At 41.9% G+C, this 144,179-nt stretch overlaps 1 protein-coding gene and 1 non-coding gene across 2 annotated transcripts; both read right to left on the bottom strand.

Annotated features, from left to right (window-relative positions):
• Positions 1–32,784: 32,784 nt before the first annotated feature.
• LOC126336614 (uncharacterized) lies at positions 32,785–117,344 on the bottom strand. The gene is made up of 3 exons (XM_050000486.1): positions 117,131–117,344; positions 34,268–34,444; positions 32,785–33,368 (listed from the first exon to the last, which is right to left on the bottom strand). Exons 1-3 carry the CDS (start codon positions 117,206–117,208, stop codon positions 32,967–32,969), a joined length of 657 nt encoding a protein of 218 aa, XP_049856443.1. The 5' UTR covers positions 117,209–117,344; the 3' UTR covers positions 32,785–32,966.
• Positions 101,024–101,096, bottom strand: Trnar-acg (transfer RNA arginine (anticodon ACG)). The gene has a single exon. It is a non-coding gene; the product is annotated as a tRNA-Arg (tRNA).
• Positions 117,345–144,179: the final 26,835 nt, after the last annotated feature.

Below are 144,179 nucleotides of genomic sequence, written 5' to 3'. Positions count from 1 at the left end.
CCCTTATATCTTGTAGTGAGACTGAGCTTGAAAAGGAAATAATTCGATCTCAAAACGACGTTTCTTTCAAGTCAGAATACAATAAAATAACTTTCGGAAATTAGTGAATATAAAAACCTACCCTAACATTGTAAAAGTAGTAATGTACGTTCTGTCGCTTTATGGATCAACTTATCTACGTGAGGCTTCTTTTCCACCAATGAACATTGTGTAATCTGAGTGTAGAAATAAACTGACCGATCAACATCTTTCATAGTGTGTAAGGTTGGCTGTGACAAATTATTCACCAGATTATAATAAGCTTGACAATGATATACAAAGCCAAGTATCTCACTAATTTTTTTGAACATTTATGGTAATGTATATTTTAATTTTTTTTCATATGTATAACATCTTGAAAATTGAGTAGGAGGCTTACAACTTTTGATTGAGAGAAAATAACCTTTCATTATTTTTGTATAATTGAAATGGTTAATTTACGCTACGGTGTTGTTTTGTGTTTAAACCTCTACGAATTTTTAAGTCAGTAGATCTCTAAATAAACGTGGCTGCATGTAGTAGTTGAGCCTAAAAAGGTTGGGTGCCACTGTTTGAAAGTATACCGACCTGCTACCACTGAAATGCGTCTCTGAATTTCTTCGATGTCGACTGACGAACCTACTCGAAAACGACTCCAACCGTTGAAACATTACTCTAGAATTGGTCGCACTATCGTCCTGTATGTGGTTTCCTTTACAGATGCACCGCACTTTCTCAGAATCCATTCGCCCTGTTCATTACAAACCTAAGTGTTTGTCCCATTTCAGAAGCGCTTCTTACTGTTATTCCGAAACATTTAAACGACGTCACATGCTCCAGTGTCCACCACTAGTCTTGTGGTCCTATACTATCTCATTCTTTCTTTTTGTTATTGGCATTACCTTGCATACAACACATTTACGGAAAGCTGCAATATTGATGACACCAAGCAGATGCCTTGTCACAGTCTTTCAGCGTTAACTTAAGGTCAGGTTCTCACTCACATGACCAAAAAATAGGCAAAGTTTGGATTTTTTGAGACAATGAAAACACATACAAAGGATCTGTTTGTGGAGTAATTCTTTGAACTCCATTTTAAATTTTAAATACAAAAAAGAAACAAAATGGCGCTCGTACGTATGAATTGACCAAAGGCCTGCGAGTTTGAAGTACACAGACTTCGTGCTGTGTACCCCTGAGGAGTTATATGAAATAAAAAAATGGATAACATCAGTCAATATCGCATTATATTTATGGGAGCTTATACCTAACCACAATGAAATAACCTTACATTTAAAGATATCCTGCTAACTCGAACTTTGAGTTCAACTTTTGGTTTTTTCGCTCTTTACGTTTTTATAAAGACTAGTTAAAATCAATAAATTTCTTATATTATACGTATAAGCTCCCAAGAAAAGTGTTTACTTTTCGGGGGTCCAATGCAGAAGTTAATGGGTTGAAAGGTTGAAACGTTTTTATTTTACACTGCACGCATTTCAGAAAAATCGTTTCTCGAGAAAAACCTGTTTGAAGCTTAGGGAAACTTTTATTTGTATTATTATCCAAATTTGCATAAAAACTGCATGTTGTTTTTGGTTTTAGGAACTTGCTTATACTGTATAATAAATAGTAGTAAATACTAATAGTGATGCTGTAACTGTTGGTAATATTTACTGACAAAATGCAACCTAACGCTGGATTGCGTACTTCCGACTATCGTGTGTGGCCGATTTTTAGTACAGCTTAAAAAGAAAGATTATTAATTGATCACCGATGCGTCGGTTCTCGATTGTGTTCAGGAGGCGTACTGATTGATTACGCGAAGGGCTTTTTCTAATTGACCTTTTGACCCGGATTGCCTTCACGCAATCAGAATTTTCGATGAAAATACCTAAGGGACCTATTTGAATATAAAAATGGAAATGAAAGCAAATTAGTGGAATTTAGTAAGAGAAAGATTAACAGATTCGAAGTTGAACACATTAGTGGTCTCCTAAATACAATCGAGACACCGCGATAAAGAGGGAACCTGTAACAAAGCTCATATACAATTTGAACATCATTTTTGGTTAGTGAAAGAAAAGAATAACAAGAAAATTACTGCATAGTAAAATATTAATATATTTTGAACAACTTGGGTTTAAACTTCTAGACATTGACAAATGCCAACAAATGCATGACTTACATCTGATATTTCTTTTGTACATGGCGTAGTCCAATAATCGCTGGTTTGTCAGTCCGTTCCTTCTTAAAAATTAAATGTCCTTGCGTGTGCGTAAGTACATTGTATCGTCACCCGAGTTACCAAAATGTTTGTTCGTCGTTTCACATAGTTTTTACACAAAATAAAAACACAAATTGTAGCAATGCTATGTATTACGTCTTAACATGTCGGCGACCAAAAGTACAAGGGATAATGAAGTCTCTAGAATATTTCTGAACAAAAGATAGATTGTTCTTTCTTCTGTTTCGCAGCTTATTGCTATCAAGAGCCGCGGCAATGATTTTAAATATCTGCGCCCAGCGGTACATAGTGTTTATTTAGAGTATTTAAACGCTGGACGCGCATCATGGTATAGGAGCACATTAAAGAAAAAATATTTCATCTCTTTACTCTCGCGCTGTGATGCTTAGCATCTTTACGAACTACAGCTCGTTGGCTGTCCTTTTCTTTTATGACAAATATCTAAAAAAAAAATTGGTTCAAATGGCTCTGAGCACTACGGGACTTAACTTCTTTGGTCATCAGTCCCCTTGAACTTAGAACTACTTATGCCTAACTAATCTAAGGAAATCACAGACATCCATGCCCGAGGCAGGATTCGAACCTGTGACCGTAGCGGTCGCGCGCTTCCAGACTGTAGCACCTAGAACCGCTTGGCCACTCCGGCAGAACAAATATGTCATATGCAAAGTACCTGAAATCCAATAATATTACATGTTACATATTTTTGATGTTGCTGAACACAAATCTGAAGTTGGAGTTTCAAAATACAAAATGGCTAATCCCATATGGCAGACCAAAAATTATATTTTGACCAATTTTGACAAAATTTCACCAAAAAGTGTGTTTTCGTTACTTACGTTTAGTTTGAAGTTCAACTCGAATTGTTCCCGGAGAGCAATTCCCTCGTTCTTCTTGGCGAGGAAAGCCGATCTGGCTGAGCTGGATATGCTGCGTTCGGCAGCCTGCACACGTTGTTCGCCAGCTTTTTCGACGCATATGTTTGCATCCATACTGCAATACAAATCATTTTGTGACCGTGCGCCGATACGCCTAGTTTTGTACCTGAGCCGGGCGGCTGCGGCTGAGAGCATCCCACGGCTGTCTGGGCGCAGCCCCGAATCCTCCCAAGGTCAGAAAAATGGTACCAAATCCTCCCAAGCCCGCAAAGGTCTGAAAAACGATGGGACCGAATCCTCCCGTTTGAAGCAGGTAGCAGTTACAAACGTTATGAATACTCCAAGCAGGCAAAGGAAAACATATGAAGTTACAGTAGAAGACGTAAATTTTTCTCTCTTGTATTGTATGTATAAAAGTTTTATCTTATTTAGATATTATAGCCTTGATTAATTAATTTATTAAAATAGCAAATCACGATTTAGCAACACATATTCTTTCTCAGTGTTCATGTTATGAATTATGGGTCTTAACATCTGAGGTCATCAGTCCCCTAGACTTAGAACTACTTAAACCTAACTAACCTAAGGACATCACACACATCCATGTCCGAGGCAGGATCCGAACCTGCGACCGTAGCAGCAGCGCGGTTGCGGACTGAAGCGCCTAGGACCTTTGGGCCACAATGGCCGGCGGGTACATTTCCAGCAAATCTGTACATACAACAAATTGATAAGTGTCCGATGTCTGAATATAGGAGATGGTTAAGAACACTTAATTTGAATGGTCTATAGAAGCGCAATAGACGGCAAAAAATATTTTTATAATTTCTTCTGCTGTTCCATAAATTTCAAGTGTGGGCAATTTCTTTCCCTCTTCTTCGTTTTCGACGAATTTATTGCAATTTTAGAATCGAGCTGAATTTGTTTCAGCACTTCAAGAAATCGGTAAATGTCAGGATTGGAGGAGTAAAACTGACTGTTATATTTGCTGTGGAAACTTTTCGCAAACATTAGTTGTTCGCTGTCAGTTACAACTTAGTTCTGCCCACATTGATAGATGAACGAGTGCATTCTCTTCTATGTAAGTTTCTACCAAATAGTCACAAAAGGCCTCCAATTTTTCTGCCATGAAACCGTCAACAAAACAGTCACCAACCATATCAGGAGCCCGCATGGGCAAACCAAATATGTATGACAGAAACCTTACAATTTAATTTCTTGCGTAGTAGTCACGTGTGAGCCCCAATGTTCGTATTTTTCGCCATCAACTCTGTGTTAAATGAAATTTGCATCCTTGAATGCGAATATCGTCGCCGCGAACTGGGAAGCGGCCGCAGACAGCTGTTGTCATTAGCGCACACAATGCTCTGTCGCATTATGTCAGTTTTGGAGGATTCGGTCCTGTTACCTACCTGGTTCCTGGGGGATTCGGGGGTGCGCCCGGCGGCCGTGACACTGCATTGAACAATGAGCTGTTGAAATTTTGTAGCGCACGGATTAACAGACCTTTTCGTCCCAACATTCTAGACACATTTACCTTTCAAAAATGCAATAGAAATCAAAGCTACCCATTCTTCTTCTACTGTATTTCTTTCCCCCATTCTTGTCAATTGTTTCCTTATACTCTCCCTGAAACTCTGTACAACCTCTGGTTTAGTCGGTTTATCCAGGTCCCATCTCCTTAAATTCCCACCTTTTTGCAGTTTTTTCAGTTTTAATCAACAGTTTATAACCAATAGATTGTGGTCAGAGTCCACATCTGCCCTGGAAATGTCTTACAATTTAAATCTGGTTCCTAAATCTCTATCTTACCATTATATAATTATCTGAAACCTGTCAGTATCTCCAGGTTTCTTCCATGTACACAACCGTTTTTATGATTCTTGAACCAAGTATTAGCTATGATTAATTGTGGTCTGTGCAAAATTCTACTAGACGGCTTCCTCTTTCATTTCTTACCCCCAAACCATATTCACCTACTACGTTTCCTTCTCTTCCTTTTCCTACTATCGAATTCCAGTCACCCACGACTATTAAATTTTCGTCTCCCTTCACTATCTGAATAATTTCTTTTATTTGATCATACATTTCATCAATTTCTTCGACATCTGCAGAGCTAGTTGGCATATAAACTTGTAGTACTGTGGTAGGCGTGTGCTTCGTACCTATCTTGGCCACAATAAGGCGTTCACTATGCTGTTTGTAGTAGCTTACCTGCACTCCTATTTTTTATTGATTATTAAACCTACTCCTGCATTACCCCTATTTGATTTTGTATTTACAACCCTGTACTCATCTGACCAGAAGTCTTGTTCCTCCTGTCACCGAACTTCGCTAATTCCCACTATATCTAACTTAATCCTATCCATTTCCCTTTTTAAATTTTCTAACCTACCTGCCCGATTAAGGGACCTGACATTCCACGCTCCGATCCGTAGAACGCTAGTTTTATTTCTCCTGATAACGACGTCCTCTTGAGTAGTCCCCGCCCGGAGATCCGGGAATATTTTACCCTAGAGGATGCCATCATCATTTAACCACACAGTAAAATGCATGCCCTCGGGAAAAATTACGGCCGTAGTTCCTCCTTGCTTTCAGCCGTTCGCAGTACCAGCACAGCAAGGCCGTTTTGGTTATTGTTACAAGGCCAGATCAGTCAATCGTCCAGACTGTTGCCCCTGCAACTACTGAAAAGGCTGCTGCCCCTCTTCAGGAACGACACGTTTGTCTGGTCTCTCAACAGATACCTCTCCGTTGTGGATGCACCTGCGGTTCTGCTATCTGTCACTGAGGCACGCACGTTAAACCCGGACACCCTGTACAGTGCTTCTACGTCCACGACGAAATTAGTTAGTTGTCTATTCATTCATGGATAGTTTACGAAATGACATGAAACATGTCATCTTAATTTCAATGAAACATTAACTAATTCATGCACGAGGTAATATTATCTAACGTAAGTGAATGTTAACATACTGTGTTGAGTTTGATACGCTGTGTGCGGTGCTTTTTTCATACGTATTTGCAAAATTATCGCTGGTCACTGCCCACACTACACACAGGCACGAACACAGACAAATACACACACACACTTTCGACTGCATGAGGACCTTGGCGACATTTCAGCCATTCTATTGAATTCTGTCCCTTTGGACCATCTGAAAAGGCTGCCTCAGCGACTCATCAAAGATGTTGAGCTCATGTTGGAATTATCCATCACAGATCCTGTGCATAGAATTTTACAGTAAGTAAAACAATGACAATTTTTACAATTAAATAATATTAATTTCTTCTACCATTTCTATGTGTTGAATTCTGCCTGATTGTCAAACATAGAGTGTCTAGGAAACCTGCTTCTCTGATCGCTAGACAACATTTCAAGCAAACTATATAAATGAGCTTTATTGTGAAAAGTACATGACAGTACTTAAGTTAGTGTTAAACAGATGTGTCGCAAGCAAAGCTCGACAAGCAAAATAAACTATGTTCTTCAGTATGCACAATTCTTAAGTCGCTGGTATTGAAGTAAGAAATGCCAGCCGGTGTGGCCGGGCGGCTCTAGGCGATTCAGTATGGAACCGCGCGACCGCTACGGTAGCAGGTTCTAATCCTGCCTCGGGCATGGGTGTGTGTGATGTCCTTAGGTTAGTTAGGTTTAAGTAGTTCTAAGTTCTAGCTGACTGATCACCTCAGATGTTAAGTCCCATAGTGCTCAGAGCCATTTGAACCATAATTCATGCACGAGCTAATATCATCTAAACTAAGTGAAATTTAACTTGCTGTGTTGTTGAGTTTGATACATTGTGTTCACTCGTCACTGCCCACACTACACACAGGCACGAACGCAGACACACACACACACACACACACACACACACACACACACACACACACACACACACACACTTTCGGCTGCCATCAGGACCTTGGCGGCACTTCAGCCATTCTATTGAATTCTATCCCCTTGACCTATCTGAAAAGGCTGTGTCAGCGCCTCATCACAGATGTTGAGCGCATGTTAGAATTATATCACAGATCCTGGACGTAGAATTTTACAGTAAGTAAAACAATGACAATTGTTTACAATTAAATAATATTAATTTCCTCTACCATTTCATACTCTGTGTTGAATTCTGCCTAGCTGTAAACCTGCTTCTCGGATCGCTAGACAACATTTCAAGCAAATTGTATTAATGAGTTTTATTACGAAAAGTTCATGCCAGTACTTAAGTCGGTGTTAAACAGATGTGTCGCAAGTAAAGGGCGACAGACAAAATAAACTGTTTTGTTTAGTATGTACAATTCTTAACTCGCTGCCTGATCTTGATGCTGATGTAGAAATGGGCTGCGACCAGTCGGTGCGGCTAGTATGTTCTCTTCGCATAGAGGCCGCTGCTTTCGCGTTGTGGTCCTGGAGACGGTTCTATCAGCGAGCTATTGGCTGACGTCTTCTTCACAGCCCTCTCTGCTCTCTCGTTTCCAACTGGCGTACCGGCGCTTGACTTTAAGCCGTAACACTGAGTTCTCTAAATAACAGTTCGCTTAGTCACATTGAAAGGGTACAGTACCGCCCGACATTGAAAATAGGTACAACATTCTTCGTTATTCTTGTCTTAACAACATATTTTTTTGTAATAATAACTCTGAAGCCGGATACCAGTGCAGGACAGAATGACAATTTATTTATTTAATACATCACATGTGCACTCCCACAAAATAAATCCCTACATCCAATTTGGTGAGATCTGCGAAATGAATGAATGTATGGTCGTCTGCTAACCACAGATAGTGAATGTGCAAATATATGATCATCTTTGAGACGGTCCTTTGGTCACCTTTGGTGAAATCAAAGAGATGAACTTTATCTGAGCACTGAGCGCCTGAAATGTGGCTAACCAATACGGTAGCAAGGTGACCCCCACTTCGGCAGAGGTGCGAGATGACCTGAAGAACGGCCATGTTTTCAGCATTCTGAGGCTGGATCTTGTGTTGGTAAGACCTGTCTTAGGTGTGCTCCGTAAAGACAAAAGAGTGGATAGAATGGTATGCATGAGGAATAGGTGGTTAGTGTTTAACGTCCCATCGACAACGAGGTCATTAGAGACGGAGCGCAAGCTCGGGTTAGGGAAGGATTGGAAAGGAAATCAGCCGTGCCCTTTCAAAGGAACCACCCCCGCATTTGCCTGAAACGATTTAGGGAAATCACGGAAAACCTAAATCAGGATGGCCGGAGATGAGATTGAACCGTCGTCCTCCCGAATGCGAGTCCAGTGTGCTAACCACTGCGCCACCTCGCTCGGTCTCATGAGGAATACTTAAGAGTAGTTTGGAATAATAATTTCTCTATTTCATGAACTTTTGTGGGGAGAATTAAACGTCAGGCAGGTAATATTAAGGGGATCCTAGTAATCTTCGGAAGTGACCAAGGGTCACAATAAAACCACGTGTAGCAATAAGCTGAAATACTTCCGAGTGCTAAAGTTAAGCTGAACTACTGGCGTGTGTACTATAAGTTGGAAATATTTAAGAAATGGCGTGTGCAGGACTTGAAATTAGAGACGAGTACTTCCACGTGGTGAGTACTGTGTGAGTCTCAATCTGTGTATAAGACAAAGGATAAGGAGAAGTACTCGTCCATGGTACCAGTTGAGGACTCGCGTGTGTGATGATCATGTTCTTAATATTACTTTGCGTGTTATGTTTGCGTGTGACGCTTGATTCAAACTATAATACTCAGAGTGAAGAAAGGTGAGTCATCCGTCTATCCAGCAACGTCACTTGGCTTGCTTTGCACAGGAAGACGTGCATACATCCTCCAGAGTCCATAGTAGGAAAGAAAAGTTACGAAGTGGGACAGTGTCATGTGAAACTGGGATGAATACTAATTGAAGTGGGAAAGCTGAAAGTGATGTGATTATAACGTTGTGACTATTCTTTGTATTGTATATTGCCAGTGTGATGTATTTCATGAAATTTAAGTATGTGTGGTTGGCATGGGAGAGTAAGAAGATAGTTCCAGAGGCAGTGGGTTATGCATGTTCCTTTTTGTACCACTCGGTCTGGAGGAAATTTTCGTGATGATGGGTGTGAGAGTCGAAGTATGAGATATAGTAAAAGATCCCCAATCCTATCCAGAAAGTGTACTGTAGTGTTAGTTAATTACGAGACCATAAGATAGAGAATCACCAATGTAAAGCCATGCCCACTGGGCGGAGTTTCTCATGTGCATTTGTAGAAAATGTACTGGTGTGTTTAGGTTATAGAATTTATCGGAATAAAAAAGATAGTGAAATGAAAAAGATTGGTGGCTTTTTCCTTCGAATAGTATGTTGTCATGATATCCAGAATTTATAATGTGAGCGCCATTCATGTTCAGTGCGATTACCACGTGTTGATCAACGACGTTAAATAAGAAAGAAAATGTGGTATTGCCAGTGCGTAGTGAACAGTCAGAGTTGTGTAAATTATTAATAGTCAGAAATGCGTTTCCGTTTCCGTTGCGTAACAACGTTCAAACAGGATAACAACTTGTAACTTAATTGTGAGTACTAGAGTGCATGTTACTCGATAAATAAGAATGAGTCCACTCGCTTGGCAGACCACTCATCTTGCAGGCCTGACTGCTTGATGCCACAGTATGAACAAGGCATGTGGGTGCCTCTCAACGTGAATTATTTAAGAGGTGTCCTTTAACTGACGTTTCAAATATTTGGATTTTATTCCCTGGTAGAAAATCCCACTTCGTGTTTTCTGTTTCTTTACTCATAATACAGGGTGTGTTACCATTTTGTTTTTGAATATAAACTTTATTGTCAATACAATCTGAAAGGAACATATACTACAATGAAGAGCCGTCCATGGAGATTTGTTCTAACTAAGCACATGCTCAATATGTCCACCATTTCGTTTCCTAACTTCCTTCAAACGAACACTGTAGTTATTGATTACCCTAAGGCACATGTCTTCCGTAATTTCACTGCAAGTTTGAAGAATAAGTCTTCCGAGCTCCATTAAATCACGTGGACGTTTCGGGAAAATTTTTTCCTTTAGGTACCCCCATAGAAAAAAGTCACATGGATTAAGGTCTGGACTATTGGGGGGGGGGGGCAATTTTATCCGTCATTGAAGCGACCTGGAAACCTGAGTGAAATGATCCGCATGTCGAAATGCTCGTGTAAAAACTCCAATACAGTGTTTGCAGTATGTGCCCTTGCTCCATCTTGCATGAACCAATGAGTCTTGAAGGGCAAGGCAGTAGCAAGAAGCTGTAGAATGAAGCTATTGCGAAGCATGCTCAAATAACGCTCGCTGTTCACAGTTTCTTGAAAGAAAAAGGATCCAGTAAGTCAGTGACTGGAAATTGCTGATCACGCTGTAATCCTCGGAGCATAATATTGTCGTTCATGAAGCACTTGTGAGTTTTCAGTGGCCCAAAAGCGTACATTTTGTTTGTTAACCACACCGTCTAAATGAAAATGCGCCTCGTCTGAAAACCAAAAGTTGTTGAGTTTCTTCCCTATCCTCCGCCCACTGAGCAAACAGTCTCTGCTGCTTGTGTTTTTCAGTGAGCTTCTGTGTACAGGTCATCTTGTATGGGTTCATATGGAGGTCACTTTTAAGAATGCGTTGAACGGAACATTTGGTTATTCTCAGTTGCACTGCTGTCTTTCTACACGATTTCCCGGGACTTATCTGTACAGCAACTCGTACCACTTCAATATTCTCTGGTGAACATACAGGCTTAGGCTGAGGTCGCTTCGCTTCCAATACTGTTCCTTCCTTTACAAATTTATCGTACAACCTATGGATGGTCTTCTTGCAAGGGACCCATCGTGTGTTAAACTGTTGTCGAAAACGCCTCTGAGTCACAACAAGGCTTTTCGTTTCGTGAAAAAGTAAGACAATTGCCGATCGTTGCTGTGTCGTCAGTCTTCCATTGTCAGCCATTGCAGCTTACTAGTCTCCTAGCGGCAGTATCGTGAATTACACGTCATTTCGTAACTTATTTGTTTCTCCAAGCTCTGCTGGTACTGCTATAGAGATCCCAGCTGAATATCTGATGTGCGTCGTAAATTGTGAAAGAAACAATTGGTAACACATTTCGTGCGCCACCCTGTATGTGTATGTCTAGTCACGCTTCTGTTCCTCGATCATGAATGCTGCTTTGTGTGAAATAACTGCTGATATTCTTCTTGATGTATATAACAGATTGATAAGATGTAGGTTGGTTGGTTGTTTTGGGGAAGGAGACCAGACAGCGAGGTCATCGGTCTCGTCGGTTTAGGGAAGGACAGGGAAGGAAGTCGGCCGTGCCCGTTGAAAGGAACCATCCCGGCATTTGCCTGGAGCGATTTAGGGAAATCACGGAAAACCTAAATCAGTATGGCCGGACGCGGGATTGAACCGTCGTCCTCCCGAACGCGAGTCCAGTGTCTAACCACTGCGCCACCTCGCTCGGTGATAAGATGTACTCAATGATGCAATTAGAATCCACAGGTGTTTAAACACATCATTACAGGAGTATGGGTTTGTATTTTTAGCTATTGTTCTAATGGCACTTTTCTGTAGTTTGAAGATTGTTTCCACGTTTTGTGTATCGGACCGCAAAAGAACTATTCCACAGCTCAAAACAGGATGCATACAGAAAGAGCATGTAACTATAAGGCAATGTTTGTTACACACCGATGACAGGCCTCCAAGTGTGTAGCATACTGATGATATTTTCTTTAGTAGTGTAGTGTGTTCGTCCAACTTCAGGTGACAGTCAATATTGATTCTTAAAATTTTTGTTTAGTATACAGTGTATGAAATTCTTATCCACATTTAATTTTACAGAGTTATTTTCTCTCTTTAAGTAGGAATTCGCGCTGTTTCTATTCTTTACGTTCAATGTAAGTTTATTGCAGGCTGAGAAATTATAAAGATCATTTAGGGTTTCATTTGCTTTCTCCGCAAATACTTCTGGTGTGTTATCTGTGATTACGATGTTGGTCAGATGTTGATCAGAAAAAGAGTTTTCGCTATGTCTAACATTGAAAAGTGGTTGACGTATATCAAAAGCAATATTGATCCTATATTCTGCACACTAATTGTAAACAGTCTTTATCCGAAGTCGAACGAAGAGATTTGCGGCCCCGCCGCTGGCTGAAGCCTTTAGGAAAATGGTAAAAAAGAAAAAAACTCATATTTCAATTTCCTTTACGCCATTATTTCAGTCCATTAAAAATATTGGTGCTGTTACAGAGGGTTCAACACAGCATTTCTGTAGCAGTAAGCTACTATGATAGTCATTCAACTGAAAACTTTCAAAGCGCAATAAGATCGCTAAAAGTTGTACTATCAATCTGGCAGTAGGCAGAAGTTTTCGTGTGTTTCGATAAATGACCAACAGTACCTTTTCTGGTATTGCACCACAGAAAAGGAAGCTGTCAGTGACCACCCCATTGCCGACTTGCACCGCATAGGAGCAGCGATCTGTCATCTGTGATAAGTTATTTTGAGTGTAGCTGTTAAACCTGTAGGAATGCATCGCAGGATGAAAGCACAGTACGGTGATTCGTGTGTGTCGTTGCAGCGAGTGGACAGAGACTGGCGGAGCAGGTTGAAGGCAGGCATAGTCTCTGTCGAAGACGCTCCGAGCCCGGGCCAGGCAAACAGCGTAGTGATGAAAACAAACATGGTCGCTGAAGAAGAGCAGCTTGTGAAGGAAAGCAGGCATATTGCTGCAAAGAAAATAGCGACTGTTCTGCATGTTGCTGTAGGTTCAGCACGCAGTGTAGTCCGTGATGTGCTCCGATTCAGTGAAGTGTCCACAAGGTGATTACTACGCCAGTTGACAGCTGGATTGGGAGATCACCACGCCGGTGCCTGTGAGGAACATCTGCGCCGTTTCCAGGTCGGAGGTAATGGGAGTCTGGAGGGAACTGTTACAAGAGGTGAAACCCGGGTGCACTATCACCCACCGGAAACTAGAAGATTGAGCAAGTAATAGTGCCGTTCTGTGATTGATTTCCAAAATTGTAGGTGCCGGAACGCACCTCTTAAACCATAAAACATCCCCTCCCCCACCCCCTCCCCATTAACCATAAAAATTACAAGTTTCAATTTTTGAAAACTTGTGCTAAAACTTACAATCAGAAATCATTTTTACAAGGTTTTGTTCTGAAACAAAGATTTTTAAAACATAATTTTATAATCAAAAGAATATAAAATTTCAAGATGTAATAGTAACAACAGGTGTTGCCGCCTGTCGCCGTAGCAGTATCACTTTGCACCCCAGTTCTGCTCGATATACAGGGTGGTCCATTGATCGTGACCGGCCCAAGTATCTCACGATATAAGCGTCAAACGAAAAACTGCAAAGAACGAAACTTGTCTAGCTTGAAGGGGGAAACCAGATAGTGCTATGGCTGGCCGGCTAGATGGCGCTGCCATAGGTCATACGGATATCAACTGCATTATTTTAAATAGGAACCCCCATTTTTTATTACATATTCATGTAGTACGTAAAGAAATAGGAATGTTTTAGTTGGACCACTTTTTTCGGTTTGTGATAGATAGCGCTGTAATAGTCATAAACATATGACTCATAATTTTAGACGAGCAGTTGGTAACAGGTAGGTTTTTTAAATTAAAATACAGAACGTAGGTACGTTTGAACATTTTATTTCGGTTGTTCCCATGTGATACATGTACCTTTCTGAACTTATCATTTCTGAGAACGCCTGCTGTTACTGCGTGATTACCTGCAAATACCACATTAATGCAATAAATGCTCAAAATGATGTCCGTCAAGCTCAGTGTATTTGGCAATACGTATAACGACATTCCTCTCAACAGCGAGTAGTTCACCTTCCGTAATGTTCGCACATGCATTGACAATGCGCTGACGCATGTTGTCAGGCGTTGTCGGTGGATAATGATAGCAAATATCCTTCAACTTTCCCCACAGAAAAAATCCGGGGACGTCAGATACGGTGAACATGCGTGCCATAGTATGGTGATTCGACGACCAATCCACCTGTCACGAAATATGCTATTCAATACCGCTTCAACCGCACGCAAGCTATGTGCCACACATCCATCATGTTGGAAGTACATCGCCATTCTGTCATGCAGCGAAACACCTTGTAGTAACGTCGGTAGGACATTACGTAGGAAATCACCATACACTGCACCATTTAGATTGCCCTCGATAAAATGGGGGCCAATTATCCTTCCTCCCATAATGATGCAGCATAGATTAACCCGTCAAGGTCACTGATGTTCCACTTGTCGCAGCCATCATGGATTTTCCGTTGTCCAATAGTGCATATTGTGCCGGTTTACGTTACCGCTGTTGGTGAATGAAGCTTCGTCGATAATTAGAAAGCATGCAAAAAATCTGTCACCGTCCTGTAATTTCTCTTATACCCAGTGGCAGAACTGTACACGACGTTCAAAGTCGTCGCCATGCAATTCCTGGTGCATAGAAATATGGTACGGGTGCAATGCATGTTGATGTAGCATTCTCAACACCGACGTTTTTGAGATTCCCCTATTCTCGCGCAATTTGTCTGCTACTGATGTGCGGATTAGCCGCGACAGCAGCTAAAACTCCTACTTGGGCATCATCATTTGTTGCAGATCGTGGTTGACGTTTCACATGTGACTGAACACTTCCTGTTTCCTTAAATAACGTAACTCTCCGGCGAACGTTCCGGACACTTGAATGATGTCGTCCAAGATACATAACACACGCCCGTTGGGCATTTTTATCACAATAGCGATACAGCAACACGATATCGACCTTTTCCGCAATTGGTTAACGGTCCATTTTAACACAGGTAATGTATCACGAAGCAAATACCGTCCGCACTGGCGGAATGTTACGTGATACCACGTACTTATACGTTTGTGACTATTACATCTATCACAAAGCGAAAAAAGTGGTCCAACTAAAACATTCATATTTCTTTACGTACTACACGAATATGTAATAAAAAATGGGGGTTCCTATTTTAAAAAATGCAGTTGATATCCGTTTGACGTATGGCAGCGCAATCTAGCGGGCCAACCATAGAGCCATCTGGTTTCCCCCTTCAAGCTAGACGAGTTTCGTTCTTTGTACTTTTTCGTTTGATGCTTTTTTCGTGAGATATTTAGCCCGGTCACTATCAATGGACCACCCAGTACATCGGCACAGTTCGGTAGTCGTCCTGTGGGGCCCACGAGAAATACAGGCCCCTGTAACGTTCCCTGGCAGCACACACAATATTAATAAAATGAAATGACATTTAATTGTACTATGTACGCCGCTATGAAGCAATTCGAATGTACTGTAATTGTTTAACAAAAAATGTTATTTAATTTTGTGTAAAGGACGTTGGTTATTATTGTAATATTTTCTGTAATAATATTCTCGATGTATTTACGATTGTAATATTTCTATACTCATAATGTAATTACGAAATATGCTAATATCTGCGATGAAAAAATGTAAAATATAGGCACAGAGGAAATAATGTAAGATTACAAAGAGACATTCACAATCAGCAATAATATAAAAAGGACTACATAATGTGCATTCTTTGTCGTCTTCCTCTAGAGCTGAGAGAGAGAGAGAGAGGAACCTGTGACGTAGCATTATATGAATGAGTAGACTTCGTTTGTCTGTATCTAACTTAAGCCGCCATTAGAGAATAAATCATCAAGGGGTGTAATTTCAATTATTGTTATGGTCTAAATACATTACAATTTAACAAAATTGTGTATTACTAATGTAAATTAGCTTGCCCATGTCATCTATAATATTTCTTTAAAGAATTTTCAGCATTTTTAGCGATTATCGTTGGTGTCGCTGAACAGTGCCGGGACCGAACGATTTGCAGCGGCGTCACATTTAAAAAATTGTTCCGCTATAAAATTAACCAAACCCGTAAATCTGGAGCAGGTAAAATTAGCAGTGAATTACGATCCTGAGGCTGACTGAATTTATTACTGGTTTTACATTTGTGCATTCATAGGCGGATAATTAACGTTGAAGTTGTTTATCTGTTGGTTCTTTCCGTTTCTAAAGCAAATAACGTAAACGTATAGTGAAGTGTGTTTTGTCAATGATAATTAAACGTTTAGGTCGGCTTGGCAATATTTAACCATTTTATGCTAACAGAGACAGTCTTGTGTTCCATAGCTAACGCCGGGAAAGAATTCAGTAAATATTGAAAAACCTACTGCATCTAGAAAATGTGTGCCAAGACCGAAATAAACAAAAAATTAATTTAAATAAGTTTCAAATAAATGTTATTAATCAGTTAGTTTGAATTTATCAGCATGAGAGGGTTGCTAAGGTTCACGTAAGTTTAAATGTGCTTAATTCTGTCTAAATGTATTTTTATTACCAAACGTAAATAAGGGGTTCTACAACAAAATTCGTACTGAAAGAGTAAATAACATAAATATTTAAAGCCATTTCTTCCCCCCCCCCCATTTTTTCATCCATTCATTCATTGTTACATAATAAATATTCTTAATTTTTTTTTCATCAAACCCCGTAACTAACGTGTGACGTCACACTACTCGTCTCCGAGACCCACGAGAAAGGCAGGCCGCAGGCTTACTTCACAGCGCGTGAAACTGCAGCCGTCTCCGACGGTGTGCGAGTAACTATTTCAGACAAGTTTAATAACTCTTGACTTCACGTTTCAATTCATGCAAGCTCTAGCTAGCACAAGACAGAGTTAAGAACTTTAGTGGGTACCTTTGCAATTACTTACTGATATCCCACAGGCCCTGCACGAAGCCAGGCTTCCGCGCAGTGCAGCGGACATGCCGACTGTGTGACGTCACAAGCTCGTTACGGGACAATTATTTCTCGTGGGCCCCGAGGAGGCTTGGCCGCCACACTTAGTGGACGCTCGGCTCCGTGCAGACACAAGTGAAATCAATATGTTAATTGATAAGGTACCCGCTGTGTCGTCCGAACAAGACACAACCAGGGCAAAACCACCACGGGAACAAAGATGTGAGCTGGTGCCGGTGCCAAAGAGACTCGCCACTTGTGCGAGTCCAACAGCGCACGGCCGGCGCTGAGGATGAAGATATCGACTTCGCCTAATCCAGTGGCCAACCGGGTACAATCCGCCAATGGACAATAACGCACATAAGCATACTCGGGAGACTTGGTTATAGATCATTATCCAGCCTGACTTAACAGGGAAGGTCGTTTAGTGAAGTCTTCGAAGTGAACAGACAGTTGTTACAAATTCCATTTGTTATGTACTGTAAAGTTTACCTAAGATTATTTGCACTTAGCCATTGAGGGCATTTTTTGTGTTATATTACAAGCAGTGTTGCAAACCAATGTTCGGCAGGTGACAAAGGTAAGTAAATCTTTTTAACTCATTTGTGTAACTTCGTTAATAATTTGTTGGAACTGTTGTAGAACCTTCGTTCTCCTAACCTGTTACCTGACCCTGGGGCATATCTGTCTAATATTGGCAGGGAGAAATTATCTTACCGGTGTACTGCACCAGAAGCCGTTTCACGAACTCACAACCCCCCCTACCGTAACAACAGTGGCAACTCGGCCTCCACAGAAGTAGCGACGAAGCCTATACAACACTGGCAACGAAGATTTACAAGAGCACCCACCAAAAGTCTTAACTTTGTCGTGTGCTCCCACGAATTCGCATACATTTAAAAGCGCGGCCAAGAATTATTAATCTTGTCCGAAATAGTTACTCGCGCCCACCGGATACGGCTGCTGGCACTCGTCAGATCTCAAATGCCACGTGCTGTGACATACTCAGCACGGCCTGGATCTCGTCTTCCCGACTATGACGTCATGTTTTCAACTGCTGCCAGCCGCAACGTTCAAACAGCTGCATTGCAACTGGTTGACGTATGTGTATTCAGTATTAATTAATAAGGCATTTAGCGAAGAATAACGATGAATATAATCCAGGTCCGTCGGGGGTCACGTACGATTCCGACTTCCCGAAAGATTAGCGGGAACAAAACACCATATCACATGAGACAGAATTAAGTGTTTAGTAAAGGTTTCGTAACAGTTTATAGTGCCAAGAATGTAAATCAGTATATCTGGGAATGACACGTAGGAACTTCAAAACTAGATACAAAGAACATACAAGATGTTGGAAGTACATACATTAAAAAAGTTTTGCATCACCCCGGTTTCCAGAACTACAGAAGATAGACCTTTACTGTGGATATTGTACAGACACAGACCCTTTTGCTCTTCAGAGATGTCACTAAACCTTCCCAAAGATGTAAACAACCATGCATGAGCAGCGCCTATTAGACGGGGGGGGGGGGGATGGGGGGGGGGGGAGGGTTCCGACAGCCGTCATTCCACCAGGAAGGAGGTACATGGCTCGTGTTGACTGTAGTTAAACCATGCCTAGATGGTCAATACCGCGGTTCGATCGTGTCCGCATTGTTACTTTGTGCCTAGAAGGGCTCTCAACAAGGGAAGTGTCCAGGCGCCTTGGAGTGAACCAAAGCGATGTTGTATGGACATGGAGGAGATACAAACAGGAACTGTTGATGACATGACCCGCTCAGGCCGCCCAAGGGAAACTACTGCAGTAGATGAGCACTACCTACGGATTATTGCTAGGAGGAACCCTGACAGCAACGCCACTATGTTGAATAATGCTTTTCGTGCAGGCACAGGAAGTCGCGTTACGGATCAAACTGTGCGCAATAGGCTGCATGGTGCGCAACTTCACTCCCGACGTCCACGGCGATATCCATCTTTGCACTGCAACTACGACACCATGCAGCGCGACCCAACAACACGCCGAATGGACCGTTCAGGATTGGCATCACATTCTCTTTCACCGATGAGTGTCACATATGCCTTCAACCAGACAATCGTCGGAGATGTGTTTGGAGGCAACCAGGTCACGCTGAACGACTTAGAAACATTGTCCAGCGAGTGCAGCAAGGTGGAGTTTCCCTGCTCTTTTGGGGTGGCGTTATGTGGGACCGACGTACGCCGCTGGCGGTCATGGAAGGCGTAGTAATGGCTTTAGGATACGTGGATGCCATCCTCCGACCGATAGTGCAACCATATCGGCAACATATTGGCGAGGCATTCGTCTTCATGGACGACAATTCGCGCCCCCATCGTGGACATCTTGTGAATGGCTCCTTCAAGATAACGACATCGCTCGACTAGAGTGGCCAGCATGTTCTCCAGACATGAACCCTATCGAACACGCCTGGGATAAATTGAAAAGAGCTGTCTATGGACGACCTGACCCACCAGCCACTCTGAGGGATCTACGCCAAACCGCCGTTGAGGAGTGGGACAATCTAGACCAACAGTGCCTTGATGAACATGTGGATAGTATGCCACGACGAATACAGGCATGCATCACTGCAAGAGGACGTGCTACTGGCTATTAGAGGTATCGGTGTCTACAGCAATCTGGACCATCACCTCTGAAGGTATCGCTGTATGGTGATGCAACATGCAATGTGTGGTTTTCATGAGCAATAAAAACGGTGGAAATGATATTTATGTTGATCTCTATTCCAATTGTCTGTGCAGGTTCCGGAACTCTCGGAACCAAGGTGATGCAAAACTTTTTTTGACGTGTGTACGTTAATGCTATTCTGCCTTCGCCAAACACCTGATAAAAGATTAACACGAACCATCCAATGTGGAACATGACAGACAGTTATTAATACGAAAAGCTCCTGACATTGCAAGAAAACTGTCGCATATAAAGAGCCATTGCGATGAAAATGAAGGTACTCAATGACCAAATCCTTTCAAGCAATAACTCTCTGGTCATCTTAGCCACAAATACAATAACAGAGATCCGGAACATAACCAAAATAAATAATTAATAAATCTTCCTCTTCCCCACTTCTCACTCTCGCTCCTTCGATCCCAAACACACACATACACACACACATACATACACACACACACACACACACACACACACACATGCATATCCAGTTTTAAAACAATAACGGTTTCACAAAGAACGACGCATTTACACACAACAAAATAGACACACACACACACACACACACACACACACACACACACACACACACAAACAAACAAACAAAAATATAAGTCCGCAGCTCGTGGTCGTGCGGTAGCGTTCTCGCTTCCCACGCCGGGGTTCCCGGGTTCGATTCCCGGCGGGGTCAGGGATCTTCTCTGCCTCGTGATGACTGGGTGTTGTGTGATGTCCTTAGGTTAGTTAAGTTTAAGTAGTTCTAAGTTCTAGGGGACTGATGAACATAGGTGTTAAGTCCCATAGTGCTCAGAGTCGGTTTTTTTTTTTTTTTTTTAACACACATCTTGACTACAAAATGTTGGGTGCAAATGATGTATGTGATATGTTGAACCAAATACGGGTGAAGGAACGCCGGAAATCGGCCAACTGGAGCATGGAGACTAATGAACACATCTCCAGAACAACACACATGGGCTAACAGCGCTGGAAATCGTAACACCGAACTATAATTTCACATCACGAAATCTGTGCCACAAAAGTTGATTCTAACCTAAAAAACAAGAGAAAACATGAGAATATGTAACATGGTAATATATTTTAAGTACCAAATAATACACTTATCGTACCGGTATGTATAAAAAGAAATATATATTACAAGCAACTGAAGTTGCTTCACAAATAAAAGTAGCGAAACGCATATGGCAATAAACAAACACCCTTCAGTTACACTGAAGCGCCAAAGAAACTGAAACAGGCAAGCGTATTCAAACACAGAGATATGTAAACAGGCAGAACACGGCGCTGTGGTCAGCAACGCGCGTACAAGACAACAGTCTGCTGCATGCTGCTACAGTGGTAGGTTATCAAGATTTAAGTGAGTTTGACCATGGTGTTATAGTGGGCTCACGAGCAATGCGCCACAGCATCTCCGAGGTAGCGATAAAGTGGGGATTTTCCCGTGCGACTATGACACGAGTGTACCATGAATATCAGGAATATAGCCAAACATCAAATCTCCGACATCGCTGCGGCTGGAAAAAGATCTTGGAACAACGGGGATCAACGACTACTGAAGAGAATCGTTCAACGTGACGGAAGGTTAACACTTCCGCAAATTGCTGCAGATTTCACTGATGGCCCGTTAACACTTCAACGTAATATCATCGATACGGTTTCAAAATGGTTCAAATGGCTCTGAGCACTACGGGACTTAACTTCTGAGGTCAGTCCCCTCGAACTTAGAACTACTTAAACCTAACTAACCTAAGGACATCACACACATCCATGCCCGAGGCAGGATTCGAACCTGAGACCGTAGCGGTCGCGCGTTTCCAGACTGTAGCGCCTAGAACCGCTCGGCCACTGTGGCCGGGTCATCGATACGGGCTTTCGGAGTCGAAGGCACACTCGAGTACCCTTGGTGACTGCACGGCGCAAAGTTTTACACCCCGCCTGGGCTTGTCAACGCCGACATTGGACTTTTGATGACTGGAAACATGCTGGCTGGTAGGACGAGTCTCGTTTCAAATTGTATCGAGCGGATGGACGTATAAGAATATGGAGAGAACCTCATGAATCCATTGACACTGAATGTCAGCAGGGGACTTTTCAAGCTCGTTGCGGGCTTTCAAAATAAAATGAGGTGGCCCTCAACTACGCACCCTCAGACTCAGAGTTGCGATATTAAAAGTTATGGCTGGTTTCGTTGTCTAGGGGCCGGGATATGTAGTTGCCGCAATACAAGCTAAATACTGCTGAGTCTACAGTATACTGTATGAATGGACACAAGAATCGAATGGTCGAAGGTTCCTATCACTCGGCAATTCCTAATTAATCTATAAATTTATAAGTGAAAGACTGCAATTAAATAAAATCTGCAGGTACTATCTTAACGACTTTAAATGATCAGTACGATAGTGGAAGTACTTTTGAGAATGCGGTGTATATCTGCAAAACACTTATTGGTGTCGATGGTCCAGCAACTAAATAAAATACAAGTTGAATAACAGGGAAACAATAGATTCCTACTCCACATAATTAGTTATGAACAACAACATTGATCGCGAGATATTCACTTCTAAACGCACCCTACGTCTTCACTGCAGAAGCCACGGAAATCACACAAGAGCACAGGTCGGTACTCCGAAATATTTCCATCTCTCTCGATCACATGCGAACTGCTCCCAAGTTTTTCCTGTGGCGTGGTGGCGGCGGTATTCCCGATCGATTCTCGATCGTTGTTTCAGCGTGCTATGGCCGGATGAAGAAGATTATCTCCGTTGTTATGATTGTGTCGGAAACGTGGGCAAACCCCAGGGTTCGTCTTTCTAGGCTTTCTGTGGGGTGATGTACCTTACTTAGTGTGTTTTTCTTGGCGTTCTATTGTGCCGTTGCAGAACTGTTCCCTCCTTACTTTTCTGCAGAGTGCCTTTGGATCCTGTGGCCTGTAATTTCGCTTGTCCCAAGATCCGGAGTTTTGGAGGATAATTAATTAAATTATGTTTTGGAATTTATGGAATTCTGTTTGTTTGTCTGGGGTTTTTGCTGGCCTGTGCCTGTAGGATTTCCCGTTTACTCGCCCGGGCGTCGTACGTGAAGTTTTAGGTGAGTGAATTTTGGTAGTTCCCGTCCAGTAGTTCAGTGGGCTCCGTGACGAATTGTTTTTTTTCACACCCTGCCTGTCCTATCTCCCTGGCTTAAGGTTGGCTCCTCTGTGCTCGTGCGCGAGTGTGTATGTGGGCGACGGCGATCGTTTCCTGATTTGTTTACCGTTTCCTGCCGACTTCTCTGCATAGACTGCCGAATCCGTAATTTGCTCAATGCCACGCTGTAGTTGCTTCAAGCTGGTTCGCACACTCCCCATGGTAACATCTGCGCATCTATGAGATTGAATAATGTTTGAACTATTGTAAGCTGGCGGTTGTCGCCGTGTGTGTGTTAAATTTTAACTTGTATTTGAATTTTGGCGTTATTGTAGTTTGTTAGCTGAGTTAATTTTATCTTGCCTACTCCTGCGATGTCAGACATGTTAAAATCTAGCCTTGGGCTCCCTGTGAATTTTAATGTTGATAACTGATACAGCATTTTAGTGTAACGATTTATCTTTTACGTTTTGGGGCAATTTTATCGTGGCAAAGCCTTGGGGTTAAATTGTGCAACTTGTGTCTATGATCGATGGAAATGTTGGGGTGGATTGTACTTTCTCGTTGGGCCTATCACTTATTGTTTTCGTAAAGGCGTTACGGGATATTTGCTGAAAGTCTTTTTTATAAAAAAAAAATTAACTATCATAAATCTGATCTTACCTGTGAAGCCATATTTGTGGAGAGTTGTTAATTAAATTTCATTGTCTATAGTTGACTCCAATACAGCCACCCTGTTAAGAAAAAAAATTTAGTGTCCCCATTTGTTTCCCTACCGCGGCTCATTTCCCACGACTCTGCGTCTGTCGCCCGTATCGTCCCGGCACCTCCCATGCCCCGTGCCGTACCGTCCAGAACTGCCCGGTGTCCCCTCCGGAAACAATGCTCCTCCCCAGTCCCATACAGTCTCTCCACGTGTCCTTTTTGCAACGATCGCTGTGATTGGCTAGAGCGCTCCCGTCTTATCTTCCAGCCAACGCACAGTCACAGATACAATGAAACATATACGAAATATTGGATTTCCATTTAAATAACTTGAAATTAAATAAGTATTCCAACGGCTGCACCATAAACACGCTGCAACACACATTATTAAACACATAAACAAATTAAATAAACATATATCAAAGGAATAGCAACAAAAGGCAGGCCAGTAGCCTAATGTCTCCGTGCTTTGTAAAACACAGTAAATATTTAACAAATTTCTTCATGAATAGTATATTCCGGATATAAACAAAGAGATACATGAATAACTATACCGGGTGATTAAAAAGTCAGAATACATTTGAAAACTGAGTAAATCATGGAATAATATAGATAGAGCAGTACAAATTGACACACATGCTTGGAATGACATGGGCTTTTATTAGAACCAAAAAAATACAAAAGTTCAAAAAATGTCCCACAGATGGCGCTTCATCTGATCAGGATAGCAATAATTAGCATAACAAACTAAGACAAAGCAAAGATGTTCTTTACAGGAAATGCTCAATATGTCCACCATCATTCCTCAACAATAGTTGTAGTCGAGGAATAATGTTGTGAACAGCACTGTAAGGCATGTCCGGAGTTATGGTGAGGCATTGGCGTCGGATGTTGTCTTTCAGCATCCCTAGAGATGTCGGCCGATCACGATACACTTGCGACTTCAGGTAACCCCAAAGCCAATAATCGCACGGACTGAGGTCTGGGGACCTGGGAGGAGAAGCGTGACAAAAGTGTCGGCTGAGCACACGATCATCACCAAACGACGCGCGCAAGAGATCTTTCACGCGTCTAGCAATACTTTGTTTTTTTGTGGTTCTAATAAAACCCCATGACATTCCAAGCATTTGTGTCAATTTTTACCTCTCTATCTACATTATTCCGTGGTTTATTAAGTTTTCAAATTTATACTGACTTTTTGATCACCCTGTACATTAGACCGGCATTACACTATCAGATTTCTCTGTCAAAGCTGATATATCAAATATTTATGTCAAAGAAGTTTGAAAGTGTAATAGGGTACTTTCTCAAATCTCATCTGTTGTCAGATAAATTTGATCAAATCTAGGGCCTCGCTGCAGATTTGATCATAAAAGTAGCTTGTCTTTTGTTCACTGCAATGTGACATGTTACCACGTAGAGCGCTAGAATCGCTGCACCGTTCTGCAATCTGTAGTGTGTTTATAAACATGGCCGGTAAATACAATTGGTGTGTACCGTCAACTCCAAAATTAAGAGAGATGTATGAAGCTGATGAGGCGCTTTACAACGTGAGGCACCTTGATTACAAAAACAGATTAAGAAAATTGGAGAGCTATAAAAACTTCGCGGTGGTCATTAGCCGTGAGATACACAAAATGTAATTGATTTGTCTATAAAATAAAAATAGTTCTTCAGCAGATAAAGTGTATTGAACATTCATTTACCTTCAGACTTTGGTCCTTTATGCTTTATAAATTGCTGCACACATTTCAGGTATTATTTTCTTAATGTGCACTATAGTATTCGAGTGCTGTAGTGTAAGCTAGAGTAACTCTCTCCTGTAGCAAGGAATTGGAGCGTTACAATGAGCCTGTCTTCTGCAGATATAGCAGGTCTTAAGTGAGTATTGTGCTTTGTGATATGAGGATACACTTCACTGAGCACTTATTCAAATGGATGCTCATCCATTCTTAAGTAATTTATGTACGACCTGACGTCCTCCACTACAAGCTCACGTAACTAGTTTTGTTGAATGCTTTTATCGTCTCGTCGTATAACCCACGGCTTTACCCAGGTACGTTTCCTTTTTTTCCCCCCGCTTCTCTTCCACACGTGCATACAGTTCAAATTGTAGTACATGTAACTGCTGCGGTTAATAAAAAGTTGTTGTTGTCAGCCATCTTGAACTTCGACGAAAAATATGATGACGGTGTAATAACCCTTTTTAGCGCCACGTCAAAGATCTGTCAAATATATTTTACGAATATTTGATCATATCTTTGAACAAATCTTTGACAAAGAAATGTGATAGTGTAATACCGGCTTTAACAAAGAATTTGTTGCAAAGATGAATTTAAGAAGTGATTGGGTAGGGTAAATATCAGATAGGGCAAAGATGACAGATGGTTATGGAGGGCAATGGAGCTAAACAATCTGAATTTATAAAAATGTATCAAATACATGACAGAAAACAAGCAAACAGACAAAGTAAACAGTCGTATTTGTTGGAAGTTTGATGAAACTATGGGTAAAATGATTAAGAGATGTACGAGCTAAAGGATGAAAGGTAACTAGATAGTATGCCAGTCACTGACCATATTAGGTATAATAATAGACTGACGTTTAACTGACTGCCTAAGGTATTCTTTGATGCAAACCTTGAATATTCCCTAACCCATGTTTTTCCTAATTATATATTTGTGTTCTCTGTATCTGTGTATGTGGTCGCTATCCTTATGTGTTTATTTATTGTGTGTGATTACTGTCCTTGTGTGTCTCTTTCTATCTTACTCTCTATACTTTCGTGTATTTCGCTAATGAACATGTGTACATATTTATTTGAATAAATTTAGAATTTTCTGTAGGTCATAACTGTTTCTTACTGTACACTGTTTCACATGATTGACTTGTCTGATGTTTCTGTACTTCGTTATTGTAAAGCCATGAAGCCATTTTCTTCTTGCTTTTTTTTATAGACCTAGAAATATGTTGTTACCACTACACTACACGTGCAATCCACATGTACAACTATGTAAAATCTTATTACTCCTGTCTTAATATAGGTAATTGTATAATGCAAATGTAAAAATTTGTAATTCACTGACCATTCACCACAAATGACTGAGATTTACCAGGGCAGAAGTACGTCTGCTGATTATATACCGAAATAGTCTCTGCCAAATATTGGAATACTTCACCGATACATGCTGCAACTGACTTTTATAATGAGCTTTTCGATACTACAAGATGGCTTTGGAGTTATCAATGGACCTACAGTTTGCTTCAGACAGACACTACTGTTTTTTACGTATTTTACTGTTTGTGCATGTGTGGGGTGGTCAGTTGAGAACTGTGCTTAGTCACACTCTGCTTCCACATTACTTCCCACAAGAGCGACATAATTGCAACGAGCTAGAGAAAGTTTGGTCGTTTGTGACAAGAACTCTCTTCTACCTACTTTCATCGCGCAAATTACTACTGCCGTAATGACTGTGCTTCAGAAATATGGGCCTTGTGTGATATATACAGTCTACCTTCTTCCTATGTGCTACAAAAACAGTGTGTATCACCAGTATTACTTAAGTACAACACAAAATGTGACATATAAACTTTCTAAACAGCTCTGCGCAGAACGTTCTCATAGACATCATGAAACAAGATAACCTACCTGTAGTGAATTCTATTGATTACTTCATTCACATGATCTTGAATTCTGTAAATATTTTTTACTTATAGTTCTTTAACTCATATTCACGTAAAGCTATTTTTCTCCTTGTATTTGTAACATATTTTGTATGTTCCAATCCATAATGTTTAGAGTTTTGTCCTGACATGACATGACCTGACCTTTGTACAAAATTCTACTTGGGGAAGGTGGAGGATATGTAAGGTGGGCATGTCATTTTGATTTTTGTAAGTTATCGATTTGCACTTCAGAGAGAGTGAAAGTTATATTACTGTTAAACGATCTTGGGCCTTGTTGTGGCACAGTCTTCGCCTCTGCGCGGTCTGGTACATTCTTAGTCAGGCGTTGACGTCTTCAGGAGTGCTGTGTTGACTTGTGACTGTATCTGTTAGATGAAGAAAGACTTATTATAAATGATACCAGGGTCGAAAATGATATGTACACTGAAATACGAAAACAATATAAAATTTCAATAAGGATTTTTTTTTCTTTTTTTAAAAAAAAGAAGAAGTTTGAGACACTACAGCCCTGCGCAGCTAGTTTGTCAGAATGATTATTGTGAGATAGTTGATTTTCGTCACTTGCTCAGAGCTGACAAAGACCACTCCACTTCCCGGGTTATGTATTACAATATCAACTGATTAAGTTGTTTCATTTTTATAGAAATTCTCTGTTAACGTTACAATCTTTTAATTCATTGCTCACTCTGTTAACCATGGTATTGTTCAGGCCAATGTTACGTATGAAGATCACGCGAAGTTTTACTCTGTTTTCTTGAACGTATACTTCATTTAACATCATTGTCTTGGAATATCAAAATGGTTCAATTGACTCTGAGCACACCTGAGGTCATCAGTCCCCTAGAACTTAGAACTACTTAAACCTAACTAACCTAAGGACATCACAGACATCCATGCCCGAGGCAGGATTCGAATCTGCGACCGTAGCGGCCGCGCGGTTCCTGACTGACGGGCCTAGAACCGCTCGGCCACAGCGGCCGGCTCTTGGAATATCATTTCATAGCAATAGTTACTCTCTCCATTCCACTATCTGAAGAAGGTTTATCATTACCGCATTAACACGTTGCACCATATGGTATGAAACAGTTTGAACACTGTTTGGAAATTTTATTTAAGAACAGAAATCTAGCTTAGCCGCTGCCTGCTTGCTGTTTGCTGTTGTACTTTCGAGAAATCTGCAACAACGTTGTCAAGACGCGTGGGAAGTGGAAATTTTCATTTGGGCCAGATAATTGTTTTACTTCGGTTGTGCATTTAATATAAAGACAAGTTGTATTCAGACTAGTTACAATTCAACTCAAATTAGGTTCTGTTTAATCAAAGGTTAGCATACGAGTTCAAGATGGATATCTATTTGTGGGTACATAGTTTTGATAATAAGTAGACTTTTTATAGAGTGGGAGGTAAATTTGGGATAAATTTCATCCAGAAACACACAGTGGGGAACTTACAAACTAACTAGAGAAGGTCGTGTCCCAGTGTTTCTGTGCTACGACGTCCCTGCGGCATTCGTGTGACAATGCTGGAAGCATTTAAAGTCATCTCTGCACTCCGTCCAGCAAAGCCTCAGAATAAAGTCGCATTCCCGCCTACAGTGTTTGAAATTCAAAGACAGGCGTTCCTAGGTTACTGATATCTGTTACTTCTGCGTTTAGGCCAATGTGGAACAAACGATATCATATTGAGACCTTTCATAGCCTTTGTCAGTTATCACAAAATCAATTGATGCGAATTCGTCTTTAAGATAGGTTGTACAGAGGCTACCGTGCACAGGTAAGCGACAGTTTCAGCATCCAATTTATGCATGCGTGACAACCGACATTTCCTAGCTCCATTCTGGTTAACCTTACATGTTCTCTTCTTCTGCGCTCGAAGTATTAGGCCTATCAGGGCACCCGTCTCTTTCGTGGTCTTTCTAGATTTCTTCGGCCTACCGGACTATAATTTCTGGCTTTGTAAGGTAGTCTACGGCAGTTCATTCTGTCGGGATGTTCCTTCTGCTGTCTTCAATTTTATTTCTTGCCAATGCAAAAATTGACTTTTGTCCTTGGCGGAAATCCGCATTCATTAAATTATAAAATAATTTTTAATTGTGCGTCTTGACTGCTTCAATTTTTCAAAATGACCTGTTTCGATTCCGTATTACCCATCCTCAGACCTGACTGTATCTGTTACAAGAGCAACCTGTCCATCTTATCGGCCAAATTTGCAAGCTACGCCACATGATGTGAAACTAATGGTTCAGACCACACTGAGGATAGTATAGTGTCCAGAATGTCGGGTTCCCTACTCTGCTTTCAATTATCGACACGACAGTAGGCCTTGACACAAGCGTTAAGTGTTAAGAGATCCACCTGACATATGTTCCACAATGAACGATTCCTAACGTGTTGTATTAGATACTGAGACACACAATTTAATAGTTGGAAAATGCCTCCAGCAGCGTCCGTTGTGGAAGAACTCTGAAAAATGCAGCTCTTATAAAAGCATGAAAATTGTCAATTAATGCCTAATAATATTTTCATAAATATCAAGTTGATTTTTCGCTGTCCACTTATGTTAGCAAATAATTAAATCAAGTTTTGTAAATGACTTAACTTTAGGAGAAAAATAAAGCTAATAAAACGTACATGAAATTTTGATTCTATGACGATGATAATGAATATTTAGATAAGGACACCTTTTCATGACGTCCGTTTTGTAAAAGTAGCAGTCTAGCCTCCATGAAGAAATTTAAAGGGCCTTTCTTAAGGCAGTGAGAATTGCAGAAACCTTCATCGTGCAGTAGTTTATGTTTGTAGTACCGAGGGACGATTCACAAGCGACAGACATCTCCTCGGTGGAACTGGTCGTTCGGCAATGTATGTAATAACGTTTCTTCATTGCATTTCTGGTGATGTCAAGTGAATTTAAGGTAAACTCAAGTATAATGTAAATTTTTACTCACGCTTGCCACGTGTGGCGAAAAGCTTAAAGGAAGCATAGGGGCTCAGTAATCTGACTTACACTCGTTTCGTCGTAGTTACAGATACTACTGCAGTAAAAAGGTGACTAGACTCTTTACAAACTGAGACCGAGAGAAAAAGGTAAGGCAATGGTACCGACGCTGACTGCTGAGACCTCAGAACGCCACGTTTTCAACTGTATTTTGTTTACAATGGTTGAAGTACGAGTATAATGTGTGGTGCTGTAATGGATTTTAATGTTCCCAGTACCTATTCTCCGGCAAAATAATTAGCAAATTTGCAGGCAGAAATACAGTAAGACTTGGTAAATTTCCGCATATCCTCGTCAGTTCACTTACTAACGCCGATATAAGAATCCTGTTGTAAGTCAATCTGTAGCGATGATCGTCACCTTAGATTTTCGCAGTAGTTTTGTAGACTATTATGTTTTGCTTGAGGGTGGGGGGTGTTTAATAAATGTAACTAATGTGACTTACGCAATTTTTAAAGACAAAAAAGAGCAAGCCCAAAGTGCTCCGCTATAAACCGTAAAAATTATAGTGTCTAGTGTTTCCGATAAATAGAGAAATAGGTCTTCAATGAGCATTTAAAGTTAATCCGGAAGATAGGACTTATACAGACGGTTTGCGGAAACCGAAAAATTATTCCTAATAACCCATTTTGTACTGAAATATGCCATTAGTAGTGTCTAACGGATAATGTTTTGTTGAATCTACTATTGCTCCATATATGCTATTAGTAGTGTCTAACCGATAATGTTTTGTTTAATCTACTATTGTTCCAAGACAATTCATTGTTCCAGTGCACAACCCGTATGTTGCTACCACTGTAAGGAATAAACCATAAGCACATTTTTACTACCCAGCAGTTGTAATTCAATGTTACTAGTTGCCCAAAAACACTAAAAATATTCATTTGGTACATACCACTCTGTGTCTCATATATATTTAATGCTATGCTATAGCACATGTCTCGTTGGTTACGAATTGTAGTGCCTGACAATTTATCTTGGACACTCCCATTTATTGAAGTCATATGAAATAATTTTCTGGGAAAATTCCACGATTGTATCCAAAGTACTCATTGCACTGAAATATGATCTTAGGATAACATCTGGTGTCAGTCCTCAAACTACAGTACGCTTGTTCGCCCACTGCTTGAATACTGCTCAGCAGTGTGGGATCCGCACCAGATAAGGTTGATAGAAGAGATAGAGAAGATCCAACGGAGAGCAGCGCGCTTCGTTACAGGATCATTTAGTAATCGCGAAAGCGTTACGGAGATGATAGATAAACTCCAGTGGAAGACTCTGCAGGAGAGACGCTCAGTAGCTCGGTACGGGCTTTTGTTAAAGCTCCGAGAACATACCTTCACCGAAGAGTCAAGCAGTATATTGCTCCCTCCTACGTATATCTCGCGAAGAGACCATGAGGATAAAATCAGAGAGATTAGAGCCCACACAGAAGCATACCGACAATCCTTCTTTCCACGTACAATACGAGACTGGAATAGAAGGGAGAACCGATAGAGGTACTCAGGGTACCCTCCGCCACACACCGTCAGGTGGCTTGCGGAGTATGGATGTAGATGTAGATGTAGAAACTTCATGTTGACACCTGTTTAAAAAATTACTCATGCTGACAACAGCCTCAAAAAACAGTAACTCGTATTAAATATTGTCTATAAATGAAAAAATTATTGCACTAGTCAATACAATTCTCTGTCTTGATCGCTAATTTTCATTTTTTTAAAAATACTCCTTATCGCGTTTCAGCCACAGCTACCATTAGAACCTGTCAGATAAACAGAACAAATCAGAAGTAATATTTCTACTCTAAGTGCAATACTAAATTGTTTGGAAACAAGATGAAGACATACACATTTATAAAACTCGATACACTATATCTCGTCAGTTCGTGTGTATTCTTGTACCATGACTAGTGGTGTTCAGTAAGACAATCTGTCTTAAATAACAATCTGTGGCCAGTAGGAGGCATTAAAAGCAGTATAAATAAGGCCGGTATTACACTATCAAATTTCTTTGTCAAAGATTTGACCAAAGATGTCATCCAATATTCCGTCCAATATATTTGACAAAGATCTTTGACGTAGCGCTAGACGGGGTATTACACTGTCATCAAAGTTTTCGTCAAAGTTCAAGATGGCTGACAAAAACAAATTGTTATTTTTAACCGCAGCAGCGGCTGCTTGTGCCACAATTGCTGCGTGTGCCCATGTGATACAGAAGCGGGGGAAAATAAGGAAACGTACCTGGGTGAAGCCGTGGGTTTCACGACGAGACGAAAAGAGTATTCAGCAAAACTTGTTACGTGAGCTAATAGTGGAAGACGTCAAATCATACATCAATTTCTTGCGAATGGATGAGCATACTTTTCAGTATTTTCTCAGTGAAGTGATTCCTCATATCTCAAAACACAATACTCACCTACGAACTGCTATATTTGCAGAAGACAGGCTCACTGTACCACTTCGATTCCTTGCTACAGGAGAAAGTTACTCTAGCTTACAGTACAGCACTCGAATTCCACAATGCACATTAAGTAAAATAATACCTGAAACGTGTGAAGCAATTTATAAAGCGCTAAAAGAACATTGTCTGAAGGTAAATAAATGTTCAATACGCTTTATGTCCATGAAGATAAATTGTTATTATTTTATTTATTTTATTTTAGTTACATATCAAATTACAATGGATGTGTGATACCACAAAATTAATAGAGATGTATGAAGCGGATGAGACGCTTTACAATGTGAGGCACCCTGATTATAAAAACAGATTACGAAGATTGGAGAGATACAAAAATTATATGCATACATATTTAAAGAATAGAATCATCTTCCTCTATTCCAGCCTGTTGCAAGGCAGCCTGGATATATCCAGAGGTCGACAGTTGTGTACGGGCTGTCGCATGCAGATTATCCCACCTGTCCATTAACGTCCGCTCCAGACCGTGCATAGTGGCAGTGGTGTATTCTCTGCCGCCCACTTTCTCCATTTCACGCAGTTCTGCTGCGATGTGGGCGCCAAGGGTGCTGTAGCGGTCTTCATGGACAGGCATGGTTCTGGCAGCATCAGCCATACCCTTAAGTGTTCTGCTGGCCTCCTCCATGACGTTTGTTGCCACGTCTGGCGTGACTTTCCTTCTTTTAGTGGGAGGCCGCTCTTGACGCTGGGGCTGTGGCTGTGCCTCGCTACATGCGACAGGCTCTTGCATCTCATGCTATAAATAAAAGATAAAAGCCATTAGTTACGTACTTCCTTGCACATACATAAATCTTATTTATTTACAGGTACCCACAAGCAGAGGAGAGTGGGAGCAAATTGCAGAGGATTTCGAGAAGAAGTGGAACTGTTATAGGAGCAATGGACGGAAAGCACATTCGTATCAAATGTCCACAAGCTAGTGGATCTCACTTTTTCAATTATAAATCCTTCAACAGTATCATTTTATTTGCCATGGTAGATGCTTCCTACAAATTTTTGTATGTAGATGTAGGAACTAATGGGCGTGTTGGTGATGCTGGAGTGTTTTCAAAAAGCAAACTACGTGAGTGTCTCATTGACCGATCTATGCTCAACATTCCTGAAAGCAGGAAGCTTGGGAACACAAACATTACAACTCCAATGGTAGTACTGGCAGATTACGCTTTTCCTCTCAGTTATAACATTATGAAGCCATACCCCTTAAAAGGGATCACAAAAGAAGAAAAGGTTTTCAATTACCGACTGTCACGAGGGAGAAGATTAGTGGAGAGCAGTTTTGGCATTCTTGCAAGTCGTTTCAGGATTTTTCTTACTACCATTAATCTGCCTCCTGAAAAAGTTACCACTATAACACTGGCTGCCTGCACATTGCACAACTTGTTAACTGAGAGAAGAAAACACTTGTACACTCGTCAGGAAACAGTGTCTGCCATAGTAGGAGACTGCACTTATCTTGAGACAAAGAACTGAGGACCTACAGCGAATGGAACCAATAGCTTGCCAAGCTGCTTCTGGACGTTCAGTACACGGGAGAGCAGTTAGGGAATACTTTAAGACATTTTACAATGGCGCTGGGAAAGTGCCCTGGCAAGACAATCACATTTAGTAACGTAAAATGTAAACAAATGTACATACCTCACACATTTCCTCAAACGTCGGTGTGGCACGTTTACTCTCAATTTCCGTGCTCTCTAGATTACACACACTCTCGTCTGCCTCGGTTGCTTGGTCGAGAAATTTGAGCATTTGAAACCAGTACACTTGTGGTGCGTACGCCGCCTGTGCACTGGCTCCACTTTTGCTTTTATGCATCTGCAATATTAACAATGAAAATAATTTAAACTACTTGTAGGTTACGTAAAAATTATTGTATGCTTCAAGTCGCTGCAGTGAACAAATTAATGCTAATCATTTGTATTACATGTAAACTTTACTTGCATAAATAAATATAAATGCATATGTCAATACGTACTTTTGCTTTCTCGTACGAGTAGCTAGTGCGGAGGCCATTTATCTTCCTCTTTATGTCCTCGGCCGTACATCCAGGCCTTATGTCACGGCTAATGATCTCTGCTATATTTTTATAGCTCTCCAATCTTCGTACTCTGTTTTTGTAATCAGGGTGCCTCACAATGTAAAACGCCTCATCCGCCTCATACATTTCAATTAATTTTGTGGTAGACGCCACACACCAACTATATTTAGCAGCCATGTTTACAAACACGAAAGATGACAGAACGCTCCAGCGATGCTGGCGCTCCGCGTGGTAACATATCGCATTGCACTGAACAGAAGACAGGCGATTTCTTTGATCAAATATACGGCCTCGCCCTAGATTTGATCAAATATTGAACGACATTTGTCAAAGTTCCTTATTACACTATCAAATATCTTTGACAAAGATACTGGACAAAGAAATTGGACAAAGAAATTTGATAGTGTAATACCGGCCTAATCAATGTTAAATTCCAATTAACGTCTACAAATTAAGTTTGCTTTTAAATTTTATGAAATGATTGTATGCTTCATATGTGAGGTAAATTTGAATTTTTGAAGTGACAAGGCCTATTCATTATTACTTGGATCCCTTGCTTTACTTCATGTCAGATGAGGCCTGGTTTCATTTGTCAGAACTGCAGATACTAGTTGCGGGACAGTCCACATATTCTACACGAAGAATCAGAAAAGACAGGTGTTTGATGTGCGTTGTCCTGCATGGGCATTATTAGCCCCATATTTTTCAATCGATATCTAGAGAAATTTGATTCTTTCTAAGCACAATTAACAGAAGCAGAGAAGCTGTATGCAGTATTCCAACACGATGGCTCAACCGCTCACACATCCATCCGAAGTATAGACCACATTCAACAATGTGTTTCCTGAAGACACATTTTAAGAAGACTGTTTAGATTTTTATGTTGGTAACGTCTGTATGAAAATCACTGACTGTGCTGTGTGCAGTCTGTGGCTGGTTGGCATTGTTGGAATATTCGCTATTGTAGTGTTGGGCAGTTGGCTGTTCACAGCGCGTAGCGCGCGTAGCGTTGCGCAGTTGGAGGTGAGCCCCCAGCAGTGGTGGATGTGGAGAGAGAGATGCAACAATTTTGAGAGCGGACGATCTGGATCTGGACGAGTGTCCATCAGAAAGAGTAAATTTGTAATATATATATATATATATATATATATATATATATATATATATATATATATATATATATCTTTTGAACACTATTAAGATAAATATATTGTTTGTTCTCTATCAAAATCTTTCATTGGCTAACTATGCCTATCAGTAGTTAGTGTCTTCAGTAGTTAGAATCTTTTATTTAGCTGGCAGTATTGGCGGTCGCTGTATTGCAGTAGTTCGAATAAAGAAGATTTTTGTGAGGTAAGTGATTCATGAAAGGTATAGGTTATTGTTCGTCTGGGCCATTCTCTTGTAGGGCTTATTGAGAGTCAGATAGCGTTGCGCTGAAAATATTGCGTGTTAGTTCAGTGTTGGTCAGAATAAGTAAAGTGCGAAATGTCTGAGTACGTTCAGTTCTGCTCGGCTGTTTGAAAATCAGCCACAGTCATTCAAAAATTTTTCTAAGGGGATATTTCAACATTTGTCAGTAGAGGCCTCTGGCCCTCAAGGTCTCCGGGCTCAACATCATGTGATTTGTGTTTAGAGGACACACTAAATGCTGACAATCCTCGCACAACGGAATATTACCAGAGAAATTAAGAACATCTCGTCCGCACAATTACAGCGTGTTAGGAGCATCGTCACACGGAGTCAGCGATCCACGAATGCCCATGGCCAAGACTTCCAGCATCTCTTATGGACAGGTAACTATATGTTTTTTTAACCCTACTATTATCTACTCTGTTTTTAAGTTAGTCCATCGTTACTCGAACTCAGGCGTGAGGCATACTGGTTATGTGTGGGACACCCTTGTTTATGTGTGGGGCACCCTGTATACGGGGAAATAAAAAAGGTTCCGTTCGAAGGCCCTACAGTCCAGAATCGGCTGCCAATCAGGCAAAATCGCCGTGAATACTTAGACAATCATCCCGCTGACGCACCAATTTGAAGACACCCGTTTGGTAAAATACTGTGTCCTGCTGCGTAAAGAAGTCCGTAACAGCCTGCTGCACATCCTCGAAAAGAATCGTCGACCCTTCAACACCTTTTTTTACGGGCCCGAAGGCGTCGTTTGGAGAGGGGGGGGGGGGGGGGGGGGGAGACGAGGGCTACAGGGCGGGTGCTCGGGTGTCTGCCACTCGAGTTGGCGCGACTTCTGCTTTACGACATTTACGATATCGGGACGCGCATTATGATGAAGCAGCAACCTTTGTCGCAGTTTTCCCGTACCTTTCGCCTTAATTGCCTCACACACATTTTTCATTCTTCGATGTGTATCTACCGGTGTTTGTCCGCCGGCATACAAGAAAAGAATAACAGCACGTTGATCGGGTTTGGACGCGTTTGGTAATAACGTCGCCATAGTCTACTTTCCGCATTTACCGCACGCACGTCTGACGGACACGAATTTCACACTAATCCCTTGCCCACACGTCGGTGCCTATATACCCACATCAGAGTCGCGCTACGTTGCGTGCACACTGCAGCAACGCCCTCAAACGGAAATTTTTTGATCGTCCCATATAGATTCTAGCCGTTATTTTGAAATTTAGTGTGAGAATTACAATTTTCATTTATTATTTTTATGAACTAACTGTATGTTAACTGGAACTGAACGTTGATAAGTCCTATTGCTTTTAACGCCTGCTTACAGCCAGAGACTGTCATTTAAGGAGAGCTGCATCACTTTCGGTGGAGGGTGTAAGAAGCCCCTGACAGCTGTTGCCGCCTTTCAACTGCGAAGAGCTGAGAGGGCTGCAGGCCATAACAGTAGCCATCCAGGGACCTGTAACAACACTCAGGCGTTGCCACAGAGACGGTTACAAAATGGCGTTACGTTATTTGCTGCGGCTGCTCCCAGCCCACTGCAACTGCCAGAGATCAACTTAACATCGACTCAGTACAGTCACGGTAAAAGTGCACGCACGAACTGGCGGGATACAGTGTATCGAGTTTTAGAACTTTTGGTATGTCTTCATTCTGTTTCTATAGAATGCAGGACCTAATACTGAAATTATTGTAGAAATATGACTTCTCATTTGTTCTTTTATCTGCCGAATTCTGACGATGGCTTTGACCGAAACGCATTAAGGTGTATTTTAAAAGGTAAAGATAGCCTCTATTACACGGCAACTTACCCTCGCTCTTCCACAGAAAGGAGTAAAGTATAAAGCTATAAAAATATTTAATACTTGCTCTCCTATGTGACTACCAGATGTTGGCAAATAATGAAGGTTTAAAAACAAACTGAAATAATAGCTACTTGACGACTCCTACTCCACTGAAGAAAATTTTAGTAGATAGTACGTACAGGATGTGGTTGCGTTACCTTCGTCAAATTTGGTTTTAGATTAAAGATCAGTTTTGTGAGTGGCCAGCACGTACATGTTTTCATGGACAACATGTAACTTATATGTAATCCAACTGATAGGTTCCACATCATGGGAAGTCGTCACGATTAAGATTCACAGACCATGCAAGAAGCTAAAATAAATTATTAAACTTTACTTGAATATTTCTTGCATGATACAGTACATTAAGAGTTAATCCTAGTGTCCTGTTTTAATAAGAGTGTTACAGTACGTAGCTATAAATATGTGCTTGGTAACGAAAGAGATTCAAACTTTCTGTAAAAAAAAAAAAAAAAAAACATTTCTTCACTTTTTCACCAAGTACAGTAACACTACACCTGAAACTTCACAAAACGGGGAATTGACGTGGGTTGGGGGTACCCGGACACTAAAGACCGAGAAAGGCTTAAAAATAATGCTCTCTCCCCATTCAGTTTTAATCCTCCCCCTTCCCCTGTTAACTCCGTGGGTTTTCGTAACACATACTTCTACAAAGGCGATAAAAATATTACACAGAAGCGTTATATTAATGAGGGCGAAACATGTGTATCCCAATCCAGGACTGTGGTCTCACACATGCAGTCGAATTTCGATATTACCAAATTACGGTTGGTTCAAATGGCTCTGAGCACTATGGGACTTAACATCTGAGGTCGTCAATCCCCTAGAACTTAGAACTGCTCGAGGCAGGAATCGAACCTGCGACCGTAGCAGTCGCGCGGATCCGGACTAAAGCGCCTAGAACCGCTCCGCCACCGCAGCCGGTTACGGTTGGTTCTCACAACCAATGTTATTCAATAAGTATTAAGGACAAGAGTCTATCAGACTTAAGCCATTCCCTAACGTGTTCTGTAGGAGAGTGGACTGGTGCCACATATATCAGCCTTAATAGTGTGAGGAGGATGTACTCTGGACATGTGGTGTTAGGACGAAATTGCTCTATTATCCCACACACGAACAAAACTACCTAACATTAGACCATGACTTCTGTGTGCAGGAGGAATGCTGCGAGGGCCATGGCTATGCTACTGTAAACAGCAATGAGACTGTAACATCTCCTTTGTCTACTGATTGTTGTTGCCTGCTCCTTCGTAAGAAATCGCTGTTTCTTCGTGTGCATTTTCGTGCAACGGGGCGTGGATAGTAACTCAATGTATCAACTAACAAAGATTCATGTCATTTTTTTCCGCAGCTTATTTTCTACGGAAATGGAAGAGTAGTAGTTGAAGAAGAAATAGGAGATATAATACTGCGTGAAGAATTTGACAGTGCACTGAGAGACCTAAGTCGAAATAAGGTCCCGAGAGTAGACAACATTCCATTAGCACTACTGATAGCCTTGGGAGAGCCAGCCCTGACAAAACTCTACTATCAAGTAAGCAAGATGTAAGAGACAGTCGAAATTCCCTCAGACTTCAAGAAGAATATAATAATTACGATCTCAAAGAAAAAAGGTGGTGTTGACAGGTGTGGAAATTACCGAACTATCAGTTTAATAAGTCATGGTTGCAAAACACTGACACGGATTTTTCACAGACGATTGAAAAACTGCTAGAAGCCGACATGGAGAAGATCAGTTTGGATTCCGTAGAAATGTCGGAACACGTTAGGCAATGCTGACCTATGACAAAGGCAAACCTAAGTTTCTAGCATTTGTAGACTCAGAGAAAGGTTTTGACAATATTGAGTGGAATGCTCTCTTTCACATTATGAAGGTAGCATGGGTAAAATACAGGGAGCAAAAGGCGATTAACAATTTGTACAAAAACCAGATGGCAGTTATAAGAGTCGAGGGGCATAAGGGGAAGCAGTGATTGGGAAGGGAGAGCGACCGGGTCGTAGCCTATTCCCGATGTTATTCAATATGTATATTGAGCAAGCAGTAAAGGAAACAAAAGACAAATTCGGAGTAGGTATTAAAATCCATGGAGAAGAAATAAAAACTTTGAGGTTTGCCGATGACAATGTAATTCTGTCAGAGACAGTTAAAGAGCTGGAAGAGCAGTTAAACGAAATGGACAGTATCTTGAAAGGATGATAGAAGTTGAACATCAACAAATGCAAAACGAGGATAATAGAATGTACTCTAATTAAATCGGGTGAAACTAAGGGAAACAGATTAGAAAATGAGACACTTAAAGTAGTAGATGAGTTTTGCTATTTAGGGAGCAAAATAACTGATGATGGTCGGAGAGGATATAAAATGTAGACCGGCAATTGAAAGAAAAGGGTTTCTGAAGAAGATAAGTATGTTAACATAGAGTATAGATTTAAGTGTCATGAAGTCTTTTCTAAAAGTATTTGTGTGGATTGAAGCCATGTATGGATGTGAAACATGGATGATAAATAGTTCAGGCAAGAAGAGAATAGAAGCTGTCGAAATGTGGTGCTACAAAAGAATGTTGAAGGTTAGATGGGTGGATCGCGTAACTAATGAGGAGGTACTGAATGCATTGGGGAGGAAAGGAATTTTGTTTCACAACTTGACTAGAACAAGGGATCGGTTGATAGGACATGTTCTGAGGCATCAAGGGATCACAAAGTTAGTATTGGAGGGCAGCGTGGAGGGTAAAGATCGAAGAGGGAGACCAAGAGATGAATACACTGAGCAGATTCAGAAGGATGTTGGGCGCAGTAGTTACTTGGAGATGAATAAGCTTGCACAGGATAGAGTAGAATGTAGAGCTGCACCAAACTAGTCTCTGGACTGAAGACCACAACAACAACATTTGTCCGTCCTATTCTGGAGTACTGCTGTGCGGTGTGGGATCCGCGTCAGGTACGACTGACAGATAAATCGAAAAAGTTCAAAGAAGGGCGGCTCGTTTTATATTATCGCTAAATACGGGAGATAGTGTCACAAACATGATATGTGAATTGGAGTGGCAATCATTGAAACAAAGGTGTTTTTCGTTGTGACGGGATCATCTCATGAAATTTCAAACACCATTTGTCTCCTCCGATAGCGAAAACGTTCTGTTGGCACCCACCTACATAGGGAGAAATGATAATCATGATAAAATAAGAGAAATCAGGGCTCGCGCAGAAAAATTTAAGTGCTTGTTTTTCCCGCGTGCCGTTAGAGAGTGGAGCGGTAGAGAGACAGCTTGAAGGTGGGTCATTGAAACCTCTGCCAGGCACTTTATTGTAAATAGCAATCACTTAGATGTAGATGTCCTAGTGAGGCATAGCCGCGTCCGTCAAAAGGGCTACTGCTTCTAATAAAAAACAAAACTGACGTGGAAAATGTGGTTTAGGGTACATACAATTCCGACTTAAATATGTATAAAACCCGTCAGTTTCTTAAGAGACCCGAACAGTAGACCCCTGACTTCGTTTTAGTTGGTTTATAAGCAGGTCAAGCAGTGGATATACATCGATGATACTTTCTTAGTGAGGAACAACCTGATCACTTCCTAGGACAACAGAATAATGTGGAAGAACACGTAGTTTTATCATCTTAAATTTTGTCGCCGTAGTGAGTGGGGTAGAAAAGTTGCATGGTGGTTGTATGTCAGACGTTGGACATGCGTTTCCTGTATTAGAGAATTAATAGCGTAGTACTGCGAACGACTAATACACCGGTAACCATATGGCTTTAACAAAAAAGCATTTCTAGGAGCAGAACTGTGTAGCCTTAGGAGTGTGTGTTTATGCTCAACGATCATTTCCCTCACGCCAGTACATTTCCCTCATGCCAGTACTGTCTCCAACACTGGAATAATTCTCCATAATTAATAGCACAGTTGATTTACGTAAAATGTTTCAAACTCTTTCAATCAGGAGCTCATGATTCATAACCTACACTTTTCTTCTAAACCATCTGTTATATCACCACAACACTCTCATGTCTACTACACACCGATAAGTGATGCTAACCTCCTCAAAATGCGTGCATCTGGAGAAATCTTGTGCACTCGGATGGGTGCCATGAGTAAGACTGGTGCGGAACAGTCTTTGCACAATAGCAGTTATGGACGCAACTCGCTCAGCTCCTTCACGAGAGGTGGAATGTAGCAGGTATAATAACCTCTGGTCAGTTGCAGATTAAATCGGCAACCATGTTGCATGGAGGATTGCTCAAGGACAATGCGAGAGGATCTTTCAGTCTCCGACTTTGTCCTATGAATGCGATAATAACATGTGACTCCAGTCCACATAGGGAAAGATGGCCAGCCGTAATGGTAAATCCTGCATTATTATCGAGGTGCTAGAAATATGTAGACACCGAACTGCATCAGTGTAGGCCGCTGTCTGGTATACTTTGTTGTCTTTGGTGTATATGACCGAATGAATGTATTGTACAGTCATCTACTTGCATTCGCAGTCTACTATATGGTAAAAAGTAGTGGAAGGGATGTTTAACTATAATATAGAAATTGGGAAGCTTTCTGCTGTGTCATTGGCTGAGGTTGAAATTGTGAAACAACTATCATAATTGCTAAAATTGATCATGCTATCAATTGCGGGTGCTTATTACAGTATATCCTCCCATATCGACCGTATCTTTTCCATCGTTATGCTGTTGATTACCACTTAATGATTGACTGACACAACTTCTTGGAGACTGAGGGAGCCTTGGCGGAACACTGGATATCAACTACTTGTCACTGTGGAACTTGGGATTAAATGTGGAGGTCAGCACCTTCAGACAGTTGCTTGGGAACGTTCTTCAATGCTGCAGACACGTCCATTTCCAAGTGCTCCAATGCCGTCCACATTTTTTTTTCCCCACCAAGAAGATAACAATGCCTCTTTTTATTTTTACTGCCCCGTATGTGTTGTGAACAGCACCTTACGGAACAGTGATCATTTACAAGACTGTAAAATGAGGAAACAATGGTCCCTGTCTCTTCGAAATAGAACTCTGAGACATCTGTGAGCTCGTCACTGTGGATGATGGGACTAGGTCATCACCTTTGGACAGTTGTTTCGAAACGCTCCACAATACCGCAAACTCTTCCAGTTTGCATATGTTGCGATATCTTCCACATTGTTGTCTATAAGAAACATCATCTCTGTGTTTTATTTCTACCATCCTGCGTATTGTGGGAGCGACATAGGTTACACCATGCAATGTCCGACCTTTTGTGAGAGACAATGTGTCAAAACACGAAACCGACACGGACCTCGAAGTCGTGGTAGAAAAACAAAATGTTTGGTGTGTAGACAGCTGTAGTCACCCACACTGCTTGGATGTGTTACAGCTGAAAACAATGTGTCAAACTGCTTATGAAGAACACCACACGAACCCTCTCTTGTGATTGATAGTCTGTGGGATATGGTCTTCCGCCAGTACGGGCAACAAAACTTTAAACAAGTCTGTGCAAGTGACTTTGATTTGAAATGAGTGTATGCCCTCATGCATGACAATTTGTAATTCGAACACGTGGAATGATCTCAAAGTTCACTGATGTTGCTGGGGCGGATAGCGGTGACTGCACACAGAAGCATTAGCAGGGGACGTTTGAAAATGTGATCTGGAGAGTTTTATAGAATTTTGTTATTGTTCCAGAGGGGCGGTCCAGTCTTTCTGAGAACAACGTCTGAGTTGCAGTGTGATTGATGGGCAATGCAGTGGGAGGCATGTGTCGAGAACTTTGACGTCAAAGAGTGATAGATAGTCCTCAGCTGTATGCTTACAGGTAACACACTTATTATACTCCTCTCTATCAAACAGCATCTCGCAGTTGAACACAATTCCCCCCAAAAATAAAGATAGTGCCTTTCACTCAAACCTTTTTCCCGCCGGCTTACAGGTGAAGGGATCATCTTATGTAGAGTTTGAGTACGTCTCCCATTAGTTTCGAGTGGTATTCCGAACAACACCAGCTGTATGACATCGTCAATTTTTGAGCAGTGTTGCAGTTTTAGGTGCTATTTGTGTAGCACTATGCTTTATAGCCGATCTTAATGATTAATTACGTAATTATGACCGATCTTTACTTCAGTTTCCAAACCAAATTAATAAAGTACACTAACCTAACCTCTTTCTCCTGTATCTGGACAGTTTCCATGTATTGAGGTGTGCGCTTGAACTTTTCAACAAGAAAGACCAGGAGTTGGGTACAAGAAAGAGCATTGCCACTTTGAATTTCCCGCCAGTTCCTGTGGGGGAGGAGGGGGTGACATGTTAGTACAGTCTTTGGACAAAGAAATTCCCGCCATTATCGAAAGTCCCACCATTTTTTTAATTTCCCGCCAAATTCGAAATTCCCATCAATAGGGTAACTGGGGGAGGGGGGGGGGGGGGGAAGGGGGGGATGGTGCGGTGACCATGTGCCAGCTGAGGATGTCATTCAGGGGTGGGGGTGGAGGGGTTAATTAATTGATCAATTGAATTAAATCGCATATCAATCTGATATCCAAAATGTCCTCATGCTCCCATCACCCTACTACCATTAGAGTGCCAAGAGAAGACCAAAGCACAATTAACTGACTATATTACTATGTACTTCTCAGCAGGATGTGAAGCGCTCAGCCTACAAACGTATGCCACCATGTTCGTCTTATATGTATGTCTCTGAACACTGGTGTAGGTTATGTCTGGATGCAATGTATGGCTGTAATACAAAAATCTGGTTATTGAATATTGTCATCATGTTCTGTATAGGTGGTACTTGTAGGTCTGTACAAATATTCAATTCTTTATCCACAGCTCTTGAAATAATTCTCACAGGACGTACGCAAGAACGCTTTATTGCTAATTTATATACATATTTATTAATATGAACTGAACTGGGAATATCCCAAATGTGCAGCAACGACGTTTTATTTTTTTTTTATTTTTTTTATTTTTTTTTTATTTATTTTTTTTATTTTTTTTTTGTTACCAGTAGATTTTTATAGCATACTGCCTCTGTTTATCCTGTGTTACATTTTCGTCTGGTTCACTCGTTTCAGTATAATGATTATTTAAAATGTGTTTTGTGTCGCAATCTGCCCTTTGTTAAACCTTTGTAATTTCGTACCAGGGCATACTCTGCATTGTCAAAACAAACCGCATAATCATTTTTCCAGTATTGAGATGGTGTATGGGCACGCACCGAAGGCCAATAAATTAAAAAAGAAGAGCTCGTTTCCTCATCTTTGCTTGATATTTTGATATTGGTGAACGAAAGAATCCGCAAGTATGTAACAAGGCATTACGAGTTTAGATACTTTTGCTACGTGCTTCTCACGCAAGGTAAATTTTTCAGCATAGATCGCGAATGAATGCGCAAAAAGAGGTGCGAGTCGTAAACTTCCAATCTTGTGCCAAGATTTGAAGAATTGATGATGGAGACTGAAGCTCATCATTATCATTTATTTAGTTGCAAGAATAACATACCATAACATTAAAAGTCGATGAAAATGTGTTATGTCAATAGTTGATAAAGAAATAATTACTCTTCCTCACATTTTTCGAATCAAGTTTATCAAACCCACACGCAAAAGAGTTGTACGAAAGGAGCCGAGGGTGTTGAAAGCCGGCCGCGGTGGTCTTGCGGTTAAGGCGCTCAGTCCGGAACCGAGTGACTGCTACGGTCGCAGGTTCGAATCCTGCCTCGGGCATGGATGTGTGTGATGTCCTTAGGCTAGTTAGGTTTAAGTAGTTCTAAGTTCTAGGGGACTGATGACCACAGATGTTAAGTCCCATAGTGCTCAGAGCCATTTGAACCATTTTGTTGAAGTTCAGACCAAGGGGGCTGTGAGCCCCAAAAGTTTGAAAACTACTGGTCTAGGGGATTGTTCCCAGAATGATTATTTCACTCTGTAGCGGAATGTGCGTTTTTTGAAAACTTTCCGATTCTTCACACAAACTTTCAGTCATTTGCCTGATTCAACAGCCAGCCTAGGCATAGTCTTTAGGCGATTTCGTACACTCTCCTGGCAATGCTATTATAGCACAATGTCACACTAAAAACAAGTACGATTCGAAGAGAATCGGTGTAGTCGACCTTTTCTAGTATATTACGGTAAATGACGACGCAGGAACAGCACTACCATCCACTCACAAAGAGTGATAACTACTTAATCCATTCAAGGCAAGTCTCCATCTTGTGCGTACCACGAAAATTAAAATAGCGCAAAAGATAGAGACATAGAAAGAGGAAATAAAGAAAAAAAGGTTTTCACACCACAAAACCCTTAAGCACGTAATGGAAGGCAAATATAGCACTTCTACGGCTGTAGCCAGTACCGACAATTATCAGCACACGTTGAATCTAGCACGATGTAGAATCGATTTTTTTTATGAATGCTGAATGTTGATAAAAAAATTCTGAGTGGCCGAAATGGTTTGGAAAGCAAAACAAATTACCGATGTCTATGACCCAGAGTCGGTGTGTTTCTCCACCCCTTAGGCTGTTCTGTGGAAATACCTTCCGTGACGCGGTCATTAGGAGACACTTGCGACACTTCCCTCACAACGACTTCAGATGAAAGCCAGCCCTCTTCACTTCGATGGCGGCCGACCTTCGCTAGTTGTTATTTATAGAGCATGTAATGGAAAGCCAACGACTCTGTTTCACTGCGTGAGGTTAATCGTACAGATGCCATAGTGCTTCATTTCGCAAAAAAAAGGTGGACAAAAATTTTAAAAATTAGTGAGATTGAAATTAAAACGTATTCAAGGGTTTTGAGAATCGCTGTTTGCTAATTCTAGATTACTTTCTCAAAATTCAAAATGGCAGATCACAAAAGTCGGACATTTTTACGAAAAACATTCATTCATACGAAAAAATAGATTCCCAAACGTTTAGAAGGTTGCTAAATCCCAGTATATGTATCGTTCGCCTTTATATTAAATACGGCTCATGAAAAATGGCGGAATTTCCCATTTAAAAAGACAGAGAGATAGAAAGACGGAAACAAAGGAAAAATTGTTCCTCTCCACAAAACCCTTAAGGACTTAATTCAAGTCAAACACAGGCCGTACTCAGTACCGATAATTATCAGCACACGTCGAATCTAGCACGATGTTTCATTCGAGAAACATAGTTTTGAAAATTGTTTTACTCGCCACCAACTTCGATGTAGCAGGCAGTTGTTTGTTGCGAAACATGAGCTGTTTATTGATGAGTGACTTACAGACGTTGTTCATCCGAGACCTCTACCTGCCACAAAACGCGCAGTTTAAGACCCTTTACTGTCTTAATAATTGTATATCCAAAGGCCTGACACATGTTTGGCGTTATTTTTCTTTAGGTGGTACCGGTATGTGGACAGTTTAGCAGTGAAAAGCGACCCAAGAAATGGTGCTGGGCGTTCTGTTAGTATTAGGTTGGTGCATAGGCTGTAGCATTTTTCCATAGATGTAATAAACACATCAGATACATATAAGACAGATTTTAGTCATCAAAAATATAATATCGTTCAGTATTTACCACAGTCTGCCAACAATGGGCAACTATTCGATTACGCGACTGCAGAAATCACGTTGTTTCGAGGCGCAGAACTCGTCGAGCCACGTTAGGATCGCATTTTCATCTGGAAAGGAAGTCCTTTGAAGGTTGTTGTTGCCGGCCGATGTGGCCGAGCGGGTCTAGGCGCTTCAATCTGGAACCGCGCGACCGCTACGGTCGCAGGTTCGAATCCTGTCTCGGGCATGGATGTGTGTGATGTCCTTAGGTTAGTTAGGTTTAAGTAGTTCTAAGTTCTAGGCGACTGATGACCTCTGATGTTAAGTCTCATAGTTCTCAGAGCCATTTGAACCATTTTTGGGTCGTTGTTCTTGGGTTGCATCTACAAAACTTCTTAGTTGTTGGTGGTGAACGTCAGCAGTGATGGTTACACATGGAGGAAGCAATTCGTACTAAACCACACCGTCGCTGTTCCACCAGACGCATAAATTTATCTTTTTCCAATGTTGAGATGGTGTATGGGCACGCAGCTCTTTGTATGGAGAGTTGCTGCTTTGTTCGGGCTCAACCATTCCTTTCCTTTCCTTTCCTTTCCTTATGTTTGGGTTCAATCACTTCTTTTTTTTCCTTATGTTAGCATGAAGACGCCATTTCTCATCACCAGTAACGATACAGGAGAGGAACGTTCTGTGTTGTTCACACTCAAACTGACGAAGAGCATGTAGAGATTCACGTATGGCCCACCCGCTGATCCGCGATACCCATACACCCAATCTCTGAGCCTTGGCCATTACATGCGAATATCGCACGATGATGGAATAATCATCACTCATCACACTTACAATGTTCTCGAGTACACCAACGTGGATCTATGTGGACTAATGTGATTAAACGGTCTTCCTGAGCATGCGGAATCATTAATGTCAAAACGATCCTCCTTAAAACGAGAAAACCCCCTTCTTGCCGTGCTATGTCCAATCACATTATCACCATACACGGCGCAAATATTCCTGGCTGCCTTCGCTGCTGTCACCCCTCTATTGAACTCAAACGGAAGAGTATGTCGAAAACATTCCGTTTTCTGCACTTGATCTTCCATGTTCTGGCGTCCACAACTATACTCACTATCACCAAATAACAAAACGTAAGTTCAAAGCCCCGCGGAGTGGCCGTGCGGTTTGAGGCGCCATGTCACGGATTGCGCGGCCGCTCCCGCTGGAGGTTCGAGTCCTCCCTCGGACATGGGTGTGTGTGTGTTGTTCTTAGTGTAAGTTAAAGTAGTGTGTAACTCTAGGGTCCAATGACCTCAACAGTTTGGTCCCTTAGACATTTAAAAAAAAGAAAAAAACGAATAAACTTAAGTTCAAATAGCGACAGTGAACTACTAGTAAAAGATGCAATCGATAAACAAACCCACAGCATCCGCAATACCAACATGTAAAACATACACACCACGAACTTCTGCACTAGCCTAATAGATGATGTCAAACCAGAGGACGAATCATAAGAGGATGGCGTCCATGAGGCTGGTCGACAACCACCATAACATTATACTTATAGTTGGTTGGTTGTTTGGTTTCTTTGTTTGGGAAGGGGGGGGGGGGGGGGCTACGGGCTAAACAGCGAAGTCACCAGTGCCCAACGTGATTGTTTCCAATACTTTCTATTCTGTTTCGTAAAGCATACCATTTTCCTGCGAACGCTGTTCTTTTGTTTTTAAATAAACATTTTGTTTCATTATTAGCAGCTAGCTAATTTAATCCCTGTAAGCATTATGGAATACAAGGTCCGCCTGTTACGTAATAGCAGATAGAAGGGCAGCCTGTCCAATTGATCAATACGTCTAAGCATTACCAAAAAGCTCATTTTGCACCATACCAGCGTACACATCATTTGAAAATAGGTCGGCATACCAATTAAACTGGAAACACAACTTTATAAAATGAAATAGATTACAACTCAACGAACGTTTATTTGAAAATAAAATAACACCCTACGTAGGAACATGGTTACTTTTAATCGCCTGCAAGAGGGTCAATAATATTGTGCAATATTTCCAGATGCGCAGATGTAGCACTGCTAAGTATTTGTTCGAAATTAGTTGTCTGTTTTTTTCCACAACTCTGTTGCACGTTACCAATACGAATTTTAGACAAGAAAAGGCGTTCACACTTTCAAAGAAAAACGTATGCGACCTTATTTACGGTTTGTTTTCCAAAACTATGGTCAAAAACGAAAGGACATCAGCGTAAATTTATTTCGCCCTTCCACCAGTGGCAGAACCTGATTTCGAATTTCATGTCTTGGAAAATATGACTATCATTTCTGAGAGATTTTCACATTTCTTTTGTAGATCATTTCCCGAAATTCAAAGTAGAAAGAATACTTCCAGAATAAAAGAAAATTTAGCGACTCCTAAACCACATTTCAATTTTGAAATTAGTATTTATATCTATACACATATCTTGGATCAGGATGTACCATGGCAGATTTATACTACAGCTTTAAACTTGGAATTATAATAATATCTAAAATAATAAATGACACATGCATCAATATTTCGGACCACATGAGAGACATCAAAGGCCCACACCGACTTCGGAAAAACGGCAAGAAATTGCAAACGGATTTTTTGCGCCAGCTGACTTTTCAATTTGTGTTGGAGGAACAGAAAGGAAACCCGTGAAAGTGATTCAGCCTGAAGACAGCGGCTCAATGTTTTACAATTACAAAGGCTGCTTTCCTATTGCTCTCCTCGCCGTCTGTGATTCTAATTATTGTTTTTCGGTCGCCGACATTTGCGGATATGGAAAAAGTCCTGATCTGTCTCGTAACACCGAAAATGCAGATAAAATACCTTCTGCACCATCCAAAATTTTTCGGCGTTTAATATCCGTTGATAACTTGCACTGTAATTCTAATTCTGAATCTGTAGGCTTTTATACAGAAACTATATATAATATGTGAAGGATGTAGTGTGTATTTATTACTGAACGATATAACACATTGTATTTATCTACATCTACATCTACATGATTACTCTGCAGTTCACATTTAAGTGCTTGGCAGAGGGTTCATCGAACCACAATCATACTATCTCTCAACCATTCCACTCCCGAAAGTGCGCGGGAAAAACGAACACCTAAACCTTTCTGTTCGAGCTCTGATTTCTCTTATTTTATTTTGATGATCATTCCTACCTATATATGTTGGGCTCAACAAAATATTTTCGCATTCGGAAGAGAAAGTTGGTGACTGAAATTTCGTAATAGATCTCGCCGCGACGAAAAACGTCTTTGCTTTAATGACTTCCATCCCAACTCGTGTATCATATCTGCGACACTCTCTCCCCTATTACGTGACAATACAAAACGAGCTGCCCTTTTTTGCACCCTTTCGATATCCTCCGTCAATCCCACCTGGTAAGGATCCCTCGCCGCGCAGCAATATTCTAACAGAGGACGAACGAGTGTAGTGTAAGCTGCCTCTTAGTGCACTTGCATCTTCTAAGTATCCTGCCAATGAAATGCAACCTTTGGCTCGCCTTCCCCACAATATTATCTATGTGGTCTTTCCAACTGGAGTTATTTGTAATTTTATCACCCAGGTACAGCCTTGAGAATTGTACTATTTATCGAGTAATCGAATTCCAACGGATTTCTTTTGGAACTCATGTGGATTACCGCACACTTTTCGTCATTTTGCGTCAACTGCCACACGATACAGCAATCTTTTCTAAATCGCTTTGCAACTGATACTGGTCTTCGGATGACCTTACTAGACGGTAAATTACAGCATCATCTGCGAAAAACCTAAGAGAACTGCTCAGATTGTCACCCAGGTCATTTGTATAGATCAGTAACAGCAGAGATCCCACGACGCTTCCCTGGGGAACACCTGATATCACTTCAATTTTTCTCGATGATCTGCCGTCTATTACTACGAACTGCGACCTTCCTGACAGGAAATATAACGTAAATATTGTAAATGGCTGAGTAAAAGCCAAGGAAATGTTAATTTTAATGTATCGATAGCAACGTCGAAATAGCAGTAGCTCTGCCGTTGTTTATCTTTCTTATGGAGAATCTCTGTCACGCTGCGAGCAGAGACGAAGCAAAGCAGCTTGAATCACGAAAGGGTGCGGAAGTGCTTGTTGGTCGCTCCCGAACACTCTGGGTACAGCTATAATCTCACCACTGTAGGCGCGCCTAATTCTTTAACTCGCGGGTGTTGAGAGCACGATAGCTGTGGACAGGTGGAGGAAGCTGCAATTCTATTGTCTGTCCCATAATTATCCGTGGCTCTGGTGACGGCTCACGGTTCTCAACCAGCGACAATAGAAGCAGCCCAGCATTGTCGTCGGCTACATTCTTCGTCGTCCGCACAGCTACATCATAAGACTGTTAAGTAACATAGTAGAGGCATTAGCCAGTGGCGTTTCTTTCACGAAGTGTGACTAATCTGAATAAAAACCTGCAATAATTAAAACTTGTAGGTTACCTGTGGTCCCTTTCCTTTCCACGCAATCGCCAAGTGTCGTAAAAATATGAAAATTGATTAACTACTGACAGTTTTTTCTTTGCTAACAACCAGTTTTCAGTCTGAATTTCTGCCTCAGTAACTGTTCATTCTTGTACTTCATAACAGAGCATTAACTTATTTGCAATTTTGAATATTATCTTCGTACACTTAAAGTAACGTAAAATTTCACTGCCAAAAATAATAACTAAAGATACAGCGCAAATTAAGAGTGCGCAATTTTATTTAATCTGTACTTAGCTTAGCGAGTGACTTCTGGCTTCGTATGTATTTTATTGTTGTTATATTGAAAGTAAAGCCAGTTGCTCATTTGTTTAAAGTAAATTCAGTTCAAGCTTTCAATAATCAAAAGTAAGTTTCTTTCCTTTTTCTAAATTTTGCTTCACATTACGCTGAGGCTACTAAAAGTCATTCTTTACGTAACAAAGTTCAAGTTACATTTTTTTTAACCAGTAACTTCATTTAACTTTTCTTTCAAAATTCTGTATTTCAGAATAAGTAACTTCAAACTCAGTGATTTCTGATTCATTTATCTTCTCGTAAACTGTTATGTTGTGGAAAAGCGTGACAGCCTTCTGTTGCCACATCAGTGATAATTTGTTTAAATTTCTTCGCCGTTAGCTTTCTTAAGATTCTGGATATCCATTGCCCTGGTGGGCTGGCGACTGTTTCATTATTCCCTTTTTTGCTAATCAGTAATTTTTTGTATTAAAACTTACTTGCCCTCCCCCCCCCCCCCCCCCTCCGTGTCGTTCGTGAGCGATTGCATTATATTCCACCCATTTCAAAATTATCGTCAGTATTTTGATTAGTTTTTGAATAGATTCTTCCTTCGGAACGATCTGTTGTACACTACTAACTGGTATTACTTCCCATCGACAACGATAGCCTTCCTCACTGCAAATTTCATTAGGCATGGATGATCATGGGCAATTATATCGCAATCCAATACGCCGATTAGAAAGGGGGAGGTTATAGTACGTGTTCAAAAATTCTGTTTTTGGTGGAAAACTTAATAGACCGAATCTGCCAATTTCCGCGCACTTCCTGGAACTGCTGAACCAAAAATGCCGTTTGTATTTGTTGTAGATGAGGAAGTCACTCTGTCACGTTATGTAATGCGTCCGTTTGCAGGTAGAGATTTGCCACTGGAAAAGAGAATGTTCAATTTTCCTTTGAGTAGAGCCAGACGATTTATAGATCGTACTTTCAGAATACTGTCAAACAAATCGCGGATTTTCCAGCGACTTCTGAACGTTTCACTTGATGTTGCAGAAAACACTGAAAGCCTTTGTCGTACTTCACGACATTTTAGAGTTCGCTATGGTCATCAGTTGAAAGATACACTACAGACGGAAGGTCTCTATGATTTCGACAGCGAAATGATTACGAACTGCAGATAAAGCACTGCATCTAGTATGAGGAACAAGTTTGTTGAATATTTCAGCATTGACGCTGGGAAACGTACCTGGCAGCACTCAAGTGAATAACGTTTGAGGAGTACCTTACGTAGAACTGAACTATTTCATCGAGCAGTGCAGCCTAGAAATTAGTAATAGTAAGTACATGAATAAAGTGTGGATAGTTCATGTTTAACATTCTCTGTTTCAGCAGCCTTGAATTTACGGAAATAAAGATAACAATTTAAACTACTGATAATTGTTATTTTGAATTAAGTAGAATAAACGTAAGCCTCATATCGTTGAAAGGATACTTGTATTCAATATATAAGTAAACATTTAAAGCGGCACTTACACTTAGCACTATTTTAGGTATTGTTAAGTAAGAAACGCTCATATAAAACTGTTCTAACAAGGACCGACGGAAGTAAGCATGAAACTAATATAAAAAATTGCGTGTTCCATTGCTGAACAGAATATTTTATGCATTGTAAATAGAAACACACTAAGTGTAAATAAAAACACGCAAAGTGTTTCTTTTTATTTATAAAAGCATTAATTAGTCCGCACGGAAGAAATGAAATTATACCATATAAGAAATATATCAAATGAGTTCTGATCAAAAAATGTTCTAAGCTATGCAAATGAAATTCTTACCCATCATTTTCTGCTCTTCCTGGGGCAGCATGCGTACTTCCTTCCATTCCTCAGCTTCCTTGTTTTTGTTAGAAAAATCTAATTTGGAGGGATCCTTACTTGCCACTTTGCCTGAATTTCATACATAAATTGTTCAACATCAACCACAAAGCCAATTTCTCCTTTTTTCGGCGCTTCAACAATCTGCCAGCTGTAAAACACACACGAACAATGGACGCCGAGAGCCGGCTGCTCTGCTCAACGCTCTCGTCTGCATGTACCTATTTGACCGTGTAATGCGAGCAGGACGCGATTCGCTTTACAGACGGCTGTCAACTGCAGGGAGCCGTGGCATCCGCTTACGCGCGCTCGCCTAAACGCTCATTTGACTCCGTGTAATGTAAACCGCATTCAGCTCACAGCAGCCGGCTCGCAGTCTCCCATGTAAAAGGACTCTAGGGGCCTCAGCTATCGATGTTTTGTGCATATTACCATTGCTGAAACTGGTGTAGGCATGCGTGCTCAAATACACAGATATGTAAACAGGCAGAATATGGCGCTGCGATAGGCAACGTCTATATAACACATCAACTGTCTGGCGCACTTGCTAGATCGCTTACTGCCGCTACAATGGCAGGTTATCAAGATTTAAGTTAAGTTTGAATGTAATGTTATAGTCGGCGCACGAGCTCCCGTACGACCATTTCACGAGTGTGCCGTGAATGTCAGGAATCCGGTAAAACATCAAATTTCCGGCATCACTGCGCCCAGAAAGAGACCCTGCAAGAACGGGTCCAATGACAACTGAACAGAATCTTTCAACGTGACAGAAGTACAACCCTTCCGCAAATTGCTCTACATTTCAATGCTGGGCCATCGACAAGCGTCAGCGTGTGAACCGTTCAACGAAACATCATCGATGTGGGCATTAGGAGCCGAAGGCACGCTCGTGTCGTCCGCAGCTCGTGGTCGTGAGGTAGCGTTCTCGCTTCCCGCGCCCGGGTTCGATTCTGGGCGGGGTCAGGAATTTTCTCTGCCTCGTGATGACTGGGTGTTGTGTGATGTCCTTAGGTTAGTTAGGTTTAAGTAGTTCTAAGTTCTAGGGGACTGATGGCCATAGATGTTAAGTCCCATAGTGCTCAGAGCCATTTGAACTACACTCGTGTAACCTTGATTACTGCACGACACAAAACTTTACACCTCGCCTGGGCCCCACAACACTGACATTGGACTGTTGCGGACTGGAAACATGCTGCCTGGTCGGGCGAGTCTCGTTTCAAATTGTATCCAGCGGATCGATGTGTACGGGTATAGGGACAACCTCATGAATCCATAGACCTGCTTGTCAGCAGGGACTGTTCAAGCTGATGGAAGCTTTGTAATGGTGTGGGTCATGTGCAGTTGGAGCGATTTGGCGCCCCTGATCCCTCTAGAGACGACTGTAACGTAAGCATCGTGTCTGTTCACCTGCATCCATTCATGCCCATTGTGCATTTCTATGGACTTGGGCAACTCCAGCAGGACAATGCGACACTCCAAACGTCCAGAATTGCTACAGAGTGGCTCCAGCAACACTCCTCTGAGTTTAAACAAGTCCGCTGGCCACGAAACTACCCAGATATGAACATTAATGAGGATATGTGGGACGTCTTGAAATGTCCTGTTCAGAAGAGATCGCCATCCCCTCGTACTTTTACGGATTTATGGACAGCCCTGCACGATTCATGGTGGCACTTCCCTCCAGCACTACTTCAGACATTAATCAAGTCGATGCCACGTCGTGTTACAGCACTTACGTGTGCTCGCAGGGGCACTACATGATGTTAGGCACGTTTAGCAGTTTCTCTGGCTCTTCAGTGTAAAATGGGTATATCATCTTCATACTTTCGTTTAAGTATGCTTCAAAAGTTATCGTCTCCACTCTTTTTTGCTCGGAGAATGAGAGACCGCTCTTTAATGAGTTACCATACGAATTCTTATGCGATGACTTTCATGATTTTAAGTAACACGTTCCTTGTTGCTCTGTGCTCACAATTATTTTTCTATTCTTACACACGTTGCCACTTGCATCGTCTCCCTTGAGAAACAAACCTTTTCCTTTTACAAATTTATCTAGTTCTCTTTTTCCTGCTTATCAATTTCAACAAGAATGTTGCTCCGAAGCTGTTCAGTTAGGAAACCGCTGCGAAACTTCTTTCGCAAAACCATATGGGGATTTACAAATTTCTGAGTACCTCACCATACGTTCGTTCGGATGTTTAAATCATAAAAAATTGTTGTTTTGTTGTTGTAGTCTTCAGTCCAGAGACTGGTTTGAGACCGCTCTCCATGCTACTCTGTCCTGTGCGAGCTTCTTCATTTCCAAGTAAGTACCGCAATCTACAACCTTCTGCAACCTACATCAATTGCACTTCGAAAAACTGCCACCATTTTTTTCTTTTTCTCTTCTATGGAAGACGAGATGTATGAGTGATGATGTTCTATTCCCAAGTGATGATACTAATCTTTTTTTTTTTTTTTTTACTGCAAGCTAACGAGAAACCTAACGTGAAAATAAAAAATAATACAGGGTGTTTCAAAGCGAACCTTACAATTTCAAAAATCCATATAAATTTATTGAAAGAAGATATAGAGCCAGGTTTAGTGTCATTTTGTAGGGAAACACACCAAGTTTAATTAGCTTAAAATAAAGATGTTGTATGTGGCTTCCGTTGGTTATCCTGCACGCATCCCATTGGAAGTCAATTTCTTCCCAAACTCGCTGTAGCATTGCAGGTGTAACTTGGTCAATGGTGGCATAAATTCTTGCTCTAAGTTCAGGTTTCACTTTATCAATGGGGTGCACCATTTTCTTTCAGGTCCTCTAGTGATGTATTGCAGAGTGTGATGCAGATATTTCAACGAGTAACAGGACTGCAGACACATTGCTACACATTGCACCGCTAGGAAAGTGGTCTGTTGTAAACGTGGAGATCACTGCAACCAAGCAAACCTATTCTTATTTTGTGTTTCTTTACTTTTGTCCATGCTTTTTTATGTTGACAGACTTTATTTAGTAAAGAACACGTAGGTGATTCACTGGTAGCCATGCAATAGTGTAATGTAATAAAATAAAAATAGTTGTGACTTTTTCTTTACTGTCAGTGTAATGTAATAGAATGAATATGAGCCGTGACTTACATAAAAGAGGAAACACACATTAATGCAATGGCTCAGCATAAAAGAGAAATAACTAATGTAGGAAATTATTAACAGTGTAACATGTTGTTTAATTTAGCTCGACGCTTATAAGCACTCAGTAAACTAGCTTAGTTCTCAGGGGTTACGGAATTGTAAATGCTTATTAGTTTAACTGTTAAAACACAACAGATATTCCTCAATATATGCCTATTCGACCTTCAAGTTAAATCCGTGTCCTTATAACACCAGAGAATATTTCGCCAGTCCGTTCACTGTACAACAATAAATTCCTTAACTCAAAATCGTGGTTTCGTCTTTACCAATATAAGATAACAAGCGTAGCTTTTGCAAATAAAATCTTATACCACAGCTAGAATCCTGTGACCAGGTCTTCCTGCCTGGGATGTTATCTCGCAACTTTGAGAAAAGCTGAAAGTGAATCTTATTAAATTATTTGCATCGACCGCCAGGCTTGTGGAATTTGAAAGAAAGGTTTAGTTTTCTAACCGACGGCACGTCTCTACGAGGAGCTAAAAGAAAGTTCTTAATTTTTTTAAGGTGGCGCCTAACAAAGAAGAATTTCTATTAAGGCCCATGTCTACTCTAGACAAGCAAGGTTTAGGATTACAAACGATTTCAACACGGACAGAATTTTTAAGTCACAAACAACTCTATTTTCAGTTTTGTTAATAACTTACATTGGCGAATACAGCAATATGAACCTTCGTTAAACGCTCCTTACGGTTAGTGTCCAGATTATAAGCCAAGAAGAAGAATAGTAATGACGAAAGAGGTCAGAGGTCAAACACAGAATCTCAGTTCCATGGAATAGGCATACATTGTAGCATAATATATTGTGCCTTGGTAAAACTCGCAAGTTACTCATACAATATTTATCGTAAAAAGATGTAATCTATACATTTCACATTCATGTTCACCCAGGAGAAACAGTACAATAGTCTATTTTCCTATGTTAAAAATATGATTCGAATGGTTGTTATCCGAAGTGATTATAAGATTCATGACGCATTTATGTTCAATATTCTCACAACATATCTCTTATTTTTATGTAATTAAAGATTAAAAATCATTAAATATCAAAATTTGGTCATATGATCGAAAACGACCTGTTCCTGGTTGATGCTCTGGTGACGTCACAAACTAAAAGTAAGACGAAGCAGTACATGTGATAGAGGAGTGTTAACCATAATTACGAGGTTTTGCTTACTTTTTCTGCAAATAATTTAGCTATATAGCGATGGATAGCGCATTTACTACTTTTAAGCAATAATAGCAAGGAATTTTGTGAACGCTGATAAGAGGAAACCTTACGCAAATTAATGCGTTTATGCTCTGCTCATTTAGAGCGGCGGTATGTGCAAGGACGGACATCCTTTCCCCTGCTGCCTGCAGCATCATTAAACCCGCCAAAACTACGAAATCGTGGAACTTTTGCAAATGTGCCTGTATCTTATATCTTGACTGTCGTTTATCGGTTATGAAATACGACCCAAACCACAGTAAAATTGTTCTTGGCAAATCTTAGTCCTAATTTCCGCTATACAAGATACTCAGCAGAGAGATGGTCAGAGCCCCGGACTCTGTGCCGCAACAGATAGCGCATGTAACTACAGATACGAGGAAGGCAGGTTCGAATCTTTTAAAAAGTTTTACATGAACTGAGAATACAGCGTTAGCATGAACTCATTGTAGCAGTTGTTTCGATAGTGGGATGTTTGTGTATAACTTCATATTAAACTTAGTCTGAGAAATGGGCAACTGAGGATAAATGAATCTACTTTGTATACAAACAATTGCCTTTCTTGGAAAGCATTCCTAGTATTGTAGATATCACCAAACTTCCGCAATACAACAAGGTGTAGGAAGATGAGGTTTTGTTTGCGAAGAGATATAAAGCGTGTGTAGTAACATGCAAGTAATACAAATGTAATGGCTGTGCTGTTTGTGAGTGTAAACTAACGTCAGTGCCAGAGGCAGACTTAACTTCATCGTATGTAAGATGATGAAACTTCAGAAGCTTAAACAGATGGGCAGTACGAAGATAAAAGAGCATTGCTTCTAATCAAGTAAAAAGTGTATGAGCGCATTAAATAGAAAATTTATGCGACATTGTGTGTGTGAAAGCTACTACAAATGTAAGCGCATGTAAAAGCCAAGAAAAACAGTAACACACTGTTTCTAACCGGTGCGGTGAAGTTTTGTAATAGTAATTCGGTTTTCAGTACCGTCGATCTGTTTTACAAATAAGTTAAAATATTGTTATAGATTAGATTCGAACGAGGGACCTATGGGAGCATCTTTAAATATTCGACAGTCCACCGCTCTACCAACCGATCTACCAATGATGTGCAAAGAAGTGGGTTTAACGATAATTTTTACTAAGAGTAATTTCATCAAGTGACACCATCCTTCTTTGTAACAATGGGAAATCCTATCTCGGAGGTAAATTAATACTGACTTAGAGTGCAAGACATTTTTAATTAAGTAAAGGAACTTGGGTATTTTTCCGGTGGAGTGTAACCAATTTTTACGCACCTTATCATTCTCTGAAACACTCAAAAACAATTTTCAAGAACTTTCATGGCTGCACAGTATTTGTGCAGTGTGCTGCTACATACCATTTGTTATCCATTTTCCAAAACGTAAATTCCAAAACAATACTTCAATGCGAATTAGCTGTATGACAGCAGAGGCAGCCAGCTAGCCACTGACATGACAGGCATCACATGACTCGAATGGAGCGTTCTTGCGGGCTTTCAAATTATTTGAATTTCATTTCTGTTTTTATAAAAGAATCTTGAAATTCAAGAAGCAAAAAAGCATGTTATGACATAATTAACCATTTAAGACTACTTCCAGAAAACAGTCAAATACCCAATTCTACAGTATATACTTATTTGCTTGTAGCCTGATATGGCAGATCTTAGTAGTGTACTTTGCAGTTACCCAGCGGAGACCGCGAGACCGGTAAATAATGTAATCGATATTACCTCAATATAAGCCGGCCGGAGTGACCGAGCGGTTCTAGGCGCTCCAGTCTGGAACCGCGAGACCGTTACGGTCGCAGGTTCGAATCCTGCCTCGGGCATGGGCGTTTGTGATGGCCTTGGGTTAGTTAGGTTTAAGTAGTCGATGTTCTAGGGGAGTGATAATCATAGCAATTAAGTCCCATAGTGCTCAGAGCCATTTGAACCATTTACCCTAATATAAACACAGAATTGTCTACCGCAGTACAAAAAAAAAAAGAAAATACTGCCTATCAGAAACAAGACTCGAAGGCTGAGCCCTACGCGCTGAAGTTACGCGTAGGCCCGGCGACACACTAGCGTGAATACTCTACTTGTATTGAGATGATCAGGTGCTACAGACAGAGATGCACGTGCGGCGAGGTACGTCTCTGGTGACATCACATGTTCAAGATTTGTCATCCACTTTTGGGATATTTCATAACATTTGCGATCCCAAGGGCCTTACATTAAATTACTTGTCTCAGCGTCATCTATGTCGCTTCCATGGTTTTTAAACGGTAATAAGAACCATCTTTTACGTGTATAAAGCGCTGGATCCTAATCTCTATTGTATCAGTTGTAATTTTCGTTATCCTTCCGTGCACGCTATGAGATGAATAACAAAGGGAAAAACGAACTGCTTTGATCATTTGCAAGTACCTAGGTATGAAAACTAATGCGCTTGTGACCTTTAATTTTTTTTTATTATTTGCGAATTGACCACTTATGATAACGCTACAATTTCATTTCTTCTTTGTCTGAAGTTTCCTCTTTCTCCAGTAGTCCTTCATATGGACGCTGTGCTGTTGCTTCTGTTCATCCGTTCAGGCTCTTCCAGTCTTCTTAGTTTTTTTCGACCCGAAATCCTTCCTAATTTTGAATCATGGTCCGGCATGTATCCCTATTTAACATCTGAACTTGCGACTGTTACGGTCGCAGGTTCGAATCCTGCCTCGGGCATGGATGTGTGTGATGTCCGTAGGTTAGTTAGGTTTAAGTAGTTCTAAGTTCTAGGGAACTGATGACCACAGCAGTTGAGTCCCATAGTGCTCAGAGCCATTTGAACCATCTGAACTACCTGAATGTTGACCCTTTCCAGATCTTTACGAGCTTCCTTAATCCATGTCGTTGTCTTCTTTTTCCACAGGTAGTCGAATAGCCTTTTGTTTAGTCTGGTTTTGTCCATTCTGTACACGAGTCCCAGAAATGATAACCTCTTTTTCATGGTCTCCCAGATTTTCTCCACCTATTTGTAGACTTATTTGTTGCCCCGAAGTTTCCAGCCAGTTTCAACCTCGGCTGGACCCATGATTTTCCATACTATTCTTCTTTCTAGTATCTCCAGCTTTTCGAACTTGTAATTCATTTAGAAGCATTCTCTGGCATACAGGCACTATTTTCACCACAGGTGGTGGTGGTTAGTGTTTAACGTCCCGTCGACAACGAGGTCATTAGAGACGGAGCGCAAGCTCGGGTTAGGGAAGGATTGGGAAGGAAATCGGCCGTGCCCTTTCAAAGGAACCATCCCGGCATTTGCCTGAAACGATTTAGCGAAATCACGGAAAACCTAAATCAGGATGGCCGGAGACGGGATTGAACCGTCGTCCTCCCGAACGCGAGTACAGTGTGCTAACCATTTTACCACAACATTGTAGCGCTTTATTTCGGCATTCCAAGAGATGCACTTTTTGTCGTAAATGTCTTTAGCTAATCCGTAAGCTCTCTCTATTATGAAGAACCGGTACCCCAAAGCAGCTTTCTTAAGTCCGTTCTCTAGTATGGCTTCACCGAGATAACTGAGTTTTTTTTTACCCTCTCAGTCCGTCAAATCTGTTTCAAGGAATTTATGTCCATGTTTGTCACTTGTCATGAATTTGGTCTTCTCTTTCGAGATCCTAAGTCCTGTCTTGCCAGCGATCCTTTCTAGTAGGTTGATCTGCATGGCCGCTTCTTCTAAGTTCTCTGAAAGTATTGCAAAATCATCAGCGGAAGTCAAGCAGTTGACTTTGATTCCTACAGATTTTCTTCCTAGACAGATTGGGCTAAAATCTTGTTTTTCAAGTTCGGAATTCCAGATTCTCACAATCTTCACCAGGACACAGTTAAATAGTATTGGTGAGAATCCATCGCCCTGTCGCACACCTGTCTTTACTTCAAATGGTTGCGACAATTCTTCCCTTATGAAACGATAATTAAATCAAGACCCTAACCTGCTCACAGGCGTTGAGATATATCAACGATTAAGGCTAACCGGCCATTGATCTTCTGTGAGGATGCACACGCATTGCCCGTACGAGACTCGGTTAGATTGTCTGCCGCGAGTAATGAGTGTAATGGGGCACGGGCACTACGAATGTAGTGTGTGGACATTAAGTTGAGAATGTGGGTCTCACGGGGAGCGTGAAAGGGATAAGTTCCTGCAGTCGCACCTCTGTGCCCTCGGTGGCTCAGATGGATAGAGCAGATGAAAGAAAATGAGCAGAAGATCCCGGGTTCGAGTACCGGTGGGGTTCACATTTTCAACTGTCCTCGATATATATCAACGCCTGTCTGCAGCTTAGGGTCTTGATTTAATTATAGTTTCGTTCTACACAGGTACACGGTCACCGATGGTATCTGGTCTTTCGGACATATTCTCCCATAAACTTCACTTTGGAAGTTGTGCCTGTAAAGGTTTCTCTGATAATGTTTGCCAGCTTTTTCTGATCCCAAATTCTCTGATGATCATATCTAGGGTCTCTCTATCCACCGAGTCAAAGGCATTTTTGAAGTCAATGAAAGAAACCACTACATTTTTGCCATTCAGCGTTCTGTGCCTGATTATTGACTTCAAATTAAAAATTTTGTTGGGCACTGGAACGGCCTTTCCGGAACCTACCCTGGTATTCTCCAAGTTGTTTATCTAGGACTCCTTCAGTTCTATTCAGCACTATCTCTGAGAGGATTTTGTAGGTGACTGGGAGTAGTGACACGCCTCTGTAGTTGTTTACATTTTGTTCGTCACCTTTCTTATGAAACGGGTGGATCAGTGCCGTTTTCCATTCATCTGACAGTTTTTCTGTGTCTCATATTCGCTGGAAGATTCGCTGTAGGTCGTCTAGGATTTCCGGTTCTGTCCATTTTAAACGGTAATAAGAGTCGCCCCGTCGTTGTATAAAGCGCTGGATTCTAATCTCTATTGTATCAACCGTAATTTTCTTTATCCTTCCGTGCATTAAATTTATTATTTCCACATAAATTACGAACATGTAACTTCCCACCCGTTTACAAATTTATCAACGGTTTGCACAGGCTCGGTGAAAGGTACAGATGCAGGTTGTCCCGGTCAAACATGTAACAATATAAAATATATTAACTTGAGAAATAATAGAGACATTTGACGGTATGTTTCTACAAATTTGCTAAGTCAAAATGCTTTTATGGGCCTCTAATACACCGCGATACGCGCATCATTAGTGGCGCGACAGACATTTAGTCTGTATTCAACTTCTAAGTTTTTTGCAGTACTGCAGGCGTAAAATTTCCCATAACTGCACGAATGCGATGGCGCGCATCTGGCAGATCACGAACTGCTGTCTGGTTACCTGATTCCTGATAAACCACCACAGAAAAAAATGAAGTGGCGTTATGTCTGGGCTTCTACGGAACCAAGCAATCGATGCACTACGTCTCCCAGTCCAGCAGTCCAGAAATTCATGATCAAAGAAACCCTTGGGCTTGATTTTGTGACGAAGTTACTGTTTGAACAGCCATAGACGCAACCTTTTATAGACGATCGTATAATGTCGAACGAGGTAACTGCAATAGCCTACTTGCATGTCAAATTGACTTACGAGGACTCCGCTGGATGGACGTACGTATTAATTCAACAGTAGCTTCTCAAACTACTTGCCTGGTATAGTAGCCCGATATCGAAAGCAAACTCAGTTTCCCCACAGTCGCGTGCCCCATTGCTTGATTGTTACGTAAGTGGGAACACCGTCAGTTGGTCGGAGTCCATACCAACGGCGAAAACGGCGGTGTAGCAGTCTAACAGACTTCAGCTCTGCGAGGGAAAGCACACAGAACACTTTCTGGCGCGGACATCGCATGACTACCGACAAACGTTTACATTAACAAAGAAGTTACGCGCGCCTGCACGTGGTACCAACTGCTGCAAGCAAACAAGGAAAACACTTCCAACTACCACACTTGTACACACAAACCACCAAACCACCAATACATATCTCTATTCCCACACTATTTATTACATTCCATATTGTTGTTGTTGTTGTTGTTGTTGTTGTTGTCGTTGTGGTCTTCAGTCTAGAGACTGGTTTGATGCAGCTCTCGATGCTACTCTATCCTGTGCAAGCTTCTCCATCTCCGAGTCACTATTGCAACCAACATCCTTCGAATCTGCTTGGTGTACTCATCTCTTGATCCCCCTCTAAGATGTTTACCCTCCACGTTTCCTTCCATCACTACAGTGGTGAGCCCTTGATGCCGCAGAACGTGTCCTACTAACCGATCCATCCTTCTAGTCAATTTGTGCCACAAATTCCTCTTCTACCCGATTCTATTCAGTACCTCCTCATTAGTTATTTGATCTACCCATCTAATCTTCAGCATTCTTCTGTAGCACGACATTTCAAAAGCTTCTATTCTCTTCTTGTCCAAACTATTTCTCATCCATGTTGCACTTCCATACATGGCTACAATTCATACAAATATTTTCAGAAACGACTTCCTGATACTTAAATCTATACTCGACGTTAACAAATTTCTCTTCTTCATAAACACTTTTCTTGCCATTGCTAGTATACATTTTATATCCTCTCTACTTCGACCATCATCAGTTATTTTGCTCCCCAAATAGCAGAACTCATCTACTAATTTAAGTGTCTCATTTCCTAACATAAATCCCTCACATCACGTGATTTAATAACACTACATTCCATTATCCTCGTATTGCTTTTGTTGGTGTTCATCTTATATCCAATTTTCAAGACACTGTCCATTCCATTCAGCTACTCTTCCAGGTCCTTTGCTGTCTCTGACAAAATTACTATGTTATCGGCGAACCTCAATGGTTTTATTTCTTCTCCATGGATTTTAATACCTACTCCGAATTTTTCTTTTGTTTCCTTTACTGCTGGCTCAATATACAGATTGAATAACATCAGGGAGAGCCTACAACCCTGTCTCACTCCCTTCCCAAGAACTGATTCCCTTTCATGCCCCTCGACTCTTTACACCTGCCATCTGGTTTCTGTACAAATTCTAAATAGCCTTTCGCTCCCTGTATTTGACCCCTGCCACCTTTAGAATTTGAAAGAGAGTATTTCAGTCAACATTGTCAAAAGCTTTCTCTAAGTCTAAAAATGCTAGAAATGTAGGTTAGCCTTTCCATAACTATCTTCTAAGGTAAATCGTAGGGGCAGTATTGCCTCACGTGTTACAACATTTCTACGGAATCCGAACTGATCTTCCCCAAGGGCGGCTTCTACCAGTTTTTCCATTCGTCTGTAAAGAATTCGTGTAAGTGTTTTGCAGCCGTGACTTATTAAACTGATAGTTTCACACCTTTCTTTGGGATTGAAATTATTATATTATTCTTGAAGTCTGAGGTATTTCGCTTGTCTCATAACAGCTTGCTCACCAGGTGGTAGAGTGTTGTCAGGACTGGCTCTCCCAAGGCTGTCAGTAGTTCTAATGGAATGTTGTCTACTCCCGGGACCTCGTTTCGACTCAGGTCTTTCAATGCTCTGTCAAATTCCTCACACAGTATGATATCTCCCATTTCATCTTCACCTACATCCTCTTCCATTTCCATAATATTGTCCCCAAGTACATCGCCCTTGTTAGACCCTCTATATACTCCTTCCACCTTTCTGCTTTCCCTTCCTTGCTTAGAACTGGGTTTCCATCTGGGCTCTTGATGTTCATACAAGTGGTTCTCTTTTCTCCAAAGATCTCTTTAATTTTCCTGTATGCAGTATCTATCTTACCCCTAGTGATATATGCCTCTACATCCTTACATTTGTCCTCTAGCGATCCCTGCTTAGCCATTTTGCACTTACTGTCGATCTCTTTTTTGTGACGTTTGTATTCCTTTTTGCCTGCCTCATTTACTGCATTTTTATATTTTCTTCTTTCATCATCTAAATTCAATGTCTCTTCCGTTAGCCAAGGATTTCTACTAGCAATCGGCTTCTTACCTACTTGATCCTCTGCTGCCTTCACAATTTCATCTCTCAAAAGCTACCCATTCTTCTTCTACCGTATTTCTTTCTCCTGTTCCTGTCAATCGTTCCCTAATGCGCTCTCTGAAACTCTCTACAACCTCTGTTTCTTTCAGTTTGTCCAGGTCCCATCTTCTTAAAGTCCCACCTTTTTTCAGTTTCTTCAGTTTTACTCTACAGTTCGTAACCAACAGATTATGGTCAGAGTCCGCATCTGCCCCTGGAAATGTCTTACAATTTAAAACCTGGTCCCTAAATCTCTGTCTTACCATTATATAATCATCTGAAACCTTCCAGTGTCTCCAGGCCTCTTCCATGAATACAATCTTCTTTCATGGTTCTTAAACCAAGTGTTAGCTGCGATCAAGTTATGCTATCAGGCAGCTTCCTCTTTCATTCCTTATCCCCATTCCATATTCAACTGCTACGTTTCCCTCTCTTCCTTTTCCTATAATCGAATTCCAGTCACCCATCACTATTAAATTTGCGTCTCCCTTCACTACCTAAATAATTTCTTTTATCTCAAGATACATTTCTTCAATCTCTTCATCATCTGCGGAGCTAGATGGCATATGAAATTGTACTACTGTCGTAGGCGTGGGCTTCGTGTCTATCTTGGCTACAATAATGGGTTCTCAATGCTGTACGTAATAGCTGGCCCGTGCTCCTATTTTCCTATTCATTATTAAACCTACTCCTGCATTACCCCTATTTGATTTTGTATTTATAACCCTGTCTTCGCCTGACCAAACGTCTTGTACCTCCTGCCACCGAACTTCACTAATTCCCACTATATCAAACTTTAACCTATCCATTTCCCTTTTTAAATTTTCTAACCTACCTGCCCGATTAAGGGATCTGACATTCCACGCTCCGATCCACAGAACGCCAGTTTCCTTTCTCCTGATAACGACGTCCTCTTGAGTAGTCCCCGCCCGGAGATCCGAATGGGGGACTATTTTACTTCCGGAATATTTTACCCAAGAGGACGCCATCATCATTTAACCATACAGTAAAGCTGCATGCTCTCGGTAAAAATTACGGCTGTAGTTTCCCCTTGCTTTCAGCCGTTCGCAGTACCAGCACAGCAAGCCTGTTTTGGTTATTGTTACAAGGCCAGATCAGTCCATCATCCAGACTGTTGCCCCTGCAACTACTGAAAAGGCTGCTGCCCCTCTTCAGGAACCACACGTTTGTCTGGCCTCTCAACAGATACCCCTCCGTTGTGGATGCACCTGCGGTTCTGCTATCTGTCACTCAGGCACGCACGTTAAACCCGGACACCCTGTACAGTGCTTCTACGTAAAATGGCTGTCTGCAGCGGCGGGTAGCCAAGTTACAGGCAAGCACGTTATCACACTATCTCGCACAGACAAGCACGTTATCACACTATCTCGCACCGAGCTGATTTGTTGAACGAGCCTGCGGGTTCATGTATACTGTAAGCTGTAAAAGTCACCTGTTTCTCTTTCACTGTACGAGCTGCGACGTGGTGCTCACTCTAGTAACACATTTATATACTTTGAATTTATTAGCAATTCAGAGAAGGGCTTCGTTGGTCAGCAAACGAGCAACAAACGTCTTTGTTACAAACAGACAATACTGATGACGTTCTGCATACTCACATTAAATTGCTGACTGAAGTATCAAATTACGAATCAAATAGCCTTCACTATTTCAGAGTAATCGCCTTCCCACTCGCCACACCAGTAAAAAAAAAAAAAAAAAAAAAAAAAAAAAAAAAAAAAAAAAAAAAAAAAAAAAAAAACCAACCTGGCGAGCAGTCTGCACAATAATTTAATAAAGTCTCTTAAAATACTCTGATATGCGGAACTTAATTCATTAAATACCGGGATACTGAAATACCACACATCATTTGATTTTGACCACGCAACCGCAACCATTAGACCACCCACGATTATCGAAGACAAAGACTGAGTAAATCTGCAGATAGTTGGTCCTATTTACCATTCATCGGCAAACAATAACGCAGTGTAGAGGTGTAAGCTTTGTTTATCGTATGCTAACATCTAACTCTGCAGCTGTTGTCACCATTAACAATAAAACATTTGTCCAACATTCGAAGTTACTTCCCTTGCGATTTATCATATTTCACTGGGCAACATCTGTTGTAACCTTTTGTGACCGCGACCGGAACGGCCGGGGTGGCCGAGAAAGCGCAGTAGGACCAAACAGAAAGCGGCCCGCGAACAAACAAACCAACGGAAAGGACTGACACGAAACAACGACGGACCATGGAGAGAGACCTTACAACGACAACACGCACGACGCAACGGAGTGACAGAGACAACCAAACAAATCCAAGGCGTCCAATAGTAATGAATACAAAGAACGATAAACATGCTGTCTGTTGTCGAGGCGATGTGTCGAGACTCACGCAACGATTAGACTCGCTGGCTGAGATTTTTTTTTCTTTACTGTGATTTCATTCCCCTGCACCATATGGGCAGAGGAAGGCTGTCAGCGGCACAATCCGAGGCTCTTCAGCCGAGTGACATAACAACTTAAAATAAGAATAAAATGTTACATACATAAGGCGAGAAAGGGGAACTTAAAACAGAATAATGGAGAAAATGGAAGTAAAAAGTAGACTAACACGGAGACGTTCATGGAGGACAGTTAAAAGTCACCAGAAAGTTAAAAGAACACAGTTAGCGAGTCTTCAAAACTCAGAGAAGACACTGAATGGACATGCATACGTTAAAAGTCGGCCATGGTAGTAAAAACACTCCGGAACAACGCACTTAAAACCCACTTGGAGCACACACGACGAAGAATAAAACTGCCAGGCGGGACCTGCCGAGGGAAAGGGCAGAGAGGATGGAAAAGGAGGGGAGAGCAAGGGGCACCAGAGGAAGCGGCGGGATGAAGAGAGAAGTGAGCATCAGTGGGTACACGAAGAGGCAGGAGACACATGGGGCGGGAGAGGAAGAGGGAAGAGGGAAGACAGTGCAGGAGGAAGCGCAGAGACACTGAAAGGAGGCACAAGAGATGGAGGGGGAGTAGGAGGGGGAAGCCGCTCAGGAGGAGGGAGGGGGAGGAGAGGGAGCCCTGAGGAGAAGGCAGGAAGAAGGGGTTAGGGTTGGTAGGAAGGGTAGATGTCAGGGCGAAGCTCATCATCTGGGAGGGGTAGACGGTGGAAATTGTGTTGGGAAAGGAGATGGAGGGTGTGGAGATGGAGAGAGGGTGGGACACAACAGTAAAGGCGCGGCAATGGGTTGGGGGTGGAGAGGAAGGGAGACACCAGGGAGCGAGGGAGATCAAGGCGGCGGACAATATATAGTGTGTGGATGTGTTCAAGGAAAAGGAGAAGGTGGGGGAAGGGGACGAGGTCGTAGAGGATGCACGTGGGGGACGGAAGGCGGATGCGGAAGGCGAGGCGGAGCACATGGCGTTCGACGATTTGGAGGGCTTTATAGAACTGGGGAGGGGCAGAAATCCAAGTGACGCTGGCATAACAGAGGATGGGGCGGATCAAGGATTTGTAGGTGTGAAGGATGGTGGAAGGATGCAGATCCCACATCCGGCCAGACAGGAGTTTCAGGAGGTGGAGGCGGTTGTGAGCTTTGTTTTGGATGGTAAAGAGATGGGGAGTCCAGGTGAGATGGCGATCGGGTGTGAGGCCTAGGTATTTGAGGAATGGAGAGGACCTCGGATAGGTGGGAAGCAAAATGGTTAGCCTTACTGAAGTTGTCAGGAAAGGGTCGATCGTGAGGAGTGAGGTGGATAGGACGGCCATAAATGGCGCGGTAGAAATCATAGAGGTGGAAGGAGCGTGTGGTGCAGCCTATGATGATCGCCTGGCTCTTGGAGGGATTAACACGGAGGAACCTCTGGTTGCACCAAGTGGTGAATTGGTCAAGGTGCGTTTGGAGGGTACGTTGGGACCATTGAAGGGTAGGATAAAGGGCTAGGAAGGCGGTGTCATCAGCAAACTGGAGAAGATTAACAGGAGGGGAGGTTTGGGCATATCAGCAGTGTACAGGAGATAGAGGAGAGGGGAAAAGACAGAACCTTGGGGCACACCGGCAGAGGGATAGAAAGTACGGGAGTTGGAATTTTGGATAGTCACATAGGAGGGACGATGTGAGAGGAAGGAAGCAACTAGATGGACAAAGTTGATGGGGAGAGCATAGGTCTGGAGTTTGAAGAGGAGCCCGGGATGCCAGACACGGTCATAGGGGTTCTGGAGATCAAGGGAAACAAAGGTAGCGGAGCGACGGGAGTTAAGTTGGAGGGAAAGAAGATTGGTAAGGTTAAGGAGCTGGTCGTCAGCGGAAAAGGAAGGCCGGAAGCCACATTGCATAAGAGGAAGGAGGCGGTGCTGGTTAAGGTGGTGGTGAATACAGCGAGAGAGGATGGCCTCGAAGACCTTACTGAACACAGAGGTGAGGCAGATTGGACGATAGGAAGAGGTATCAGAGGGGGGTTTGTTAGGTTTAGGGAACAGCAGGACACAGGAAATCTTAGATAGGTCAGGGTAAAATCCAGTGGAGAGGAGGACATTGTACAGGGTAGCAATGACAGACAGGAAGGATGGAGGGGATTCCTTGAGGTGACAGTAGGTGACGCCATCATGACCAGGGGTGGTGTTGCGTTTGGAGCAGAGGACGAGTGTGATGTCTTGTGTGGTGATGGGAGTGTTGATGTCTGAGGGGGGTAACCGATCCAAATACTGGAAGCTAGGGGCGAGCGGGGGAACAGAGGTGTCAGTGCGGTCAAGGACGGTGGGGAAGAGGGAGTAATCAAAATGGGGATCGTCAGGAATGGAGAGGACCTCGGATACGTGGGAAGCAAAATGGTTAGCCTTACTGAAGTTGTCAGGAAAGGGTCGATCGTCATGGAGGATGGGGTAATGCGGGATGGGATGGCTATCAGTAAGGCGGTGGAAGGCTGACCAGTACTTGGAGGAGTTGACAGGGAGGGTGGAGTTCAGGCGTGTGCAGGTCTGGCGCCAGTCCCGGCGTTTCTCTGCTGTAAGGAGGTTCCGGATATGTCTCTATAATTGCGGTGGCGGGTGAGAGTATCCCGGACACGAGTGCGGAGGAAGGAGCGGTAGAGCCTGCGGGATTCACGCAGAAGGACGGCCTGTGCTGGCTGAGCGAGGGACAGGCGCTTAAATACTCTACCGAGGGCGCCGCTATTGGCCGCTGGGACCACGTGTTCCTCTGTGGCGCCCTCACACTAAAGGCGGGCCAGGAAGCGCGCGCCGTCACAGCTTACGGCACGATGGTCCGGAGACCTCTAGGGGTCTTCGACGTCCATGACGTCTGGCAGGGATTCAACTTCCGCGGCGCGCGGTACCAGTAAACATCAATTAAACTAACGATTCGACTTGTTGCGCACAAGAGGTTCGGCTGCAACCAATGACGCGATCTGCTCTCAGCCAATCCTGATCATAATCTTCCTCAAAGAAGGGGAAGCTAACAGTATAAGTAAAATCTTACCCTCTTGTGACTTCAGATATGTCTATTTTCTTAGGTATAATCATCAAAACACTTTTGTTAGCACAAACACATGCGACGAACGTTGATTCTCAGTCGAATTAACCATTACAGGAAGTTGACTATATTTATTGTCCGAACAGGATATTAACTCACGCACAATTTTGTGTATCTTGCTGAAGAAGTACGTTCCACGTTTGTGTATGTAAATGAACTGATTTCATCGGCAAAGAAAGTGTTTCTAAAGGCTCTTGTTCGCATCCAGACCTACAAAGAAAAACTACAAAGTGTGTCTTCACCTGCCGAACCAGTGGTGAGTCGTTGGGGTATGGGGGTCGAAGCTGTGTTGTTTTACAATGAACATTTCGAGACCATCAGAGGGGTAGTAAAAGAATTCGACACTGCAGAGACTTTGGCAGTTTTCCAGTGCAAGTAAGCTTTTAATGATTCCGGTATTAAAAAGGACATTGCTGTAATTAGCACTCGTTTTTCCCATTTACCTGTAAGTATTAAAAAGCTTGAAATTCAAGGTTTGGCGTTGAATGAATTTATTCAGTTAACGAATAAAATTATTCTAGTGAACTCCTCATTGCTGGGGGTATTCCCAAGAGAACTTAAAGAACAGTTTAAAATATTTTAAACAACCCTGGCTTTGGACCCTTGTGCCAAATTGATAGTTTTATTAATGGGATGGGTGAACTTTTACCAGAAACAATAAGTGCCAACATCGCATCCAAATTCAAATATTGCCTAGTTACCTCAGTTGATGTAGAACGGTCCTTTTCTGCTTATAAAAATGTTTTCAGTGATCGAAGACACAATCTTACTACCCAACATTTGAAACAGTACTTGGTCGTTTATGTTTACAACAGTAGAAAAATGTAAAATAAATTGTAAATGATGATTTGGTCCAATGGTATTGATTAAAAGTTAAAGATTTTCAAAAAATTTCATGATTCTATGTTATTTTTTAAATAAAATATTACGGAGTTTTTGAGCTTGCCCCACTGCGTGTGATATGTGTCGAAGTTAGTCCTGTACATATCGATTGTTCCGTTGCGTCTCACTGGCATGGCATCTGCTTGTTACAGACAACAATAGCAAAGAAGGAACAATTCTTGTAACACAATATGCGTCCTCTTTTTGCAAATTTTCAGAAAATAATCCCAGAAAGGCCCCCTTCCTAGCCTCTACCAAAAAGTATTCAGAAAATATCAGCGTTCTAGGTGTACCGATTTTTCGCATTGCCGGCGCTCTGCCTCGTAATTGATATGCACGCAGTAACTACCATTTTTTTAGTATTTGATCTTGCATATTTCGACACTTTTCATGTATTTTACGCATTTTTCATCCATATTTGCAAGCATATTTTAATGATTTTATGATGCATATAATCCGGTCTCTAGTCATAAATAACAATAGGAAAAGAACATTTCCCGCTGTTCCATTTTCCAAGGGCGTTGGTGATTAGTCGGGGGGGGGGGGGGAGGGGGAGGGACGGGAGCGAGGGGGAAGGGCATAAAGGATTATTCATGAGCATTCCCATGATTTCAGAAGACGACTGCGTAAAAACTGTAAGACATACTGAAAAGAGACAAACATCACACATCAGTTTGTAACTCACACTACACGTGCTCAATATGGGCTTCGTTTGCAACGTGGCAAGCGTCAATTCGTGGGTGCAAGTCGTTGGAGCGCTGTGTCCGGGAAGGGGCGCAGGCAGACCGCTTTGCAGGTGCGAAATAATGCGATTTGACAGTACGGAGACGAGGGTTAACAATGAAACTTACAGGCGACGCAACTTACAGGTGCAATCTGTAATTATAAGAATTTTTCTAGCCATTAGCAGGCTTCCCTTTACCTGGGAGGCACTGATACATAATAATAATACGCGTCAGATTCCAATTGGTTCTCTAACAACCTATCTTCGTACACACACGTCCCGATGGTACTTAAAGGGTTAAACCTAGGTTTGCCATAATCGAAGGACGAAAATCAAGGTCAAAATTCGGTGATTATAAAGATGTGGTTGAAACACGGACCGATATGTTGTACAAGTGACCACTGGTTTGCATTTCAGTTGAATCTTCATCATTACTTAACAGTGGTAATTATGAAGATGTGGTTGAAACCTGGAATCACACAATGTCCTTTCACCTCTCTGCACGTCAGCCAAATCTTCATAATTACCGTAATACAAACAGTAATTCTGTCAGCAAAGAAGTTCTAATTAACAAGGAAAATTAATCCAAGCATTTATGGTGTCTATAAAGGAGTGTTCAATGATGCAGAAAATTAATTGCAATTGGCATTAAATAACTTTTAATTAAAGCACTGAACACAAATTATTAACATGTACACAATCATGCTACAATTGATATGTATCTTTCACTTTATGCTTTAAACCAGTCATATTTCTCTGAGCCAAGGACAGAAGAAAGAAACTCGCTCCGATTCTGAATCAGTCTATGAAAATCTGTGCAATTTGTGTTTTTCATGTTATATTGGATTTGGAGCCTTGCATTGACTGATGTTAAAGCTAGCCTGTTTCTTTCTTCTGTCCATTGTACATTCACTATGGAAAACAATCTCTCCACATTGCCATTATACCCTGGGATGGAGAAATAGTACTGCACAGTAGCAAGCAGTTCTGAATACTGCTCTTTAGAAACACAATCCTCAAAAAATTTAAGCCACTTTTTATGAGGCAGCATTTCCAAGTTCTGGTTATCTCCCTGTGTAAGAAAACATTTCAGTTTCACTATCTGATCAAATAACAAACACTCATCCACTTTGCAAGTTGTGTTTTCTTGCATCCACTTCAGTGTACATGCAACTTTTTCCCAATTAGGTAAAGCTTTCAACAGTATCCAGTCAAAATGTTCACGTTCGGATAAAGGCTTGCTCCATTTTATCGCAAAGAATCGATTATTGCATTGCTTCCACAGTCTGTTCTGAAAATAGCCCAGCGATTCTGAAGTGACACGGAATATCAGCACAGGTTTCAACGGCCATCGTCAAGTTTGCAGGAGTTATGAAACACTTGATCGGTGGCCAGTGGCAAAACTTGCGTAACTTTTTTTTTTTTTTTACTTACCAGCCACTTTTCTCGTGGACATTTTCCTCTTCGTCCAGGACACCCGTCTTCGAGCATAAATCCGCGACGTATGGCAATCCTAGTTAAAACAAATACCTTTGTTTCTGTTAAAATACTTTCACTACAGTGAAAAAGCCTGTAATACGCAAGGGCAAAAACACAGAGTAATGCAACTCTCAGACGATGCAGAAATACTTGGTTGCCATCACTGTGCGAACGGCTCAAATTCAACCACTTTAACGATATTTATGATTATAGAAAAGTTATTGAGTATGTTAACAATGATTCCATAGCATGTCTCCATAAACAGTCAACCCATTAAATTATACTGAGTAACTGACCCACACAAAAGTTAATATCAGTTGATCACTGATACAGCAAATGTCATCATGTAAAAACACTAAGTTCATCTTAAATAATACATATGAAGTACAAAAAATAGTGGCCAACTTACGTATTTTGGATCTCCTTAAATAAAAATCACCCAGTGAAACCTATTTGTTCACTAGGACCGTTTTCACTCAGTATTTACGTAAACACTCCTATTTTAGACGAAAACCAATGTAATTCTTAATAATTATGTTATTTACTTATTTATGCAAATTAGAGAAGTCAATTGACAAACTTCTAAAAAACTGACTTTTTCAAACAAAGAATTATTCTGTTAAGTCAACAAATCTGTCTGTCATTTTGATGACCTGTTAAATTATGTCACTCGATATAAATTAATATCTTTTCTGCACAAATTACGAATACAGATGTACATGTAACTTATAAACTATATCTCTTTTTAGTATTTCTTTGACAAGGTTAGAAATACAAGCAGCAAGAAGGTCGGGAGCGGAGTCTGAATGTCACTTTGGTAAAGTGTATGTGTGTTATTGTTCGAGGTGGATAAACATTGCAAAGAACATGTAAAAGAAGTGCTACTTTGTGTTGTGTCATTATCTTTGGTGGACAGTGGAATTAAGATGGCCACCAGAGTAATAAATATTTGAAGTTCAAACATTTGTTGGTTTCGCTCATTATTTATCATCAAAAGCACATCAAAAACACGGTACCTCATCTTTTTACCCCTAGACAACCAGGTTTAGAGCCAGCATTAGCATCGAGACACAGCAGCGATCCAGCAAGCAGCAGCGATTACCACAATGCCTTTTAATGGCGCCAACTTAACATCAAGTGCTAACAAGCTCCGTAAATGGGAGTGAAATAGTGCGATTACAGCAATATCTACGACTAGGCGACCATTATAACATAGACGGCCGCGCAATGCCACAAACAGATTTCGGCTGCCGTCGTTTTGAGATAAATTAATAAACTGTTCAATATGGCGGCGGCCGTTGAAATGATCCAAGTTCAAACCGAACATCTTCTGGATCTTGAGATGCTCACGAACGCAGGAAGGCCCGCCGTCCCAAATGCCGGGGCTGCGCCAGGGTAAGAAACCTCTGGTGCGAAAAGAAAGCGGCCAGTTCTATGGCCCAGTACGCAACAGCTAGCCGCTTCACCACCCAGCAAGTTGGCACCGGAACTACTTTTTTCTGCCGTAGGCACGCTAGTGAGAGGTGCCGACCAGCTAACAAACTCGAGTATCGCCGCTCCGGCCCATTCTGGAACGTCTTCTTGGAAAGTCCACCAGCTGCTGTCTCGCCCGCGACCACTTATTGTCAATAGGTACGCTTCGCCATGCTTACGGTAAATCTTAACGGTTCGTTACTTCGGGCGCAGTTCAATAGTGATGCTCGGATTCGATCGCCTTTTCGGTCGTTTGGCGATCGCGAGTATTTCGCGATACTGCGGGAGAGCAGCAGCGCCAGCCTTGTAGTTAGGTTCACTGAATTCTGCCACGCCCCCACCTCCCCCTTTTTTTGCTACCAAACCCTATTTCGCATGGCTTATTATTCTGTCTCTGTAGTTTTCTCAGTTAAATTTGTGCAATTATAGGTGAAGCTATTTCTATATGTCGTTTTGCGATTTTGACTGTCAGTGGAGGCTGGCTTCGGTTAAGAATATGTTGTTCAGAGCTAATTTTACAGTATATCTTTCTAAATCTTTTATTTGTGTTGTGATGTCTGCCACCTTCCCCCAGTATCGATTCAAATTCGTGGCTCCCTGCAAGTAGGGTCGAATTCCATGCCTTCCCATGGTCTGATACTGGGCAGAATTATAAAATGAGATCCTGATCGCCTGTCAACTTCTATCTCGCCCGTTAATTGGGGTAAGCTCTTTTCATTCACGCAGCCTGGAATACGAAAACTGTGCAGCGAATTTAGGTGTAGTAGCGCAATAACTGAGGAGGACTTGAAACGTCCCCTTAGAAAAATTATACATGACTGTGGTTAAACTGACACACAATATTTTTTAGAGCAACGCAATCTGACTTCCAAAAATCCCTACGAAAGAATGGCCCTGACTGACATTAACCTATACGTTTCACAAATCACTTAATTCACAAAAATCTTCGTTACTCAAGCTACTGCAATACAGCGAGCGCCACTACTGCCAGCTAAATAAAAGATTCAAACTACTGAAGGCACTAACTACTGACAGGCATATTTAGCAAATGAAAGATTTTGATAGAGAACAAACAATGTATTTACCTTAATAGTCATAATATATATAGCAGTTCATGACATCCAGTCTTACAAATTACAAAACTCCGCCATCTCTCTCCCCACGTCCACCACTGCTGGCGGCTCACCTCCAACGCTACGCACTGTTCACATCCAGCTGCCGCTGCTCAACACTACAAGGGCAGACAACAATGCAAACCAGCCACAGACTGCACAGAACACAGCCAGTAATTTCCATACAGCGCGCTACGTGGCGGCGGCGTTACCAATTAAAAAAACCTAAACAGCCTACTTACAGACTGAATGCAAAACTCAGGGCGAAGAGTAAAATGGGCATTACTGCCATCGACAGCAAATATTTCTATTGTGTGCGAATGGATCAAGTTTGTTTCCTAACAATACAAACAACACATATTGTCGACATTCAAACTGTTGTACAGATATTTTCAGCGTTATACAAGTTGTTGTTGTTGTGGTCTTCAGTCCAGAGACTGGTTTGATGCAGCTCTCCATCCTACTCTGTCCTGTGCAAGCTTCTTCATCTCCCAGTACCTACTGCAACCTACATCCTTCTAAATCTGCTTAGTGTATTCATCTCTTGGACTCCCTCTACGATTTTTATCCTCCACACTGCTCTCCAATACTAAATTGGTGATCCCTTGATGCCTCAGAAAATGCCTTGCCAACCGATCTCTTCTTCTAGTCAAGTTGTAACACAATTTTCTCTTATCTCCAATTCTACTCAATACCTCCTCATTAGTTACGTGATCTGTTATACAAGTACAAATATAAATACAGGTAAGAAATCAAGCGCAATGCAAATACTCCGTGACGAGACAACGTAGACTGCGGGGTTCCTTGTACCAAAATAATCATAAAACATCCTGAACAACCTCCGAACTTTTATCAGTGAAGTTCAGGGCACCCTGTAACCAAAACTGTATCCTTGGAGTTTTCCCTAAACCACTGCGACTCTCTTTTTGAGCCCAAACTGACACAGCCATCAAACAATTTGCATGAATATTTCAATGACATATACGTTATTGTTAAAAGTAATGTGCTCGCTGATGTTCTCTGCCTATAATAAGTGCAAATAATACATACATGAAGGTAACTGTTGCTGTTGTTTCCAGTCTGAAAACTTGTTTGACGCAGCTCTCCACGCCAGTCTTCCCTGTGCAAGCCTCTTTATCTCTGGAACCCACATCCACTTGTAGCTCTCAAAGTCTTAAGTCTTGATCTTCTGTATAATTTTTACCACCCACTCTTTCACCAATTACCAAATTAACTGTTACTTGGGACCTCAAGATGTGTCCTATTGACCTAGCCCATGTTTAAGACAAGTTGTACCATAATTCACTTTTCTCATTGATTTGATTCAGTATTTCGCCATGAGTTACCCTATCTACACACCTAATTTCCAGGATTTTGCTACAGAACTATAGTTCAAAGTCTTCTGTTCTCTTCTTGTCTGTATTATTTAACTGTCCACGTGTCATTTCCGTAAACGGCAACGCCCCAAATAAATACTTTCAGAAAAGACTTCCCAGCGCTAAAATCCATATTCGGTGTTAACAACTTTCTCTTTTTCACTAAGGCTTTTCTTCTTATTGCATGTCTGCATTTTATAACCTATTAGCTAACAAACCAAATCAACTTTCCGTTAGAAACGAAAACAAACAATGAACAGTGTTTGCAGTGTAATATCGAAAAAGCTGGGTGCACAAGCTTCGCGCGTCTAAAACTCGATTTTGTAAAGTTTCCTACTGCATCGCCGTTTCATAGCTCTATACACGTCTATTGTTTTTGCCTCCAGCAATGTTGCAGAAAGAGTGCATACGACTGTCTTATACCTGTACATACAATTCACTGGCAGAAATTCAAGTTTTTTAACCTCAAATGTGTCTTTTCTAAATAAACAATCTGCATTATTAGCAATAAACACAACGTAGCCTGCACTGCCCTTGGACAGCTACTGAGAAAGACGTCTCTATTCTTCATCAACAACAGTTATCTAAATAAACAATTCTGCACCTGAAGATGATGGTGTGAACTATCGAAACACGTAGTGTAAAATAAACAAGTGACTGATGCAGAAACTGCTTCATATGTACTTAACAGTTGCAGCCCTCACAATGCCAATGAAAGAAATATTCACAGTCTGTTTTCTTACACATTGTGGATAATTTTTTGATACCTGTATCTTAGTCCTGCTACCTTCAGAATCTCAGACAGTGTATTCCCAGGTGCAGATCCAGGATTTAGTTCTGGGACTCTTACTGTCTCTCTCCCTCCCTTTTCCTCAAAGTTAGCTCACTGTCGCACATATATATGATACATATACCTAGGACTGTAATGATAATAAACATAAAGTATATGTATTGCTCTAGGTATTGCTGCATTTCCCAAGAACCCAAAATGATCTCTCCTCAGATCAGATTCTGCCAGTGTTTCCATTCTTATTTCAGAAATTCCTGTTAGCATTGTGCAACCATGATTTATTAAATTGATCGTTCTCTAATTTCACACGTGTCACGATCTGCCTTCTCTTGAGCACTCTGGTTCTAGAAGCATCAATACCCCTGCACGCACTATTATGTATCACCAAGACAGTCCTGCAGCCGCTTGGAGTACTTGCCTCTTTTGCGGACAGGATCTTACAAGCCTGCATTAATAACTCGAATGGGAGCTGCAGTGACCCTTTTCTTGAGGCCTGCGAAGGCCTTTTGGAAACGATGCTTCCCGAAACTGTTAAAGACGTTAACTGTAACACAGCTCTATACCGTGAGCTTAATGCGGGGAGGGTCCAGTTTCATCCCTCTTTCGAAAGATATTGATATTAAATATGCATGTATTTATGCCAATAATCTAGACAAGAGAGATGCATACTCTGCTTTGCATGGTCACCTCTGGCTAGAAATACAAATTACAGTGTTCATCCTGAGCATAGAAGTGCCGGCCGGTGTGGCAGAGCGGTTCTAGGCGCTTCAGTCTGGAACCGCGCGATTGCTACGGTCGCAGGTTCTAGTCCTGCCTCGGGCATGGATGTGTGTGATGTCCTTAAGTTAGTTAGGTTTAAGTAGTTGTAAGTATACTGGACTGATGAGCTCAGACGTTAAGTCCTATAGTACTCAGAGCCATTTGAACCATTTTGAGCTACAGTTGCAGTTCCAAATCCTGCCTCGGGCACGGATGTGTGTGATGTCCTTAGGTTAGTTAGGTTTAAGTAGGTCTAAGTCTAGGGGACTGATGACCTCAGATGTTAAGTCCCATAGTGCTTAGAGCTATTTGAACCATTTGAGAATACAAGTAAATAAGAAACTCCCAGCGTTCATAGGTATTATAATTTCCAAGACATCTCATTTCCCGTAAAACTCTAGGGCCTGCCAAAAATCAAGGGGCCGAGCCCTTATTATTCAATTCACTTACACAAGCTGGACGTCGATGAGACAGAAGAAAATGATGAGCTTGAGCATGCTGGGCAGAACAAAGGCGTCAAGCATAAATTACCTGGATCCCTCTACTTTTCCAAATTAGCCACTCATCAACCCGAACACGTTAGCCACTCAACACCCCGAGCACGTAGACTTGTTGCTATCCTCGAGGGTAAGAAGCTGCACGACATCTGGGTCAACAACATGTCCCACCTAGTTTCCACCCAAATGAGTAGACGCCTCAACTCTTTTGGCAAAAGTGACGTTCTAGAAAGGCACCTAACTGATGCTCTAATAATGAACTTGCACGTGTGGAAATACCAACTAATGATAAAAAGTTCTTAAAGTTTAATAATATCCACCAGCAGAAGCAATGTCCTTTCGTTGTGTACACTACCTTCGACACTCAAAGTTTCTGAGGTGCATTGTGAAGGTGATCGCACATCTTCCCAGTCTACCCTCACAGAACAGCATGTACTGCACATGGCATCGTATCAAGCTGTATGTTTGTATGACTCCAGCCACAATAAATTTGAATCTTACTCGCATAGGAAGTTGGTGGGATTTATCGCAGCAGTGCCCCTATGACTGACACAGAGGATAATGATGCCTTGTACAAACAGGCAGTTAATTGTCTGTTATCTGTTGGCAAGATGTCTGCTAACTTACAGATAAATACGTGCTGCGATTAACGACATGAAAATTAGTCCTATGGATAACTGAAGCAGGCAACTATAACTCCATGGAATTTGTAGCACATAATTATACAATCTGCGTGTCGCAACTGGTTTTTCAACTCATTTCCTCGAACTGAACTTTGAAATAGCATTTCTAACATAAGACACCGCCATGTGCCGTTTCTACGCAGTTCGAAGAAAAAAACTGGTTTCCAAACTGACTGTCTTTCGTAAACAAGTTGCGAAGCCCGCTCACGCAAAATATTTGCCCAACTCTAGTAGAGTTCTGACGCAAGTCATCTTATCTGCTAACTTGTTCGCGTTTCACATACTACGTCGCATTTATAATAAGACAGTAACAGACTCTAAATCTACTTCGCAAGCCACCTTGCTACCATACGGTGCGTGCATCACTACCATTTCTACTCTTTTTTCCTGTTCCTTGTGTGAACGGTGCGCCGACTGTCAATCCCAGGAACGAAGTGCCTCACAAAACACTTGGTCGAGCAAGTGTTCAGTGCTGCTCGTCAGCATGGGAGCCTTATCACCTTTGGTTAATGGAAGAGATAGAGAACACCCTACGAAGAGCGGCGCGTTTCGTCACGGGATCGTTCAGTATGCGGAGGGCGTTGCAGAGAAGCTCAACGAACTCCAGTAGCAGACTCTACAGGAGAGGCATTGTCCATCACGGAGGGGTTTGCTATTCAATCCGAAATCGTACGTTCGAAGAAGAATCGAACAAGATATTACTCTCTCCCGTATCCGTCTCACGACATGGCCACGACGAGCAAACCAGAGAAATTACTCATACGGCTTGCCACGCACAAGTCGCGAATAGAACGTGGGCAGGGGAGGGGGAAAGGGGGGGGGGGGAGAGGGCGAGGTTGACGAGTTGATGCATGGGTTCGGGGCGTCAGTGTATTTCAAGTAACTGCGTGCATTTCTGGGTGCATCCATATTTATTATTCCACAACACTGTTATTATATACTTGTCGTAGCTACAGGTAATATACACTACTGGCCATTAAAATTGCTACACCAAGAAGAAATGCAGATGATAAACGGGTATTCATTGGACAAATACGTTATACTAGAACTGACATGTGATTACGTTTTCACGCAGTTTGGGTGCATAGATCCTGAGAAATCAGTACCCAGAACAACCACCTCTGGCCGCAATAGCGGCCTTTATACGCCTGGGCATTGAGTCAAACAGAGCTTGGATGGCGTGTACAGGTACAGCTGCCCATGCAGCTTCAACACGATACCACAGTTCATCAAGAGTAGTGACTGGCGTATTGTGGCGAGACAGTTGCTCGGCCACCATTGAGCAGAGGTTTTCAATTGCTGAGAGATCTGGAGAACGTGCTGGCCAGGGCAGCAGTCGAATATTTTCTGTATCCAGCAAGGCCTTTACAGGACCTGCAACATGCGGTCGTGCATTATCCTGATGAAATGTAGGGTTTCGCAGGGATCGAATGAAAGGTAGAGCCACGGGTCGTAACACATACGAAATGTAACGTCAATGCGAACAAGAGGTGACCGAGACGTGTAACCAATGACACCCCATACCATCACGCCAGGTGATATGCCAGTATGGCGATGACGAATACATGCTTCCAAAGTGCGTTCATCGCGATGTCGCCAACACGGATCCGACCATCATGATGCTGTAAAGAGAACCTGGATTCGTTCGAAAAAATGACGTTTTGCCATTCGTGCACCCGGGTTCGCCGTTGAGTACACCATCGCCGGCACTCTGTGATGCAGAGTAAAGGGTAACCGCAGCCATGCTCTCCGAACTGATAGTCCATGCTGCTGCAAACGTCGTCGAACTGTTCGTGCCGGCTGGGGTGGCCGAGCGGTTCTAGGCGCTTCAGACTGGAACCGCGCGACCGCTACAGTCGCAGGTTCGAATCCTGCCTCGGGCATGGATGTGTGTCATGTACTTGGGTTAGTTAGGTTTAAGTAGTTCTACGTTCTAGGGGACTGATGACCTCAGATGTTAAGGTCCATAGCACTCAGAGCCATTTGAACGGTTCGTGCAGATGGTTTTTGTCTAGCAAACGTCCCCATCTGTTGACTCAGGGATCGAGACGTGGCTGCACGATACGTTACAGCCATGCGCATAAGATGCCTGTCATTTCGACTGCTAGTGATACGAGGCCTTTGTGATCCAGCACATCGTTCCGTATTACCTTCCTGAACCCACCGATTCCATATTCTGCTAACAGTCACTGGATATCGACCATCGCGATAGGCTACAATACGACCTTTAGTAAAGTCGGAAACGTGATGGTACACATTTCTCTTCCACGAGGCATCACAACAACGTTTCACGAGGCAAAGCCGGTCAACTGCTGTTTGTGTGCGAGAAATCGGTTGGAAACTTTCCTCGTGTCAGCACGTTGTAGGTGTCGCCACCGGCGCCAACCTTGTGTGAATGCTCTGAAAAGTTAATCATTTGCATATCACAGCATCTTCTTCCTGTCGGTTAAATTTCGCGTCTGTAGCACGTCATCTTCGTGGTGTAGCAATTTTTATGGCCAGTAGTGTAGTTAAGATAGTGAATGATGTTTATTTAATTTTCTTGATCTTGCTTTTTCATATTTGAGTACAGCTACAGGGTGAGTGTGTGAGTACAGTTTTATTGCTTTTGAGCTCTACTGTAGATTCTAGTTCATTCTTTCCGCCTCAGAATCCCACACTTGGAACTAACCACTCTCGTCCAACACACTTAAGCTCGTTCAGTGCAACACAACAAGATTAGGTCACCACTTGATTATACGGTCATTTACACCAGCATCTGTCAATCATTTTTCCTCAAGAGCCAATAATGACAATTTGCAGCGGCACCTCGGACCGCATACGTAGCAGTCTCATTTATTAACTATCGAATCCGGCAATGCTTCGCAATTGCTAAATATTTATGGGAATTGCATATTCATCCTAAATTCCTTGCTCCCACCTCTCTCTGCTCATCTTCTCATACCCCTCTCTCTCTCTCCCCGTTCATCACCTCCTCCCCACGTCTCTTCAGTACATCTTCTCCTCTCCCCACCTCTCTGTTCATAACATCCTCTCCCCCCCCCCCCCACCCCCATCAATCTATCCATGTCCTCTCTCCCTCTCAATGTCCATTTCCGTCTGAAAGTTCAGTAGCGTATCGTGTAAAGATCTGAAGTAAGTCCGTCAATATCTTTTTGAGACTGGTGGTAACAACACTTCCCTCTTTATATATTACATATATATGCATATATTACATGTATATTTATACAATACATATATTGCAAAAGACCTGGAACAGCAGTTAAACGGAATGGACAGTGTCTTGAAAGGAGGATATGAGATGAACATCAACAAAAGCAAAACGAGGATAATGGAATGTAGTCGAATTAAGTCAGGTGATGCTGAGGGAATCAGATTAGGAAATGAGACACTTACAGTAGTAAAGGAGTTTTGCTATTTGGGGAGCAAAATAACTGATGATGGTCGAAGTAGAGAGGATATAAAATGTAGACTGGCAATGGCAAGGAGAGCGTTTCTGAAGAAGAGAAATTGTTAACATCGAGTATTGATTTAAGTGTCAGGAAGTCGTTTCTGAAAGTACGTGTATGGAGTGTAGCCATGTATGGAAGTGAAATATGGACGATAAATAGTTTAGACAAAAAGAGGAAAGAAGCTTTCGAAATGTGGTGCTACAGAAGAATGGTAAAGATTAGATGGGTCGATCACATAACTCATGAGGAGGTGCTGAGTGGCATTGGGGAGAAGAGAAATTTGTGGCACAACTTGAAGAAGGGATCGGTTGGTAGGGCATGTTCTGAGGCATCAAGGGATCACCAATTTAGTACTGGAGGGCAGCGTGGAGGATAAAAATCGTAGAGGGAGACTAAGAGCTGAATACACTAAGCAGTGTCAGAAGGATGTAAGTTGCAGTAGTTACTTGGAGATGAAGAAGCTTGCACAGGTTAGAGTTCAAAATGGTTCAAATGGCTCTGAGCACTATGAGACTTAACAGCTGAAGTTACAGTCCCTTAGAACTTAGAAATACTTAAACATAACTAACCTAAGGACATCACACACATCCGTGCCCGAGGCAGGATTCGAACCTGCGACCGTAGCAGTCGCGCCGTTCCGGACTAAAGCGCCTAGAACCGCTCGGCCACCGCCGCCGGCAGGATACAGTAGCATGGAGAGCTGCAGCAAAGCAGTATCAGGACTGAAGACCACAACAACAACAATAACATATTACAAAAATACATAGACTATGTCCGTCCGAACGTTCATTAGAGTGTAGTCTAAAAATTTGTGTTAAATCTATCAAATTTTTTTCGAGATTTTTGGCAACGATGTTTCCGCTTTATATATTATGTATGTGTTTACATGTTATACACAGGGTAATCCTTTTAACTGAAGACATTGAAATATCTCGAAATCTACACATAGGATCAAAAAAAGTTATACTTCCAATTTGTTTGTCTCGGAGGGGGGATCCAACAATAGCACACTCGTCCCGCCATCCCACGCACGCCGCAAGCCTCCAAGAACTGATCATTAAAAGTCGGTACCACTCAAAACATTCTGTGTCGAATGCTCCCTCCTCCAGATTGATGCCACCATCGGCGATCGGTGACACTGTAATCTCGTGACGGACTGTTGTTGTTGTCCCACTCTGAACAGATGATTAATTGATTAGAAACGGTAATTGCACTTATAGAGAGTGTACATAAAGTCCGGAAACACTTTGAATTATTTATTGCACAAGAACTATTGTAGAGATGCCACACATCTTGCATTTTAAAGAGAAACTCAGATTTTTTTTTTTTTTACAAACATTCGATATTCGAACCATGAGTGACCCGGCAGACAGTAATCGAATTCTGGCCATACCCGTCCAAGCATGGCATCGTCGACTGTGGCAGTCGCTAACCGTATTCTCTCCCGGAGCTCTGCTACATCAGGTGGTACATATACCAGATTTTTGATGTGTCCCCATAGAAAAAAGTCACACGGAGTGAGGTCTGGTGATCGTAGAGGCTGCTTCCTTCTGTAGAACGGCCGATCCATCGATCCGGCAGCTCCATGTTCAGGTACGCACGAACTTCACAATGAATTATTTGTTGTGCGATTGGTAAATGGCCTTTCTTGTTGGTTGCTTCTTACCGTACTTCATTCTAAATATCCGTTGAACAGCTGTAGCACACTTGTTACTGATCATCTTACCTTCCATTAGGAAAGTGGGTGCATCCACCGACTATGATATGATTTATACCTGTTTTTGTAGAACTCCAACACACGTAAAGCTCGACCCGCACCTGAATTCGCCATGTTTGCGACTAGCGCTGACTATCGGCAAATTACCAACCATGCTGTGGCGGTATAAATGAAAAAAACTTTCAGGGTTTCTCTTCAAAGTGACATCTGTACAATGTTTGGTTATTGTGCAAATAATTGAAAGTGTTCCCAGACTTTATGTGCACCCTGTATTTCAATACATTATGTAACATGAGACACGACAGCAAATTTACTAAACGTTTTGAATGTACATTGAAGCGCCAAAGAAACTGGTATAACCATGCGTCTGATGGGTATTTAACCCCTGTGCTCGAAGGACCGGATCTGTCTTGATCCCTGCCTTCTGTCTGATTATGTTGGGTAACAAAATGATGGGATGATAGGGTCTTGAGTGTGTGTAGATGTTTGTTGTTTAAGTGAGTGTTATGGTGTTTTTATTTTATTTTTTTTGTTTTGTATACTGTTTATCATGGTATGTTGTAGTTTCTGGTGTTTGTCGTGATGGGAAATCTCGTTCTTAGGTCGGGTGGATTTTGTCCCAGATTTCTGATGAGTGGGTGGTTCGAATCCGTGGTTTGGTGGAAAAACTTTATGGATTTTCTTTGGATGGTTTCCGGGATTTTGAGTATGTTATGATTTGTGTATATGTCTCGGTTTGTCTGGTACCGGCAAGCATCAGCAGCAATTCTGAAGTATTTGTTCTGCACCCTTTGTACTTTCGTTATGTTGGTGTCTGCGGCCATTGACCAGATTTCAGAGCCGTAAGTGATGGCTGGTTCTATGATGGTTTTGAAGATTTTCTTTTTGGCGCGCATATTTATTCTGTTTCCTTTGATGATTGGGTACAGTCTGAATATTGCTCCTGCAGCCTTGTTACAAATGTGTGTAACATGGTCTCTAAATGTCAACCTCTTGTTTAGCTTGATGCCTAGATACTTTATTGTGTCTGACCATGGAAGATTGTTATTTCTGAAGCGTATATGTAGGTTAGGAGATATTCTTTTGAATGTGAATAGTATGGCTTGGGTTTTCTCCGCGTTTATTGTTATTTTCCATTGGTTAGCCCATTTCTGGGTGGATTGTAGGTGTTGCTCTATTTTTGTGACTATATATTGCAGGTTTGAACTGCTGCGGTAGACTGCAGTGTCGTCTGCAAATAGTGACAAGTGTCCTCCCAGCTGTTTGGGGATATCATTTGTGTAAATTGAGTAGAGAATGGGCCCCAGCACTGAGCCTTGCGGGACTCCAGACTCTATGGATCTAGTGTTACTTGCCGCTCCTGGTACATGGACATAGAATGCTCTGTTGCGGAGAAAAGAAGCAATAATGTGGATGATGTGGTTGGGGCAGTTGTACTGGTGGAGCTTGTAGATAAGGCCTTGATGCCATACCTTATCGAATGCTTTTTCAATGTCAAGCAGGACTGCTCCAGTACCGTGTCTAATGTTTCTGGCCTGACATATGTGCTCGACGAGTCTGGTCACCTGGTGGATGGTGCTGTGTTCTTCTCGGAATCCGAATTGTTCTGGGATGATTATGTTGTTATCCTTGAGGAATTTCTTCAGTTCCGTTTGAATGAGCTTTTCGAGAACCTTTCCAAGGAAGTCTAACAGGGAAATTGGCCTATAGTTTTGCGGAAATAATAAGTCCTTATTTGGCTTTGGTAATGTGATGATTCGGGCCTGTTTCCAAGTTTTGGGAAAGTAGTTTAGTCTTAAGCAAGCATTATATATTGATGTTAGATAATTGATAGTTGCTGGAGGTAGATGATGTAGTAGTTGCGGTTTGATGGAATCTGGGCCTGATGCCTTCTTAGGATGTATGTTTCTGATGTGATAAGATATGGTTTCTGCGTTTATTGGATTGAAAGATGTTCTGATCGGGGCACTTAGGATGCGGTTTACCCTTCTGAGTACCATTTCCTGGTGGTCATCACTTTCGTCATCTACCGCTTCTGGTGCTTGGAATTGCCTTTCTAGTGAATCCGCCAGTGCTTCAGCTCGGTCTGTGGGGTCGTAGACTATTCCACGTTCCCCATGGAGCGGCTGTATAGATGTTTCGTTTAGTTTACGAGTTTTAAGAATTTTCCAGAATTTTTCCTGGTTCCTTTCTGCTTCTCGTAACGTTGCCTCCCACGCCTCGCTACGGTGGTTTTGGAGCTCTCTTTTGATCCTCCTGGCCAATTATTCTGATTTTCGTCGGTCGGCTGGGTCCCTGTAGTTTTGCCATCTCTTTCTGGTGTTTCTTTTTTCCTCTATTAGGTTCCGGATGTGTGGGGGTAGTGTGTCTCTTCCAGTGGTGTGGGTTATTGTTGTTGTAGATCTTTTGCTGCAATCCTTCATGATTGTGGTGATTTCTTCTATGGCTCTGTTGATTTGGGCTTTTGATTGAAGAGGAGGTAGTTCTGGAGTGTATGCTGTGAGTAGTTGGTTGTATTTTATCCAGTTTGTTGTGGATTCCTTGATGGTTCTGTTGTCATGAAAGTTGACCAGGTTTCCATTGATTTCTAATATTACGGGGTGGTGGTCCGAGTCTAAGTCGTTGACCACCTCGGTTGTCGTATTCCATGTCAGATTTTTTGATAGAAAAATATCCAATATGTCTGGGCGGCATCTTGTGTCGTAGTGAATGTGTGTTGGCCTGTCTGAAGCTATGATGGAGATGTTCGGCTTGTTGTCCAGAAATCTACGGAGCGTTCTGCCATTGGTATTTGTGGCATGACAATTCCAGGATCTGTGTTTAGCATTTAGGTCACCACCGATCAGAACATTTTGATGCATTTGGGAAAGGTTCTCAAGGTCTTGCGGACATATGCTCCTTCCTGTTGGTGGATTGTAAGCTGCTGCTATGGTGATGGTTTTGTTGAATAATCTTGTTTCAATTGCTGTTGATTCCATTCTAGTGAGATGAGGTGAGGTGATACGTCTGTGTACAATTTTGTTTTTGACCAGAATGGCTGTTCCTCCACCTGGTCTGTTCGGTCTGTCATTTCTGTGGACCACATAATTCCTGATTTTGAAGGTCTGGTTTGGTTGCAGGTGAGTCTCTGTGATGAGCGCAATGTCTATCTTTTGCTCATCTAGGAATTCCGCTAGAGTATGTTTTTGAGTTATAATGCCATTGGCATTCCAATTCATGATTTTTACTGCTCTATTTGCCGCCAAGAATGCTAACAGCGGCTTGAAATAAAATTGTGATTTTGGTGAAATTGTCCTGTGCTTGTCTTAGCTGCTCTGCTGCTGTCTTGATTGTGCTTAATATGTTTGGAATGTCAAATTGCGTGATGAATCCTAGAAGTTCTTTGATGTCTGAACCAATTCCTGATGCTGGTTGCGATGTGGATTCGGAGGTGTTGCTGTTTTCTTCTGTTGTGAGGGTAGTGTTTGGTTGTGCCCATCCTCTTGTTTTCCGCAGTGCTGGAAAGTTTGTGGGATTGAGTTGTACTATTTGTTTGGCTCTTTCCTCCTCCAGCCTGTTTTGTGCAGGGGTTTTCGCTTTCTTTCTCTCTTGCTGAGTCTGCAAGAGTTTTAAATATACTGGGCATTTTTTGAAGCTACTCGTGTGTTCTCCTTTGCAGTGGTAGCAAGTTGGTTTTGCTTCTGGTTTCTTTAGGCAGTCTGCTGTTTTGTGTTGTTGCCCGCATTTGACACAATTTGGACGAAGGGTGCAATTACGCGACCCATGTCCATACCCCTGGCAATTGTGGCATTGGGTCAATCCCTGTGGACTTCGATATGTTTCAACTGTCACCTGCATGTGAAACATTGCTTTGAGGTCGTATATTCTTTTCGCCTCTTCGGTATTTTCAAGTGTAACTTGAAAGTGACGTAAAGTCACTTTTTTCTGTGTTCTCATCGAATGATGTCATGTGCGCTACTTTGATGACAGGTAAGTTGTGATCTAAGAGGACCTCATGAATGATCTTGGGGTCTATGGTTGGTAGTAGCTTTTTGATAACTACTTTCAATGGCTTAAAGGCGTGCATATCGTGTGTGTAGTATTGTATGTTGTTTTCGGTCAGATATCCCTTGAATGCTAGGAAATCGTCTGGGTGTGAGAATTGATATGTGATTTCGTCACCGTGACTTCTAGTTTTGAGGTCCCCTTTGAGTTTGTTGCGGAGTGCTTTGACTATTTCCAGGTATTGGGATGTTTCCTTGACAACGATCGGCGGAATACGCAGTCTCTTTGTCTGGGTTGCTTGTTGATTTTCCCCTGTTCTGGAATTTCCCGCATCGTTATCGGGCAGTAGTTCGAACTTGTTAGAGACGGGGATCTCGTACTCCATTTGTTCGTTGTTTTCGTCTTCTGAGTTGGGGTTGGGATCATCTGTTGAGTCCTGGGTTTTCTTTTTGTTGCTGTTGTTCTGCAGCTTCGTCTGGCTGTCAATGGTTGCTTTGCGTTTCCCTGCTGTTTGTTTGGTAGCCGGTACAATGTTTGTGTTGTGGCTATCATTTGCTGGTGGTGTCTCTACCTGTGTTGTGGGTGAGGTGACTGATGGTGATATGAATGATGATGTGGATAGTTGGGGCGGTGGTACCCCATCTGCCATGGAAGTCCCGTGGGACTCCATGGCGGAATTTGTGGTGTTACCTTGGCAAGGTGAGAATGGGGTGGCTGTTGAGAGAGAACAATCTGCCTTTGCCTCAGAGTGCGCGGGTTTACCCAACGTGAATGGGGCCCTGGTACTCTATATTCCCTGACTATCTTCCTAGCGTCCGGCTAGCCCGGAGGCATAATCGCGACACGGCGGTAACCAAGTACACAATCTCCAAGCTTCGAAGGCGGCTCGGTCGAAACGAGACGCGAGCAGCCGTCTGAGTATTCCCAGCAGTAACAACACAAAGAAACGCGAGCGCTGTGATAACAACGTCCGCTCTCTGCGCGCGCCCGACTCGGAATGGCTGGCTGGCAACCATGCGTATTCAAATGTAGAGATATTTAAACAGGCAGAATACGGCGCTGCGGTCGGCAACGCCTATATAAGACAACAAATTTCTGGCGCAGTTGTTAGATCGGCTACGGCTGCTACAATGGCAGAGTATCAAGATTTAAGTGAGTTTGAACACAGTGTTATAACCGGCGCACGAACGATGGGACACATCTTCGAAGTAGCGATGAATGGGGATTTTCCCGTACGACCATTTCACGCGTGTACTGTGAATATCAGGAATCGAGTAAAACATCGAATCCTCGGCCGGAAAAGATCCTGCAAGAACGGGACCAACGGCGACTGAAGAGAATCGTTCATCGTGACAAAAGTGCTACCCTTCCGCAAATTGCTGCGGATGTCAGTGTCGGTCCATCAACAAGTGTCAGCATGCGAACCGTTCAACGAAACATCATAGATATGGGCTTTCGGAGCCGAAGGCCCACTCGTGTACCCTTGATGACTGCACGGCACAAAGCTTTACGCCTTGCCTGGGCCCGTCAACACCGACATTGGACTGTTGATGACTGGAAGCATGTTGCCTGGTCGGACGAGTATCGTTTCAAATTGTATCGAGCGGATGGACGTGTACGGGTATGGAGACAACTTCATGAATCCATGGACTCTGCACGACGGCAGAGGACTGTTCAAGCTGGTGGAGACACTGTAATGGTGTGGGGCGTGTGCAGTTGGAGTCATATGGAACCCCTGATACGTCTAGATACAACACTGACAGGTGACACGTACGTAAGCATCCTGTCTGCCCACCTGCATCCATTCATGTCCATTGTGCATTCCGACGGACTTGGATAATACCAGCAGGACAATGCGACACTCTACACGTTCAGAATTGCAACAGAGTGGCTCCAGGAACACACTTCTGAGTTGAAACACTTCCGCTGGCTACCAAACTCCCCATATATTAACATTATTGAGCATATGGACAGCCCTGCAGGATTGATTATGTTAGTTCTCTCCAGCACTACTTGAGATAATAGTTGAGCGCATGCCAAGTCGTGTTGCTGCACTTCTGCGTGCTCGCGGGGCCACTACATGATATTAGGCATTTGTACTAGTTTCTTTGACTCTTCAGTGTTTCTTCTCTTCTTCTTATTCAAATGGTTCAAATGGCTCTGAGCACTATGTGACTCAACTGCTGTGATCATCAGTCCCCTAGAACTTAGAACTAATTAAACCTAACTAACCTAAGGACATCACACACATCCATGCCCGAGGCAGGATTCGAACCTGCGACCGTAGCAGTCACGCGGTTTCTTCTTATTGCTTCGTATTAGAACAGCCTTTGCTTTATTTCGTATTCATTCCCACAAATACGTAGCGCATTTGAAGGCGACGACTTACCCTTCTACCCTTGAGGTAAGCGGCCAACTTTACTTGGCTCACGGTCGAATTCACCAACGTCAATTAAAATTAAACGCATCGTAAAATATTACTGTCTCTGCAAGTATTCTTATTTGTTACTGAGCAGAGAAACTACTCTTAAGAAGATATTAAAGTTGGCTGGCGTTTTTGGATTTGGCTGCGTGTAATTGTAGATGTATATTATTATATATACGGCTGAGAACCGTGGGTCTCATCAGTACTTAATTCGGACCGTATGCGACACAGGGGTCTTTGAGGACCAAGGTGGTTCTAGGCGGAACACTGCAGCCGCGTGGTGAATCCGCGTAAGCAGCGCTCGTCTACTTCACTCGCTGCGCACGTGCTTGCGGTAGCACTCGGCTGACAGTTCACTCACTCGGTATCACGCGGTATTCGCTCAAGGAGTGACGAGCAACAGCCGCGTGGCCTTGCCATGCAGGTAAGGAAACATAAAATCTACCTATACAGCTTCGACACAACGCAGCTGCACTAATGCTCCTGGCAAACGTTCACATGCATTTAGAATTAGAATTTCTTTTTAGCTGTCGATTTTTCAGGTTTCCTATGGAGAAGGTGTGTGTTGTAACCTGAGATGCACCAAGTGTTACTACAGTATAACGAAAATTAAAGTGATAATCGAATATTGAATGTTATTGAAGGTCATTGTTTTAGTCGTGGAACTGTATGTTTCTGTGTAATAACAGCTATTGAATTAATGCTCGAATGCTGTCAGCAGCTAAAATCGCACTGACATTTACACATATTCTGAACAGAACAAATTAATAAGATTTACATTGAGAGTGTGACAACTGACTGTAATTGTCAACCTCGTTTATAATTAGCTAAAAATCTTCAATCCAGCTACGCCGTAGGCTTTCGTGAGTAAACTGAGCGAGTGAAGTAGTAGGACTCGTTAAATTTGACAATATGGACAGAAAGATAAAGGAGGCGTGGCGAAAAGAAATGGGTATTATTCAGATAGATTTCTATATGGATAATTATTCGAATAAGTAGATCACTCAAACAAATTTATTCACCAATAAATTACCTGTAAATTAAATAACAAGTAATATACAATGCCAAAGTATTTTTTTTTTTTCGTTTTCTTCTTGTACAGAATTAGTATTTGTTCCCTTGGCTCAGTGTCATTGTGGATCAGTAACTTCAGTCTCAGGCTACAAAACGTACGCTTAGGGTCCGATCACCACTCGATCCTACGATTTTCTCTGTTCTTATCGCTTCTTTCAACTATAACAATGACAATAATGCCAAGCCAAGCTGAACCGTATTTCGCAGTATGTGTTGAAATGCCGATCGCCGTGTAACTGGCTGTATCTGTTCAGAAGTGGGACGAAGTCAAGGGCACACCACCATGTCTTGCAAAGCACAGAAGTGCTGAAACTGTCCTTCGAGTTGAGCAGACACAGCTTTATTTGATTTACAGCGTAACAAATGAAACATAGAAATGATTACAGGCGGGCGGCATCAGCAGTTTGGGCTAAAACGCACTAGGCAGCCACAATGTTAAGCAGCCAATTTAATCAGCAATCCGACGGTCGGTCGTGATCGATCATCCGAGCGATATGGACATGAAATATGTTACGCCTTTTGTCTCGTAACAATCGTACTTTACTATAATTATAAAAAGTATTTTTCCATCGTTTTGCTTTCTTTATGCTCTGCGGGTTTTAAGTTCACTTACATGGATGCTGGAGCATATGGAAAATATAGTGTGACTCATCTGTTTTTATGCAATTAATTTTGCATGAAAATCTCGTGTGTAAAAATTTACAAATATCGGAGCAAAGCCCCACATCAAACAAGGGAGTTCCGGTGACGTAAGTCATTATCGGAGACGAGGCAATTGGTATACCTGAAAATTTAAAGCGTCCTAATGGAAGAATGAGTATAAAAGAACCTTAAAAAACCGACTGTCACGGACTCTGCGACTATACAAAACACTCAGGCAAATAAATGGAGAACGGGGAATTTTTCATCACCCAGTGGATGTTCAAGAAAAATTTGCAATGTGCCTTAAAAACAGTCCATGCTGTGTTGTACAAAGTAATGTGCCAGAAAGAGATGGCGATAAATTTGAAGGCATGTGCCTCTAGCACTGGAAATTCCCGCAAGTCCTACAAGCTGTAAAAAGTCATCATGAAATTTGTTTCAAGATAAAAGGAATGTCTGGCTGCTTCGACCTGTGCAAGGCCAATTGAAAACAGCCAAGTAGGTTGTCCACGAGAGAGCCTGCTCGTAACTGGCAGCGAGGAGCCGTGTGGCTGTCGCGGCAGCCCAGTGTGCGGGAAACAAAGCACGTCACTTTTTTGTTCGCTGGCTCAATATGCCTGCCTAGTGCGTTACAGCCCTATTACACTATCGATTTGGCCCGCTTCATATGTCTCTGCACGACCCAATACATCTCTACCCCCCGCTAACATGGCGCAAAACTTACGTATGCAGCCAATGGTGAGAATGCAGCCGCAAAAAACTCTGTCTTCAAAACTTTTCTTAGATTGCCAACTCTGTCGGATATGCATGTCTCCCTAGTTGTTGTTGTTATTGTTGTGGTTTTCAGTCCTGAGACTGGTTTGATGCAGCTCTCCATGCTACTCTATCCTGTGCAAGCTTCATCTCCCAGTACCTAATGCAACCTACATCCTTCTGAATCTGCTTAGTGTATTCATCTCTTTGTCTCCCTCTACGATTTTTACCCTCCACGTTGCCCTCCAATACTAAATCGGTGATTCCTTGATGCCTCAGAACATGTCCTACCAACCGATCCCTTCTTCTAGTCAAGTTGTGCCACAAACACCTCTTCTTCCCAATTCTATTTAATACCTCCTCATTAGTTATGTGATCTACCCATCCAATCCTCAGCATTCTTCTGTAGCATCACATTTCGAAAGCTTCTATTCTCTTCTTGTCCAAACTATTTATCGTCCATGTTTCACTTCCATACATGGCTACATTCCATACATTTTCAGAAACGACTTCCTGACGCTTAAATCTACACTCGATGTTAACAAATTTCTCTTCTTCAGAAACGCTTTCCTTGCCATTGCCAGTCTACATTTTATATCCTCTCTACTTCGACCATGGTCAGTTATTTTGCTCCTCAAATAGCAAAACTCCTTTACTACTTTTTTTCATTTCCTAATCTAATTCCCTCAGCGTCACCCGGCATAATTCAACTACATTCCATTAACCTCGTTTTTCTTTTGTTGATGTTCATCTCATATACTCCTTTGAAGACACGGTTCATTCCGTTCAACTGCTCTTCCAAGTCTTTTGCTGTCTCTGATAGAATTACAATGTCATCGGCAGAAACCTCAAAGCTTTTATTTCTTCTCCATGGATTTTAATATCTACTCCGAATTTGTCTTTCGTTTTCTTTACTGCTTGCTTAATATGTTGTTGTTGTCTTCAGTCCTGAGACTGGTTTGATGCAGCTCTCCATGCTACTCTATCCTGTGCAAGCTGCTTCATCTCCCAGTACCTACTGCAACCTACATCCTTCTGAATCTGCTTAGTGTACTCATCTCTCGGTCTCCCTCTACGATTTTTACCCTCCACGCTGCCCTCCAATGCTAAATTTGTGATCCCTTGATGCCTCAAAACATGTCCTACCAACCGATCCCTTCTTCTAGTCAAGTTGTGCCACAAACTTCTCTTCTCCCCAATCCTATTCAATACCTCCTCATTAGTTACGTGATCTATCCACCTTATCTTCAGTATTCTTCTGTAGCACCACATTTCGAAAGCTTCTATTCTCTTCTTGTCCAAACTAGTTATCGTCCATGTTTCACTTCCATACATGGCTACACTCCAAACAAATACTTTCAGAAACGACTTCCTGATACATAAATCTATATTCGATGTTAACAAATTTCTCTTCTTCAGAAACGCTTTCCTTGCCATTGCCAGTCTACATTTTATATCCTCTCTACTTCGACCATCATCAGTTATTTTACTTCCTAAATAGCAAAACTCCTTTACTACTTTAAGTGTCTCATTTCCTAATCTAATTCCCTCAGCATCACCCGATTTAATTTGACTACATTCCATTATCCTCGTTTTGCTTTTGTTGATGTTCATCTTATATCCTCCTTTCAAGACACTGTCCATTCCGTTCAACTGCTCTTCCAAGTCCTTTGCTGTCTCTGACAGAATTACAATGTCATCGGCGAACCTCAAAGTTTTTACTTCGTCTCCATGAATTTTAATACCTACTCCAAATTTTTCTTTTGTTTCCTTTACTGCTTGCTCAATATACAGATTGAATAGCATCGGGGAGAGGCAACAACCCTGTCTCACTCCTTTCCCAACCACTGCTTCCCTTTCATGCCCCTCGACTCTTATGACTGCCATCTGGTTTCTGTACAAATTATAAATAGCCTTTCGCTCCCTGTATTTTACCCCTGCCACCTTTAGAATTTGAAAAAGGGTATTCCAGTCAACATTGTCAAAAGCTTTCTCTAAGTCTACAAATGCTAGAAACGTAGGTTTGCCTTTTCTTAATCTTTCTTCTAAGATAAGTCGTAAGGTCAGTATTGCCTCACGTGTTCCAACATTTCGACGGAATCCAAACTGATCCTCCCCGAGGTCTGCATCTACCAGTTTCTCCATTCGTCTGTAAAGAATTCGCGTTAGTATTTTGCAGCCGTGGCTTATTAAACTGATAGTTCGGTAATTTTCACATCTGTCAGCACCTGCTTTCTTTGGGATTGGAATTATTATATTCTTCTTGAAGTCTGAGGGTATTTCGCCTGTCTCATACATCTTGCTCACCAGCTGGTAGAGTTTTGTCAGGACTGGTTGTCCCAAGGCCGTCAGTAGTTCTAATGGAATGTTGTCTACTCCGGGGGCCTTGTTTCGACTCAGGTCTTTCAGTGCTCTGTCAAACTCTTCACGCAGTATCGTATCTCCCATTTCGTCTTCATCTACATCCTCTTCCATTTCCATAATATTGTCCTCAAGTTCATCGCCCTTGTATAAACCTTCTATATACTCCTTCCACCTTTCTGCCTTCCCTTCTTTGCTTAGAACTGGGCTGCCATCTGAGCTCTTGATATTCATACACGTGGTTGTCTTCTCTCCAAAGGTCTCTTTAATTTTCCTGTAGGCAGTATCTATCTTTCCCCTAGTGAGATAAGCTTCTACATCCTTACATTTGTCCTCTAGCCATCCCTGTTTAGCCATTTTGCACTTCCTGTCGATCTCATTTTTGAGACGTTTGTATTCCTTTTTGCCTGCTTCATTTACTGCATTTTTATATTTTCTCCTTTCATCAATTAAATTCAATATTTCTTCTGTTACCCAAGGATTTCTAGCAGCCCTCGTCTTTGTACCTACTTTATCCTCTGCTGCCTTCACTACTACATCCCTCAGAGCTACCCATTCTTCTTCTACTGTATTTCTTTCCCCTATTCCTGTCAATTGTTCCCTTATGCTCTCTCTGAACCTCTGTACAACCTCTGGTTCTTTCAGTTTATCCAGGTCCCATCTCCTTAATTTCCCACATTTTTGCAGTTTCTTCAGTTTTAATCTACAGGTCATAACCAATAGATTGTGGTCAGAGTCCACATCTGCCCCTGGAAATGTCTTACAATTTAAAACCTGGTTCCTAAATCTCTGTCTTACCATTATATAATCTATCTGATACCTTTTAGTATCTCCAGGGTTCTTCCACGTATACAACCTTCTTTCATGATTCTTAAATGATTGCTTAATATACAGGTTGAATAACATCGGAGAGAGGCTACAACCCTGTGTCACTCCCTTCCCAACCGCTGCTTCCTTTTCATGTCCCTCGCGTCTTATAACTGCCATCTGGTTTCTGTACAAATTGTAAATAGCCTTTCGCTCCCTGTATTTTACCTTTGCCACCTATAGAATTTGAATGAGAGTATTCCAGTCAACATTGTCAAAAGCTTTCTCTAAGTCTACAAATGCTAGGAACGTAGCTTTGCCTTTCCTTAATCTTTCTTCTAAGAGAAGTGGTAAGGTCAGTATTGCCTCACGTGTTCCAATATTTCTACGGAACCCAAACTGATCATCCCCGAGGTCAGCTTCTACCAGTTTTTCCATTCATCTGTAAAGAATTCACGTTAGTATTTTGCAGCTGTGACTTATTAAACTGATAGTTCGGTAATTTTCACATCTGTCACCATCTGCTCTCTTTGGGATTGGAATTATTATATTCTTCTTGAAGTCTGAGGGTATTTCGCCTGTCTCATACGTCTGTCTCCCTAGTACAATTACGCAATTTGTAGTTGCAGTACTACAAAATGAGTGAACCTAGCAAGAACTCAGTGGTCCCTAACGATTAACATTACCCGACTTTAATAGTCTCCTAAAACGTTTATGGAGCTACTGGACATCTACAGTCATCCAGAGTGTCTTAGGATTAACCTTGAATGAGTTTGCCGTTAGAATATGGAATATTTTTTCGATCAAAATCCGTCTATTCAAAAATTTCGGAAGAGATCCTGGGTTCTCGTATATAAAACAGTTCGTAATACTGCAGCACACTAGCAACTTCTGTATCAAGAGACGACTGGAAGATGCTTTTTGCGTTCCTATAACGAAGGCAGTTATTGCAGCAATGTCTTACCCACAGTTTAAAAGCAATTAGTTCATCTCTACTTCTGTCCACGGCCAACTTTATTATTCTTAACACTTTTTATTCACAGAAGACGAATAGGCGTTTTTATTCGTGTAACTGAACAATGTTTCGAATAATATTTGTTATTCACGAATAACGAATAGTAATTGATATCTGTATTCGTCATTCGCATGAATTTTGCACAAGTTTCGTGCTAAGCAAAGCGAATCGCGCATGTGCACACTGCAGATTTGCACCCTGTCTGCAAGTGACTGCAGGCGCTTGTAATCAGCGTGGCTGGAACAGCCGCGTGTACTTGCACGCACGCGGCTGTATTTAGCATCGGTAATCTTCGGCAACTTACGCCAACATTCGCGAAACGTATTAGCAGTCCCATTCGCACACCACAAAGCGTTTGCGGGCCACGCGGATAGGCCATGCAGTTGCAGGGCTCTAGTTCTAGGATCCAAAAATATCAGTAGCGTTGTTTCTCTAATTCGTTATGTTTTTCTCGTGCTAATAGCCAATATCAAAAACTACCATGACGTGAGAATGTAAAATATTCACATCTATCCGACCGTTATCTGCTGGACGGCAAAATAATACGTACAAATCTCATGCAAACTATACACTCACCTTTAATGACACTGCAGTAGCTACCTACAATAAAGTGTTACCATTAGTGTGTTTAAATGTTAATGAACATAGTTTTTCAATAGGTTTGAATTTTATTTTGTAAGAAATTGATTTTAGTTTCCTCCACTCACTTTACCTTCACAAAATTGGTAAGTATCCTCTCCCGCCCAAATCCTAAATAATAAGTCCTTCCTACCATTCAGTGTCCATTAGCTTTACCGTCTTTCTTCCATCATACTAGACTGATACGTCTGAGTGCGTGTGCGAGGGGGAGGGGGGGGGGGGGGGGGGGGAGCTAAGTAATAATAAAGTCACTGACTATGATGTAACTACACTGAAAAAGTATGGGAAACACGAAAAAGAATAATGTGTGCCTTACTGAAAATGAAACCATAAAAAACAAAGTGGTTAAAGAGAATATGAAGTAAAACGTGAGTAAATTGAGGGAAAAAAATTTTCGACCCTGCCAGGATTCGAACCTGGAATCTTCTGATCCGTAGTCAGACGCGTTATCCATTGCGCCACAGGGCCACGACAAATATAGACCACGATTTTAGTATTTACACCCCAATTTCAGTATATCTTTAGCATGTATGTAGTAGTCATTTCTTTTACGAAAGTACGTATTGTAGATATTATTGGAACACTTTTCAAGGCACCAATAACACGTAAATGAAGACTACAGCAATCACAAACTATTAGGCGGTTTCCTCTGCGATATAATAGCCAACCGTGAAAGAAGTGCCTCCTTTTGTCGCTATAGCTTTAGAGAATTACAGCTTACACAGAGCGACCATTTACTGGTAAGCTTTTAGTATTTTATTTAAAAATCACCGAGACAAGTTTTGCCTTTGAAAAATCCGTATGTGCACTGCTGTTTCAGGCTTTATCAGTAAACAGTATTACAGAGGATTGATGCCACAGTCTCCGGGGTGATTCCAGAGCAGCGAAATCGTCGTGTATTACGAATGCAGATTTTAGAATGCAGTTCGATGCACACATTTTAAAGATATAACTGTGAAATTCATTAAATAAATTTGAAATGAGAATCAGTATAGTATCATTTCTTGGCCACCATGCGTTCTCCAATAGACTCATAACACGGGATCCAACTTCATGCGATCGTTATCACTGCTTTTATATAAGTGAATTTCATAATTATAGTATGTGCATCAAACTGCATTCTGTATACCCTGAATCTAGCGCCACAACAACAGCATAAGATGAAAGCCCGACAAAGAAGTCTGTAGCATCCATATAGGGATAAAATATTGAAATCTGAAACTGGTTATGGTTCCTTCTGAATCCAATATTAAGTAAAACGTTACTTGTAGCTGGCTGTTGTGTTAAGTACAATCATAGTACTACAGCCGTATTTCATCAATAAGTCTTTTTCTGGTAAGATAGTTTGTACCCCACTACAGAGCATTAAAAGTAAGAATAGTCATAGAAAAATTTATATATTAAGAATCAAGTTATCATAACTGACAATTTTACTGATGCCCTCTGGACTAAATTCATAAATAATCATACTATTCATCATGCATCAACGATATCCGCGCACCTTGGGGACAGTCACGATAATAACAGTAAAATCACCTACACATCTTGGGCATCAGCCATATATCAAAGGATTGATCTATATCCTGAGTAGCTATTTTGTCTTTGGGATCGAATTGTCGGATTACTTTACCAAAAAAAGTCGATCCCTGATGCTTTGTTGTTCTTATTCACCCATTGGTTATTACCCTTCTTTTTCCTTTGTAAAGTTGACCATTTGGAATTCTGATTACAATACGTTGTCTTAAACTGCACTGGACATTTCTCCGGAAGACACAAAACGCACTCCATGTTTGGAGTGGTGTTCTGTGTTTCAGTTATGTAATTACTACAGATGTCAAGTACTGTGCATAAATAGACGAAGACATTCGTTATTGATCGATTACGCTAGTGGGTCATCCCACGTCAAGGGGACCAGGGGGTCCCCACTCGCAAAATTTCCAAATCTAATGAAGTATGGGTGTCAAGTTTCCTCGACATTTTTAAAGGTTCTAGCAAACGTTTAGCCATTTGCTTTAATGTATGTAGACAACCTTTAATGCTGAATCACACCATGGCAAAAATTGGGGATTTTGCCACACCTAAATATAGATAGAAGCCTCTAAAGTGACTAAAACATTTGTCGCGTAATTCTTAAACCGACCACAGCTACTTTTCATCATACCATTCACACGAAAACTACAGAGGTTTATTCCTACCTATGATGGATCAAATTTAACACTGGATCCCAAGGTGAAAAGATAAGCATCTGCACAGCTGGCCAAAATTTACTATGTGCAAATTTTAAGGTATTTTCTTGCCACAGCTGGAAGGAGCATGCTTCTGGCTTTCAAAGCTGTATTATTTAATTTCTGGCTCTTGCATTTTGATGAGCACGAATATCTTTCAAAAGTTATTATTTTAGCACTTCGAGAAGACTGAAAAATGAAATATTTTGTTCTTTCAGTCTCACAATGCTACTGGTAATTAACTTTTTTATTCGAGTAAATAAATCAGTTTCAAACATTAATTTAACACTTGTGATAAAAACAAGTATACTACACAACACAGCGAATTTGCAAAACAAAAATGCTAAAAAGTCAGCTCTATTTTTGGTTAAACAGTTCTACAGCTTTGTCAAGGACAGATTATGAATGACTGTATTGTCTCCCTGATGCCCTGATGATGATGATGGTGCTTCTAAAGTCATGAAACTATATTGTTCCAGAATCCAGCAGGCGTCCTTAGAACTGGCCAGCGGAAGGGAAGAGTGCAACTGTGTGGGTGCATAAAGCTGATGAGAACATCTTGTTGTTCATGTGAAACTTCAAAAACGTTCCCAAACCACCAAAAAGTGTCATATATACATGCAACATACTGTTGTGGTTGTAAACTCCCAGTTGAAATTGCTAGAATTTCTTCATCTGCTTCAAAAGCATTAATTTTGAATGCTGTAGCATCATTGGAAACCCTGCTTACTCTGAGCTAATTACAATTAATTGGCTTAAACTGATGATTTTCTCTTGTTCCAGCAATTAGTTGTCCCATGGCAAGCCTTGTTTCTTGATCAGGCGGAATGTTTTTCAGTTTCTTCTTTCGGTGCATAAAAAACTTTATGCCTAGAGTACTATCATCGCAGAAATTAACAAACCATATGGAGTCAATACCTGGATATCTAAGGGGCTCTCTAGACTGGTACATGCTGCTAGTTTTTTTACTGTTCCTCCAATGCCATCATTTACCATGGCTTGTTCCAAAAAAATTCCATTTGGCAGTGATGCCAAAATCCTTTCCATGCAGACAAAAACTGATGAAATTTTTGAAATTCTTATATCAGGCAGCTGAATCAACACCAAAGTAATAAATGTTTCTAATGTTTTCACCTTTTGTCCTTAAATATGCTATTAACTTTATCTGAAATACTCGGGACCAGTGTCAGAATTTGAACTTCACTGCAATTGCTTGAATTTCTTCAATTAATATGTCCATATCTTTCCATTTTGTCACTCGTCCATGTGTATTTGAGCAATATCTACTTGGCTCACACCAGCAGGTGTGGCAGTTACCTGAATGATGCTGCCTTGGGCTTTCAGAGCTTTGCATTTTATGTATCCCATTGAATCCCTTTTGCTGATCCTTTGAAGCTTTAATCGTGACTGCCCAAGTGATGATAATGAAGTATTAGCAGTAAAGCAAACATCAACAACATCCATTTCTTCAGTAGATGGAGATTCTTATTGTTCCATTTCATGTATACATTTGGTACAATTCTTCTGACCGGGTTTAAAAACTTCATTAGTCAGTAACTTCAACCTATCTGACATTGCAGTGGTTATTGGATTCAAAACCTTCTTAGTTATATGTTTTTATTTACCAAATGGGTTACAGCTAATCTTCTGCAGGAATTGAAATTTGGTTATGACAAGGCATTATGGTATGAACAAATTTGAGCATCTCCAGTAAAATCAAGCCGAAGCCTACACCGTAGAAGCTTCTTGTCCATTGGTGACATTTTCTTAACCAGTTGTAGTTGACTTTTGCCACAACAGAATGTCACTTATGACAATCAGCACCATAGGTTATTAAACTATAATAAGCAATTTTGAAAATTCATGAATATCTTAGTTTGAGGCCAATGTAAGATGCTGTTACAGAAGATGATTCATATGAATCAAAGTATACAACAGGTTATTAAATTACAACAAGCAATTTTGAAAATTAATTAATATCTTGGTTTGAGGCATAATGTAAGATGCTGTTACAGACGATGATTCACGTTAATCATTCACTTAAAATCTCAGTTTTTGTAATTTATTTGTAACAGATTCACTTGTAGGCTATCAAAACACCGTTTTTAGTGCTTACCTTCAGCTACAACAATGATTTTTGATTACTGATGATTCAATCACTCAGCACTCAACACTACAATTGTACAATGTCAACACAAGAGATAACACCACACAGAAGACTGCCAATAATGAAAGCAACAATTGAAAATGTTGTGCTTCAGTAATGCATCATTGCGAGCAGGGAGCCTTAAAAAATTATTGCTGCTTTATAATGTCGATGGAAACTGAGTGACAATGTATATATGCACCACCATGCATTACAGTGTTAAAACATTCTAAAGCAACACCGCAGTCCTTTAAGATCTTCTAGATTTTATAATGTTACGGCATTTTATGATATTTTATTATATTTAAATTCTGTACAGTAAAATAAAAATACTTCTTGTTAGCATAGTTATATTCCATAAACCACAGGCAAATCTTGAACTATTAAGAGACACTACAAGCTATACATGTTTCGATTCACAACTTCAAAGTGTATTAATGTTTTGTATTTATCGATAATTCATTTTCACTGCTTTTGATAGGTATTCTTACTCATCAAAATTCGAAATCAAAAATTTAAACAAAATCTTAAAGCATGCTCTTTCCAGATGTAGCAAGAAAAAAAAAGGGTTGAACACGATGCAGCTAAGATATTGCCCCCCAAAAATGCTATAAAATTCGCACTTAGAAAATTTGGCTTACTTTGCAGGTGCATACCTTTTCATCTAGACGTCCAATGTTAATTAAGTCTGATCCATATATAGACATCTTAGGCAGGAATAACTTTCTGAAGTTTTCATGTGATCCGTTTATATGAAAAGTAGCAATGGTCGGTGAAACCTTTGCTCTCAGAACTGTGCGACAAATTTTTAGCCACTTTAGAGGCATGTATCTATATTTAGGTGTGGCTAAATCCCTAATTTTTGCCATGGTCTGATTCAGCATAGAAATTTGTCTGCGTATACTACAGTTAATGATCAAATGTCTGCTAGAACTTTAAAAAAAGCTAGCGAACTTGGCACATCTGCACCTTCGTACTTGGTGTGAAAGTGAGTAGCTCCTCTTTAAAAGTCTCAAAAAATTCATTCACTGAAGATACTGAACTGATATTTCGTATATAACCATCAAAGACTATATAGAACCTTCACACCAATTTTCATTATACTTGGAGACAATCGTGTGGGGACACTCTTTAATACTTTTAGCTTTGACGTGGAATGACCTAGTGGCAACAAACGACTGGGAACAGTAACGACAGTAAGACTCCCAGGAGTAACCGTTACGAACGGCCTAAAGTGAAATGACAACGTAGGCGACCTGAGGATAGACTGATCGGTTACGAACAGACAAGTAACTAAGTTCGCGTGATATATTTTTGTACTGTTATCTTTGTCCTGTTGGGAAGAGCGCGTTTTTTGTGTGTTCCAAGTTTTCACGAGGTGTAACAATACAGCATTTTAAAAGAGTATATCCTCAATGGTGTGTGCCTATTCAAGCAGTGTTTTGTTAGCGTATTATTCCAATAAATTTCATACAGTGGTGAGGCAGAGCAAGAACATGAAGCATGAATAACCTAAATGAGAGCAACAGCATAAAGCAAGAAGATGCAAATGCGTAACAGCAGCCATCACACTTCTAGCAGCAGACACTCCTACAGTACAGCTTCCCATGCAGCCAGCACCTTCCAAACCATGTAGGACGGCGCAACATGTGAAACTGCCAGCGTTCTCGACTACGAGACCTTAGCTGTGGTTTGCTCATGCCGAAAGCTGTTTCAGTCAGCATAGCGTCAGTAACGATACAAATCGGTTTCACTGTGTTATTGTTTATCTGAACGACACTAACGAGCGTTCAGGCAAAGTAAGTCTTGCACCTGCACCGTCACGCCGCTTTAAAAACATCCCTTACCAGCCACTTCATTGCCAACGCCGGAAGCAAGGCCGCAAGGTCACAAACTGGCGCTCAAATGGGGAAAAGATCCCCCAAGCAACTATTACAAAAGCTTCGGTCATTAGCGAGTTGCTGTCTCTTGCCAGAAAATTCGTTATGCTTGATGTGGCTAAGAAAGCTTCCAACAAATACGCGAATTGTTCTGGCCACAGATACACAGCTGCCTCTTGCAGCGTTAGCAGATAAGGGAAGCCACTGCATGTTGCATGCAGTTTAATGTTGGCAGTACTGTAGCTAGAGTCGACATGGCAGAGAACCCTGCACTGTGCACGCTAGTGGCGGAGCCTGGCGGCATCAGACCAAGCATTCCAAGCAGCGCACCAGCAACAGCTACAGATCAGCTGGCGCAGAGCTTCAAAATGCTCTGCGTGCAAATCACGCCACTACAAAAAGCAAAGCAGATGTTGTCGTACGTTTAACAACCAACAGTACGACAGGACTAGAGTGGCAAAATCCTGCTGGTGGTGATATCACCAATGCTTCGGGATTAGGGCACAAAAGTTTGTGGCTCTTTGTAACCATCCAAAAGTCTTCAGTGGCCAAAAGGGGCACCAGTGGTCATCGTCTTGTTCATAAATGTCACCTATCCTCTCATTCTCCTGCCACGTCCACAGTGCCAGTTTCTCAGGCGATGCCCGAAACCATAAAAACCTGCAGTGTGCACTCGGGCGCTCAAAACACGAAAATTTCCGCAAATGGCTCGTCGCTCTACTCCATTCCTTCAGAACGGCTGCAACTAACCAGCTTGCGCCACAGGTATCTTCAACTTCAACAGCCACTGATGAAGTCTCAAACTTAACTACAGCGCAAGCAAGATAGTGCCCACAAACACTTGAGAAAGTTCGTGACCCTGCCGGCTGCGGATATAATAAAAACGAGACGCCACTGCATAAACGTCACACCAGGTTGTGAGGATCTGAGTTTCTATGTGATGGGGCTCGAATTACAGACGAATCCAGGTGTCCACAGATGTGGTGCAAACTGCCACAGAGAGAGATTTTATGAAATCAGTCAGAAATTCTAAAAGGCCTTTGTGGTGGACAAGGTAACAGAAACCCATATTTTGGTCGAAATTGGTTCTGACCTCAGTGTGCTACCGGAACACCGTTTCAAAGCAACTGATTGCCATGGGTGTTAACAGCTCCCAATTATACATCTGTCACGACCTATGGAAAAAAGAGGATATCAACATATAAATTCAAGAGGGAGTAATGGCACGTTAGGTGAGCTAATGGGTATCGCCTTTACACAGGGTATTGAAGTGCTGTGACACTTGGCACCTACACAGGGATTACCGTGTACACTGTGCTGTAACGGTGCCGAACAGGTACCCTACACTTTATGTGATCTAGTTTAACAAAACAATAGCAGTGGCAAAAGTTTTCAGCATCATCAATTATGCCAAAGCCAATTTCAAATACCAGTCATGCCAGCAGATATAAAGACCACTGCCGTCACTACTCCATTTGGCCTTCTTGGGTGCCATTTCATGCCTTATGATTTAAAAAAGGCAGCACAGACTTGGCAGCGTTTATTGATCAGTTTCTTTTTTGCTGTGTGGATAATCCTGGCGTTTTTGGAGTCACTAGAACAACAGGAGTGCCTTCGGCAACTATTCAAACGTCTCAGCCTACACCGAGTGGTCATAAACAGGGTAAAATGTGTGTTGGATAAAGTTAGACTCCAACTTCTAGGTTCTCACATCTCTTCTAACGGTATCACCCCTTTGTCCGAAACCGTAGGTGACATTAGAATGCCGGCCGGGGTGGCCGAGCGGTTCTAGGCCCTACAGTCTGGAACCGTGTGGCCCCTACGGTCATAGGTGCGAATCCTGCCTCTGGCATGGATGTGTGTGATGTCCTTAGGTTTGTTAGGTTTAAGTGATTCTAAGTTCTAGAGGACTGATGACCTCAGCAGTTAAGCCCCATAGTGCTCAGAGCCATTTGAACCATTTTTGAACATTCGAAATGTGCAGCTTAAAAAAAAAGTAAACAGACTTGCCAGCCAAGTTGCTGTGGGAGTCACTCTATAAAAATTAGTCTCATTCACTAATGGCAGTACAGCAAAAATGGAACTTCAATGATAGCGAACTGTATGCTATACATGTGGCGATAAAAAATAACCATGACTAGATAGACGGTAAACACTTAACCATTTACTCGGATCATGCTCCTCTCACATCCTTCTTCTCCAAGGAAACCACTCTTGCCTCACCAAGACAGTGCAGGCCTACCGAATATATTTCACAATTCATGATTGATATACATCACATCATCAGAAAAGTAATGTAGTAGCCAAATTCTTCTGTCAATACTGTCCCATGGGACAGCATCTCTGAATATCAGTCAAAGGACCCAGAACTACGTTCGGTGTTAGAGCAGGGGAAGTCCATCTTCATTGTTTCATTATGGTGCGACATGCCTCACAACTTACTCCGAGTTTTTTTCATACCACACCAAATTGGGAGGCCAATTTTTTAAGCTCTCCATAATTTATCTCACCTTGAAGTAAGGCCAACCGTTAGGTTGTTAACACGAAAGGTTAAAAAGGACTATGGGACTTAACTTCTGAGGTCATCAGTCCCCTAGAACGTAGAACTACTTAAACCTAACTAACCTAAGGACATCACACACATCCATGCCCGAGGTAGGGTTCGAACCTGCGACCGCAGCGGTCGCGCGGTTCCAGACTATACCGCCTAGACGCCGGCTAACACGAAAGGTAATCTGGCCAGAAATGAAGTAAGACTGCCGTAAGTTGGCCCTAGCTTAAACTAGATACCTAATATACAAGATCAGCAGGCATGTGCCACGTTCCACAGCTCCACAGTTATACCCATGGTACATTTCTCATACGTGCATCTGGACCTGGTGTGCCTTATCTGCTAATCGTAGTGGATCATTTTACACACTGGTTGGAGGCTCCTCCATTATGGATATTGCAGCATTGGTTAAACGCTGAATTTTCCAATTCGTGGTTCCCCCGACATTTACTACAGACCGTGATAGACAGTTTAAGTTGTCACTATTCCGAAAACAACTACGACTCTGTGGTTGTTCGCACATTAAAAATATCAGTTACCATCCTCCAAGTAAGGGAATGGTGGAGTGGCTACACCGGACCTTGAAGGCTGCACTCATGTGCAGTGGAGAGCAGTAGACTGAAGCTTTACCCCTACTATTCTGGATTTACGCAACTCATTGAAGGAAGATGAGAGCTACGCTGCAACCAAGCCGGTCTACGGCTTAAGTGAATTACCCTCACAAAAGCGTCTACAAAAGAATAAGGCAGTGTTCTGCCCTTCTACACGTAAGGCAGGTGACATCAAGGATGTTATCATCTACAAGAACGTGTAAAACCTTGCATGTTTGGTTAATAGCTGATACGTCTGCTCACCGTTAATGCCGCCTTACACTGAACCGTTCAAACCACACAAACACCTTCAAGATCTGGTGGAAAGATCAAGAGGAAACAGTACCTATCGAGTCTCTGAAGCACGCACGCCTTGAATAGGATTCAAAAGAGCGGGTGCCCTTGCACTCACCCATTACAACTTCACTTATTTATTTCATTATTTAGTTATTTAATCGGATCTTATTAGGGCCATCAGACTCTCTCTTACATCGGACCATGTTGCACATATACAGTACATTTTTTACATCATTGTTATCTAAGAAATAACACTTTTAATATGACATATAGTACCAAAATGATATGAGTATCTCGGTTGGCTATGTGAGTACATAATACAACTAATAAAGTTGATACTGGTAGTACTTGTACTGCTGCAGCTTCTTCCACTAATAGTGGAGTAGTAACAGTAATAATGACAAAAACAACAATAATGATAGTGGCAGATACAGAAAGAATTTATAGGTGCACAAAATAGACGTTTACTGATGCAGTGATTTCTAAGGAAAGGAAATTAATTTTGGGCAACAGTATCAGAAAGATTGGGAACCACTGCAATAGACTCATGTTCTGCAAGTAGCGACCTTGTGTTTTATGTCACTGTTTTCTAAAGGCTTTGATCACCAATACATTCTTTACAGACGAATGGAAAAACTGGTAGAAGCCGACCTCGGGGAAGATCAGTTTGGATTCCGTAGAAATGTTGGAACACGTGAGGCAATACTGACCCTACGACTTATCTTAGAAGAATGATTAAGAAAAGGCAAACCTACGTTTCCAGCATTTGTACACGTAGAAAAAGCTTTTGACAATGTTGACTGGAATACTCTCTCTCAAATTCTGAAGGTGGCAGGGGTAAAATACAGGGTGCGAAAGATTGTTTACAATTTGTACAGAACCAGATGGAAGTTATAAGAGTCGAGAGACACGAAAGGGAAGCTGTGGTTGGGAAGGGAGTGAGACAGGGTTGTAGCCTCTCCCCGATGCTATTCAATCTGTATATTGAGCAAGCAGTAAAGGAAACAAAAGAAAAGTTCGGAGTAGGTATTAAAATCCATGGAGAAGAAATAAAAACTTTGAGGTTCGCCGATGACATTGTAATTCTGTCAGACACACCAAAGGACTTGGAAGAGCAGTTGAACGGAATGGACAATGTCTTGAAAGGAGTATATAAGATGAACATCAACAAAAGCAAAACGAGGATAATGGAATGCAGTCGAATTAAGTTGGGTGATGCTGAGGGGGTTAGATTAGGAAAGGAGACACTTAAAGTAGTAAAGGAGTTTTGCTATTTGGAGAGCAAAATAACTGATGATGGTCGAAGTAGGGACGATATAAAATGTAGACTGGCAATGGCAAGGAGAGCGTTTCTGAAGAAGAGAAATTTGTTAACATCGAGTATAGATTTAAGTGTAGGAAGTCTTTTCTGAAAGTATTTGTATAGAGTGTAGCCATGTATGGAAGTGAAACATGGACGATAAATAGTTTGGACAAGAAGAGAATAGAAACTTTCGAAATGTGGTGCTACAGAAGAATGCTGAAGATTAGATGGGTAGATTAAATAACTAATGAGGAGGTATTGAATTGAATTGGGGAGAAGAGAAATTTGTGGCACAACTTGACTAGAAGAAGGGATCGGTTGGTAGGACATGTTCTGAGGCATCAAGGGGTCACCAATTTAGTACTGGAGGGCAGCGTGGAGGGTAAAAATCGTAGAGGGAGACCAAAAGACGAATACACTAAGCTGATTCAGAAGGATGTAGGCTGCAGTAGGTACTGGGAGATGAAGAAGCTTGCACAGGATAGAGTAGCAAGGAGAGCTGCATCAAACCAGTCTTTAGACCAGAGCAACAACAACAACATGTTATTAACTAACACTATATTACTAACAATTCCTATCGGGAACGCCACGGTTTTGGTGACTCTTCAAAGTGCCATTGCCTCAAAACTGTGTACTTTCATTACAACCAAGTTATGAAACGAAAACAGCTAAATATGAAACTACGTTAATCACCAATACGACATTTCCCGTGATTTTATTACAACAAATCGTACCGATAACGAATCGTTCTTGATTCAAAGCGCTGGTTCTATGAAACAACATACATTGAAAGGCTGTAAGTTATAGTGTAAAACCCACCAAATACAGGCTACAACTGGGCAAAGCATAAGCGGTGATGTTCAGCAAACTCCAATATCAGACGCTACACGAGAGGAGCCTCTTATCACGTTTACTGTTTAAAATTCTGAGGACAGCTGGGCAATGCATTATTCCCTTCCACAAACCTCTCGCAAAATGACCACAACGAACAAATGCAGAGAAATCAGAGCTCTTTAGGAGGTTTATCGTCGGTCCCTCACACCCGCACTATTCGCGAATGGAACATGGAAGAGGGGAAACTGATAGGGAAAGTTTTCTCATTCAGCAATTAGAAAAAAATACCCTGAGAAAGGGCAGTTGCAACAGTGGCCGTAACGTCGAACAATTTTACACATTGGCAAGGTGGTCAACCAAAATTTTACTGTGCCAACGGCAGTGGAAGCCTATGCTTACGTGAATGTCTTAATGTAGACAGTAAATCTGCAGTGCGATATATCTTGAGGCTATAAAATACTGTCAAGGCGATTTGATCAACAAAATATTTTCAAGTGGGATATTATTTATGGTGAAAACGCTACGGCAACCAACTACAAATATGACCACAATCCGCACCAATAGTCAGCGATAATATGGACACCGAAAAAAACCTTTTGGATCGCAAAGAACTCGGGATGAAACTTTCTTTTATCTGCTAGGACTGGCAAATACGGATTTCATAATGCGTGGTGGTCGCATACACGAAATTTTAAAGAAGTGTAGCGCATAAAAAATCACTACATTCCAATACTTGATGGAGCGTTGACATTTACAGGAACAAACTAAAAGAGCCACATAAGACTTTGAGGCACTGTGAATAAAGAAGCAAACAATTCTTGCTATTGGCATCCAACACAGGAGTGTTATTGATGTAACGTATATAAGTCTTTTCACAAGTTTGTATCAATTTTTAATTTATATCATAGAACCAGTAATTAAAAATATTCATTCGAAAAATATGATTCTATACTTATTTATTACCATTTCTGTTTGCTAATAAATACACAAATTAAATAAAAGTAGCTGCTAAAGTGACTCATACTAGAAACTATTCGATCATCAGAGTTTGCAGCCACCACGCATTCAGCTACCGGAGTCTTAATAAATATGTGCGACATGTTTTTGTAAAAGACACTAGGAAATGTAATCTTTAAAGGCGATTTTTTAGAGTCTTAATTTTTTTAATTATGTCGCACTGCTTTGGGTATTTGCTGTCCGAGCACTAAAATTTAAGTCCACTATAAACATAAATAAAATCCAGGAGGGCTTTTCCATAGATCCATTTGTCACACGAAGGCTCATATTTACTCCCAAACAGTCTACTGTCTGACCAAGGTGCAAACACATATAGAGTGCATAATGAATCTGAAAGTAACTCAAGTATATTGCAGTCATATTCTCATGTCTTGAAAACAATGTTCCAACAACGGAAAACACTGTGAACTTGAATTGAAGAGACTGGCGTAAGAAACATGGTGTCGTAGCTGATCAGCTAATCACATCGATTTCACCTATGGGTACTCTCTCGCTCTATGTACAGGCTCTCTGCAATTAACTATGGAACAAATAACACAACATATATTACACACTCATCATTATTATATTTAAAACTCTCATACACAACCCTTCCTCGTGGACCAGCCTATCTGTTGGTAAAAACCGTATCAAAACCCCTACAGAACCTTTAGAGATCACTCTTCACATACAGACAGAAAAAAGCGGCGGGGGTCTATATGATGACATCTGATTAGCAAAAAAACCATTTTACAATTATTATTCAATTGGATAAAATTTTACGGCCAGCGCGAGCGGTACCAACGCATTACGTTATTAAAAAAAGTACCTATGACAAATGTATTAGTACTTACGACGAACTGTCTGTTGAATATTCAGTATTTCCTGCGTACTCTGAAATTCATTTTCGTCTTCGATGGTCAGCCTGAATGTAAGCGCAGTAACTGTCGGTAGCCATCCGACCGCTGCAATTCGTTGCGTACAAGTACTGTAGACGTGTGAAAACATGGCCGATCGTCGCACGTCGGCCAGATTCGGAACACTTCGTGCCAACTGTCTGTGAAGGTTTTCTCACAGCTTCAACGAAATAGTAATTGTTGCCAGTAGTGGCTTTGTTTCTAATCAGCGTTGGCGCTCGGGTCGTAGTTGGACTGAGCTGTTCACTCAGTATCGATCAAACAAGCTGTTCAGTCGTGTACTTTTGATGCGAAAGTGAACTTCGACTTGTAATGCTACTTTTTTCTTTACTTCGTCTTGAGTATGTGAAAGAAACACAAATACAGTGATGGTCACATTAAATACGTTTTTGTTGCTGTACTAAACAACGCCGTAGAGACCTTGTCGTCGCGAACTGCATTTGTGGACTAAACACAGTGCTTTAAAAGGGAAACCGCTGGAGTTTTTTGCGACAAAATGTGCGTTTGAAACGTATGAAATTCTATAATATAGTCTTCTGAAAATGCGACCCGAGCTTCCCATGATTTATCATTCATCGCAAAGGCTAAGAAAAGTCACATTGTCGGAGAAACACTTGTCAACCACTGTTTGTTAATAGCAACTTGGACCAGAAATTAGACAAAAACTTTCACAAATACCGCCTTCTGACAACACTGAAACGGCCGCTTTCTGACAACACTGAAACGTCAGATTGATGATATGGCCGAAGACATAACAAATCAAGTAGTTAGTGCTTGCTGTGAAAGAAATAGAATTTTTCGCAATACAGTTAGACGAGAGTATAGATGTCGCAAATTGTCAACTAGTAGTGTACGTTCGATACATGCAAAACGAAACATTTAAAAACTAGATGCTATTTTCCACCCGGCTAACGACGACTGCAAAGACTATTCACATAATGACAGCGATATATGAATTCTTTTGCGAATATGAACTGTCGTGGAAAAAGCTGATCGGCGTATGCGGAGACGGCGCCCCGACAATCCTTGGATCTCACTCAGGTTTCGTGCAAATGGTCAGAGAAAAGAATCCCAATGTTATTTCAGTTCACTATGTTATGCACCTCAAGCCGTGACACCTAAGACACTTCCAAACGAACTCTGCCACGACTTAAAACTATGCATCAAAATTGTGGATCGCGATAAAACGATTGCGTTAAATATTCGCCTTTTTACGATCTTTTGTGAAGATTTGGGAATAGAACATAAAAAATTGCTATTTCATGCGGAAGTGTTTCCTTGTCACCCACAAACGAAAGAGGCCGAGGGAAGTACAGCAAGCACATTTTTGGCTGTTTTTCCCGTGGCATAACAGAACAAGTCGGGACATTTCGTATCGATAAACCTCTTTTTCCCATTGACGCCATATCGAAATTTTACTGCTGTGGCACTAAGGATGTGAGGGAGGTGATGCTGTGTCGTAGTGTATTTTTGAAATAAAAACTACTTAGCTAAAGCGTGATTACGAAAAACGTTGATGGCTTTTAATACATTGGGATATCGTAAAGTTTTATTTAATGTAACTTAGTAATAAGATATCTAAAACATAACCAGGACCTAATCCACGAGAGTAACACCACCAGTGTAGGTCTGCTACGGCTTCTGACCGATCATTGCATTTGTGTTTGTTTACACCAGATTTATTCTTATGCTGAATGGGGCGCGACAAACAAAAGTTTTGGAATCCATGCTCTACAGTCTACACTGACGAATACAGTCGTCACCATACTGCACTCGTGATTTGAAAATTTTGTGGAGTTGCTTCCTGTTGCAAGTAGACTAACGGTTAGTACCAAAAAATATTTCTAACGAAAACACAATCGTACTTTAAAAAAAAAAAAACGCATATCTTTATTTGAATTTTGAATTTTCCGCTAAGAATCTCACAATGGTCGAGTAACTTGGTATGACACCACGAGGCTATGGATCTTGACATCGGTTCCTGCAACAGCTCATTAATCAATAAAACGGTTTTCCTAGTCTGAATTTTCTTAGAATGAAGACAGGTCGCATCGTAACAGCGTGGAGGCCAAGCAGATAGCCTTATTTTCTTCCCCTTCTTTTCTTTCTTTCTTTTTTTTCTTCAAGTTTGTACTCGCGATGGATGCTCGACACTGTACAGTAGTGGCGTACATAGGGTTCAAAATTTTGAAAAAGACAAAAATACTCCAAAAATACCAGGTCATATGCATTTTCCTTAATATATACAATTTCTTTAACTTGATTGATATATCTCTGTATTGTCCGTTGATGTGCCTGTAAATTCACCTGAGACATAATAAAACGAACTAATCTGCTACTTTTGACTTTTTCTGACACTATACAGAAAACCGTTTAAGAGCAGTGCTTACTGAATCTAGTTTGTGTAATGTTTTACTTTTAGTGACGACTCACTCTCACCAGTGCCGTAATTGCCTGAGGCGATCATGTGGATTTTAATTCATATGATGCAAAAGAATCAATAACATTCTTGCCGATTCTTGCATACTGTTTTTCTAATACGCCGTACTTCTCTTTTGTTACAATTATGCATTGTTGTTGCATTATCAAGGCGTAACACATCAACAATACGTGATATGTAGGAGATCTCCAACTAGGAAATTACGAATAAAATTACGTAACGAGTTTGGGGGAACTAATTACCTGATTCTGGTGCAGTTCCGACTGGTGCTTTAACTTAAAGTATTTCTATAAAAATGAAGAAAAGTAAAATGAAAAACTTACCCATGTATTTTCTCCCTGTGCTTGAATGATCTGCGAAACCACGAAATAATACAGAGCAGATTTCACGCCAAGCTGCATCTTTCTTATTTCGATCTTTGTATACCTCGGTCCTTAAATCCCATATACACGGCCTCTTCTCTGCCTCCAGTATAATCTCTGAGTCGATTTTCTCTGTTACTAGAGGACACACTGTGGTAGTCACTTTGTAGCCACATACACAACTCACTAACCAACCGACCTACTGCCAACTGGCAGCTCCGTACTGTTTGCGTCAGCTGGCCCGCACCACAGCCCGTGTGAACAGCCCAGTTGCTTCATGTGGCCACCTACGTCACACGCACGCCGTCTCCCGTCTCTCTTCAGTACAGAGTTGTGAGGCGCCATTTGGCATTCATTTCAAGCCTATATTTATATATGTCGTTTCTTAGCACCAGCAAATTGAGAATCACTGGAAAACCCGTTGTTAGTTGTATGATTCATTCTAATAAATTAATGAGAAATATCATATTCGTGGCAAAAGGATTATTGTAACGAGCGTATTATGGGAGTAGGCTGTTTGAAGGCTCGACACACTGACGATCCACACAAAAACGCATTGTTCTTCGTACAACTAGTTATAATTAAATTTCAATTAATAACAATTATCTACGATTAAAGTTTTTAGTACGGCGTAAAACAATATTTTTAAGAAGTATTAGCACATAGTTTAGCGTAATGGATAGCGTCTCTGTCCGATAACGACTATTTGGTAGGGCGGCGGTTCGCGTCGTAACACTCCCAAATTGTTTTCCTAACATTCGCCTTTTTATTTAGTTCTGATACTTTATTATTAGTTAATTAAAAGGATATGCTATAATATTTAATGTTATGTAAATATGAGTTCACCTTTTTTTGAGGGGTGACGTTGTTCGATTGGCTTAATTACAGGACAGCTTGCGCTACTTGTATAAAGATATTTTGCTCCTTTTTCTTTTACCCTTCGTAATTCACATGTTGCAAACATTCCGCTACTGGGTAGGACCAGTGATCAAGTAAGACTGACCTTGGGGTTTTACTAAATGTGGGAATGATGAAATAATGTTTATCTTATGCGGAGGAGTATTCCAAATTTGTACCGCACTGTTTGTAATGGAACTTTCATAAGCCTGTGTCCTTATTGATTGCACATGGTACTTTCCTTTACGTAGACGATGGAGGATATGTGCGTTATAATAGAGCTAACGTGGGGATTTTACTCGCTCCCGTTGAGTAAAAAGTGTGATTTACGAACTAGAAACATTCCTCAACTGCCTTGGAGTGCGTTGCGATCGCGTATACCACGTTGGGGCCTACGTACCGTATGCACAAGTCGCATCGTTCCTGAGCGTTCAGCACCACGTTGAACTTGCCACGCTCAACGTTAACGTTCGACAGCACGGTCCGTGTGCCGATGGCTTTAGCGGTGTACGCCTACGAGAATTCAGTGGAAATTCGCGTCGCAGACACTGCTCAGTCACGGCCGCGTGGTGCTACATCCAAATGGTAACTGTGCAATTCACACTTAAGTGCCTGGCAGAGGGTTCATCGAACCATTTTCGTACTACTTCTCTACCATTCCACTCTCGAATGGCGCGGGGGAAAAAGGAACACCTAAATCTTTCGAGCTCTGATTTCCCTTATTTTATTATGATGATCATTTCTCCTTACGTAGGGGGGTGTCAACAAAATATTTTCGCATTCGGAAGAGAAAGTTGGTGATTGAAATTTCGTAAACAGATCTCGCCGCAAAGAAAACCGCCTTTCTTTCAGTGACTGCCACCCCAACTCGCGTATAACAAGAAACGAGCTGCCCTTCTTTGCACTTTTTCGATGTCCTCCTTCAATCCTACCTGGTAAGAATCCCATACCGCGCAGCAATATTCCAGCAGAGGACGGACAAGTGTAATGTAGGCTGTGTCTCTAGTGGGTTTGTCGCATCTTCCAAGTATTGTGCCAACAAAGCGCAGTCTGATTCGCCTTCCCCACAATATTATCCATGTGGTCTTTCCAATTTAAGTTGCTCGTAATTGTGACTGACAGCCCTTAGATTTGTGCGATTTGTAGTATACCCAAAATTTAGTACCGATATGAATGACCTCGCACTTTTCTTTGTTTAGTGCTAATTTCCACTTTTCGCACCATACAGAAATTCTCTTTAGTTCATGTTGTAATTGGAATTGATCGCCTGATGATTTTACTAGACGGTAAATTAGAGCGTCATCTGCAAACAATCTAAGGGGACTGCTCACATTATCACCTAGATCATTTATGTAAATCAGGAACAGCAGATGGCCTATGACACTACCTTGAGGAACACCAGATATCACTTCTGTTCTGCTCGATGATTTACCGTCTGTCACTATGAACTATGACCTCTCTGAGGGGAAATCACGAATCCAGCCACACAACTGAGACGATTCTCCAGATGCAAGCAATTTGATTAATAGTCGCTTGTGAGGGACGGTATCAAAAGCCTTCTGGAAATCTTAGAATATGGAATCGATCTGAGATCTCTTGTCGACATCACTCATTATTTCATGGGAATAAAGAGCCTAGCTGTGTTGCACAAGAACGATATTTTCTGAATCCGTGTTGGTTATTTATCAATAAGTCATTTTCTTCAAGGTGATTCATAATGTTCGAGTACAGTATATGCTCCAAAATCCTACTGCAAATTGAGGTCAGCTATGCGCTGCTGAGTGAGGTTGTAAGTAGGCTGTTTAGGTTTTGTATGTTGGTAACGTCACCTAGGGCTCTGTATTAAAGTCACTGGCTGTGCTGTGTGTAGTCTGTGGCTGGTTGGCATTGTTGGAATATTCGCCATTGTAGTGTTGGGCAGTTTGAATGTGAACAGCGCATAGCGTTGCGCAGTTGGAGGTGAGCCGCCATCAGTGGTGGATGTGGGGAATGAGATGGCGGAGTTTTGAGAGCGGATGATCTGGACGTGTGTCTATCAGAGAGAGTAAATTTGTAAGACTGGATGTCATGATATATATATGGTTCAAATGGTTCAAATGGCTCTGAGCACTATGGGACTTAACATCTGTGGTCATGAGTCCCCTAGAACTTAGAACTACTTAAACCTAACTAACCTAAGGACATCACACACATCCATGCCCGAGGCAGGATTCGAACCTGCGACCGTAGCAGTCGCGCGGTTCCGGACTGAGCGCCTGAACCGCTAGACCACAGCGGCCGGCGATATATGGTAAATACATTGTTTGTTCTCTATCAAAATCTTTCATTTGCTGACTATGCCTATCAGTTGTTAGTGCCTTCAGTAGTTTTATCATTTATTTAGCTGGCAGTAAAGGCGCTCGCTGTATTGCAGTAGTTCGAGTAACGAAGATTTTTGTGAGGTAAGTGATTCATGAAAGGTATAGGTTATTATTAGTAACGGCCATTCTTTTGTAGGGATTATTGAAAGTCAGACTGCGTTGTGCTAAAAATATTGTGTGTCAGTTTAGTGTTGATCAAAATAAGTAAAGAGAGTAATGTCTGAGTACATTCAGTTTTGCTCAGCTGTTTGAAAAGCAAATAACGTAAGAGGTTTTCCAGCACTGTCATTCATTAATTTTTCTAAGAGGATGTTTCATAAGGTAAACAGTGTGAGAAGAGCAGGACGTGGACGTCACACGGCCATCCCGTCGTCGCGACCCTCCGACGTCAACACCACCGCCCATAGACCACAATCCTGCAGAGAGCGTATCCGGGGGTGTAGCTCAAGACTAAATAAAAGACGATGTACTGTATCTTGCCGCGGAGTTTTTCCTGGCCAGCACAAAGACATCCGCGGCCAGCAACTGGTAGCCATTAGACGGACAACCGGCAACAGGGTCTGTGCCCCGGGTTCACTGGAAGGAAGGAGTGCTAGTCCTACAACTTTTGCAGAACTTCTGTGAAGGTTAGTAGGTAGGAGATCAGGTACTGGCGGAAGAAAAACTGTGAGGACGGGTCGTCAGTCGTGCTTGAGTAACTCAGTCGGTAGAGCACTTGCTTGCGAAAGATAAAGAACTTGTAACTTTATATATATTCCCATGAAATACAAATATACATTCCCCCCATCTGACTTTACAACTGTATAAAGACTGAAACGAAAATACCGATAGAAACTAACTAATACTATGATATGTGGTAAAATAATGTTTTCCATTTTTCGGTGAAAAAATATGTTTTGTAATTAAAATCATAATATAATCGTTTGATCAGAGACCAAAAGGAAACGATCTCTGTATAACCTTCTCTGTAAAACAAATGATATTACATTCAATTTCTTCTTGTCATTCTGTGGCGTCTTTTCTTGTCTTGGCTGTTGCACAGCAAGCACACGTTTTTATGTACCTTGCCTTCAGATAAAATATAAGTTTTTTTTAAAATTTGTAAGTGGAGTTCAATTATAGTATCAAACCTGATAATATTCCATCATAATAACCATAACTTTGTATGAACAATTCTACCTTTCCTTCAGAGATCGAAAGGAAGGATTCGTGACGAACTGTTCGAGGGTAGAACGACTGAATACATCACGTAATCCTTCGTTAACTACTCAGTACCACTAAACAGAGTTGCCGATCAGTTCTTTTCATTCGTCATGTATATTTTTACGCACAAATCATATTACGCAGATCGGTCAGTTACCTCCGAACAATGATGGCGGTCTGTTCAGTGGGTTGATGTATCGTGCCTCGCGATATTAATAGAAGCTAACTCATTATTAAGTGAATACATGGTTGACATCTGTTGACAGCAACCACTAATTTCATTTATCAGCAATTTTTGCTCAGGTTTGCCGTCTTTCAACTTTTCTTTCGCCAGCCGCGGAGTTGCATAATAATCAGTATTTTTATTTTCAGTTTTATTATTTTCGTAATAGTAATATTCCAGACCTTCACCAGTACTATAAATTCCAGAGGCACACGGTTCCCTCTGGTCCTGGAAATTACTATTATCCAAACTTTTCCCACTATGTCAGGAAAATAAAAATACTGATTATTATGCAATTCCGTGACAGGCGAGAGAAACGTTCAAAAAAACGGCAAACCTGGGCAAAACAAAAAAAGAAAAGATATTAATGATGTAAATCATGAATTCACGTAATTATGAGTTTACCGTCTATTAATATCGTGAAGCGCGGTACATCAAACCACTGAAGTGACTGCCGACGTCATTGTTTCGAAGGTAATTCACCGATCTACCTAAAATGATTCTTACGTAAAAAAATATACGTAAGAAATGATCGGCAACTCGATCTCAGGTTGTTTCTGCTTGGCGATATTGAACAGGTAACCAAAGAACACACTTCGATCGTTCTGCCTTCGAACAATTCTTCACCAATCCTTTCTTTTCGACCTCTGAAAACAATGATGCAAATACTCATATAAAGTTATGGTTATTATGATGGGATATTATCAGATTAGATACTGTAACTAAATTCTACTCACACATTTTTTAAAAAAAACTTTATTTTATCTAAAGACGAGGAATATAAATACGTGTGCTTTCTGTGCCATAAACTGCCAGGCAAGAAAAGACGCCAGAGAATGGCGCAAGAAATGAGGTCCAATACCTTTTTTTTTTTTTTTTACGGGAAAAGATATACAGATTTCGTTCCCGTTTGGCCTTTTTCGTCTCTGGCCAAACGATTTTACTATGATTTTCATTACAAAACGTATTTTTATACAGAAAAAAAGTCAGTTCACCACATATCACAGTATTAATGTTTCCATTGGCATTTCATCTCTCTTTACACGGTTATGAAGTAAAAAAAAAAAGTTAAAATGTGAAATCTTTTGGGACTGAGCTGCTAAGGTCATCAGTCCCTAAGCTTACACACTACTTAACTTAAATTATCCTAAGGACAAACACACACACCCATGCCCGAGGGAGGACTCGAACCTCCTCCGCCCGGTCCAGCCGCACAGTCCACGACTGCAGCGCCTCGGACAGCTTTTTTTTTTTTTTTTTACTCTCATTTTGTTCGTTGTATGTCCTCGGGGCGGAGGCATGACACCCGTTTCAGTTCGTTGTTGATCCATTAACTCAGTCATTTTATTACAGAGGGCAGCTAACTCTCAGACCGAACACGCTGAGTTACCGTGCCGGAATCCGCTCGGCTAATCCCGCGCGGTTATGCTGTCACATGCGTCCATGTATACATGTATTTCGAGGCTAGCATGTTCAAATGGTTCAAATGGCTCGTCATGGCACTATTCGACTTAATTTCTGAGGTCATCAGTCCCCTAGAACTTAGAACTACTTAAACCTGACTAACCTAAGGACATCACACACCATCCATGCCCGACGCAGGATTCGAACCTGCGACCGTAGCGGTCGCGCGGTTCCAGACTGTAGCGCCTAGAACCGCTCGGCCGGCGGCTAGCACGTATAGCGGTCAAGTCCCAAGTTCGAGTCTCTGTGTGGACCCCATTTTCAATCGCAAGGAAGTTTCGTACAAGAGCACACTCGGCTGAAGAGGGAAATATTCTTTCCTAGGCTGTGGCTAAACAAAGTCTCCGCAATATCCCTTCTTCCACGAGCGCATAGTCCTGTAGGTTCTGCTGAACTTCTGTGAAGTTTGGAAGGTAGATCAGGTACTGGCGGAAGTGAGGAGAGGTCGTGTCTCGTGCTTGGATAGCTCAATTGGTTTGATCACTTGTAATTTAAGAGCAATATTGTTTGTTTCCCCATATACATTCCTTTTTGCTGACATTGTTTTATCAAATGAATGTAAAAAAGATAAAGAGCAGAATTAAGTGGACCGATGGGGGGGGGGGGGGGAGGTGGTAAAAAAAACGGTTAAGGCGGCCACTAAAAAGAATTTGAAAATTAAGAAAATAGGTATAGAAATTGGCCGGCGAAATGCAAAGGTCCCGAGTTCGAGTCTCGGTCCGCCACATAGTTCTAATCTCCATATAGTTTTAATCTGCCGGGAAGTTTCAAGACATGTTTTTATTTTGAATTCTTCTGCTGGCTCCCGGGCTGCAGCCGATAACCTACATGCAAATTCAGCCATGTAATACGACGCACCTAAGTTCAGCTAGATCAGTGGATGTCACGAGACCGGATAATCGCGATCTAACTTCCTGGTACTTTCCGCTATCTGATTGTGTCACCTGTTCTACTTAGGACAGCATCGACAGGCATTTCACTAATAACTGGCGGAGCCGTTGGCTCTCTTAGTGAAGGTTAGCAACCCACGGCTAAGGACGGATTGAGCAAACCGCACACCTGTCGTTCCACGGTCACGTGACAGCTTAGCCCTCGCGTGAGTGCCTCTCTCACATACATTGGTGGGTAGCTAAACGTTAGCTGAGTGTTAGCTATCACTCGGCAGGCTTAGACTATGGTGGCAGGCTTGAACTGAGAAGCTGAGAGCAGGGCACTGTTACAATTAGAATACTGTGTTATTCAAAACCAGCGATGCAACGAAACTTACTGTATAAGTATAAACTTATCGTCAATATAACTGTCCTTATCGTCTTGTGTACGTATGTTTGTAAGATACTGTACTTGTTTTATTTAATATGGCGTCGCATCTTGTTCTTCAATATCATAACTACTTTTTTTTTTTGTATTTCTGGCTCTTGAGTTTGTTTGTGTTTAGCTCTTAACGTGTTTCTCCTACGTTTCCTTCTTATGAGACTGTGACCATTTGAAACTGTCAAGTGTCTTTTTACACCGTCACGTCCTGTACAATCTTCATTATTGTGTGCTAAAATACGTTCAGTTTTTTTGTTAGGTGGACCTTTCAAACTCAATATTCTTTTTGTTAAAACAGTAATATCAGAAAACTGAGTCCGCCTTGATGCAAAACACCTTGTTATTCGTTTATTTCTTTATTTTCACAAACTAGTTCTGGCGACAAATATCACCATCATCAGTGGTTTTTTTTATCTTATTTATTGTATGTTACAGCGTGTTTTAAGCAATTATTGTCGCTGTTTGCGACATATTTTCTGTGCGCTTTTTATCTGTTGCCGTTTTTTACTTAGCGAACATCATGTCATCTGCAATCATGTGAGCGGGTTCGTTGGGTGGTATGTAGCTGCTTTTATACACAGAGAAACGAAACTTTCGCACTTTGTTTCTGATCCAGAATATGGCATAATAAATAAGATTTTTAAAAAAAAAAAGCCGCTGATGATGGTGATATTTGTCGCCGAAACTAGTTGGAGAGAATAAAGAAATAAACGAATAACAAGGTGTTTTGCATCAAGGCGGACTCAGTTTTCTGAAATTACTGTTTTTCTATGCAAACGCGAACCAAATGGAAGAGTTCCAAGGTAAAATCATTGATTCTTTTTGTTTTCTTCTGAGAAAATATGTTTAAGACAAACACGTAGGACTAAGAGTTTTATCATTTTTGGTTTCATTTCGAAGTTTTGCTCTGAGAAATCGTTCCTTAGTAATTGTCCTACTTCCACACTGAAATCAACCTTCATGGTCTTGCAGTGCGAGTTATGTGAATTTTGCTTCATTAAATGTTACTCCATATGACAACAAGAATCTCTTTTCGAGGCTCTATCCATTCCATTTAACTACTCAGCCGAGTCTTTTGCCGGCTATAACACAATTACAGTGTCGTCAGCAAAATGTTTTTATTTCCTCTCCCTAAACATTTATCCCTTTTCTAAATTTCTCATTGGGTTCCTTCACACTTCGCTCACTGTACACAATGAATAACATTGGGGAAGGCTACAACCCTGTCCCACATCCTTCTGCTTCCTCTCTTACACTCTTACAATGTAACCCGGTTTCCGTACAAGTTGCAGATAATCCCTCGCTCTCTGTATTAAATGCACTGAGTAACCGGAAGTCACCTGTGGGGATTTTTTGTGATCTCTCAAAGGCTTTTGATTGTGTAAATCATGGAATACTTCTACATAAGCTCAAGTACTGTGGTATGAGTCGGGCAGCGCTCAAATGGTTTAAACTGCCTAACTGAAAGAGTGCAGAAAGTTGAAATAAACAAAAAACTGGTGATTTCTCAAACTGGGGAACAATCAAGAATGGGGTGCCGCAAGGTTCGGTCTTGGGTCCTCTGCTGTTCTTAATATACACTCCTGGAAATGGAAAAAAGAACACATTGACACCGGGGTGTCAGACCCACCATACTTGCTCCGGACACTGCGAGAGGGCTGTACAAGCAATGATCACACGCACGGCACAGCGGACACACCAGGAACCGCGGTGTTGGCCGTCGAATGGCGCTAGCTGCGCAGCATTTGTGCACCGCCGCCGTCAGTGTCAGCCAGTTTGCCGTGGAATATGGAGCTCCATCGCAGTCTTTAACACTGGTAGCATGCCGCGACAGCGTGGACGTGAACCGTATGTGCAGTTGACGGACTTTGAGCGAGGGCGTATAGTGGGCATGCGGGAGGCCGGGTGGACGTACCGCCGAATTGCTCAACACGTGGGGCGTGAGCTCTCCACAGTACATCGATGTTGTCGCCAGTGGTCGGCGGAAGGTGCACGTGCCCGTCGACCTGGGACCGGACCGCAGCGACGCACGGATGCACGCCAAGACCGTAGGATCCTACACAGTACCGTAGGGGACCGTACCGCCACTTCCCAGCAAATTAGGGACACTGTTGCTCCTGGGGTATCGGCGAGGACCATTCGCAACCGTCTCCATGAAGCTGGGCTACGGTCCCACACACCGTTAGGCCGTCTTCCGCTCACGCCCCAACATCGTGCAGCCCGCCTCCAGTGGTGTCGCGACAGGCGTGAATGCAGGGACGAATGGAGACGTGTCGTCTTCAGCTATGAGAGTCGCTTCTGCCTTGGTGCCAATGATGGTCGTATGCGTGTTTGGCGCCGTGCAGGTGAGCACCACAATCAGGACTGCATACGACCGAGGCACACAGGGCCAACACTCGGCATCATGGTGTGGGGAGCGATCTCCTACACTGGCCGTACACCTTTGGTGATCGTCGAGGGGACACTGAATAGTGCACGGTACATCCAAACCATCATCGAACCCATCGCTCTACCATTCCTAGACCGGCAAGGGAACTTGCTGTTCCAACAGGACAATGCACGTCCGCATGTATCCCGTGCCATCTAACGTACTCTAGAAGGTGTAAGTCAACTACCCTGGCCAGCAAGATCTCCGGATCTGTCCCCCATTGAGCATGTTTGGGACTGGATGAAGCGTCGTCTCACGCGGTCTGCACGTCCAGCACGAACGCTGGTCCAACTGAGGCGCCAGGTGGAAATGGCATGGCAAGCCGTTCCACAGGACTACATCCAGCATCTCTACGATCGTCTCCATGGGAGAATAGCAGCCTGCATTGCTGCGAAAGGTGAATATACACTGTACTAGTGCCGACATTGTGCATGCTCTGTTGCCTGTGTCTATGTGCCTGTGGTTCTGTCAGTGTGATCATGTGATGTATCTGACCCCAGGAATGTGTCAACAAAGTTTCCCCTTCCTGGGACAATGAATTCACGGTGTTCTTATTTAAATTTCCAGGAGTGTATATTAATGACTTGCCATTCTATGTTCACGAAGGTTTAACTGATGAAATTGTAAACGATGTTTTTCAGAAAATCATTAAGTGGTTCTCCGCAAATGGGCTCTCATTAAAATTTGACAAAACACTGTATATACAGTTTCTCGCAGTAAATGGAATGACGCCATTAATAAATATAGACTTCGATCAGAAATCGGTAGCTGAGGTAGAATATTTAAAATTTCTAGGTGTATGCATTGATCAGTGGCTGAACTGGAAAAAACACACTGAAGATCTGCTGAAACGTTTGAATTCAGCTACTTATGCTATTAGGGTCTTTGCAAATTTTGGCGATATACATCTCAGTAAATTACCTTACCATGCTTTCTCTGCTTTCGTATGGCATCGTATTCTGGGGTAACTCATCATTGAGTAAAAGAGTGTTCATTGCACAAAAGCGTGTAATCAGAGTAATTGCTAGAGCTCATCCAAGATCATGCTGCAGACACTTATTTGAAGAGCTAGGGATCTTCACTGTAGCCTCACAATATATAAATTCACTTATGAAATTTGTTATTAACAATCCGGACGAATGCAAAAGTAATAGCAGTACAACACTAGGAGAAAGGATAATATTCACTACTCAAGGTTAAATCTAACTTTGGCTCAGAAGGGGGTAAATTATGCTGCCACAAAAGCCTTTGGTCACTAACCTAGTACCATCAAAAGTCTGACAGATAGCCATATAGCATTCAAAAGGAAATTAAAAGAATTTCTGATTGGCAACTCCTTCTACTCATCAGATGAGTTTTTAGACGTAGTAAGTGGGTAATTTCCCCACCCCCCACCCAAAAAAATATTAAGTGTCATGAAATATTTTGTGTAATGTCTTCTATAGACACCTTTTATTAACCTGACACGTTCCACATCATTACGAAGTGTCGTATTCATGATCTATGGAACAAGTACTAATCTAATCTAATCTGATCTGTATTTTATGCCTCTTACTTTCAGCGTTTCAAAGAGTGTGTTCCCGACAATACTGTCAAAAGCTTTCACTAAATCTATAAATGTAGAAGGCAGAAGATCAGTTACTATCGGAAGTGAAGAGATGTCGTGACTAGTGCTTGAGCAGCTCAATGGGTATGATCACATTTAATATACACTCCTGGAAATGGAAAAAAGAACACATTGACACCGGTGTGTCAGACCCACCATACTTGCTCCGGACACTGCGAGAGGGCTGTACAAGCAATGATCACACGCACGGCACAGCGGACACACCAGGAACCGCGGTGTTGGCCGTCGAATGGCGCTAGTTGCGCAGCATTTGTGCACCGCCGCCGTCAGTGTCAGCCAGTTTGCCGTGGCATACGGAGCTCCATCGCAGTCTTTAACACTGGTAGCATGCCGTGACAGCGTGGACGTGAACCGTATGTGCAGTTGACGGACTTTGAGCGAGGGCGTATAGTGGGCATGCGGGAGGCCGGGTGGACGTACCGCCGAATTGCTCAACACGTGGGGCGTGAGCTCTCCACAGTACATCGATGTTGTCGCCAGTGGTCGGCGGAAGGTGCACGTGCCCGTCGACCTGGGACCGGACCGCAGCGACGCACACGGATGCACGCCAAGACTTTAGGATCCTACGCAGTACCGTAGGGGACCGCACCGCCACTTCCCAGCAAATTAGGGACACTGTTGCTCCTGGGGTATCGGCGAGGACCATTCGCAACCGTCTCCATGAAGCTGGGCTACGGTCCCACACACCGTTAGGCCGTCTTCCGCTCACGCCCCAACATCGTGCAGCCCGCCTCCAGTGGTGTCGCGACAGGCGTGAATGGAGAGACGAATGGAGACGTGTCGTCTTCAGCTATGAGAGTCGCTTCTGCCTTGGTGCCAATGATGGTCGTATGCGTGTTTGGCGCCGTGCAGGTGAGCGCCACAATCAGGACTGCATACGACCGAGGCACACAGGGCCAACACCCGGCATCATGGTGTGGGGAGCGATCTCCTACACTGGCCGTACACCTCTGGTGATCGTCGAGGGGACACTGAATAGTGCACGGTACATCCAAACCGTCATCGAACCCATCGTTCTACCATTCCTAGACCGGCAAGGGAACTTGCTGTTCCAACAGGACAATGCACGTCCGCATGTATCCCGTGCCACCCAACGTGCTCTAGAAGGTGTAAGTCAACTACCCTGGCCAGCAAGATCTCCGGATCTGTCCCCCATTGAGCATGTTTGGGACTGGATGAAGCGTCGTCTCACGCGGTCTGCACGTCCAGCACGAACGCTGGTCCAACTGAGGCGCCAGGTGGAAATGGCATGGCAAGCCGTTCCACAGGACTACATCCAGCATCTCTACGATCGTCTCCATGGGAGAATAGCAGCCTGCATTGCTGCGAAAGGTGGATATACACTGTACTAGTGCCGACATTGTGCATGCTTTGTTGCATATGTCTATGTGCCTGTGGTTCTGTCAGTGTGATCATGTGATGTATCTGACCCCAGGAATGTGTCAATAAAGTTTCCCCATCCTGGGACAATGAATTCACGGTGTTCTTATTTCAATTTCCAGGAGTGTATGAACAACATTTCTTCGGTGTATCTTCTAAGACAGTGGTCGTCAAACTACGGCACGCGATCCGCAAGCGTCCCCAATCGACTAAGAGTTCGTGTGGCCCGCGGTTCTTGGTCGTATTTTATAATATTGCGCTTCTAGCTGCTAATAGCAGAATATAAAAACGTCACCTGCCGCTAACAGCTTCTTAAGAGAGTATTTTTCTTTCTCAACAACAAACGAATCTACTTACAGAGTCAGTAGTATTTTAAGATGCGCATTATTTTAATTGACATTGATGAATTCGGCAATGAGCTAAGTAAAATCTGCCGCTTGGATCAGGGCGTAATGGTATGTATCCCGGCCACTACGTGGTGTATAGAAGTGAGAGGAAGAATTATTTTACTGTTTGTGTTTCAATGCTGACAACTCACGAGCGTGCGCAGATATAAACAGTTGCCATAGTATACATGTGAAATGAAAGCAACGTGGTTTCCTGGATACGCATAATACAAACGGTTATCTTTAATTGTGGTGCATGTTTGTAGCAATTAATATGAAATCAAATTGAGACTGGAGTAATAAAATGCAACGAGTAAAAGAAAAATGACATTCAGAACATTTAGCACACATTTGTGTGCGTGTCTCATATTGCAATTACTGTAATTAATTAATATAGAGTATATTTTATGTAGAATTAGCAGTAATATCGGTAGGAAAGATGTGAAGTGGCCAGGGCAGGAAAAGAGGCCATTGCATTTATTTATTTATTTATTTATTTATTTTTGCGCTCAACGGTGCTGCTGCGTCTGAGAACTGGTCACACTAATTCTAATATACAGCAACATGAGCCAGTATTGAAGGAAAACTATTTTTAAATGCGAACGTTTTAGGTTAGGCTTTACCGAGACTGTTATTGACATCAAATGAAATAAGTTTGCTGTTACCAGTCACTGATCATGTATCTCCACGACGCGTTTCGAAGGTTTTAAACCTTTATCATCAGTTGGGTTTACATGTATGAGTATGACATATTTGCGTGTCGTGTTACTATTTTTGGAGGAACTTGTGGCACAGTCAAGTGGAGAACAAAACACTGTTTCAGAACACGGTCTGGGAGGGGGGGGGGGGGGGGGGAGGATTTGAATAAGAACAAAACGTATGTCTAACATAAAAAATAAAACAAATGAAATAAAATACCTCCAGTCGTCACATGTATAATGGCATATGTTGTAAACGAACATGGCGTCTGGAAACTACTAGCTACTAGGTGTAAAGAGCATGTAGCAAAAGAGAAACATTATCACAAAGTACAAAGAATATGCATCATAACATTTGGTCCCGGCGGAGGTTCGAGTCCTCCCTCGGGCATGGATGTGTGTGTTTGTCCTTAGGATAATTTGGGTTAAGTAGTGTGTAAGTTTAGGGACTGTTGACCTTAGCAGTTAAGTCCCATAAGATTTCACACACACTTTACTATCGCGGGATAAGTTTTAAAGGATTGTGTAGATGTTTGTTTTGAGGTGCTGAATACATACATTAGAATAAATATTTCAGGTAATACATCATAAATCCAATTCCGTCAAGTTTACATAGCTTAAATTTCTTACACGTGACATGTTGCAACCTTTAAGTACAATAATTATGTTGGCAACAGTGGTAAAAATGAAATGATCGTATGGCACTTAGTTGACTCCACTTCGGCGGCTTGTGTGTCAATGATGATGAAATGATGAAGCATACACAACACACAGTCCCCTGCCGGGAATCCAACCCGGGCCCCCTTGCGTCGTAGGCGGTAACGCTATCGCTGTGTTACGGAGGTGGACAACAGTGGTAAAATTGTAGATAAATAACAGTTTAGGTTGGGATTCAGAAGTAGGGATGAAAGACTGGATGCGGAGGGAGATGAAGAGAATGAGAAAGAGAGAGGGAGAGAGAGAGTGGAAGGAGTGATGGAATGAGAAGTAACTTTCCAAAGCAAGGGGTTCTTAAGGTTATATCTGTTACATGTAATAAGTAATCAAAGGTTGGGATGATACATTTGTAGTCAAAAAGTCCCCCAAAACCTTGTTCTGAAATAGTGTTTTTGTTTCTCCACTAGACAGTGCCACAAGTTCCTTCACAAATCACAGCACAAGACACATACATGTCATACCAACAAGCTTAAATCCATCTGATGATGGAGGTTTAAACCTTAGAAACGCGTCGCACAGATAAATAAACAATGACTGGTAACAGTGAACTTGTTGAATGAGATTTTCACTCTGCAACGGAGTATGCGCTGATATGAAACTTTCTGGCAGATTAAAACTGTGTGCTGGACTGAGACTCGAACACGGGACCTTTGCCTTTCTCTGGCAAGTGCTCTACCGCTGAGCTCCGCAATATCCTTTCTGCCAGGTGTGCTAGTTCTGCAAGGTCCGCTGGAGAGTTTCTGTGAAGTTTGGAAGGTAAGGGACGAGGTACTGGCGGAAGTAAATCTGTGAGGAAGGGGCGTGAGTCGTGCTTGGGTAGCTCAGATGGTGCCGGCACCGTAGCTCAGCGTGTTCGGTCAGAGGGTTAGCTGCCCTCTGTAATAAAGAAACTGAATTACTGGATCAACGACGAACAGAAATGGATGTCATGCGACGTCCACCCCGAGCAAATACAACGAGCAAAAACGAACAAAATGAGATTTTAAAAAAAATGGTAGAGCACTTGCCCGCGAAAGGCAAAGGACCCGAGTTCGAGTCTCGGTTCGGCACACACTGTGCGCTACAGGATTTGCGTTGTTAGTAATGTTAGTTACGACTTCCTGTTATTTTCCGATACTACTATGGCGATATAGGTTTGAAAGACAAGCATCATTGTGCATAACAGCTGTAGACAGTCAACAAGGGCTACACGAGGTGAGCAGGGCCGTCCTCGTAAACCTGTTTTGCCAAAGCAGCAGCAATAGTGCTGCTGCTTTGCGAGTGTCGATGCATTAAAGGAATAGGGAGAGGTCCTTCCGTACTGGGTTTGAGAAACATAATTCAAATTAGCTGGCGCATTGAGAATTGCTTCTGGGAGGCTGAGGCTAATTGCGCCAATTGAAGAAGTTTTGGCTGATCGTTTTAAACTGCGTGGCAACCAACATCACCTGAGTTGAGTCCGTGTGATTTCTAGCTATGGGGTTACCTGATGAACGGGCACTAACACACACACGTTGGAGGTTGAAGATGATCTTAGCGAGGGAGATAGCCAACATCCCACTTCAGATATTTGGAGTAGCAGTAGGCGATTCTATAGCGTTTCCCTTCCAATCTAGCGTGGATGTAAAATGGTCGTCTTATTAAGTATCGTTTGGAACCCAGAGCTTAAATATAATACGTAATTAACAAACGTTTTCAATGGTTTATCTGTTATTTCTCTCCCGTATGTCTTTACACATGTTTCTATAAAGTTCCTTTGTTACACGATCACTCGATTTTCATGGGGGCCCTCTCAAGTAGTGAAAGTTTAAGGGAGGTTTACTATCTTTTGGTTCAAAAAATAGATTTTTTTGAAATTGCATTTTTGGACCCGTAAAAGTGTTTACAATCGACCCCTGAAACGGTTTTTCCGAATACGGAACGGAATGGTTTGTTACTGGCGATTGAAAAAAATAAATAAATAACTGCACCTGCCTGAAATGGGCCTTTTTCACGCACTAGTTTTTTTTCGGGAATTTCAACTTTGTAGCCGCTAAAAATTATTCTGTGTGCTTGTCCATGACTAAAACTGATAAAGTGATCAAGGAGCTTACGACGTACTACGGCTTGGCAATCCGACGGCATTCCATGTTCGGTGGAAGGGTATTCAGCAATTCTGAAGACCATAACAACGATGGACGTCACCCTGGGACTCTATTCGACTCAGTTCGCCAAGAATTCGGACCACCATAAGATTTAAGAGGCCGAAAACCGCTTGTCACCGGCCGTTCGGGCGGCTCTGGAGCAGCGCAGGATGGAACAGATCGAGCAGAATGCCCTCTATAAGGATGAGGAAGGACTAGTTTATGGACACGGAATAGCACATTGAAAGTAAGTTGCATAATATTGCATTTATATGTAGTCAAAACTTCAAACCCGTTTTTATCGAAATGACTTTTTTTTATCGCTCGGTATAGTAACTTCAAGTCTACTTAACCGATTGGCATGATTCCTTGTTTGCGACGTAGCTAACTAAATTGTCTAGGAGTTGTACCACTTTTATTCCGATCCATCAGCTATAAATATTTTTACTTGGCCGACGAAGTCGAAAAATCGATGAAAAAACCCTATTTTTTCAAACGGCCGCCATTTTTTTCTTATGGTCCAAATAACTTAAGCGAGGTACAACTTCTAAAGAATCTTATATACTTCGCTAACGTCAACTCAGTTTTGATTTCAGACAAGCCGGCTGACCCGTGACATACCGCGTGTGGAGGTCTACATCGAAATTTTGTTTCGTTCCGACGGCACTTTCGCCTTTGCTCTTCGACATTTCCCGTCGAAAAAATTCCAGTTTGTAGAGGAAATATCAATAAACATTTGACCAAATTTGACATTGATATCTATAACACATTCCGAGAAAAAAATTCTCGAAGAACATACTTTTTTCGGACCAAAGATAGTAAACCTCCCCTTAATTGTAACTCCCCCTGTACATCACCTTTGTTGTCAGTGAGACTGACAGAGGAAGCTTGTTCCATTATTTCTTAGAAAAAAACTTGTATGTTTTTGTGTCATTTGTTGTATAATAAGTCGTTATATTATTTTTGTTACCTCGCTTGTATTTTTAATCCGAGGCTCGTTCTTTTATTGAAAGCAATAACAACTTTTTCTCATCTGCTGGCCTGCTAAATCTAATGCATCTGAGGAATTTCTTTCAGGGTTTACTCCCTCAGCCTTTAAAGATCCCTCTTCACCACAAGGCAATGGTTCCACTCCTCATTTGCCCTTAGGAGGGAAAGGGTGCCTCCTCAGCCAGCTGCACCGTACCAAAGATGTTCTTCTCCACCGCAGCTGTCGTTAAGGACTTCGCCTTATCCCTGGCAAGGGTGGGTAATGGTAAGGAAAAAGGAGAGGTTGAGGATAGGATAGGAGACAGCCTAAGGATATTACCCTTTGGCCTGTTCGGCATGGGTGATCCTGCTGGTAGCTACACTACCGCCGGCATAGCCCTCCGGATCCAGACCACGCAAACGTCCTCGCTCGCACGGATAGTGCTATGTTAAGGCGGTGCCCCCTGAGGAGGGGAGAAATCCATGGAATACAATGGTTACACCGGGTGCTGGGGCTGATATGGAAAGAAAACAATAAATGTCTGATTAATGCTTAACTTCCCAACGGAAAAAAATATGTATAATATTCACATTCCGTGTAACCTCCCAACAGTTTATTATTCTGTAACCTCGCAATAATAACGTGTGACTAATCTCTCAATAAAACTGTGGCTCACATATAACCCTTCAATAATTAACTGACTTTGAATCTAAACCGGTAAATTTGGACGTCAGCAGTGCTGCGTCATGGCCCTGAAAGATCGTTCTGAATAAATTGAAAATTCTTACCTCAATGAAGTTGCCGGATAATGCGTATATATCTGCTCCTATAAGACATTTTTCTGGCACATCCCAGTGCAATGCTGGCCGCTAGATTTGTCATGTATAAAGAGAAACAACTGATTTTTCCTTACGATAATCGGGATGACCATGGATTGGAGAAATTAGCAATTTTTTTTAAATTCAGATGAATGATTGTCAAAAAGTTAGCTGTATAAAAAAGACTATTATTAAAAGTTTTTTTTGAAACATTTACATGAGACTTGATATAACAATAGTACAAATTTAGTTTAACAAACTACATATGCGCGCGGCTGTCTTCGCTCCCCACGACCGGTCCCGCAAACTCCATATACCAGACTGCTAGATACTACTTACTCCTACTGACACAGCTCCTACTGCAGCCAACACTGTTCTTTGGTCTGCGATTCTAGTATAGCTTACATATCGCAGGCAGCGCATGAGCAATCCATCGAAATTACATCTGCTCGAGTGAGCTAGAAATAAATTTCTTAGTCATGGACCTCTTACAATGGGAAAAAAGGAATTATAATATTATTGTTCAAGGAAGATGTTAGAAAGAACTGCACCAACTACCGAGGAATAACACTGTCATCACACTGCCTTAAGATAACGGCAGGCAACGGCCTTGCCGCAGTGGATACACCAATTCCTGGCAGTTTACTGAAGTTGGGTGTGGCCGGCACTTGGATGGGTGACCGTCCGGGCCACCACGCGCTGTTGCCATTTTTCTGGGTGCAGTCAGCCTCGTGATGACAATTGAGGAGCTACTCAGCCGAACAGTAGCGGCTCTGGTCACAGAAAACCATCATAACAACCGGGTGAGCATCCTCAACTAAGGATAACACGGCGGTCGGATGGTCCCGATGGGCCACTTGTGGCCTGACGACGGAGTGCTAAGATAACGGAAAAGGTCTTAGAAAAAAGAGTCCGGAAAATTCTAGAACACCAATTAGAGGAACAACGGCATGGGTTCAGAAGTAACAGGGGAACAACAGATCTCATTTCCTCCCTCCATCAGTTAATGGAGAAGTATTAGGAAAACGGAAAGAACTTGATAGTAGTATTCGTGGATCTGAAAAAAGTATAGACAGTGTACCAAGGGATAAACTGTGGGAATGCTTGATAAAACATAATGTTTCTGATTCATTAATTAAAAAAGTCCAGATGCTGTTCGATGGTTGTGAGAGCAGTGTACAATTAGGGGGTGGAAGATCAAAATGGTTTAAGACAAAGAGAGGTGTTCAGCAAGGCACTTCGCTATTCCGTTTGCTCTTCATTACACTTATGGATACAATCATGAAAGAAATCAAGGCAGACGAAAATGAATATCTCAATGCTTTTGTTTTTACTGATGACATCGCCATCTGGGGAGAGACGGAAATGGAGGTTCAGAGGACACTAGATTACTGGAATAAAAAATTTAAAAAATTCAAGTTAACTGTGAGTAGGAACAAGACAGTGGCAATGAAGATGAGCAGGACACCCACAACTTGTGACATCTGACTGGAGGGAGAGAATGTTGAATGTGTGAAAAGCTTCAATTGTCTGGGTAGCATCATATCACACGATGGAAGTTCCAAACTTGAAGTCTTAAAAGGAATAACAAAAGGATCTAGCTTCTTCCACCAAGTACGAAATCTAAACTAGGACAAGGAAGTCCTTCTAAGAGCCAAACAGACCATGTATATAACTTATTTCCTGCCAATCATGATGTATAGCTTAGAGACCTGTGTCATAAATAAGAAAGAAGAGGTGATTCTTGAGTTTCTCCCGGCGTATTTGATAATCAAAATATCCACGGGTGTACTGCCGGTCTATAGTGTCCAACGGGCACAATATTTCGGCGATCAAACATGTCGCCATCATCAGGTGAACTGACGGACTGAGCTCCTGTGAACGTGCCGGCACGTTCACAGGAGCTCAGTCCGTCAGTTCACCTGATGATGGCGACATGTTTGATCGCCGAAATATTGTGCCCGTTGGACACTATAGACCGGCAGTACACCCGTGGATATTTTGATTAAGAAAGAAGAGAGTCAAAAGTGGTAAGTAGTTGAACTCTACAAAAAACTAGGAGAGACATAGTCAGGAATGCCTATGCAAGGAGAGACCTACAGGTGACATCGACTACAGAGGAGAGAATGAGAACTTTGAGATTGAAGTGGTTCGGTCTCCTCTTGAGGAGTAACATGGGATGTAGTGGAGAGGGAAAAGCTATACCAGGACAGGACCCAATGTAGGCATATCGTTCACCAAGTTCCTACCAGAGTCGCTGGAATGAAATCCTGATGATGATGACCTCACTTGTATGCAGAGTAATAACTTTCTGCAATATCAGTGTTCAAACAACGTCTTTTGGCCTACAAATGTAGTTCTTTGTTAGTTATATCAATCTAATAATTTCTTCTGTGGCTCACTAATGTCGGACATGGCGTCCGATCGGAAAAAGGGGCCACATTATTCGTCGTGAAAAGTGGAGAAGGTATTTGTTTACCCCAGTAACAGTTACTTCGAAAAACAAGCATAATACAACATGTAAAACTGACTTCTGAATTCTTTTATACTCGTGTACAAAGCTGTCACCCGCCATTCTATCCCACTGTGACAATGTTATGTAAAACCGACTCTGGTCTGTTATATTTTACCACACTGAAAATAGTCTGCTGCAGTTACTTCGTAGGCTTTCAGATGCTAAGGCATTAAGATACCTAGAAAATGTGCCTGGATATCAGAAAAACAAACATGGGATCCTTTTGCCATATCCCTGGCCGCCGTACCCGGGTAGATGCGGAAAACAGGTCACTATGTAAGTCTTTAGAAAAATTTATACATTTTCAATATATAATTTTCTCTCTCGCTTAAAAATATTTGATGTGATGCCAAATAATACGTAAATTCGAAATGAGTAAGTGGTAAGCTTCTATCAATAACCATGGTTAGTGAAAATTGAATTTCTCTTTGAGTAGCCATTTTAGCCCCTATCTCACCCACCCATTTCCTATGCGTCCCGAGGAGTCGTTAGACACTACTGGCCATTAAAATTGCTAGACCACAACGATGACGTGCTACAGACGCGAAATTTAACCGACAGGAAGAAGATCCTGTGATATGCAAATGATTAGCTTTTCAGAGCATTCACACAAGGTTGGCGACGGTGGCGACACCTACAACGTGCTGACATGACAAAAGTTTCCAACCGATTTCTCATCACACACAGCAGTTGACCGGCGTTGCCTGGTGAAACGTTGTTGTGATACCTCGTGTAAGGAGGAGAAATGCGTACCATCAAGTTTCCGACTTTGATAAAGACCGGATTGTAGCCTGTCGCGATTGCGGTTTATCGTATCGTGACATTGCTGCTCGCGTTGGTCGAGATCCAATGGCTCTTAGCAGGATACGGAATCGGTGGGTTCAGGAGGGTAATACGGAACGCTGTGCTGGATCCCAACGGCCTCCTATCACTAGCTGTCGAGATGACAGGCATCTTATCCGCATGGCTGTAACGGATCGTGCAGCCACGTCTCGATCCCTGAGTCGACAGATGGGGACGTTTGCAAGACAACAACCATCTGCACGAACAGTTCGACGACGTTTGCAGCAGCATGGATTATCAGCTCGGAGGCCATGACTGCGGTCACCCTTGACGTTGCATCACAGACAGGAGCGCCTGCGATGGTGTACTCAACGACGAACCTGGGAGCGCGAATGGCAAAACGTCATTTTATCGGATGAATCCAGGTTCTGTTTACAGCATCATGATGGTCGCATCCGTGTTTGGCGACATCGCGCGGAACGCACATTGGAAGCGTGTTTTCGTCATCGCCATACTGGCGTATCACCCGGCGTGATGGTATAGGGTGCCATTGGTTACACGTCTCGGTCACCTCTTGTTCGCATTGACGGCACTTTGAACAGCGGACGTTACATTTCAGATGTGTTACGGTCCGTGGCTCCACCCTTCATTCGATCCCTGCGAAACCCTACATTTCAGCAGGATAATGCACGACCGCGTGTTGCAAGTCTTGTACGATCCTTTCTGGATACAGAAAATGTTCGACAGCTGCCCTGGCCAGCACATTCTCCAGATCTCTCACCAATTGAAAACGTCTGGTCAACGATGGCCAAGCAACTGGCTCGGCACAATACGCCAGTCACTACTCTTGATGAACTGTGGCATCGTGTTGAAGCTGCATGGGCAGCTGTACCTGTACACACAATCCAAGCTCTGCTTGATTCAACGCACAGGCGTTCAAGGCCGTTATTACGGCCAGAGGCTGTTGTTCTGGGTACTGATTTCTCATGATCTATGCATCCAAATTGCGTGAAAATGTAATCACATGTCAGTTCTAGTACAATACATTTGTCCAGAGAATACCCGTTTGTCATCTGCATTTCTTCTTGGTGTAGTAATTTTAATGGCCAGTAGTGTATAATGTGAATATTGGCTTTCAAGCAAAAATGTTTGATGAGGTGTCGCTTTGTAATGTGAATATTAGCTCTTAAGCAAGCATGTTTGACGAGCAATGTTATAAGATAAGTTATGGAGTCAGTATTACCACACACCTTCCTACATTTCTCCTAAACCCACACAGATCTTCCCAGAGATCGGCTTTTATTGGTTTTCCTATTAGTCTGTAAACAATTCTTATCCGTGTGTTGTAAACATGGCTCATAAAACTGACGCTTTGGTAATATTAATTCGTGTCAGGAGCTGTCTTCCTCGGAATGGGAATTGTAGTCGGTTAGTATCCAAGACATTAAACCTGACGTGTCGAGGACGCGGACGTCAGCTGAGCTGCTCCGTATTCATGACGAAAGAGACGGTTTGCTCGCGCCCAACACATTGCAGGGCGCGCTTACACAACGGCCAAGCCGATCACGCAGTCACAACAAGCACGGACGAGAGGCAAGGTCAGCCGCGTCTGGTCACATAATTATGCCGTCTAGGGATGGCGATTATCGCCGAAACAACTGATTTTCGGTTATATCGTTTTTTTTTCGCCGAATTTTAACCTAACTGTCAAAACCACTCAAAATAACCGGTTTCTGAACCACCCGATTTTTAGTTTTTTGTTCCTTCTAGTTCTTCTAAAAAAACGTAGAAATCGAACAAAGACTGAAAAGTTTTAACTCTTTCAGTCTCAAGAAACATAGAATCAAGGTATTACATTAAACAGGCCAAAAAAAGTAAAACAGTCCGTCCATCGTTCGTTGCTTTTCTCGGAAAGTGGTAAGAATCCTAAGGAAATGCAATCCGAAAACAAAGGAAGTAGGTTACAGTACGCTTGTTCGCCCACTGCTTGAATACTGCTCAGCAGTGTGGGATCCGTAGCAGATAGGGTTATTAGAAGAGATAGAGAAGATCCAACGAGGAAGCGATCACAAATCTCGGATGGACAAAACTGAAACACCCGCCTTACAGTCCTGATCTGGCTCCATGTGACTATCATCTCTTTGGCACACTGAAAGACTCTCTTCATGGAACAAGGTTTGAAGATGATGACTCCCTTGTGCACGCTGCCAAACAGTGGCTCCAAAACGTTGGGCCAAAATTTTACCGTGTGGGTAGAGTATACAGGCGCTTGTTCCAAGATGGCGTAAGGCAGTTGAGAGGGATGGAAATCAAGTGGAGAAATGAAAATATTGTTACTATAGGACATATCTACACACTGTAAAGCTTTCACACCGTCTAGTAAGGTCATCCGAAGACCAGTATCAGTTGCAAAGCGATTTAGAAAAGATTGCTGTATGGTGTGTCAGGTGGCAGTTGACGCTAAATAACGAAAAGCGTGAGATGATCCACATGAGTTCCAAAAGAAATCCGTTGGAATTCGATTACTCGATAAATAGTACAATTCTCAAGGCTGTCAATTCAACTAAGTACCTGGGTGTTAAAATTACGAACAACTTCAGTTGGAAGGACCACATAGATAATATTGTCGGGAAGGCGAGCCAAAGGTTGCGTTTCATTGGCAGGACACTTAGAAGATGCAACAAGTCCACTAAAGAGACAGCTTACACTACACTCGTTCGTCCTCTGTTAGAATATTGCTGCGCGGTGTGGGATCCTTACCAGGTGGGATTGACGGAGGACATCGAAAGGGTGTAAAAAAGGGCAGCTCGTTTTGTATTATCACGTAATAGGGGAGAGAGTGTGGCAGATATGATACACTAGTTGGGATGGAAGTCATTACAGCATAGACGTTTTTCGTCGCGGCGAGACCTTTTTACGAAATTTCAGTCACCAACTTTCTCTTCCGAATGCGAAAATATTTTGTTGAGCCCAACCTACATAGGTAGGAATGATCATCAAAATAAAATAAGAGAAATCAGAGCTCGAACAGAAAGGTTTAGGTGTTCATTTTTCCCGCTCGCTGTTCGGGAGTGGAATACTAGAGAGATAGTATGATTGTGGTTCGATGAACCCTCTGCCAAGCACTTAAATGTGAATTGCAGAGTAGTCATGTAGATGTAGATGTAGATGTAGATGTAGATGTAGAGCATAAAAGTTGGATTAAAAAAATAGTGTGCATTTCTTTTGGAGTGACCCTCGTAGTAGTCTTTCAGGTCACTGAAGCATGATTTGCATGTAGGATTCATCATAATGATGAACCCGGGGCTCAGGGCCTCTCTGACAATTGCTCGGTCCTCACGTTCTGACGTTTCTCTAGATGGAACGCTACCCTCTTGACGCTCTTTTCGTCCGTGGTTTCGCCATTCTTGTCAACATCGTAGAACATGGCATCGCTCCTATTCAAATGTGGAGCGATTCGCAGATGACTCCAACTGGCATCTCTTAGCTCGATTGGACGTCCTATATCAATGCTGACATCTACGAGGCATAGTTACTGTCCAACTGACTATGTTGTTGTTGTTGTGGTCTTCAGTCCTGGGACTGGTTTGATGCAGCTCTCCATGCTGTCCTATCCTGTGCAAGCTTTTTCATCTTCCAGTACCTACTTCAACCTACATCCTTATAAATCTCCTTAGTGTATTCGTCTCTTGGTCTCCCTCTGCGATTTTTACCCTCCACGCTGCCCTCCAATGCTAAATTGATGATCCTTTGATGCCTCAGAACATGTCCTACTGATTGGTCCCTTCTTTTTGTCAAGTTGTGCCACAAACTCCTCTTCTCCCCAATTCTATTCAATACTTCATCATTAGTTACGTGATCTACCCATCTAATCTTCAGCATTCTTCTGTAGCACCGCATTTCGAAAGCTTCTACGGAATGAAACTGCATAGTCTTTATTCCCTGGTATCGACATGTCCCCTGCTTACTATCCTTGCACCTGCGCAGTGAAATTAGGCTGCAGCGTCACATATTCATCCATCGGCTATCAGAGCTTACAATTTTGCTTTTATTCGTTCGTGGTGTGTTGTTTTTTTATTCTTATTCCCGTGGAATATTTATCACAAGGATATATAGACATACCAACCAAGGTTGTGTCACCGGTAGCTGTGGACGAGCGGTTCTAGGCGCTTCAGTCCGGGACCGCGCTGCTGCTACGGTCGCAGGTTCGAATCCTGCCTCGTGCAAGGATGTGTGTGATGTCCTTAGGATAATTAGGTTTCAGTAGTTCTAAGTTCTAGGGGACTGATGACCTCAGATGTTAAGTCCCATAGTGCTTAGATCCATTTGAACCAAGATTGTGTCTTAGATTTTTCTTCGTAGCCGAATCGTGCAATTTAAAATTATCCTGTCAAGAATTCCACGAAATGATGTCCAACAAAAATAACATTATTTATTTTCAAGAGAAATATTCTTGGTAAATTGAGTTCAAATGAGAAATATTAATATTTCTGCCCTGTCCGAGGCAGGATTCGAACCTGCGGCCGTAGCGGCCTGTGTGTGTTGTCCTTAGCGTAAGTTAAAGCTAGCTTAAGTAGTGCGTAAGCTTAGGGACCGATGACCTCAGCAGTTTGGTCCTATAAGACCTTACCACAAATTTACATTTTACAACTTGTTTCATGTTTATAACTACAGGGTGTCAGTTATTGAACTATATGAAATAAAATAGTCATAACTTCTGATCGGTTTGCATTGGGACGTTCAAACAGCTCGGTTGGCTGCGGGGCATGATGGGAATTTGTTTTTTCGCATGTGTGGTTTGGTTTAGCGACGAAGCTCACTTTCATTTGGTTGGATTCGTCAATAAGCAAAATTGGCACATTTGGGGGGTCTGAGAATCAGCATTTTGCGATGAAGTCTCTTCTCTCCTAAAGGGGGATTGTGCGGTGTGTAATATTCAGCCACTGAATAATCGGCGCGATATTCCTTGATGGCACGGTGTCTACCAGCCCGGCCGGTATGTGAAGGTTTCGGAAGATGATTCCATCTCCATAATCCAAAGTCACCCTGACATCGACAAGATGTGGTTCATGCAAGACGGAAGCAGGAGAGTCTTTGATGTCCTGCAGGAGCACTTTGGGGACCAAAG

Source organism: Schistocerca gregaria, chromosome 2, assembly GCF_023897955.1.
Source record: "Schistocerca gregaria isolate iqSchGreg1 chromosome 2, iqSchGreg1.2, whole genome shotgun sequence".
In the NCBI taxonomy this organism is placed as follows: domain Eukaryota; kingdom Metazoa; phylum Arthropoda; class Insecta; order Orthoptera; family Acrididae; genus Schistocerca; species Schistocerca gregaria.
This window is presented reverse-complemented; position numbering and strand designations above follow the sequence as displayed.

Excerpts from the sequence above, each read along its gene's own strand:
- LOC126336614 (XM_050000486.1), bottom strand. The coding sequence starts at position 117,208 with ATGCAGCTTGGCGTGAAATCTGCTCTGTATTATTTCGTGGTTTCGCAG. Across the intron at positions 34,445-117,130 it reads CACAGGGAGAAAATACATGG|ATGCATAAAAGCAAAAGTGG; the intron begins GTAAGTTTTTCA and ends TTAATATTGCAG. Across the intron at positions 33,369-34,267 it reads CGTTTGAGGAAATGTGTGAG|CATGAGATGCAAGAGCCTGT; the intron begins GTATGTACATTT and ends TTTTATTTATAG.